General features: G+C 39.6%; 2 protein-coding genes and 1 pseudogene across 7 annotated transcripts; all 3 read right to left on the bottom strand.

Moving 5' to 3' along the window:
- Nucleotides 1-46,229: 46,229 nt before the first annotated feature.
- Nucleotides 46,230-48,445, bottom strand: LOC137249816 (glucose dehydrogenase [FAD, quinone]). The gene is made up of 2 exons (XM_067781764.1): nucleotides 48,305-48,445; nucleotides 46,230-48,229 (listed from the first exon to the last, which is right to left on the bottom strand). The coding sequence occupies exons 1-2, from the start codon at nucleotides 48,419-48,421 to the stop codon at nucleotides 46,505-46,507; spliced, it is 1,842 nt and encodes a 613-aa protein (XP_067637865.1). The 5' UTR covers nucleotides 48,422-48,445; the 3' UTR covers nucleotides 46,230-46,504.
- On the bottom strand, nucleotides 48,435-89,943 carry LOC137249817 (uncharacterized). 6 transcript variants are annotated; one of them, XM_067781767.1, is made up of 5 exons: nucleotides 89,908-89,943; nucleotides 89,589-89,749; nucleotides 86,845-87,318; nucleotides 86,456-86,636; nucleotides 48,435-49,337 (listed from the first exon to the last, which is right to left on the bottom strand). In XM_067781767.1, the coding sequence occupies exon 5, from the start codon at nucleotides 49,308-49,310 to the stop codon at nucleotides 48,435-48,437; it is 876 nt and encodes a 291-aa protein (XP_067637868.1). In that variant the 5' UTR covers nucleotides 49,311-49,337; nucleotides 86,456-86,636; nucleotides 86,845-87,318; nucleotides 89,589-89,749; nucleotides 89,908-89,943. The 6 variants fall into 6 exon arrangements, with proteins under 6 accessions (XP_067637868.1, XP_067637866.1, XP_067637867.1 ...); XM_067781765.1 differs by having other exon boundaries at nucleotides 89,544-89,749; XM_067781766.1 differs by lacking the exons at nucleotides 89,589-89,749; nucleotides 89,908-89,943 and having other exon boundaries at nucleotides 86,845-87,924.
- On the bottom strand, nucleotides 88,059-89,110 carry LOC137248511 (pancreatic lipase-related protein 2-like; annotated as a pseudogene).
- Nucleotides 89,944-117,510: the final 27,567 nt, after the last annotated feature.

Consider the following 117,510-nt stretch of genomic DNA (forward strand, 5'->3'; position numbering starts at 1 on the left):
TTATTGATATTTTATCTACAAGTTATCGGCTTGTTATCGAAAATTTATTGATTTGGTACCGAAAAGTAATCGATTTGTTATCAGTGTGTTTCTAATTTGTTGTGATCCTGCTATCGATTTTCGTCGAAAAGTCACTGATTTATTATAGAAAAATTATCGATTTGTTATCAATAGTTACCGATTTTATATCAAAGAGTTATTGATTTCTGCCTGGAGTACTACGAGTTTTTTGTCATTGGTATGCTATGAAACGGATACCAAAAAAATTCAATATTAAATCTGACACATTTGTAACCCGTCGATTACAAACCGATAAGAAATAAGTAATAAGTTGATGACTTGGCAATGACTATGGCCCACTTCCTCTTAAAATACTCTTTAATACCTACCATTTGATACACATGTCATACAAACACATTCCAGGGTTACCCTAGGTTCTTTTTACAACATGGTGATTTTCCCTTACTTTGTCTCCACAGCTCTCAACTGAGTATGTAATGTTCGGTTACACCCAAACTTAGCCTTCCTTACTTGTTATTGTTTGTTTTGTTTGTTTTTACTATTTTCGTTTGTTCAGCCACATTTGGCATTTTGCCCGTTTTGCGCCAGCAGACCACACACCACCATTAGTTAGTACATTAAAATTATTTTATGTATGTAACACTAAAATCGGTAAATATGTGTCAAGGTTCAAATAATAAAATTAAAAAAAAGTAGTAAAAATAATTGTGTAAATTGCGCTTTGGGCTTAAATATGAATATGAATTTTGTAATTGATTTCCACATTTGTCAATAGGCAATTGATTTGCAAGTGCGAGAATGCAATTGACTGTGGCTCTAAAAGGCGCTGTGCAAATATGAAGATCAATGCTAAGACCTAAATGAGTTTCGTAAATTTGTATTTGTATTTAGTGGTATTTTTCAAGGGTACCTTAACTTCATTGTGGGTGCAGATAGCGTTTAAATAAATCAGCACCCTCTAATAAGAATTTTCGTAATTCATACTTCGGTAACGCAGGCCAACCGATACTATGTTATGAGCACCGAAGGCTTAAGGGAACAGTAAAAGCGGCAGGGTGATTCAGAGGAAGGGGAGGGAGAAGTAAGTCCATTTCAATTAGATACAAGTTTTTATAAGCAGAGGAAATCCCTCGGCTGGGGTTTAGCCAACACTCCGAGTGTATTGCTGTCATGAAAAGCTTCTCAGCGATATATCATCTACCCCACCCGCCAATATGTCCCGACCCTCCAATATGTTGGAAAAACTTAAAAAACACAAGAAGGACGCAAATTGGAAGAAAAGCGCGCCAAAATCACCTGGGAGGTAAGTCGCGCAAGTATTTTTTTTTAGAGAAAAGTGGTGTGAGGCAAAGGATAGGTAAATAAAGAAGAGGAAGATGTAGAGGTGAAGGTGGCGGACGAAATAAGGAGGGAGGAATGCTATAATGGGAAATAAAAATCTTAGTGATGCCTTTTTGCGGCATATACCAGGAGATTTATGCCGATCGTCTCTTCCAATTTGTGGTGTACTAATTTCAAGCTGTTCTAACGAATTCGTGGGACCTACATGTTTGTGTTGACTTCAAACGGTATATCCGAGAAGTTATCACTGAGAAGCTTCTAATGGCAGGTAAACACTTGAAGTGCTTGCCGAACTACTACAGAGGGTCGGTATCATGTAGAAACACTTTTTTTTTTTTTTTTTTTGAAGTACTTGGATATTAGTTTTGCCGGAACTTGAAAACAGCACTGCTACTTTCGTGCCAAGGCAGCCGGAAGAAAAGGAGCGAAGAAAAAAGTGGGCGAGGAATAGAGAGAGGTGGATAGATGAAATTGTTGAAATGGTGCGAGCAGAAAAGTGAGAGAAGTAGAGAAGAGATGGAAGGGAAGTGGAAGGAGCAGTAAAGAATGGTGTAAGGAAAAAAGAAAGGAAGTAGGACTTAAAAAATTTTTAATACATATAAACTGGCAGAGTTGCCCACTTTCCATATATTCACCTCCTTCTTTACTCGCTCTCTCCCTATATATACTCTTCGCTTTCTCTGTGTATTTGCTTTTTTCTCGCTTTCACCTATCACTCTGCCACTTTCAGAACTCGTATGGGATGTCTTCTTATGTCTCCAGAACATTACTTACACAGTAAGGCGTGAATACTCCCCATTGAGGAGAGAAATGATATGCTGAACAAACATTTTCTGCAGAATACAACGAAACCTGGGCAACCCAAAATACATCTCATTGAAGAGGCCTCGCCTTCAAGCATCTTAAGTCATCTCTATAAGCACTTTGAAGAAATCCGACACTCAATAAGTCAGCCGTATGATGAAAGGGAACATAAGAAGGCGCTTTTAAACCTCCACAAAGAGTTGGCAAATTATTTTGCCAATAAATGCCCGATGAACCCCGTTCTCAATGACTAATACCCAAAACTAGCTCTAGTGGAAAGCAATCTATGCCAAGGAGCCGCGCGTCATTCTTGATCTGGATACTTATATGGGTTAAACTCTAACTTATCCAGAAACAATGCTGACATATCCAATGTATGTCCCGCTTTTAACATATACACGCATAATCCCGACTATCTTTTGAATTGCAATGTGGAACCAACGCCTTTAACATCTTTATCTCTTTGGCCTAATCCTGTTGAAACAGCATGTTTGCTCGGACTCCCTTTAGAGTACATTGGATGGGGCGAAGCACTGCTACAACAACAAAAACACCAATCTCTCACTTTATCTTTCTCTGAGGGTCTCCTTCCTTCTTACCATTTGCATCCGCCTTTTTATCATCTTTTTCCACTACTCTTTCGAGCGACTAAAATTTCATCTATAAATTTAGTTTTACTTGAACGTTGTAGCTTCAATAGCGCATGTCCCTAGATTCATTTAAGATACTGCAAATTGTCAAACTTCCTCCTCATAGAAATGTCCAAAACATTATAACAAATCAATTTGATATGTCCGTAACTCAAAAAGCATGACGTGCATTGTAAAAGCATAACGGCTATTTAAATGTTATGGCTTCTCGTTATTCAACCGGAGCGTAACAAAATGGGTAAGGTTGCAAGACCGAAGTTTACGGAGACTAGTAAAAAAAAATGCAAAGAAACGAATGCATAAAATGTGATGGTCAATAATTTTAGCTTTAATATAACAAAGTACGAACAAAACTTTATATATAACTTGTAAGTAGTGTAATCCATATGCGTTCAAAGTAAGCAACACATTCTCCAAACGCCGAAGTAAATCCAAGTCAAAGCCCAAAATAGCTCAACTATTGAGTTGATAGTTATCACTACTCTTGCAAGACTCCTTCCTCTTCTGGATATAGCAGTCTGATATTTTTGAAATACAACAAAAAGTAATAACGGGTGAATATCCATCCCAATAAGCGCGGAATGAATTACCGCCTGATCCAGCTAATCATAGTCGATCGCAAGTGTCGATAACCTCCAGCAAATCGTCGGAGCCTTTCGGGACTTTAGTGCTATTCGATGCTATTTCTTCCAGTTTTGCTCGCTGAAAAGCGAGCTGATGTTCTGTTGCAGTTATCCACTATTCTGGTTGTAGGATCAATAGTCAGCGCAACCAGTTCGGACTTGTTGCAATTACAAAAACATGTCTGGAACATTAAGGGCATTGTCTAAGCTTTGGGCAATTGAGGGCGAGCAGTTTAATAAGAGTTATAAATGAGTAATTTTATGTGCTTGTAAGCGTATGAGTCGTGGCACAGTGGCTGACGTACCCGACCAAACGCCCGGGGTTGCGGGTTCAACTCCCACCAAGCATTCCTTTTTTAAATTTATAAATTATTATTATTAATGGACTGTATTGAGTTTATGGGGTTTTTGATTTAATGTATTCCATTTACTGAGTTGGGTAGTTTTAGTGTTATTGGTGTATTTAAGTCATGGGAGGATGCATAGCATCAGTACACCTTTATTTATTTAATTTGGGGGCGAGCACTGGGGGGCTCTGAGGCTTCGCTCTACTGAGCCACCTCATCCTCTATTTGAAGAACCCCTTCAAATTGTGATATGGAGGCGAGCACTGGGCTCTGATGTATTAGCACACCATCCGAAGAACCTCGATTTTAATTAAAAACCTCAAACTATGTCTTTAGAATATTTCACTAACCAGTTGAGAATTACAAGCACACTCAATGGCTACTGAAATAAACGAACGAAAAATGTTCATAGTTTAAGTCGCTTAAACATACTCCCCCCTTAGACGGCTTAGTCGTCTAATGAAACTTCCATACGAGCCAGTGATCCGGCTCGAAGGACCATGTCTAAGCTTTGGGCAATTGAGGGCGAGCAGTTTAATAAGAGTTATAAATGAGTAATTTTATGTGCTTGTAAGCGTATGAGTCGTGGCACAGTGGCTGACGTACCCGACCAAACGCCCGGGGTTGCGGGTTCAACTCCCACCAAGCATTCCTTTTTTAAATTTATAAATTATTATTATTAATGGACTGTATTGAGTTTATGGGGTTTTTGATTTAATGTATTCCATTTACTGAGTTGGGTAGTTTTAGTGTTATTGGTGTATTTAAGTCATGGGAGGATGCATAGCATCAGTACACCTTTATTTATTTAATTTGGGGGCGAGCACTGGGGGGCTCTGAGGCTTCGCTCTACTGAGCCACCTCATCCTCTATTTGAAGAACCCTTTAAAATGTGATATGGAGGCGAGCACGGGACGGCTCTGAGGTATTGGCACCCCATTTTCTACAAGAAAAACCTCTATTTATTTAATTTGGGGCGAGAGTTGGGCACTCTGAGGTTTCGCTCTAATGAGCCACCTCATCTTCTATTTGAAGAACCCCTTCAAATTGTGATATGGAGGCGAGCACTGGGCTCTGATGTATTAGCACACCATCCGAAGAACCTCGATTTTAATTAAAAACCTCAAACTATGTCTTTAGAATATTTCACTAACCAGTTGAGAATTACAAGCACACTCAATGGCTACTGAAATAAACGAACGAAAAATGTTCATAGTTTAAGTCGCTTAAACAGGCATATTACTGTTATAGACAGTATTCGATGTTAATGAATCTGGTGCGATCCGGTACTAGAACCATCTGGTATTGGCCCAACTACAGCGGAAACAATTTTTTTTGGCTCCTGGAACCCTTGGGTCTGTGAATTTCAGTCACCACTTGCAACCTGCATGCTGCAGATCGTCGAGCTGTCTTCTTGTCTGTTATCCCTTTAATCCAATTTGTAAAAAAATTTCGTATCGAGTTGCGCTATGAAAACTGCTGGCGTGGGGCGAAAAATCTTCATAGACGCCGTTTCTCGGAGGCAAAGGGCATCAACTTTTCGAATAACTATCCCTCTAATATTTTAAACATACAAGGATTTAACTGTATTTCTAAAAGTTGTAGTAGTTGGCAAGAGTGAATCTACGTCACAACTCATACCGAAATTATTCGCCTTAACAACTCTGGCTACAAACAGAAGAAGTCCAGAGAATTCATGTTAATACATTTTATGGCTTAAACAAATTATTTTTATGCGACCCAAAATTCATAGCCCACAAAGGGTTAATGCACTTATTTACAACTTTTTAATTAACTGTCTCCATTTAGAAGGGCATAGAAGTATTCCCTCCATAATCTAAGTACTCTCTGGACATCGATTATAAGGTTGGCGTTTTTGTTCTTACAGTAGTCTTCCCCGAACTTCAAACCTTCTGTCTGTCTCCGCATTTTTTGGTAAAATTTGCCGGCATTATTCCTGGTGTCTAGCAGCTCAATCTCCTCGCACTCACGCCTCTATGCCCCTCCGTTTTTCTTCCTGTAAAGGCGTTTCGCTTCTCTTTTCAACTCGCGGCAGCGTTCATACACTATTCTTGTTGCGTTCCCTTTTAACGTATCCCTGTAAGCAGCGTTTTTTCTTTCGGTTGCATCGCGGCATTATTCATCGTACCAGTTGTTTTTCCGTGGTCGCCGGAAACAAATTTTTCCCCTGCGGTGGTATGAAGTTAGTTAGAGATGTGCTTCCACTGCTATCTGTATGCAGCCGTATTGACTTGTCCTCTCAGAGAACAGGTGTGAGAGTCGAGTTGCGAAATCAGTGGCAGTCTGTTGCGGCTGCAGCTTTTCGACATCTAGCTTTTCTTGTGTTTTTGTTTATATTAAAAAAAAATGCTTTTATTCGGATAACGACGAGTCGTTCATCCCCAGGCGTGAACGTCAGTACTTGGCGACAAAGGCTCTCTCCTACCACGAATGTGACGCCGAAACTGCACTTATTTTCCATTATATTTCTTGGTTGGCGACGATGTCAGCTTTTGCCTTCACGAGCACATCTGCCAGCCGGACATCTGCACTAACCACATTAAGGTATCGGACATTCCAGGTGATTGCTCTCAAATTATAGTCCTTTAAACGTTTGTAGTGGTCGCCTCCTGGCCAGCACTTAAGCTCTACAGTTGCGTTCAATGTACCTGTGTCCAGGTAGGTACCCATGTAAGGCTGATACTGAAATGCTGCGCTTTAATTGAGACATCTGCAGCATTGAGTCCAAGGGATTTAGCGTGGCCTGGCTGTCCGAGTAAATTATACCCCTTTTTCCGTCTTTGAACACAGGCTTTGGTGCTCAAGATGCATGGCCACTACCTCCATTCTTCAAACTTCCAGTTTCTCTAATTTACAGGGGTTTGATAACGGCCATTTTCTTCGCTACTTAATGTAGTGGTGTTGGGTGCAGGGTAGTGTTTAGTGCCTCTGTCGAGCTCCGAACTCCTCTGAACGTCTTATGACCATTTGAGGTTCATTGTTTCGGTGAGTGCCACCCAGTGAACCAGAACACTAGAGAGTAGTATGATACGCCAATTGCTCTTTCACAGGAGAACAACGCAGTTGCTGCTTTCTTTACTGATCTGCTGTATTGTCACTCTTATCCATAATGACTTCTAGATATCTGACTATCGCTTATAGCCAGGCTTTTACCGCCAAGTTTGGAACCAGTCCATTTTTTCCAGGCTGACACGAGTCATTGTTGATAATACCGCCTCTATTAGGTTGTAGAAAGTTTGAGAGAATTTTCCCTACACCAAAACACAAACCGTCCGCCTAGGAAATCGCTTTAAGGCCCTGCACTTCCACGAGCCAAAGTAGTTCCTCAACGGTCGGTCGGCACCCAGGTAGAAGAGAGAGGGCTCCTCCCTTCTCTCTAACTATCCAGTGCATTAAGGAACCATACAGGGCAGTAGTTGCGTCTTTGGCATCTTTTTTCGGTGTGAGCTCCATTCAGAACAAATTGTGGAATGGTATTTTGTGTCGCTTTGTTCATAGCCAACTGTATCTTGGAGTAATTTTCATTGGTTCCACAATTTTTTTATGTATATATATTTCATATTTTGTTTTTTCTGCACGCCGCTAAAGTCATGTGAATAATGATGATGATGGCTATTTCTAAAAGAAGGTTCGCCAAAGTCCATTAAAGCCCAACCCGTAAACAACCATTATTGTAGATTTCATCTTAGTGATTTATGGAAAACTCCTTGATTTTGATCGATAGAAAACAAAAACAATCCTTGATAATTATATACTTAAAGAATTTCTATCGATAATTATGACGGCCGCAGTGGTCTAATGGTAGCGTGCTCCGACTACCACACCGAAGATCCTGGGTTCCCGCTCGGGCAAAGCAACAGCAAAATTTTAGAAACAAATTTTTCAATTAGAAGAACATTTTACTAAGAGGGATCATCCCTCGTCATTGTTTGTCAAGTACTCCGTAGTTTTGCCATGAAAAGCTCTCAGTGAAAACTCATCTGCCTTGCATATGCCGCTCGGAGTCGGCATAAATTGGAAGAGAAGTTCGGCCTAAAATCTTTTCGGAGGTTATCGCACCTTACATTTATTTTTTTTATTATGAAATTTTATCGCTTTTTCTCGTTTCACAATCGAAAATTCAAATAGCAAATTATCTTGGCCCTTATCACTTCTCATTCTCCGAGCAAGACGTATTCTACGTAAAAAATGTAATCAATACTCCATAAAATGGATGAGCCCTATTAAAGCTTTTCGGTTATTTGGCTTTTGCCAGCTGAACAAATTTTTTTCATCAAAAATTTAAGTAAATATATACATATGCAGACATGCATGATGCAAATTAGGAATCAAATTGATTGTACTCTGTGACCCAGATAAGCGTTTGCAAGTGTTGACTTTAAACGCATGTAAAAACCGCACTAACTTTGAACGAACTGGTGGCCATGCATAGGCGAAAAGAAGTTTCTCATGCCATTAGCACTCGGCCGTTAAATCTGGGTCCTATAAGAACTATCTCCTCCATATGTATATTAAGAAGGCAATAATTTAATAAGAATATGACTTTTGCCAAGGCTTTTGGCAGCCTTTCGTGGAGGATGACTGCAAAGCACACATAAACCTAATTTCGAATCTTGCGGAGTACAATAGTTGGCTGGAATGTGATTTTGCTTCGCTTCGTACAACTTAATTTACCATCCATAAATTGCACGCCCTGAGTGGGATATTTGATGTCTAAAGTTAAAATCCAAAAGCTATACACGCGGCGCCACTGGGCTTAAAACTGATATAACGATAACGAGAGTTTATGCAGCGAAAAATTGGGAATGAAAAACAGCTGAAAGTAAGAAGAAGAAACTATAAAATATAAAATGGCATGGAATAATATTTGAGTCGATTGCCTTGCAACTGCAAAATTTAATAACAATGAAAATCACTCAACAAGACTTTGGCACAGTGAAGCCGTGAATAGGCAGTGCAGTCGAGCGCCATCTATGAATATATACCGTGGTGTGGAATTCTGTGGAAAGGAGATAACTTCATCTTGATTGCCTTTAACCATTTGTGCTTTTCGTTGCCCATGCTGCTTAATGTGAGAGCTTTAGATCTTTATCGAACCAATTTTAGCCGTGGAGCGGTGTGTAGCTATTGGGAAAGCAGCTGACCGCGATCCACCAGTGGTTCAAGCAGCTCACTACTACCGGTCACTTGCGGTCAAGTATGCTTTTGATAGAGTTAAAGTGAGAAGGCTACAACCTGGCTAGGCCATTCCCACATAATGGGCTTCAGGGCTAGCTGGAGGACTTCATTAGCAGCGTCTGATTACCACCAGGGGCGTCTGTATTGGACCAATCGGCTCGCTATACAATACATCCATCTCCGTTGAGCGCACAAATACACGATAAGCCTCGGATAAAAATAAAATCCTTTACTATTATAAAAAAAAATGATTCAGTAGGTGAGCACGAACGCTATTAGTTGGGCAAATATGCCCTGGTCAGCGCTTCCTACATACGATTCATCAAGGTTGATTTGTTCTTGCTATGACAAAGGCAGAACTAACATTTTTTTGGCCCTGGATAAGTAAGGGATATAGTCCTTGGTAAGGGTTCTCACTGGTCACTGTTTGATAGGTTCCCATGACGCTAGGATGGGCATCAAATCGTGCGATCACCGCCGCAGTTGCGAATGTATTGAGGAAGAAGAAGGCGAGCAGCATCTTCTGTTAAACTGCCCAGCACTAATTAAAAGGAGAACGAAAATCGGCACTGATGGCGGCACAACGCCGAAACCGGTTTGTCTCGAACACAAATTTGACAAAGGATGGCAGAAAGTCGTTCCAATATACATAATTTTTCCACCCTGTCGGAAAATCAAGAAAAAAATAAGTCAATTAAAAGGAGGTTGGTTGTTGTCGGTGAATCGTTTTTCAATGATCTTGCGGAGTTATCTAAACTCGTACTAAGGGCGACAGTTAACTTTATTGACCCTACGAAGTAGTCCGATCCATGGTAACTGGTATAGTAAGGGTTAATAACTGTTTAGGGCATCACATTGGGCCTTTTGATGGCCTAAATGTCGGGATGGGATGCAACTTACTCAGTCCTTTTTATTCAACCTAACCTAGTCAGACCTTTACTCTTCTGCGATGTTTTCGTAAAGTATGCAGCGCTTGACAGAAGTCTTCAAAAACTGGTCACATCGACCAGCAAGACAAGCCTACGGTTATTAAACCATTGCAACGTTATACACATATGGTGGCGAATATTAGCATCACTATGCTGTTAGTAAATGATCTCAACAACAAAAATAATAAGAAGCCACACTTATTTACATGTACACAATAAAGCAAGCAGCCACACTTATGTACAAGGCCGAAGAATATTCCATACACATAACCAGCAGCTTGAAGCAGAGAGATTATGCAGCCGGTAGCTAAGAGCAGAAGTTGCTCACACATGTACACGCATATGACTAGAAGAAAAGCATACACTACAGATATACATGTATATAGCTGAATAACCAAGCATGAGATACAACTGTTCTAGAAGGTGAAACGTCTAGACCTTAGGAGAAATGGGCGAACGAGATAACCGAGAGTATAAAAGCAGCGCAAGCCAAGGAATCAGTAATCAGTTTGATTTAAACACACTAATAGTGGAGTATAACTGTAGTTCAAATAAAGACCATTTTGCAATACTGAATATTGGAGTTATTTATTCAACAGTTCAGTGATTCGAACGTTACTAGAAGGCGCATAATTATCAGGAACTCCCCAACATTCGTTACAATATATATGCAATACGATTCATCTTATGTAGTACTAGCAGACCCGTAAGACGTTGTTCTGCCCTAAATTTGGTCTATCTGCATACATTTTAATAAGCTTTTTCCGTCTAACTCTGCCCCCCCCCCCCCCCCCCCCTCCTCACTTTTTCTTAATCCTTTTATTCACTCCTCCCTCCGTATTTTTGCTTCATCTATCTCTATTTTCGTCTCACTCTATCTCTTTCTCAGTCTCCTTCTCTTCTTTCTCTTTTCTAAAGTTTATCCTATTCTTCTTCATCCCTTATTGCCATGCAAATCGAATAGGACGTATGTAAATAATTATGTGGGTATTATTAATTCGTGTCTTTATTTCGGCTTCGCATGCACATTTATCAGTTTTGCCAGGTTAATGCAACTAAATCGAATATCACAATGAAAATACCTTTAAAGCTCTCAGCAACAACTTTCATTTGATATCCATATTACACACACATTCTAGGGGTATCCGGGTCCAGGGTTTGCCCATATCTTGAGACTCTAGTCACCCAGCGGTACAAAAATTACTCTGTACTAAAGCACTTATCAACAGCTTCAATTTGATACCCATAATGTAAAAACACATCCTAGTGTTACCCTGATGCACGTTTTGGCCTATATCTCGAGACCCTTCACAAATAGGTATGAAAACTACCCTGTACTAAAGCACTCATCAACAGCTTTCTTTCGTTATCCATATCCTATAAACACATTCTAGGGGTACCCGCGTCCACGTTTTCGCTTATACCTATCTCGAGACCCTAGTTACCCGCGGGTACGAAAAATACGCCGTATCAAAGTACTCATAAACAGCTTACATTCGATACCCATATTGTACAAACATATCCCAGGATTACCCAGGTCCACGTTTTGAACTCAAGACCCTATCCAGAACGGGATAAAAATTAGCCTATTGTCTCCTGGTTTTAAGCTACCCCTCCACCAATTTTCAGCCAAATATGTTCATCCGTTACTTCCTCTTCAATCACTCTTTATCTATTAAAAAAAGCGCACCAAAATCCGTTGCGTATTTTTAAAGGTTTAAGCATTCAAAGGGACATAGGGACAGAAAAAGCGACTTTGTTTTATGTTTTATACTATGTAGTGATGTACATCCATACATACCTATAAACCTACGCCCGAAGTTAAATAACGCAGCGAATGCTATATATGTACGTATGTATGTGTTGAGCCTCACTCAAAAGCAATTATCGCGGACAGTTCACAGCGAACAAACACACATACGCATTTTTTGATAAAAATGTTACTTTTGTTTAAACAATTTGGCTGATATAAGAAAGGAATCAAGTATTTTTTTTGATGAAGATCGAAGGTAAATATTTTAAAGTTTTACTGAAAAGTAGAATTTTTGAAATCCATCCATCCGTTTATGAGTTATAGCTGTGTAAACAAAATTTTTATGATTTTTTGCTACATTTTGGCAATTTGCCACGCCCCTATAATATATATCTTCAAATTATATTAACTGTACTATCCCACGTAGCTAGGCTTTCAAATTCAAAAAACCGTTTTAAAATCGGAGTATTCTGTGTGAAGTTATGTGCATACATGGCATTTAGCGACTTTATTTTATAAGATTTATAGATATACATAGATTCTACTTTTGAGTTGAGCGGCAGTGTGTCCAGCATAGCCCGCTGCACAGTGTTTCGTGTAGAACAAGCTAGCTGGACAAAAACAAAGTTCTTATTCCAAGAAAAGTGTAATGAGAAATGAAAGAAAACAAACAAAATAACGGGATTTTTGTTTTTTTTTGATATTTTTGCTCATATATATTGAACAATTGAAGTAAGAAGACAGGAGTGGCCGTAAAATGCATTGATTAATTTGCAAAATTCTTGTTGAATATTAAGCTTCATATTTCTTTTAAGTGAACACTTTTATATAATTTTTTTGATGGATCCTAAGCTCGAAGGTAAGTAAAATGTTTTAATAGTAATTCTTTCGCAATTAGAATATTTTCAATATATTTAACATTCCGTTATTAAGAAGAAAAGGTATTTTTTCTCTATATTTTTAACTTTAGGGACAAAAAAGTTACATACATCCGCGGACATCCGGGTAAATTTTACATATGTTATAGTCGCAAGTATTCTCTAATAGTCGAAAGAAAAAACCATTGCGAATTCTTTGCACATCTATTTTTAATTTTTTTTTTTTAGATTTAGTTATCTCTACATATAAAATAGGATGTATGTACGTACCAGCTCCGACGACATATTTGAAACTTTAAAGTTGATCTACAAACAGCAAAACCAATTCCCAGGTACAGGGAACAAACACGTAGCCATAAAACAAACAAAAATAAATGCGCAAGGTCAACAAGAGCACACCAAAAGCAAAAAGGCGAAGATCACTGACTTCAAACTGCCACAACCTACCGCACCAGTCACCAAGGCATAAAAACAGGTACATACAAAGCAATCCTAATGCAGGTATAACCACACAGGAACGCTACACAAAGAACCTCATTTGGTAGCATGTACGCCAATACCTGAATGTAATATAAATACTGCACAACTGATAACAAATCAGAACGATCAACGACACTTAAGATGGCAGCACAACAATCATCAACTATTCACCCTGTCGGAAAATCAACAACACAAAGCAGTTTAGTTATAACCGTACCAATAATGGAGTTTTTTGACATTTGGGTTCAACATTCGAAGGAAATCAGATATAAAGAATTATTGAGTTTTGTTGTACTTAAGTACGATTTAAGCGAAGCAGCCGAGTATTCGATAAAAAGTTTAAGCTTACAAATATCGGCATATTCTTCGAAGCTGGATCAAAAGTGGAACACTTCTGGAAGACATATGGAGCGATTTTTGAATAAAAACTCGGAGTGGCTTTCGGCTCCAGACTTCACATTTACAATAACGGTGGATTCAAAGTTGTCACCAGACCAACCAACCACTTCTTCAGGTAACCCCGGTCCCGGAAGACGAAAGAAGGACTTTGTTAGCTGCAGTGAAAATACCAAACGGCGTCGAGTGGATGACCTCTTGTAATCTAGAAGTCCTGGTGACTTACTTTATGCAGCAGAAGTATCAACAGAAATGTTGCTAACATTATAAAAAAATCACAGGAAGACACTCAAATATCCGGCAAAAAGATAACATGTGAGCCAGATGCAAGATGCTTGAGCAATATAGAAGGTTTAACATACTACGTAGATAGGAAGTCGACGACTCCTGGGTACAAAACGACTTCGAAGTGGAGCATCAAGGCAGGCCATAAGTTTATCCATCATTTTATAGTCTAAGAAAAGCTAAGGCAGAATGATATCCAAATGAAATTGATGTGGATGAAACACGTGCGGAAATTAAAGTCCAGTCCGTATTAGATAAAAATGTTGAGCGTTTAGTTTTAGCAAATCAAGAAGTTTTTGTTAGTTTATTACCTACACACTTGACGTATACTTTAATCAGCAAGTGGGGTTGCGATGGAAGCTCGTGCCATAGCACATATAAGCAAAAGTTGAAATGCAGTTCTGACACTGATGAGTTTTTGTTTATATTTTCTTTCGTTCCTCTTCAATTTCAGGATGAAAAAGGTAACATTGTTTGGCAGAATCCTCGACCTTCTACATTTATTGTCGTCCAATTAAATTTATTTTTTCTAAAGAAACAAAAGATTTTATTGTTTTTGAAACGAACAAAGTTTTAGAGGAGATAAATGTGTTGTTGCCAACAAAGTACATGCTCGAAGAATACGAAGTTTCCGTAAATCACAATATGCTTCTAACAATGATTGACGGAAAAGTTTGCAATGCTTTGACTGAAACTTCTTCCGCAGTGTTATAAATGTGGTGCCACTCCAAAAGATATGAATAATTAGTTACGGGACTTTACGCCTAACCGAGATAATCTTGGTTTTGGTTTGTCTACTCTCCATGCATTGATAAGATGTTTTGAATGCTTGCTTCACATAAGTTATCGCCTCGAAGTAAAGAAATGCCAGCTTAGGAATGAGGCAGATAAAGAGAGTGTAAAGCTACGTCCCAACGAAATCCAGAATAAATTTAAAAGTGTACGTGGATTGATAGTAGATAAACCAAAACCAGGTTTCGGCAATACCAATGACGGCAACACTGTTCGAAGGTTTTTCGAAAATTCTGAAAAAGATTCGACACTCTCCTTCGCGCATTAGCATCTGGGTACAATATAAATATCCAAAGATTTGAAAAATTTGCGTTTGAGACTAAAAAACTATACATAGATCTCTATTCATGGTTTAATATGCCTGCTACAGTTCATAAAATCTTAGTGCATAGTACTGATATTATAAAATCAGCAATTTTACCTATTGGTCAACTTTCTGAGGAAGCACAGGAAGCCCGTAATAAAGATTTGAGACGATTCAGGGATGATAACACACAAAAGCAGTCGCATGAAGCCACGAATAGAGATCTTATGAATATGTTGCTTATAACATCGGATCCTTTAGTTAACAGTTTTAGGGAAATACCTAAGAAATAATTTAAAAGTCTGACTTCAGAAGTCTTAAATTTACTGTCCCCCGATAATGTTGAGGAGTCAATAAATACCCCAGTTGTTTCAAGCTTTCACAGTAGTGTTGCTGATGCTCACGACTATTCCACAAGTGACTCATCGAATGAAAGTGATGATAGCGAATAATAACATAATTATAAAAGATAACCTACCTTATAACTTTTTGCTGGATCAGGTTTTATTTAATTTAAATCTACTGTCTTTCCTTCTTTGTATGATACTTTACTTTTAAGATTATGTAATAAGTAATTTTCGCATAATTAATTTAATTATTTATATTGTTATTATTATTATTGTAATTAACTTTTACATTCCTGACTGGTACTATAAAATAATTTTGTAAAAATTGTAGTGCCAGGATAAATACTCAAATAAATACAAAATATGTATGTACATATGTATAATCACTCACATAAATAAGTATACACCCCTTTTTGGACAATTCTTACAATTTTGGCTTTCGCAAATTTATTTTAACTAATTTCCCATAACAAAATTTGTCGCGATCTATAACAAAAACTAAATAATATTTAAAAAATGTTTGAAAAATTAGACGATTTTTTTCCCGAATTTTTAGAATTTTTTAGAGTATTGAGATTTGTAGTCCATTCAATTTAAGTACAATAAAGCAATATTCTTAAGTCCTTTAAATTTTTTTGGATCTATGTCACTTATTCACCTTAGTTACTGTATATGAAATAAGCAAATGTATGCATATGAAGTAAAATTTTGGAAAAAAATAAAAAAAGAACATATGGCTGAAAAAAATGACGTAGATGTAATAAATGACTGCATATGAAACGGAAAATCTCATAAAACAATTTTGTCCAGCTAGCTTGTTCTACACGAAACACTGTGCGCTGGCCTGACTAAAGCACTGGACTGAGTCTTTTTAATCCGTTTTATGGCTTGCCGGCGTTTTCTGCTAAAATCTTTTGTTTGTTATGCATTTACTTTGTGATTGCAATCGGTTTCAAAAACAGGTGATTGTGACATTTTCTGTTATTGTTGCTATTACGATGTATTGTTTACATTCGCTCGCGCTGCGCATCGTTTTCGGTCTTACGAATTGCCCAAAATTTTGTTTGTGGTTTAATAACCTAAAATCCCAGGCAGGAAAAAGCGTAATCCGGTAGTGTTTGTTGCAGAGTAAATTTGCATGTTAGTGTGTTTGGCAGCCATGTTCACAGATGAGTATTTTGGTGCTCTCGACATCTTTACACACATTTTGCTTTTTTCGTGTTTCTTTACTTCTCTGTACGAAGTTATCTAAGCTTTTCGACTTGCTTTTAAATTTTTCACACGCTCGCATACACTTATTCATATACTTTTACTTTTATCGTCTATAGCTTTTTAAAGCCTTGCAATAAAATATGAAAATACGAATATGAAAAGATTAAAAAGTCTTGCGTTTTTTTGTTGTTCTGTTATTTTAGGCACAATAGACCTCCGAGAAAGCGTGGGTGGTGCTTTCGGTGCAATTGTGTATAAAACCAGCTGGTGGGGATGAAAAATGCTTAGTGCATCATAATTGTATCCATGGCATCTGCGTTTTTGAACTGTCGCCTACCCAGAGACCGCTTTCGCATAAGTCCTAGGAGCTTTTTGTAACCCTTGCGTCCAGATTTCCGCATTACTGTAACTCTGAAGAAGAAAGAAAATCCAGGTCCACATATTTAATCTGGAATATACGGCTCTTCTTAAGTTTTTGGAGTAATGCGCATCATGCAAAAATTCTCCTCATGTCCAAGTACGTCAAAGTTCAGATTGGATAATGAAAAAATAATATTTGGTGAGACGATGCCGTATTATATGGCATTTCGGTCATTTAATGTGTTGCCGGAGCCGATAATTTTGGTTTTGGAGTTGACTCTGAGTGCTTGAGCCTTGCTTGAAAAAAATGTGGCATCTTAATGAGGACGAGGTTAATAAAAAAGCGGAGTAGTGACATGTTCGAAGCTTCGCCGACTGCGTGTTATGTGTGTTTGTGCTTCCTTAATAATGGCGGAGCTTCATCTCCATGGGCTTCTTCATATGGTGGAGGCTGCAATACTTCACATCACCCTAAGAATTTGGGTTAGTTGCTTTTCTAAAGATCGAAAATGCGTCTAGCAATGTCTTGTCTGGACCATTGAAAGAGCTTTGGTCGCTTTAAGAGTACAAGGCCATTGGTTGAATTTATTAACAAACGTCTATTCAATAAAACTATCGTAGGGGAGTTGGATGGAACTACAATCGAGAGAAATGTATGCTAAGGTACGCTATAGTTGCCATTCGGCCTACTCTTCTCTGGGTTTTAGAGGTAATCGAACTGAACAGGTGGACCCTGAAGCCAGTGGAAGCCGAATAGACGTGGGAAGCCTGGTAGAAGGAAATTTTGTTTGACATCCTGCGCTGTTATTTGCAGGGTTGTCTTCACGCAGTAACTATGTGGGCCGTGTATTAAATATTGGTTTTGGACCCTAGTAGATGGTAACTTATTATTTCTAAGAGCAGATGTCAGATCCGGTGGTATTTTCTGATACTGTTAAATATGCAGCCACCATACTGCATAGGAGCTGTCTTGGAAACTCAGTGCGGAGAATTGAACTAAAAGGCCTTAGTTGATGCTGAAGTGGCCATAGGAATGACCTGGAGTTTCTTGTCAAAGTTCGTGAACTGGCTTAATGAGATAACGGCTAGTCTGTACGATTAAGGATACGATGTATGGGATGTTATATAGTTGTACTGCTGACATCCAAGAGGCAACTAGGGTTCTGAGCTCAACTGTGGTGCGATCAAGGGTGCCACCCCCAGCGGGTTAGGGGGTTAGAATATACCCGCGGTAGGTATGCCTGTCGTAAGAGGCGACTAAAATACCAGATTCAAGGGGTTGTGTAGCGCAACCTTTTCAGGTTTCCAGCGCAATATATAGCTTCTCCAAACTCAATTGTCAACCTCACCTTCGAGCGGCGAATCCCGTTTTATTAACAGACGAGGCTCTGGTGACCCCAAGCTGCTCATGGAACTTGGGGGTGGGGAGGGAGGCATGGCCTGAAGGTTTAATGTGGCCATATAAATCGTTCCCGAGATGATCGAGCTAGCACCTTAGTGGATCTGTGTTACCGGAGCGTACCGGCAAAGGATCATCACATCGATAACACTCCTCAAACCCTTCGGGGAGTAACCTTATCGCTACAACAACAACAATTTCGGGGATGTCTAGGAGTGCTTGCGACTGCTTCGAGCATAGCAATATTCTCAAAGATTTTCGCGTGGATGTTTTACCTCGTATGTGTACAAACAGGCTATGACGGGCTCTACGGATACGAGGTAAGCTCACCACCTGTAGTCTGCGCTTGTGTACGCTAAACAAACATGGTTGACTATCCAGGTTTTAACAGAAAGAATTCGCTTCTTCGGTAATTTTTAAAATTAGGGCAAAGCCAACATTTCGAATGTCCAAGTGTCAGCAATTCGGAATAATCCAATTTCGAGAACAGTCTCTACGCAGCAATTCTCCAAGTTATTTTAAGTTAGCTTCTCCTACCGGGGAAGCTACCACTCACCTTTCCTAGCCAATAGATTGCGTTTGATTTTTCCACTTGAACCTTCATAGCCTCCTATAAAGCGCTCGTTTCCAAGCCGTCCAAAGAGGTAAATTCTTGTATACTTGGCTAGTGCTTGGAATACAAAATACTTAGAAAAACTTTGGTTCTTTCCTGTTCGACAGGACCTCTGAGTAAGCAGAATCCTCTGACCATTTACATGTTTAAAATTATCCTTCTGCATTACTTCTACCTCCTTATCTTTCTTTCCATAAATATCAATGCTTTAATTAAAGTCAATGAGTGTAAACCTCTGAATCTAGCCCCAAAAACCGACCACCGGTGGGTTATCTCCTGGAGAGAATCGAGGAATATGAGAACAGGGCAACGGACTTGCTATGGACCAACAGAGTTGACTGCGAAGTCTCTCTCTCTTTATGACCATACTTGGATAGGAAAGGCACCAGCTTCCTTCTCACACTGAACAAATCATCACAGGTCATTGTGCTATCGCACCAATGCTCCGACGGTGGCGAATACCAACAAGCTCCCTCTGCAGAAGCTGTCAGGATGAGTAGGAAGAGGAGTCGATCGACCACTTTCTCTGCCGATGTCCGGAGCTTCCAAGAAGAAGGCTCAGATTTCTGGGCGCACGGTTCTTCAACAGCCTGTTAGAGGTTGGGAAGGCGGACGTCTCCCTCCTACTTCAGTTCATCAGGGAAAGCAAGTGGTTCGTTGAGCACCACCAGGAGGTTATGGGGTTAAACGAATGTGCCGCCACCATGCACTTACTGAGGGCTCTCACATTGGCCAAACATGTTTCCGAGGTGAAGTTTGTGTAATACCCACGCACGCCCTTTTAACCTTACCCAACCTAGCCCCACAAATACCCCTCTCCCCTCACAAACTTCACAAGCAGTAGTTAAATTAAGCCACCTTTTTCGTTTAATTCCCTGTTGGGTGAAGTTTGCGTCGCACCATTTAATCGATTACTAACATCACTAAATCGCATGATTGATTAACTCGTGACTCATCGTCTGCCAAAGCAATTATCCAAAGCGGTTTTTAACTTTTTCACGCTGATCTTGTAATCAGCTGTCTACGTGATATTGGCAATCGTGTTTGCTGTACATCGATTTAATGGAATAGAGACAGTGGCATAAGATCATGCGAGCGAACAAAAGCCTTTAAATAACGGTAATTGTATTAAAGATATTTAAAAGATCGGTTGGCACATTGGATTTCGTCGACACATTGATGAAGCCACGTAATATTCGCGACCAGCCATTGTAGTCTGATACTTGCGATACTTATCCTGAAGAGCTCACGAAATAAGGTTAGGATGCTTTAGAGCTTCGAGGAGCTGAGGAGGTCATACTTAGCTCAAAATACAATGCTTTTGTCGGTGGCTCGTGGGATTACTGACGAACTAAGCGACTTAAATATTTATTAGACGAACTCATAGTTCTTCCAGTGGAGTACACCTCATAGAAGCGGCTAGGGTATGTAACTAGATGCCGTCTGATATTTATTATACGGGCACTAACCAGTTCACCAGGACTTATGTTATGAAATAAGTCCATCCTTCTGGCAAATACTTCTAGGACCTAGCTTAATTGCTGCCTGGAGATCTGGCAACTCTGCCGCCGTACTATCTGGAGCCTTGACCTAGCAAGCGCGGGATAGGAACACAAAACGTGCTCAACCGTTTCTTTCTCCAGCTTCTACTTCCAACATCTGCTGTTACTGACGAAGCCTAACTTATAAGCATGTGACGCCAGAAGGCACTTTTAGTAAATATGATCATCGTGAGCCTTAACTCTTCTCTCTTTAGGGATATAAACAACTTTGCTAGTCTAACATCGTAGGATCTCCACATGATCTTAGAAGTTTTACAGTACCGTGCCTACAGTCCACGTCTTTCCTGCTTGATAGATCATTTGCCTCTATGTTTCTCTGGCTTTGTTATTAATACTACCTTACTTTAACCTCTGTCCACCTGTTTGGAATGTAGCCGAGCAGGAGAGATGCCTTATGTAACATGGATAAGACCGCAGCGTTATGGTTTATACACTATTGTAACGTACATGGGGTCCATCCCCATTCGGTCCTGGGGACTTGAATAGGCTGCCTGTAGACAAAACCCATTGCACTCGCTTGACAATGGTGAGCTTTGTTGCTAGCCCTTTTTCTTTGCCACCAATAGTCGGCAAGTCTTTAGTTTTGTGTTAGTGTTGATATACAATCCGGAAAGTGAGTTTTAAGTAACAGCGTATGGCATGACGAACATCTCAATAAAGTAAAATATACCCTCCCTAAAAAAAACTTCTTATTTAAAAAATCATATCGTTAGCTTAATGTGAAAATGTGCTGTCACTTTTTTTGAAAAATTATTTTTTAATGCAGTTTTAAAACTGAACTCAAAATACATCGATCACAAAAAAAAAAATATTTAAATTCTTCATTTTTACGTGCTGTGGGCAATGATGTGTAAATGTGCTAAGTCGTCAGCTATTAAAAAAAATGTGCTAAGTCAACCTGTCAATAATATCAATCTGAATTACTAGTCGTTTCTTTGTGCGCGCATTTTATATATTTATTTCATTCATTGAGTCTAAAAGTACGTTCTTTGTTGTTGTTGTTGTAATAACGATAAAGACACTCCCCGAAAGCTTTGAGGAGTGTTAACGATGTTGATGGCCCTTTGCCGGATATAGATTCGGTACGTTCCGGTAAAAAGCATTATTAAGGTACTACTAGCTCGACCATCTCGGGAATGATTTATATGACTACATTAAACCTTCTAGGCCATCCCGTCCTCCCACCCCCTAGTTCCATGAAGTATTTGGGGTCGCCAGAGCCTCGGCTGTCAATGAAACAGAATTCGCCACGGGTAGGTGAGTTGACAATTGGGTTGGAGAAGCTATATATCGTGCTGGCAACCCCTTTAGAGGGTTGCGAACACAACCCCTTGAAATTGGATTTACCCAATTGAGACATGCTTTTGGTGTATGGTAAATGCTTTGCGCTGACTATAATCTACTTCAATTCTTACATGTCCATAACTACATCCTTTCTTACAGACTAGTTAAAAATAGAAAAATATTCAAGCTTAAACTTACATAAGCTGTTATTAAAATTAATAACACTACTGAATCGATTTGCTAGATGTATAGTCCTAGTTATAGGTTCATTCATAGCATAATTCGTTTTATGAGTTATTTCGATAAATAATCTATTATGCCGAAGATCACGCAGTGGAATATATGGAATGAACAAATTAGATAAATCAGAGCAATTCGTGCTAAAGTTTATTACATTATAGGCAAACATGAGTGAGATAAAAGTTCTTCTGTCATGCAAAGCCTGAAGACCAAGCAATTTGTGCCTGCTGGTATATGATGGGAGGCCGTCTGGCCAGTGAAATATACGTAAAGCAATTTTGTAAAATTTTTTGGAACTTTCTCAATTTTATAGGAGTAAGATTCATAGAAAGGATATATAAAGTGCCTTCAACGTCAAAGGGTCCTTAAAGTCACTGGTGTTACGTCTACTGAACCCAACCATTGCAACAAATGTTGAAACAACGAAGTCAATGTGAATAGAAAAAGAGAGTTTGGAGTCCAAAATTACACCCAAGTTTTTACTCTCTTGACAACGATTAAGAGATTTAGTATTTAGTTTGTAGATAAAGTATGTGGCAGTTGTCTTTATAAAATAAGACACAACACAGCATTTGTTTGAATTTAAAAATAAGTTATTGTCTGCGCACCATCCGGCAAAAGAGTCCAGATCAGAACCGTTAGAAATAAAATAAATAACTAAATGTAACGCGCGGTAACCTCCGAAGAAATTTTAGGCCGAGCTTCTCTTCCAGTTTACGTCGTCCTCCTTTTTTTTATAATCTTTCCTACAAATTAGCGGGACGGGACCTACTTGTTTTATGCCGACTCCGAACGGCATCTGCGAGGCAGATGAGCTTTCACTGAGAGCTTTTCATGGCAGAAATAAACTCGTAGTGCCTGCCAGACATTGCCGAGGGGCGACCTTATTTCTAAAATGTTAATGTTGCTTTGCCCGGGGTGTGAACCCAGGGCATTCGGTGTGGTAGGCGGAGCACACTACCATCACACCACGCTGGCCGCTAATAGTTAGAAATAGTTTGACAAATAAATAGTATTTTTTGTGAAATATATAGTTTTAGTGTCATATCTCAATCATTAAAGGAGAGAAGTCAGGAGAAAAATTTTTTTTTGAGTGAGGAAATTGTGCTAAGTCATAAAATAGCTGCTGGGTTAGTATACATGATTTTTATTTATCTTTTTCAAAGCTTCTACACTCAAAAGCATTGCAATTAAGGTATCCTCATTCACAGTTTTGAAAAAAGGTTATTTCAAAAGTTATTCAGTTTTTTTCGTCTCCTGTAAAATTCATAAAAAGTGACTTAGCACATTTTCACATTAAGCTAACGATATCTAAAAGATCGTTATTTCTCCGTTAAACAGGGTGTAGAGCAAACTGCCCTTTATGAGTGCTTAGCAGGCATCCCGCAAGGCAGTGTAATGGGCCCAACACTTTATCTCTACTTTACACGTATGACGTCCCAATAGCAGAAGGAGCCACTATAGGAACGTTTGCCGATGATACTGTGGCATCACTCGCGCTCCAAGGAAGTTTAAAAAATATTACCCATTGGCTGAAAGAATGGATAAATCCAACTAATCAAAATCCGTTCAAGTGACATTTACTAACAGACGCAACACTTTCTCACCCGTTAAATTCAACGATATTAATATACCACCAAGCGACGAAGCAAAGTACCATATATTAAACAAAAGAAAAGCCCTTGTTATCAAACTAAGAAATCTGTATTGGCTTATGAACCGAAATTCACAATTATCAGTTCATAACATTACTCAGCCATCATAAAACCAATTTGGACATATGCAATACAACTATGGGGAACTGCTACAAACTCAAACATAGAAATTCTCCAAAGATCCCAATCGAAATCCCTTAGAATGATTGTAAACGCACCCTAATATGTGACTAACCAGCTACACCGGGATCTAAAAGTTCCAACAACAGCTGAAGAATGCTATTTCATACAACACGAGGCTTCTAACTCAACCCGTTCATTCTAGCCCTGTCAACAAGATCAACTAATTTCACGCGCCTGAAAAGAAAGTCAATCACAGATCTTCAAGACTGATGAATTCTTAAAAAAATTGATGCACTACTGAGAGCAATCCATCCATGCCCACCAAGTTTATAAAGCTTTATTAATTATAAATTACTTTAAAAAACCACAAAATTTTTAGATGTATTCTATGTATACAGTTAGCAAAATATATTGGATGCGAAAAAAAACAAAAACAAAAAAAGTAACAGCTTACATGTCTCTTCCGGCTGCTTAATGTATTTTTGTCACAGTGTCAATTACATTTCTGCGGTCTCTAGAGAGGGCTTCTTGAAGTCGCACAGCTGTTGGAAGATGATAACCATTAACAAAACCAAATATTGCTCATAATTTGCCCAAAATTGTTATTTTTGTTTTATCGGCCTATTGATAAAGGATTCCAGGTTCTTTCATCAATTGGCCGATAAAACAAAAACGATTGTTAATAAACCAAGAGCACATTGAAATGTGAAAAAGTAATTGACAGTAAACAAAGATCCAACATTATTAGTGGTTTGCAACAGTGGCGCAACGCTGGTAAAATATCAATTTATCAGTAAAACCCACCGCGGCTGTGTAGCTGAATGGTTAGTCCAGCGTTACTAGAGCATACTGATGATGAAATGGATCTATCTGCGCAGCTATGGCAAATGTCTGAAAAATTATCTGTCTTTTATTCTAAAAATAAAAAACAATTTTCAATATATGTAGGCCTTTCGCTCGAATCGAACCTGGAAAACTGTTATGATAAACTCCATTTTTTGTCAACGTCCCTTCCGTCATATCTGTCAACTGACGTTTAAGCTCCGGAGTTGTGACAGAACTGTGACGGAACAATGTAGTGATGTAGGTGAATATTTCTTAAGCCTCTCTTTAATTTCAGACTTTCAAAGTACCCCATTAATTGATTGCTCAAAGTTATTTAAAGAAATTATTTTCCTTATTTATTTTCAGGTAAGTTCAATGTCACAGAAACGTAAAATAGCGCCATTAGTTTAACAACATTTCGGCGAAGCCACATTAACTTTTTCTACTAATTCCTTACACCTCCACGCTCGAATTAAAATTCAAAGTACAAAGCAATTTTGCAAACCAACAAACTTCCCAGTTATTCAACTAAGTAAGTCAAAAAATAAAAGCATCGCGTAAACAACGAAAAAATATTTTCTCATTAAAGGTAAGTGTCATAATTGCAACTCTCGAAGACATTGTCATCTGATGGCAAAAACTTGTCAGCAACAGCCGAAGCGACGTAAATGTCACGTAGGTAATTGGTGCCGCAAAGGGAAACAAATGTTTTGCTAAGAGTTTGTTGTTGCTCATCTGGAGGGCTGTACAGTCTGCTAATTACCGTTATTATTTATAACTTTTTAAAGAGGTGTCATATCTCCTCTTTCCTTAGTGTTGACTATATACATATTTATCCGACTCATTGGTGCTCGTCGTAGAGCTTCAGACATGTGGAAAGCTTTTTAATTGAGCAAGCTATTAAGTTATGTATACATATGTAAGACTTAAGGCCCATTACTGATACTTAGCATAAACTTGACTTGACTTGGCGTAAACTTGGCAACTTAGGCTTGATTATACTGCACTTAGCGCATCCAATCTGGCATCATAATCAATAAATGTCAAAATGAAATGGAAAAAAAATGGCATCTCAAAATGTAAACGTCACGCAGAGCTTGCATAGAAAATCAAAATTCAACAGACTTCTAAGTCAAGTTAAGTGTTGCTAAGTTTTGAGTAAACAGTAACATGCAATGTCATTTAACAGAAATGTAAGTAACAGTTCTCAAGCCAAGTCAAGTCTATGCTAAGTATCAGTAATGGGGCCTTTAGGCGCAAATACTCAAAAGTGAGAGGTGATGTCGTCTGTAAGCATGGTTGCCACTTTGATTCATTCAGATATGGTACGTTTTAATTACGTTTGGTCAGCTGATCGGTTTTCTTCTAGTTTGGCTAACCTAGCCTAACATTGGCTGTTAGTAAATCGAATCTAAATGAAGCCACTGCTAATTATTTAGTCCTATTTCGTGAGAAAACGCACACGTTGTGGGGGAATTCTGAATGTTAGCGTAAGGTGTAAAATGTAAGCATAACCGTAATCTTGTTGTTGTTGTAGCAGTACAGTACAGTAAGCGTAATCTTAGTCTTTGTAAGTGCTATGTTATATTTATGTATTTATTTATTACGACTCTTAGAGCCTAGATCAACACTTAAAGCATTATTGCATTAATTAACAATACGTACTATGTATGAAATTGAACTTAAATTAGTATTTGAATTGGAAACGTGAATTTGAATTTGAAACATGTAACACAAATTCATTCGAATCCTAATATTTATTTTATATTCATTGATTTCGCGTGAGCATATAATCTTTTCTTAAATAAGTTTAATATTTTTAAGTAAATCGTTGAAGCATTTTAACCCTTTGTATGGAGGATATATGTAGAATGTAAATGCAGGCGTAGTGTGTGCTATTTGTATACTGTATGGAGTAATATAGAACATGTAATCGTAAGTGTAGTCACTACACTGTTGCGTAATGTGGGAATAATGTACTTGGTAGAGTTGATATGAAGGAAATCAGACAGCTAATCGACGCAGAAAGAAGAGAAAGGGAGAGGTGTGATATCGACGAGGTATAGACGAGTTAACGATTTGTTATCGGAGTGCTATAAATTTGCTTTCGATAAGAAAGGCTATCTTTTTATCGACTAGTAGTTATCGAAAAGTTATAAATTTACTATCGTCATCGATTATTAATCAAAAAGTTATCTATTACCTATCGGAGTACTACCAGTTTATTTTCGGCATGCTATCGATTTATTATCGAAAAGTTATTAATTTCTTATCAAAGTGTAATCGATTTGTTATCTGTTGAGTCCGTATTTGCATATTCACAACTTTTATATATGTTAGTGTCGAAAGCGTTAATACTCAAGTACAATCTATCAAATAGTTTTGACATTTGTTCTATATTGCCATTCTTTGTTGTCTTCTTATTATCATCCTTCTTCTTGCTGCGTATTCGACCGCCCGCTTTATTTAGTGATTAATAATTAACATAGTTTTAGTGGTTATATTGTAATAATTGAACTTATAATTAAAGTCATATTTGATTTAACCACCCGCGTACTATTTCACACGTGAGTTATCGTCAATTGGTAAACCGCTCTTTCAAAGTAATCTGCAGCAGTGCATCGTGATTAGATGGTCCGCATACAGTCCACAACCAGGTAATCCGCAACAACATTTTTTGATCCTTACGAGCCGAATCTGCTAAGCTGTGCAAGTATATATAAAGAAAGATATTCGCATTTAAATATATTTGCAAACCACATACAAATCGTCGCATCGGAAATTTAAGTAGGTGTCACAGTCTTACATTGGAGGTCCGCCGTGACGTTCAATTGACCGCTACTACAGATTTCGATCTACGTTTTTTTTCATCTTTTTAATCCTGTAATTCGTATCGCCTTTGAGTTGCCCCCTGCAAACAGCAGCAAACAAACCGCCGGAGAAATATATACATACATAAATTACATACGTACATTAGACTCTTCCATTTTCATAATTTTTTTTTGCTGCGAACTACAATGTCTACTTTCGTCAAAACGCGTGATTCTGCCCTTAACGCCATTAAGCGGTATATGACGAAAAGTAAGGACGACGCTTTTATTTTGGATGTCGAGAATGTTGAGAGTTATCTTACATTGTTGGGTGAGCAATGGGCTCGTTTTAATACCTCGCAAGATGCAGTAGAAGTTTCGTGTGGAGCCGACAATATTGAGGTGGAGGAAAATGCTCGCATTCAGGCCGAAACCTGGTATTGCACGGCGTTAGCCAATTTTAAGCGTGTGCAGAAATGTAGAGCTGAATCTGTATCGCAACCAATATCATCGTCAGCAACCGTATCTGCATCCATTCGACTGCCCAAAATGGACCTTCCATCATTCGCTGGTGATTCCACTGAATGGATCGCTTTTTACGATGCTTTTTGTTCGTTAGTGGACAACAATTCTACTTTGTCAGGCGGACAAAAGCTACATTATCTGCGTAGTTGTTTAAAGGGAGAAGCACTTAGCTTAATTAATGGGTTCCAGATTAGCGACGCTAATTATACAGAGGCGTGGAACCTGCTTAAGTCGCGCTACAAAGTTATGCGCGTCATTGTCGAAGCACATCTTCGGGCAATGGCTGACGTCAAAAAAGCCACAGGTGATACTGCTGATGCTATAAAGGGCGTTCTTAACTCATATCACCAACATATACGGGAGCTCAAGGCGTTAGGAAGGCCGGTCGATTTTTGGGACGATTGGTTGGTTCACGAGATAGTCAGCAAATTAGAGTTCGATACCCGAAAGCAGTGGGAGTTGTCCCTGGTTACGGAAGAACCACCAACACTTGAGCAGCTTACTACGTTTTTGGAAATAAGATGTCGTTCGTTAGCGATGCTTACTACGCCCGTTGCTCAAGTACCTATAGGGAAAGCAGCATCGTCAAAGCCAGCTGGAAAATCCGCAAAAGTTTTTCACGCAATTTCTGAACCCGCAAACACACGTTGTATGTATTGTAAAGCAGGTCACAAGATTTATACTTGTGATAAATTCCGCATTTTAGATTACTGCCAAATCCAAGTTTCTTAAAGATTCTAAAGCTTGTTTAAACTGTTTGAGTCCAGGGCATTTCAAAGATCGCTGCAATAGCACATCCACTTGCCGAATATGTCATCAACGCCATCATACGCCGCTCCATGGTATAGGAGCGTGTACCGCTAACACCACATCCGCTCATTATATCGCTGAGGCCCCCCGCACCATTTCGGTTGCTCCGTCTACCATGGTCAAGCCAACTGCTTTAACCAATCCTGAAGCCTCTCCCATTAGTTCTCCGTCGAATACTGCTACCAATTCTGTCTCATCGTGTCTGAGTTCCGAAACCGACCCGCCACCTATGAGGCAATACACCGTCTTGCTGGCCACCGCTTCTGTGAAGGTTCGCGATTACTCCGATCGATGGCAGACAGCTCGTCTATTATTTGATTCGGGTTCACATGCCACGTTTGTAACCGAGGCTTGTGTTCAGCGCTTGGGACTATCCCGCACATCGTCTTCCGTATTCGTCACTGGGATTGGTTCATCTCTGGGAGGTAAATGCAGAGGTGAGACATCACTTCTACTGTCGTCGCGTTTTTCGGATGACCGCTACTCTGTAGACGCCTTAATTCTGCCAAAAATCACAGGTGACTTGCCGTCACAAATGTTAGACATTCCTGAATGGCCTCATATTCGGGGATTGGTTCTGGCGGACCCGCAGTTCATGAAACCAGGTCGCATAGACATTCTGGTCGGAATGGATTTTATGTCTTCTCTCATCTGTGCCGAGCTTCGTAAAGGACCACCTGGCACACCCATTGCGCAAAAAACCGTGTTTGGATGGACCTTGTGTGGAGTGTCAATACTTCGTCGTCAACGTATAAAGTACAGTCGTTGCACTGTGACTTGCGACTAGATCGAGCTTTAACCAGACTATGGGAGCTTGAGGAATCTCCGCGTAAAACTTATTTTACACATGAAGAGCGCTTTTGCGAAGATCATTTCGCTTCTACACATCAAAGGTCACCTGATGGTCGCTTTCTAGTGGAGTTACCGCTGAAAATTGATGTACCATTGGGTGATTTGCGCGATTTTGCAGTCCGCAGTCTGCTACGCATCGAGCAAAGGCTTGCTCGTGATAACGACTTGCAATGCCGCTATAATGAATTCATGCAAGAGCTTTTAGATATGGGCCATATGGAACCTGTAACCGAATCAACGAGCAAGGGTGTCTACTACATGCCGCATCATCCAGTCTTGAAAGAGTCTAGCGTTACGACGAAGCTAAGGGTCGTTTTTAACGCTTCAGCTAAAACAACATCCGGAAAGTCCCTAAACGACGCGTTGTTTGTTGGCCCCCAGCTGCAACAAGTTCTTTATTTAATACTGCTGCGTTTTCGAGTTCATCGTTTCGCTGTAACGGCTGATGTAGCGAAGATGCACCGCCAGGTCTGCGTCTCGCCAAAGCACGTTGACTTGCATCGTATACATATGGTGTCGCAGCTGCGTCTCATTTAGCTGTAAAGGCCTTACAACAAACCGCAAAGGATTCTTCGAACAGCTGCGAATAGGCCACTTCAGTCATCTTAAACGACTTCTACATGGATGATCTTCTTACTGGTGCATCTTGCCAAGCTGAACTGAAGTCGCTTCAAAAGAGTGTATCTGAGATTTTAGAGGAAGGTGGCTTCGAACTTAGAAAATGGGCATCAAACTGTAAGGAGTTGAACGAAAGTATCACTGAAGCCGCTAGAAGCGTATCGCATTACGTAGTCGATGGCAAGGATGTTCATGCTTTGGGTTTATTGTGGGACACCGAGGGAAATATATTCACTTTTGAAGTTAACCTTAAGAAGGAACCTGTGAATTTGACCAAGAGATCATTTCTTTCAGATGCCAGCACGCTTTTTGACCCTCTAGGTCTGCTGGCTCCTGTGACAATTAACTCCAAAATCTGGTTCCAAGACGTTTGGCGCTCTGCAGTTGGATGGGACGACAAGATACCTGACGCAATCTCAAAGTCATGGCAGAATCATCGTTATGAGCTGCAGAAACTGAAGGAGTTGAAGGTTAGACGCTGGCTAGGATGCGGATCGGTTGGTTCGTTTACGGAACTTCATGTCTTCGCTGACGCGTCCGAGCGCGCTTATGCTGCTGCTGTCTACGCCCGCACCTTGCAACAGGACGGCGCAATCACTGTTTCTCTCATCTCGGCGAAAACCAAGGTGGCACCGCTTAAGACAACAATTCTGCCTCGTCTCGAACTTTGTGCAGCGCATCTGGCTTCGAAATTAGTGAGAAGCATTTTGACCAGTTGGTGTAATCTCCGTTATCCGCTGTATGGTTGGACTGATTCAACGATTACCTTAGCCTGGCTACAAGCACATCCCAGCAGATGGACGACCTTTATTGCTAATCGCGTTGCCGACATTCAAGAGATCTTGCCTCCAGAATGTTGGAATCATGTGCGATCTGAATTGAACCCAGCTGATTGTGCTTCTAGGGGAATATCGCCATCCGAACTACTGCGTCATGAGTATAATCAAAATTTTTACTTTTCTAACGAAATATCTCGTTGCACCGCAAAAAGACCGATCCCGTTGCGAAGTAGCCTTTTGCGCTTACAGCCGTTTCTCGACTCAAATAGAATTCTTCGCGTAGGTGGGCGACTGAAATCCGCAGAAGTCGCACAGGATATCAGGCATCCAATAATTTTACCCAAAAACTCGCCGCTATCACGTCTCATTATTTGCGACATTCATCGTTTCACTTTACACGCTGGACCACGTATAATGCAGGTGGTTTTGCAACGTCGCTATTGGGTTATTGGTGCTCGTAACCTAATTCGTAGCATTTATCACAAGTGCGTAAAATGTACCTGTCTCAATCGTCGCACGTCTACGCAGTCAATGGGTGATCTTCCAGCCGCTCGTATTAGCTTTGTTCGCTGCTTCACACGCACCGCCGTAGACTTCGCGGGCCCTGTTCGTACAAGTTCACGCATGGAAGAGGGGCAAAATCTACGAAAGGATACATCTGTTCATTTATTTGTATGTGCACTGGTGCAATGCACCTAGAATTCGTCGGAGACCTATCCACACCCGCGTTATTAAACGCTTTCAAACGATTCATCAATCGTAGAGGTTTTTGCAAAACAATGTTCTCCGATAATGGCACGAATTTTGTCGGAGCTGAGAAAGAGCTGCGCGCAATGTACGACAAGTGCTTGGCAGACAATACGATGCAGTCATTTTTTGCGGAGTCCAATATAGAATGGCACTTCACACATGGGCGGGTACTGGGAAACTGGTATAAAACGTATAAAATACCATTTAAAACGCGTTTTGGGAGAAACCCTACTATCCTACGAAGAATTCAACACTTTTTTGACGGAAGTGGAAGCTTGTGTGAACTCGCGCCCATTATGCGAAGTTTCGACAAGTGCGACCGATCTCGAAGCGCTTACGCCAGGGCATTTTATCATCGGTGAACCGATTAAGTCTATCCCGGAACCTGAGGGTCAAGGGTTCCGGGGAAGTCCACGAACGGTGGCAGCTAATTTCAAACTTGAGACGACACTTCTGGCGCCGTTGGAGAGACGAATATCTCGTCAGCTTACAACGTCGTAGCAAGTGGTTTCGGCCGTCCCGAAACTTTGAAGAAGGTGATGTTGTAGCTATTTTTAACGAAGCTACCCCTCCGACAAAGTGGACACTCGCAAGGGTAATTCGAAGTCATCCCGGAACTGACGGTCGCGTGCGAGTCGTGACAGTGAAGACGGCCAATGGAGAGTACGTGCGACCAGTTGCTAAACTATGTCTACTACCAACGAAGGCTGATCTTTTTTGCGACGAATAGTCATAAGTCAAATTGTAATCCTTTCTTTGCGTTTCAATATTTTTCTATTGTAAATTTTTTAAATAATTTATTGTCATCTTAAATTTTGAACCTATTCGTTTGCACATACTTAGATAGTTCAAGGGCGGCGGTATGTTGAGTCCGTATTTGCATATTCACAGCTTTTATATATGTTAGTGTCGAAAGGGTTAATACTCAAGCACAATCTATCAAATAGTTTTGACATTTGTTCTATATTGCCATTCTTTGTTGTCTTCTTATTATCATCTTTCTTCTTGCTGCGTATTCGACCGCCCGCTTTATTTAGTGATTAATAATTAACATAGTTTTAGTGGTTATATTGTAATAATTGAACTTATAATTAAAGTCATATTTGATTTAACCACCCGCGTATTATTTCACACGTGAGTTATCGTCAATTGGTAAACCGCTCTTTCAAAGTAATCTGCAGCAGTGCATCGTGATTAGATGGTCCGCATACAGTCCACAACCAGGTAATCCGCAACAACATTATCAAAAAGCTTTCCAGTTTTTTTATAAGTTGTTCGGCTGTCCATAGAAAAGTTATCGACTTGTTTTCGATTTGTTTTCGAAATGTTATTGATTTGTTTTCGAAAAGTGATCAATTTGTTATTGGGAAGTTATCTATTATCTATCGGAAAGTTATCGATATGTTATCAAAAAGTTACCGATTTCCTGTCGAAAAGTAAATTATTTGCCACCGGTTTTTACCAATTTGTTGCGGCCGCGTTATCGATTTATTATCGAAAATTTATCGACTTGTTATCCATTTGCTATCGAAAAAATATATATTTATTATCGAAAAGCTACCGATATGTTATCAAAAAGGCACCGATTTGATATCAAGCAGTTGTCTATTGGTTATCGGATTGTTACCAATTTGTTTTCGCTGTGTTATCGATTTTTTAACGATGACTCTTTGGTTCGTTATGAAATAGATACCGATTAAACTTCAATATGAAATCGATGACACATCGGTAACCCGTCGATAACAAGCCGATAAGAAATCAATAGGAAGCCGACTACTCAGCGGTAGCAAGACGATAATTCGATTATAATAATAAGAGGTCGATAATAAGCCGATAATAAAACAATAACTGTTCGGTATGGGTTGTTTCCCATAAAAATCCGACGAAGATCTACTGAAAAACACCGCAATTATTAGTTTATGATGTGGTTACCTCTGTTGCGGTGCACTTAGTGCACTTACTCAAGACATCAGATTAAAACACTTTTTATCTTATTCCGTCATATTGCTTGTGGTTGGCTTAATCATGGGAAGTAATTTACATATATTAAAGTATATTCACTGGTCTTTTTATCCGAACTTGCTGCTTACCTTGTCAATAAATTAGGATGATCATCATCTTTCATTCGCATAACACTACCTAGCCAGCGTAGCCGCTGTGTTTTAATCTGCTGGACTGTGTTGGTGTCTGCATAAACCTCGTACAGCTCACCATTACATCCTCTTCGGTACTGGCCTTTGCCGACACAACACTTCTAGAGCCGCCTCATCTGATGCTGTTATGGTCCATTCTTCTGCATCATACAGCAGGACGGGTATGAAAAATGACTTGTAGAGCATAATTTCCGTTTGCCGAGAGAGAACTTTACTTTTACAATTGCCTATTAAACATAACGTAGAGCCCTGTAGAATCTTCCGATACATTTTCAAGTTATCAAAAGAAGTTCAGAGCACCGAGACAATGCAACCGCTAGGTGTCGCATTCATCGACACAATTCAAAAATTCAAATGAGGGTAGGGTTCTTGAGATAGAGATACATTTTCCGCTGAGTTTTGATCAACTTATTTTAATATTTTTTATAACAGCTTTGATCCTTTTTATAAATTGGTTCCAAAAAATTATTTGGGTGTGGCATCCTTATCTGTCAGTTTGTTTGTGCGGTGTGGCTGTATGTACGTGCAATTGCCAACTGTCACGCAATAAATAAGCATTTTAAGGGACGCGACTGGCATACAAATCTTGCTTGATGTATCTTAAAATAAAAAGGCGCTGGTGTGTGTAATTACCGTAAATTTTAATATATTTATGCAACACTACAAAACCGTGCCTTACTGTAATCTACACGCAAAGCTTTCCAGACACGAATCCTCGGACCTATTTCGGGATGACTTTTGGATTTTCCCGGGACTATTTCCATATCGTACTTCGTATCGTATGGGCTCATTTTGGAGATTTTTATGACCATTTCGGGATTGATTTGCGACAGCTCCCGGATAACTTCGGGCTAGTTTTCGGGATAAATTCAGGACTATTGCGGATCCATTTCGGTACTGTTTCGGGACCATTTCGGCATATGTTTGGAAATAGGATTATGCCGGGGCCCTTTCGGGACTGTCCAAAGACTATTTCAGTATTGTTTTTGAGTATATTTCAGAATCAATTCAGGTCTATTTTCGGAGTGAATTTGGAACTTTTTAGGACTATTTCTGGTTTCCATTTACGACTGCTTCTGTCACATCGAGACTGCCTTCGGGATAAATTCGGTACTATTGCGAAACTGGGGATTGTTTGCAAAACTATTATGATATTATTTTGGTATTACTTCAGGACCTTTTCTGGACTATCCCAAACATTTTTTTATGGTTATTTCGGAACCAATTCAGGGCTCTTTTTGAGCCATATCTTGTTCTGTTCTGAACTGTTTCAGGAGCATTATAGCAGATTTATCTAAACAGCGCTTAATGTAGCCTATCTTAGGAGAATGTGGTTTTAATATTAGTTGGTAAGATAATATTCGCACCAGTGCACACTGGTCGGTCTTATATGGAGTTGGTGGCCAAAAATACTCCCAGTAGAGATAGCAACGTGAAACTTTGGTCACGGCTTTACAAGTATGTGAGAATAATTTTTTTATAAAAACTCCCGTAAGAACGAAAACGGGGAACTTTTAACTGATGTCCAGAGAGTACTTAGATTATGGAGGGAAAACTTCTCTGCTCTCCTAAATGGAGACAACGATTTAACGCACATGAATGACGAACCCGATCCCACAATCGATGACGATGGAATGAATGTCCCCCCAACTGATGATGACGAAGTCAGAATAGCAATAACCAGATTGAAAAACAACAAGGAAGGGGGCGCTGATGGATTGCCTGCGGAGCTATTCAAATACGACAGCGAGGAGTTGGTAAGGCGCATGCATCAGCTTCTTCGCAAAATATGGGCGGACGATTGCATACCCCACTATTGGAATCTAAGTGTTCTTTTCCCAGTCTACAAAAAGGGGGATACTGCAAACTGCACCAAGTGTATTGTGCTAAATATTGAAGCTCACCGTGAATCAACTGATTGGACCTTATCAGTGCGGCTTCAGACCTGGTAAATCTACCATCAACCAGATTTTCACAATGCGCCAAATCTTGGAAACAACCCGCGAAAACAGAATCGACACACATCACCTCTTCGTCGATTTTAAAGTCGCCTTCGACAGCAAGAAAAGGAGCTGCTTATATGCCGCTATGTCTGAATTTGGTTTCCCCGCAAAAGCTAAGTCAAAATTGGGAAGGACCTCTCCGAGCCGTTCGAAACTAAACGAGATTTCAGACAGGGTGACCCCCTATCGTGCGATTTCCTTAATTTGATGCTGGAGAAAATTATACTAGCTGCAGAACTTACCGCACTGGAACAATATGCTATAAAAGCGTGCAATTACTGGCATATGCTGACGACATTGATATCATCGGCCTAAAACCCGCGCCGTTAGTTCTACTTGCTCCAAACTGGAAAAAGAAGTGGTAAAGATGGGTTTGATGGTGCATGACGACAAAACGAAGTACCTGCTGTCATCTAGCAAAGAGTCAGTGCATATGCGCCTTGGCAACCACGATACTGTTGGCAGCTATAATTTCGAAATAGTAAAAGACCTCGTTTATTTGGGAACCAGCACCAACACTAGCAACAAAATCAGCACTGAAATCCAGCGAAGAATCAATCCTGCCAATAAATGCTACTTTGGACTAGGTAGGCAATTGAAAAGTAAAGTCCTCTCTCGGCGAACGAAAATCATACTCTACAAGTCAGTTATCGTACCCATCCTGCTATATGGAGCAGAAGCATGGACCATGACAACAGCAAATGAAGCGGCTTTGGGAGTGTTCGAGAGAAAAGTTCTTCGAAAGATTTATGGACCTCTACGCGTTGGCGATGGCAAGTACCGAAGAAGATTTAACGATGATCTGTACGAGCTATACGCACACATCAACATTGTCCACCGAATTAAAACGCAGCGGCTGTTCTGGCTAGGCTATGTTATGCGAATGAAAGATGACGCTCCAGCAAAGAAAGTTTCTATCGGAACCCGCCTATGGAAGTAGAGATAGAGGGCGGCCCCCACTCCGTTGGAAGGACCAGGTGGAAAACGATTTAAACTCCCTTGGTGTGACCAATTGGCGCCGTTTGGCAGAGAGAAGGAGCGACTGGCGCGTCTTGTTGGACGGCCATAACCGTGAAAACGAAATGCCGCCAGGTGGCAGACGAATCGAGATAAACGAAAATCCCTGAAAAACGAGAGGAATATTGCGATCGATTTTTGAGTAACTCGCCGGTGAGCTAGAGACTTGAAACTTGGGCCGAGGGTGAGAACCCGGTAACAATGCAACATTTGTTTAAACAAATTCCGCCAGGTGACGCATGGATCGAGATATTAGGAAAATTAATTTTAATTTGGGAGTCTTTCAATCCATTTTTAACTAACTTCCCGGTTACCTAGAGACTCGTAACTTAGCACATAGTTCGAGACCCGGTGACAATACAATTTATAGAAATCAAAGTTCCGCTAGGTGGCGTGCTAAGTGAGATAACTACAAATCCTTGAAAAACGAGGGTAATCATGCAATCGATTTTTGAATAACTTTCCGGTGAGCTGGAGATATGAAACTTGAGCTGTAAGTCAGAACCCGGTGACAATGCAATATTTTATCAAAAAAAATCCCGCTGGGTGGCGCATGGATCGAGATATTAGGAAAATTAATTTTAATTTGAGAATCTTTCAATCCATTTTTAACTAACTTCCCGGTTACCTAGAGACTTGTAACTAGCACATAGTTCGGGACCCGGTGACAATACAATCTACAGAAAATGCGGTGAGCTGGAGATATGAAACTTGAGCCGTAAGTCAGAACCCGGTGACAATGCAACATTTGATTAAAAAAATTCCGCCAGGTGGCGCATGGATCGAGATATTAGGAAAATTATCTTTAATTTGGGAATCTTTCAATCCATTTTTAACTAACTTCCCGTTTACCTAGAGACTTGTAACTTAGCACATAGTTCGAGACCCGGTGACAATACAATTTATAGAAATAAAAATTCCGCTAGGTGGCGCGCTAAGTGAGATAACTACAAATGCTTGAAAAACGAGGGGAATTTTGCAATTGATTTCTGAGTAACTTGCCGGTGAGCTAGAGACTTGAAACTTGGGCCGTGGGTCAGAACCCATTGACAATGCAACAGTTTATCGCTAGGTTGCACACGGATCGAGATAGTAAGAAAACAAATTTTAATTTGGGAATTTTTCAATCCGTTTTTAACTAACTTCCCGGTTACCTAGAGACTTGAAACTTGGCACTTAGTTAAAGGCCTGGTGACAATACAACTTATAGAAAACAAGGTTCCGCTAGGTGGCGCACTGGTCAAGATAACTGCAAATCCTTTAAAAACGGGGGGAATCTTGCGATAGATTTTCGAGTAACTTCCCGCTGAGCTAGAGACATGAAACTTGGGCCGTAAGTAAGAACCCGGTGACAATGCAATATTTTATAAAAAAAAAAATCCGCTAGGTAGCGCATGGATCGATATATTGAGAAAACTAGTTTTAAATTGGGAATCTTGCAATCGATTTTTAACTAACTTCCTGGATATCTAGAGACGTGAAACCTGAAATATAGTTTAAAACTCGGTGACAGTGCAATGTTTGATCAAAAAATTTGAGCTACGTAACGCACAAGTCGAACTATTTAGAAGGTTGGGCCATACCTTCATGGCTAGCTAGCCTCCTGAGTGTTGCAGGCGTTGTAGAATTCCACCTCGTTGAAGGCCCAACTCAATGCACGTCCTTGCAAACTTTTAAGCGTACGCGACTATCACCACGATTCTTTTAGACTTTCGGGCGTATGCGAATTTTACCACGTTTTTCAGCTGTGTAAATTAAGTAGCTGACAAACGAGGTGGAATTCTCTTGTTATGAGTCGAGATGAAATTCTGTTGTTTTCGCGAGTGTTGTCAGCGAAAATTCCACTAATTCTCTTAAATCTTGCTATTTTGAACAAATAATTAAAGATAAGAATTTTCACTGTGGAAATACTTAAATTACTAATCAAAGTTGCAATTGCCTTTTCGTAGGCAGTACTAAAAAATTGAAAATAAAAAGATGATAAACAAATTTTAAGGACTACCTTTCTATAAATGGACCAAAAAATAGAAGGCAATTTTTCCTTTAATACAGACATAGTCTTGTTGAGTTTTCACTAAAAAACGTTAACAATACTTAGCTCTTGTAAAAGAATTTTGGGATTTAAAATTGTAAAGTAGAGCGCGTGTTTAAATTTTAAATAATCAATTAGTTAATCCCAAGTACATGGTTTGCCTTAAATTGAAAGATTGCGCTCCACCTTTATAGTTTCAAATCCCAAAATTCTTCTACAAGAGCTAAGTATTGTTAAAGTTTTTTAGTCAAAAATTCAACAAGACTATGTCTGTATTAAAGAAAAAATTGGCTTCTACTTTTTGGTCCATTTATATAAAGGTAGTCCTTAAAATTTTTTATTATCTTTTTATTAATATTGTCACTAGATTAAGCCTAGAATGTGGTCAACGGTCGGGCTGGTACCTAAATGGTGCTTTTTACCGAAAAGTACTGTACCTATTTCTTAAAAGGGACCATCAAGACCGGTAACAGTCCCAAAACCTTCGGGACACTAATTTTTTTATTATTATACTTGAGAGAGTATTAATGCGAATATGTTTCGTTGGTGCCGAATTTCCTCATCTCAATAAACCAGTTTTAGCTTTTTTAATAAAAGTCAACTTTTAACTTTTATTTTTGACTTTTTTAATAACTTTTTGTTTAACTTTTTGAGCTCCGCCTACCACACCGATGACCCTGGGCTCAACTCGCGTGCAAAGCGACATAAAAAATTTGCAAATAATTAGAATAAAGTTTTTCTAAGCGGAGTTGCCCCTCAGCAGTGAGTGGCCAGCCATGGCAAATATTAGCTATCGAACTCTGGCCGTTTTTTGTTCAGTCCGATTTAAGAGAGGTATCAAATGCTTCATAAAAGACTTCAACAGATTTATTGAACGAAGAAAATGGTTCGAGTAAAAATATAGTAGGTTAATATACATGATAACTAATTGGCTCCAGGCGAAAGTGTATCAAAATGGCGCCTAGAGCGCTACGTGGGCCCGGTCGTGTCGGCCGGGCAGCACAGCAATGAAGCAACCAATAAAATATACCTAACTTCGTAGTTGGTCTTCCCAATTACTGAGTATTTGTAATGGTAATAGAATGCGTTTACATAGACAACACAACTCTTAACAAAGTCCCACAGTAAATATTTTTTAGCACCAGCACTGCATATTGAAAGCTTTGATCAGTAGTTAAAATGCTATGCATAATTTTAGGCGCCCTTCAAGTTTGATGTGTAAATGTTACTGAAAAACTTGCGGTTTCGTTGCATTTGTTTTAATTTTTTAAATGCCGCTTACCCGTTTAAACGGCTTTAATAATCCAACAAATAAAGACAGTAGCTTCTGAGGTCAGTTGGAAACACCAAGGCTCTTCGGCACACTCTTCATTGTTTCCTTCTTCCATATGCCGCTTAAAAGAAGAATACCTTTTGGGCCGGATCATTTCATTTCATTAGCATAACAGCTAGCCAGCTTGTTTTAATTTGCTAGACCATGGTGATATATACATACATTTCATCATGAAGAGACTTGACACCATCTAAAAGGAGCTACCTCTGTGATATTATATATTGTAACGAATTTAAGGGAAATTCCGCTTATTTGAAACCTTCTGCTAACGTTCGAATCGCTAAACTGTTAAATAAATCACTCCAATATTCTGTATTGCAAAATGGGCTTTATTAGACTACTTTGGGAGTAGTACAATTATACTTCACAATTATACTTCACTTCTTAACTGATAGCGTGTTTAAATCAAACTGATTACTGATTCCTCAGCTTACGCTGCTTTTATATTCTCTGTTGCCTCGTCTGCATATTTCTCCAAAGGTCTAGACGTTTCACCTTCTAGAATCTCCTGCTTGGTAACCAGCTATATACATGTATATTTGTAGTTTATGCGTTTCTCATAGTCGTATGCGTGTGCATGTGTGAGCAACTACGTCGGCTGATGACCACATACGAGTGGCTGCGTCATGTTTTTATACTCAGTTGAGCAGAGCTCACAGAGTATATTAACTTTGATTGGATAACGATTGGCTGTACAGGTATAAAGGAATCGAGATAGATATAGACTTCCATATATCAAAATCATCAGTATCGAAAAAAAATTCGATTGAGCCATGTCCGTCCGTCCGTCCGTCCGTCCGTTAACACGATAACTTGATTAAATTTTGAGATATCTTGATGAAATTTGGTATGTAGGTTCCTGGGCACTCATCTCAGATCGCTATTTAAAATGAACGATATCGGACTATAACCACGCCCACTTTTTCGATATCGAAAATTTCGAAAAATCGAAAAAGTGCGATAATTCATTACCAAATACGGATAAAGCGATGAAACTTGGTAGGTGAGTTTAACTTATGACGCAAAACAGAAAACTAGTAAAATTTTGGACTATGGGCGTGGCACCGCCCACTTTTAAAAGAAGGTAATTTAAAAGTTTTGCAAGCTGTTATTTGGCAGTCGTTGAAGATATCATGATGAAATTTGGCAGGAACCTTACTCCTATTACTGTTTGTGTTTTAAATAAAAATTAGCAAAATCGGAGAACGACCACGCCCACTTTTTAAAAAAAAATTTTTTTAAGTTAAATTTTAAAAGAAAAGTTAACATCTTTACAGTATATAAGTAAATTATGTCAACATTCAACTCCAGTAATGGTATGGTGCAACAAAATACAAAAATAAAAGAAATTTTCAAAATGGGCGTGGCTCCCCCCTTTTTCATTTAGTTTGTATAGGATATTTTTAATGCCATATGTCGAACAAAACGTTACCAATCGTTGTGAAATTTGGTAGAGGCTTAGATTCTAGCAAAATAACTGTTTTCTGTGAAAAAGGGCGAAATCGGTTGAAGCCACGCCCAGTTTTTATACACAGTCGACCGTCTGTCCTTCCGCTCGGCCGTTAACACGATAACTGGAACAAAAATCGATATATCTTTACTAAACTCAGTTCACGTACTTATCTGAACTGACTTTATATTGGTGTAAAAAATGGCCGAAATCCGACTATGACCACGCCCACTTTTTCGATATCGAAAATTACTAAAAATTAAAAAATGCCATAATAATATACCAAAAAGGGATGAAACATGGTAATTGGATTGGTCTATTGACGCAAAATATAACTTTAGAGAGAAACTTTGTAAAATGGGTGTGACGCCTACCATATTAAATAGAAGAAAATGAAAAAGTTATGCAGGGCCCTTGGAATCTTGGAAGGATAACTGATCGTGGTATTACATATATAAATAAATTAGCGGTACCCGACAGATGATGTTCTGGGTCACCCTGGTCCACATTTTGGTCGATATCTCGAAAACGCCTTCACATATACAACTACCACCACTCCCTTTTAAAACCCTCATTAATACCTTTAATTTGATACCCATATCGCACAAACAAATTCTAGAGTCAGCCCTGGTCCACCTTTATGGCGATATCTCGAAAAGGCGTCCACCCATAGAACTAAGGCCCACTCTCTTTTAAAATACTTACTAACACCTTTCATTTGATACCCATATCGTACAAACGCATTCCAGAGTCACCCCTGGTCCACGTTTATGGCGATATCTCGAAAAGGCGTCCACTTATGGATTTGAGGGCCACTCCCTTTTAAAATACTCATTAACACCTTTCATTTGATACCCATATCGTACAAAAAAATTCTAGAGTCACCCCTGGTCCACCTTTATGGCGATATCTCAAACGCATTTTAGAGTCACCCCTGGTCCACGTTTATGTTGATATCCCGAAAAGGCGTTCACGAATAGAACTAAGGCCCATTCCCTTTTAAAATACTCATTAACACCTTTCGTTTGATACCCATATTGTACAAAAGCATTCTAGAGTCAACCCTGGTCCACCTTTATGGCAATATCTCGAAAAGGCGTCCACCTATAGAACTAAGGTTCACGCCCTTTTAAAATACTCATTAACACCTTTCATTTGATACCCATATTGTACAAACGCATTCTAGAGTCACACCTGGTCCACGTTTATGGCGATATCCCGAACAGGCGTCCACCCATAGAATTAAGGCCCATTCCCTTTTAAAATATTCATTAACACCTTTCGTTTGATACCCATATTGTACAAAAGCATTCTAGAGTCACCCTGGTCCACCTTTTTGGCAATATCTCGAAAAGGCGTCCACCTATAGAACTAAGGCCCACGCCCTTTTAAAATACTGATTAACTCCTTTCATTTGATACCCATATCGTACAAACGCATTCTAGAGTCACCCATGGTCCACGTTTATAGCGATATCTCGAAAAGGCGTCCACCTATAGATTTGAGGCCCACTCCCTTTTAAAATACTCATTAACACCTTTCATTTGATACCCATATCGTACAAAAAAATTCTAGAGTCACCCCTGGTCCACCTTTATGGCGATATCTCAAACGCATTCTAGAGTCACCCCTGGTCCACGTTTATGGCGATATCCCGAACAGGCGTCCACCCATAGAATTAAGGCCCATTCCCTTTTAAAATACTTATTAACACCTTTCGTTTGATACCCATATTGTACAAAAGCATTCTAGAGTCAACCCTGGTCCACCTTTATAACGATATTCCGAAAAGGCGTCCACCTATAGAACTAAGGCCCACTCCCTTTTAAAATACTCATTAACACTTTTCATTTGATACCCATATTGTACAAACGCATTCTAGAGTCACACCTGGTCCACGTTTATGGCGATATCCCGAACAGGCGTCCACCCATAGAATTAAGGCCCATTCCCTTTTAAAATACTTATTAACACCTTTCGTTTGATACCCATATTGTACAAAAGCATTCTAGAGTCAACCCTGGTCCACCTTTATAACGATATTCCGAAAAGGCGTCCACCTATAGAACTAAGGCCCACTCCCTTTTAAAATACTCATTAACACCTTTCATTTGATACCCATATTGTACAAACGCATTCTAGAGTCACACCTGGTCCACGTTTATGGCGATATCCCGAACAGGCGTCCACCCATAGAATTAAGGCCCATTCCCTTTTAAAATACTTATTAACACCTTTCGTTTGATACCCATATTGTATAAAAGCATTCTAGAGTCAACCCTGGTCCACCTTTATAACGATATTCCGAAAAGGCGTCCACCTATAGAACTAAGGCCCACTCCCTTTTAAAATACTCATTAACACTTTTCATTTGATACCCATATTGTACAAACGCATTCTAGAGTCACCCCTGGTCCACGTTTATGGCGATATCCCGAACAGGCGTCCACCCATAGAATTAAGGCCCATTCCCTTTTAAAATACTTATTAACACCTTTCGTTTGATACCCATATTGTACAAAAGCATTCTAGGGTCAACCCTGGTCCACCTTTATAACGATATTCCGAAAAGGCGTCCACCTATAGAACTAAGGCCCACTCCCTTTTAAAATACTCATTAACACCTTTCATTTGATACCCATATTGTACAAACGCATTCTAGAGTCACACCTGGTCCACGTTTATGTTGATATCCCGAAAAGGCGTCCACCCATAGAATTAAGGCCCATTCCCTTTTAAAATACTTATTAACACATTTCGTTTGATACCCATATTGTACAAAAGCATTCTAGGGTCAACCCTGGTCCACCTTTATAACGATATTCCGATAAGGCGTCCACCTATAGAACTAAGGCCCACTTCCTTTTAAAATACTAATTAACACCTTTCGGTTGATACCCATATTGTACAAACGTATTCTAGAGTCACCCCTGGTCCACGTTTATGGCGATATCTCGAAAAGGCGTCTACCCATAGAGCCAAGGCCCACTCCCTTTTAAAATACTCATTAAACCCTTTCATTTGATACCCATATCGTACAAACAAATTCTAGAGTCACCCCTGGTCCACCGTTATGGCGATATCCCTAAATGGCGTCCATATATAGAACTATGGCCCACTCCCTCTTGAAATACTCTTTAGTACCTTCAATTTGATACACATGTCATACAAACACATTCCAGGGTTACCCTAGGTTCATTTTACTACGAGGTGATTTTCCCTTATTTTGTCTCTCTACTGAGTATGTAATGTTCGGTTACACCCGAACTTAACCTTCCTTGCTTGTTATTGTTGCGTGATTATTTACTAACAGCCTAGTGATGTCAATATTCGTCACAGTATGAATGTAAGTTCTCTGCGAAACTTTCTTTTGCACTGATCAGTGCCAACAGCTCGATTAGGACTTGAAAGGTACTCCCTGTGGTAACTGGAAGCAAACGTGGCTACAGATAGACGTTTATACTACATTGACATCGCTTTCTCAATAAGGTTCCGTCATAGGGTTCAACTTCAATTTGCTGGCTCACAATATTCCTGGATATTCCGACCCGGAAAATATTTACTAACTACTATCCTCCTACTCTTTCCCGTTTCTTCACCTTGAGAAACCTGGAACTGTACCCGGCCAAGTCTTGTTCGACCTTATTTACAACGTGGACCTGGCAAATGCTAGACATCCGAGTCGATAGCATAACGCTGCCGATTTTCTTACAACCAAAAATAATGACTACGACATTCAATTAAGACCTTTCTTTTCGCGAGCATGCATCCGCAATGGTACCTAAACTTGTTGCAAAGACGAAGAAACGCTCATAGCTACCTAAAAATAATTGGTCAGCCGCGTGTATGATATGCGTCTCCGATATGAACGCCAAGCTTAAAAGGAACACACTTTAGGAAACTGCAGGCTTGTCAAAACACGGTGCCCAGAATTGCCACGGGATCTCTTTTTATGTCAACAGAACATCATATAGACAGTGAGGCGAAAATACTTTCCATAAAGGAGAGAAACAAAATGATGAACAAATAGTTTGTGCTGAATACCCATAAATCTGGACATCCTAACAGACATCTGTTTAAAGAGGAACTTAAGGAGTCATCAACAGGGATCATGCGCCCAAGAACTCAGCATAAAGAAACCCTTAGTATCATCCATGATGAGTCGCCACAGGTTTACGCCGATAGTTACCCGGCGAATACCGTTACAAATGTCAAATAGCCGAAACTTGCTGTTGTGCAATATCCTCAGGGAGACACCCGTCACTCTAGAACGAGTTTGATTTGGATACTGTAATAGGTTAAACTCCTACTTATCCATAATCAACCAAAACATACATTATGTATGTCCAGCAAGTAATGTGTCTCCACATGACGCCAAAATCTACCTATTGGATGGGGCGAAGCACTGCTACAACGACATCAACATCTGAGGAAACCTTACCTAGCGGGTTAATGGGTTTGAAAATTTTCGCTATGGGAATGCCTGTTGTAAGAGAAGACTAAAACCCGCGTATCCGAAGGTTCGAGGGTTCAAATGAGCAGAGGCAGTCAGGCTGGCATTAGAAGGTACGGACTCGTATCACTGCCAACATCGGTACCAATCCCCAAGTCTTCAGGGAATGTTTGTGCAGTACCAATAAATACAACAAAATCTAAAAAAAAATATGAGGAAATCTGTCAAACAACCATACAATAAACCAAAATTTATTTAACAGTAAGATGCTAATTAGACAGCATACATATGTACACAAATATAATACAAAAAAAAAAAAAAACAAAAACAAATTTCATTTTGAAAATTACCTTAACCTATGTATGGATATAAAATTAAAAAAAATTATTGTAAGAAATTTGACTAGTCCGTAGTTTGTCAGAGCATTAGCGAAACTTCAACTTCAATTGTTGTCCATGTGTTACTGGTGGCTGACTCTGTCCGTGTCCGTCTACGGCTCACCCTTTTTTACGCATCGGCAGCGCATCCCAATCCTCCTTAATAAGATCCGCCGCTTTCTCGCCAATCATGATCACAGCTGCATTTGGATTTCCATTCAGTATGGTTGGCATTATACTCGCATCGGCGACACGCACACCAGACACACCATAGACGCGCAAACGCGGGTCCACCACTGCCGCAGCATCCCAACTTGGGCCCATTTTACATGTACCCACCGGATGATAAATTGTAAAAGTAAATTGTTTAATGGCACAAGCCCAATACACATCAGACATGAACTCATAATGGCGACAACCAGGCAGTGGTATATTGTGCGGACGTGAGCCGAAACGCTGAAAAGCCTGCGTGTTTGAGACATTAATTGCGAGTTTGATGCCCTCAACTAGAACGTCAATATCTTCCTGATGAGCAAAATAGTTGGGTATTAATTTGGGCTGTTGCAGCGGATTACGTGAGTTCAAGCGCACCCAACCAGTGCTCTTGGGGCGCAGCAATAATGGTAGTATAGACCAAGTCTCCGAATTGTGTAACGGTTTGTAAACGGTATTATAGAAACCATCACGTAAGTTGAGTATTTTACGTATCTGCTCACCGCCATCCGAATTTATAGAACTGGGTAGAAAGTGAAATTGTATATCGGGCCAATCCACCGCTGGATCTTGATATTTGGTGTTTAAGAAAGCTACACCCTCGACACCGGAGAAAGTCATGGGACCGCGCTCACGTAAAATGTACTCCATGGCGACGGGTATAGTTTGAAAGCGCGCGCGTGTCACAGTTAGCGGCGCATCCACCACAAAAGTGAGACCGCCTAAGCCAACATGATCTTGCAAATTATCACCAACTGGCAAATCAGACAAAACATTGATGCCATGCTCTTGCAGATGCTCAGCGGGACCAATACCAGATAGCATAAGCAGCTGTGGTGAATTTAGCGCGCCAGCTGACAAAATAACTTCGCGGCGCACAAAAACAATATTCTTTTGACCATTACGCCAAAATTCTACGCCAATAGCGCGTTTATTTTTATCTATAAGCACTTTGGTGGCGTGTGCGTGCAGCACAACATCTAAATTCTTACGCAAACGCACTGGTCTGATGAAAGCTTTGCCAGTGCTGCAACGTGAACCGCGTCGTATGGTGCTTTGGGTAAGCATGAAACCAGTCTGCTGTTCGCCATTGATGTCACGCACCTCATAACCCATTTCCATACCCGCCTGCAAAAAAGCTATTGAAAGCGGTGTACGCCATGGTGACTCCTGCACTGTAAGATAACCGCCTGTCTCGTGATAGGGTGTTTTAGCTAAATAGGGATTGCGCACATCCTCTGATTTGAGAAAATATTTGAGCACATCTTCATAACCCCAACCAGTATTGCCGAGTGACTCCCAGTGATTGTAATCATTCTTCGAACCACGCACATATACCATCGCATTGAGTACGCTGGAGCCACCAAGCACTTTGCCGCGCGGCCAAAAGCAGCGATCGCCTTTCATAGCTTGACAGTATTGACGCGTTGCTGATGGTGTTGTCGCATACTTCCAGTCGAGTTCGGTAAGTTGTAGATAACCGGCGAGCGCGGGTACATCTGATATTTCCGTTTCATCGCCACCAGCTTCTAATAGTAACACCGTCCAGTTACGCACTTCTGATAGGCGATTGGCTATCACTGCACCAGCCGAACCGCCGCCTACGACAATAAAATCATATTGGCGTCTGGTCTGCGTAGAAAGAGAGGGAAAGTTAAAGATTAGTAAGCTCATAAAATAAGTGCCCGCACACAAATGTTTACTTACCATTTGCGCCTCCTGCACTTTGTTCTCCGGATCGATGCTTTGGTAACGATAGTAATTCATGCCAATCGCCAGCAGTGGAATCACTCCAAGTAAAGACGTCATTGTACCAAATGCCATTCTTCAGTAATTGTCAAATCCACGGATCCTCTTTACACTTTTCACGTAATTTTATATTACTGCTACTAATACTGAATCCAGTGCTAAAAGGTGCACTGGCCGCTAGTGCTGTATTGCTTAAGATCTTAGGTTTATAATTGCGTATACCACCCGGTTTTGCTGTTTTGAATTGTGCACGCGCTTTTTCGTCTTCCTCCAAAATGTCCAAATAGGATTTTATATACAAATGATGGCAAAGATATTTTTTCGTGTGATCTAAAGAAGATCTTGAACGATCGGTTGATGATGCCACCGATTTCGCGCAACCACAAGCGCTTGTGGAGTATACCGACGAAGATGTGGAGTTAGCTGAAGATGATGATGGAAATGATGAATTGCAATGACAGGAAGCGTAGTAGATGCCGCTATCAGTACTCGTAGAACTTTTGCGTTTATGCTGATTGGACTGTCGTTCGATATTCGTGTAGGTTGGCTCGCTAGTCTGGGAGTTTTGATACGTCGAATTATTTGCGGTGCTTGAAGTTTTGCTAGTGCTGCTGCTGGTGCTTTGGTCAGTTGTGTTGCTAATGCGACTCAGTTTCTTGGCTATTCTTGATTTTTCATATGTTTGCTTATTCAAATTGTATTTTTGACGTTGCCGATAATGTTCGTCATCAGTGGAGCTAGTAGAAGTGGTAGATAAAGTTGAAGAAGGTGCGTAGATACTAGAAAAGTTCTCAGTGTGTTGTATATATTTGCCTTTGCAGGGTGAGAAATTAGAAGTTGGTTTCTGTTTTTTCTTCACTTCTCGTTGCGTTTGTGGTTGTGGGGTAGATTGGGGTATTTGTTGGTGTGATTTATGTCGCTTAACAATGTTGGATTTGCTTTGATGAGATATCTCCTGTCCCATATTTTGTTTGTGGTGGAATAAAGGGAGCTGTAATGATAAGAAAGTGGGAATTATAAGTACAGATAAATTACGAAAGTAAAAGATGGTAAGGGGAAGTAAGTCCTACCCTAAAAAAATTTTAGATTTAAGACTAATAAATTATTTCTTAGGACTAAAGACTTAAATTATGAAATAAAGGTAATTTAAACATTTGAAGATTTATACTTAAGAGGACTTAAGAGTCTAGATTTGTTAGTAAAAATTCAAGTAGTTAAGATGAAGAACTTTGGGACATTGATGATGCCTGCAACAACGTCCAAAGGCATGGCACTTATACGATATGGAAGACAAAACTCTCTAGTTGCATGGATCGATTCCATGCTTATGAGTACAGTCGTCAGCACAACTTTAAGAGTTGGCTGAGATTGTAAAATGGCTACCGCGTGATTCCGCCTCTGGTTTGGATATTGGTAGTTAATGTAATTCTAGAATTCTTTGGAGCAGAAGGAACGAGGTTAGTCGCATACGCTGACGACTTGGTTTTTCTGGTCACAGTTAAATTCCTGGCAAAGATTACCGAGCTCATGTATGCCGTATACAGGCAGTTAAAACAGACTGGCGGTAAATAAAAAAAAACCGAACTAATCCTGTTCAGGAAAAACAAAAATTCCCTCCTTTAAGAAACTTGAGACGAAATCAAACAAATATTTTGGCAGCACATATCATCCATGGCATGTTTAATATAGTTATACGCCCGATACTTACGTATGAAGCTCTTATCTGGTAAAAGGCACTAAACAAAAAGAGTAATGAACAAAATGTTGGGAAGGTTCAAATATGTCTGCGTATGTGAGGCAGAGTCAGCAACGCATCTCAGGAAGGTGTTCACGTAATTTCTAACTTGATTCCCCTACAAGTGTTCGTGCATGGATTGGCCGCGAAAGTGGCTTAACGACTAGGAGAATCCAACATGTGGAAATCAACGGAATTCGGGTACGCGACGATATTAGATGACATGAAAATGGGAGGACGATTAAACGGAAACACAACTGACCTTCGTGTGCAGAACATAAGTTACTGTGGCGAATAGTAGCATTTCGGTTCTTCGCTATGCTGCTACTAAATAAATGTACAACAACAGTAAAGAAAGCAGCCACACATACATGTAAACATCGAAGCTAAGAGCAGAATTTATTACTCACACATACACATGTATATAACTAGAAGCAATACGTGAATATCAGATATATACATAAGAAATAAATAAGCTGCTGTTCGCGAAAAGTCTAGACCTTAAGGGAAATATGATAACGAGGCAACAGAGAGTATAAAGGCAGCGCATGCTGAGTAATAGTAAATCAGTTTGATTTTAACACGCTTTTAGTGAAGCATGCGAGTAATTTATTGTAACGAAGTCTGTGTAACTCCGATTATTTTGAACCTTCTGCTAACGTTCGTATCGCTGATACCTCGAATAAATAAATCCAATATTCAGTATTGCAATATGGTTTTTATTTAGTCTACTTTGGGAGTAGTACAATTATACTTCGATATCACGTACTTCACAAAGGAGTGTTTAAATTAAACTGATTACTGATTCCTTAGCTTATGCTGCTTTTATACTATCGGTTTCATCGTCCATCCATTTCTCCTAAGGTCTAGTAATTTCGCGAACAGTTGGATTTATGGCCCAAAGGTTTAATGTGGTCATATAACTCGTTCCCGAGATGGTTTAGCTAGTACCTTAATGGTGCTTCGTACCGCACCGTACAGGATCTATATCTGGCAAAGGACCATCAACATCGATAACACTCCATAAAACATTTTCCTCTCGTCTCCTCCCCTCTCCTCTCCTCCCCTCTCCCCTGGTTTCCTTTTTTCCCTTCAGCCCTTTCCTTTTTTATTATTTTTTACCATTTTATTTTATCTTATTTTTTAACTAACAAAGTAGTACACAAAATTGATGCCACCAAAAAAATGAATATATATTCCAGTTTTAGTATTCTCGTTTGTTTTTGTAAACACTTTGAATATCAGCAAAGAATATTGCACATTTAGTCATATTTGCTAACTGTCGGGCTATACGTCCAACAAAAAGACTAGTAAGTCGTCCATTGCTTGCGAGTCTAAATCTAAGTTCACATGGTACATGGTAAGTTACGTGAGGCCTGCTGGTTTTCTCAACATAACAACATCAGACACACATAGCATCCCTAGTGTTAGTGTAAACATTCTGATAGTTTAAATACATGTTTGGCATCTGTGTCGTGTCATTTTCAAATTAATATTTTAGCGTTACGTTCTTTGAAATTTTTTAAAGGCCTTGTTTAAAAAAAATAAATTTTTGGTAATCAACAAAAAATTGTGTGGGATACTGCTATATCAACATTCAAGTTGATATTTTAAAAAAACTCAATTAAAATTATTTTAAAAATTAAAGTAAAGAGTACAAAGTAGTTAACACTATAACTGCCCATTGGCCAAGCCAAGAGCGCTTTATGCTTCACTTTCAAAAGGCAAAGCTCATTTGCAAGTTCGGGTGAATTTAGTTGCACCAAAGTTGTTTACATAACGTAAGGCAAAGCAAGTTTGTTTCCATGAATTCTTTAAAAACCAAAAAACAGTCATAAAAAAGTACACATACACTTAAAAATGCTATTTCAAATATAATCACACAATCGCGTCCAACGAGCCGAAAATACATTTAAAAAAAGAAACACAAATTATTAATAATAAAAGCGAATATGCCGATAAGAAAAACCATTTTTTCCGAATAATTAAATAATAATAAAATATTCATGTTGTAGGTACATGCCGCAGCAAAATGTAACACCCAAGTGCAGGCAACTCTTTTATGTTAATTTTATGTGCATATTCCGGGTTTTTTTACCGCCCTGTATTTGGCTGAGTAAAATCAATTTGAATTTTATTAAAGTAGCGGACGAGTTGTAAATTTGTTAGCTTACGTAATATAAGTGAGGTGTTAATTTGATTTTTTTGAGCGCATCAAACATTTCCTCAATATTACTACACAAAGTTTTAGAAATAGGCCAAATTTTAAACGGACGCACGTGCGCGATCACAAAATGAAACAGATGATGTGATGTGATAGCATGATATGGTTGTGAACTCTAATCGGACTGACGGATGTAACAAAAAGAGATCAAATATTAATATCATTTGCATAAAATAAAAAAAGAAGAATGAAGAGAAAAAGTAAAAATCCAAAAAAAAAATCATATCTTACGGAATTGTATGCTAAATTTTATTGAAGAAATAGGAACAAAAAAAAAACCAGTTCATAAAACCAGGCGACAATCTGAGAAAAAGCGGCACACAAAAGCGATAAACATGTCATCGGCATTGTATTAATAACAGTAAAAAACGCTAACGGTAAACAAACAACATAAATGACACTTGAAATTTACTTTATTGATTGCTTCATTTATTCAACAACTTCAAACAATGTACAAAAGACTTAAGCAACGAACTTGTTTCAATTTCGATCAGACGATGCTGGGCCACAGCGCGCGTGGTCGCACACAGCCGGTAGTTGAAACTAGGGATGTAGCGAAAGTGAGTTTACCGGAACCGGATTCGGAACTTACAAGTTTGCTTTATTGGAGTCGGAATCAGAATCGGAATCGAAAGTGGATCAGAGTTTAAGAAACTTATATCTTGTTAAATGAGGAGGGTGACGGTTATAATACAAATAAAATATAAGTATGATATGAATGGTTGGCGCGAAAAACGTTGTAACCGCCATTCAATGCACTATCTAACTTCTTGCAGATTTTCACTAATATTTCAAATAATTCATTAATATCGCATTATAAGTGTACGATGTCAGCGAACATGGGCGCATCGTACGAAACGCACCTTTCCAGTAGATATTAGACATCACGCAACTGCTCAAATGTGACAAAATGGCATTAACCGGTATAATAATTATATTTTTATTTAATCAACAAACAAGGTGTTTATAGACTGTTAATAAACAAAACTTCAAGTTTACATAGCATAAGTGATAAAATGACACTTACCAATATTTAGGAATAGAAGATTACGGACACACCAACGGTATAAGTTTCTAACTCATTTTGTAAGATTAAAGAATCCTCCAAGCACTTGATTTCATGAGAAACTTTTAAGTCAAGATGATATGTCGTTAATAAATATGACAAATAGTAGCGGACCCAAAACGCTGCCCTGAGGGACACCGGAAGTTGGGGCGAATGGAAAATATGACACATTATCTAGACGAACGATACAACTTCTGTTCTCTAAGTAAGAAGAGATCCACTTCAGAAACTCAGAGTGAAAGCCCAATCATTAAAGTTTTGCCAGTAGTATTCGATGCGATACCCTATCGAAAGCCTTAGAAAAATCTGTATAGATCGCGTCGATTTGGTAGCCCTTTTGAAAGGAATCCAAACAGTCTTCCGTAAAAACACCCAGATTAGTTATGGTAGATCTACCCGCAACGAAACCGTGCTGCTGAGGACATAGTAGATGTTTCACGGAGAAGTAAATTGTATTCTTAACTATGCACTCAAATAGCTTTGACACAGTGGTAAGTTTGGATATCGGCCTATAATTTTCGATATCATTTTTTTACCACCTTTAAGGATAGGCGTAATAAAAGTAAATTTCCATGCATCAATAAAAACTCCGGCAGATAGTGACATATTAAATATGTGCCTTAAAGGAACAATCAAAGATGAACAACTTTTCAACAGGACAGCCGAGAGGACATCTCATCTACAATTGGCAGATATTCAGACGAAACCCAACTACTATTATCCGTAACGAAATTCGAGGAAAATAATTCAGCGAATAAGTCAGCCGCTTCCGAAATTGAGTTGGCCAAAACAGCTCTAAGGTGGACCGATGTCGGAATATCCGAACAATTCTTAATGTAGCTCCAAAAAAACTTAAAAAATTAAAAAAATGTAAGGCGCGATAACCTCCGAAGAGATCTAAGGCCGAGCTTCTCTTACAATTTGCGTCGTGCTCCTCTTGATTTTCCCTACAAATTGGCCGGAGGGGACCTACATGTTTTATGCCGACTCCGAACGGCATCTGCAAGGCAGATGAGTTTTCACTGAGAGCTTTTCATGGCAGAAATACACCCGGAGCGCTTGCCAAACACTGCCGAGGGGCGACCCCGCTTAGAAAAATTTTCTTCTAATTGAAAAACCTTATTTCTAAAATTTTGATGTTGCTTTGCCCGGGAGTTGAACCCAGGGCATACGGTGTGATAGGCGGGTTACATTTAATACTGTTTTCAACATTATGAATGTACCGCCGATACAAAAATCTATTGAGGTTATTAAATTCAGCTCTGTAAAAAATGTAGCACTCACGAACATTGGCATTGGTAGAGCGTTTATGCTTTTGATATAACTTATTCTTTAAATTCCTTAACCGTTTGAGTTCTTTGGAGAACCACGGACTTTTTTTTTTTATTGCTCTATGAACAGGAATGCTATTCACACAGATGTCATAAATTGTTGACTTAAAAATATCATAACAACCGGTTACATCTGCATTTCCAAAAAGATGGTCCCAATTCAAATCAAACAAAATGTTTAACTCATCAAAACTACATCGCGAGTAGTTAAAGGCCGCTCTATTATCACATGTTGGTAGTTCGAAATATTGATAAAACTCAAGCTCCAGCATCAGTGGGCTATGATGTTGATTTGGAGGGGAGATGTAACTAGCTGCTATCGAGAGCTTATGGTTAACATTGTAGCTTAGAAATAATAGATCTCAGTTTCAGTAAGAACGAAACAATCATGGTCTAGCTCTGAGGACAGTGTGTAGACAGACTCGGTTTTGGTTCTGATACCGGAAGTATTTTGATACCTTCTTGCTTTGCTTTCTTCAATTGTATGACCCACATATTCGAATTGGACTAGGCTTGCGCTAGGGTGGATTAAATTACAGGAGAGAGACAGTGTAAGGTAATGGCGTAAAGTGTCTGCGCCTTAGCGTCCCCGTAGCAGCTCACAGGACCGCTCAAACCAACAACTATAATCTTCGTAGAATTTTATTTATTTCAAAAAAGGAAAGTAGGAGGAACATAAAACATGCACAGACAATCACGTGCTCAATTTCCTTACATTAATTAATTTTACATCATAAGTCCTTATCCACTATTTTCATCTCCTCCATCGGCGCGTGTGCTCAAAAGATTTATTGAATAAGCCTGCTTTGATACAGAGAGCCAGTGTGATGTGCTTCCACAGAATAAAACAACATAACTTGGTCCGGAGTATATTTCCTATCACGTATCCCACACCGCAGCGCAGTAAATGACAGAAAACACGACACGTCTTCATTCCTTGCCGCAACCAAATCATTTCCCTTAGGTCTGCGATGTCAGCCTTTACTCTCGCAATGATATTGCCCATACGGCAAGAGCTAACCCGCTATTTTGTTTCTGTTTTTCTACTGACAGAAGTAAAACAATAAGAAGGGTTAACCGGTGCTTTCTGACTGAAATTCAGCTCTTCAGCAACTGTTTGAGAGTTAGTGCACCGATTTGTTGTAAATACCTACCCTTCCCTCTGCTTGTGCCGTGCCAGGCTATGTGCCAGACTGCGTGGATTTTATTATACTTAGCTGAGCAGAGCTCACAGAGTATATTAATTTTGTTTGCATAACGGTACCCCGTAACGGCATGAACTAACCGAGATAGATATAGACTTCTATATATCAAAATGACCTGGGCGAAAAAAGAAATTCATTTTGCCATGTCCGTCCGTCCGTCTGTCCGTGAGCACGATAACTTGAGTAAATTTTGAAATGAGTAAATTTTGAAATGAATTTTTCTTAATGAAATTTGGTATGTAAGTTCCTGGGCACTCATCTCAGATCGCTATTTAAAATTAACGAAATCGGACAATAATACGCCCACTTTTTCGATATCGAAAATTTCGAAAACCGAAAAAGTGCGATAATTCATTACCAAAGACGGATAAAGCGATACAACTTGGTAGGTGGGTCGACCTTAAGACGCAGAATAGAAAATTAGTAAAATTTTGTACAACGAGCGTGGGACCGCCCACTTTTAAAAGAAGGTAATTCAAAAGTTTTGCAAGCTGTAATTTGGCAGCTGAGGTATGTAATGTTCGGTTACACCCGAAATTAGCCTTCCTTATTTTTTTCCCTTATTTTTCTTTGATTTATGTAAATTTTGTTTTCATTTGCTGTCAATTTATTACTGTAGCCGGTAAATATTTTTCAATTGCAATCCCTGCCTCAACGTAAAAATGTTTGTAGTTGTCTGCTGCTGCTGGCACCTTATTGTATCTCGTGTGCTGGTCAACAATTAATTGCTCGCCAAACTTTTTCTACTAAATATCGATTGTCAAATATTTTTAAATTTATTGTTTAGTAATTTGTGAAACGTGTCTTTCAAGTTCATTGCCACAATGCACGGCTCGATTTGTCCGGCTCCTTGTTAATTTTTCGCAACGTTTTTCTTTGGGTTTTTCAACTTCTCATTTCCTGCAATCCACTTGTGGTCTTCCACTGCCTCATATGCCGTTACATGCGGAAGAGTATTGCATCAGCAGACCACTGCTGATCGTCGCTCCTTACAACTATTTTCATTTCTATTTTTGTTATTGTATTATTGCCTGCAATACAACTTACTAATTTATTTTTTCTTTTTTTCTTCGTCGTCATTATTTTATTTCATGGCTGTTTGAGTTGCAACGAATCATAAAATTGCTACAAAAATAATGTCTTTAAACGGAAATTCATTGTGAGCAACTTTTTTATTTTCGCTGTAATGGAATCTGTGAATGGTGAACGTTTTGGAAAGCCTTTTAAGTTAAACTAAGCCAATTTGCCATAAAAATAACCACCCGTGCATTGGAAATTTGTGCAATGTTCGCTAGATCCCCACGCGGACCTCATCAAAAAGGTGCGACTACTCGTAAATTGTTATCAATATCCTCCAAGGAAACCCGCAGTTTCCACAGAGAGAAAGGGGTGTTAGAGGCGTTGGTTCCACATTTCAGTTAAAGAGATGGTTGGTGTCATGTGAGGACACATTGAAAGCAGGACATAAATTGTGTATGTCGGAGTTGATTCTAGAAAGGTATGAGTTTAGCTTATTACAGTATCCAGTTCGAAGTTAAGCAAGAATGACGCGCGTCTCCCTGGGAAAATTGCTTTACTCTACTGGGAGTTCAGGGTATTTAACCTCAAGAACGGGGTTCGCCGGGCAATTATTGGCGTGGACCTCTTTGTGTATTTTTTCTACATACGGCTGAGTTCTGAGGTGCCGTATTTCCTCGTAATGTATGCGGAGATAACTTCTTAAGACCCGGGGAGGCAAATACTCTTCACTCAGATGTCTTTTGGGATGTCCAGGTTTCTGGGTATTCAGCAGAAACTGTTTGTTCAGCATTTCATTTCTCTCCCTCTTGGGGAGTACTCTCTTCACTGTATAAATGGTGATCTGGAGACATAAGAAGACAACCCGTAGCAAATCTGAGAGCATTGTTTTAACAGCTCTGTATTTTCTTTCAGTGTGTATCCTTTAGGCTCGGTGACCATATCGGAAGTGGTAATGAGTGTTGTTTTTTTATCATTACCCCAAGTGCTGCCGGCAAGAGATTCGAGGATTTATTTACTGCTCTGTATTTTAGGTACAATTACGGTTGCATGCTCTCTAAAATGTAGATCTTCATCGAACGTCGCACCCAAGATTTTAGGGTGGCAGACCGGTAGCGTGGTGCCATTGACGTGGATGTTCAATATGGTCGACATTTATCTTGCCCACGTTGTAAAGGTGGCCGAAGATTTGGTCGGTGACAATGTCAGGTTTGGCGAGGCGAAGAAGCTGGAAAGATAATGCATAGCTCATCAATGGGTGGGTCAAGTTTGGGGTTTGTTTGGGCTATGCCTGTCCGTCCGTTCGTTAACCCGATTAATCGAGCAAGAATAGAAATTGTCTTACCAAATTTAGTACTCGCGCTTCATTGAACTCAAAATATATATGTATTGACAATAGACGAAATCAGGTAATAACAACGCCTACTTTTACGATATCGAAAATTTCGACAAATGAAAAAAAATATGGACAGTGCATTAACAAATACTGGTAAAGTACCAATCAGCTGATATCCGGCGTTAACTGTTCCTTGCTCCGCCAGGGATCTAACTTTTTAACACGAAATAGATATTTGGTAAAATTTTGGAAAATGGGCATGGCTACGCCCAAATTCCTTAGAATAAAATATTAAATTTTTGAAAATCGTAAATCAGAAGCCGTTAGTATCACTTGTAATTTTGTAGAATTATGGCTCTTGGTATTATATTTACATCTGAAGAAAATTCGTTAACGACCACGCCTACGGCCAGTTTTCATGTAATTTAATTTTCGTGACATTTCTCTTTAAGAACACGCAGCTAGGTATATAATGTTCGGTTTTTTTCACAACCTGATACTAATTTTAAATCCTTCTTCCTCAGAACATTAAAGTGTGATATAATAAAAATATACTGGCATTGATGGAATTCTCGTACTTTGTCAATGAACTTTAAGCACTTGCGGCCGTGGTTCTAACGTGCAAAGTATGGCATGAGCATTTAAAAACAATGTTCTTCAATTTACTATATGACGTTTTATAATAATGTGGCGAATATTAGCATCACTATGCTGTTAGTAAATAATCACAACAACAAAACCAGCAATTAGCCACACTTATGTACATGTACACATTAAAGCAAGCAGACACACTTATGTACAAGGCAACGAAGAATATTCCATACACATAACCAGCAGCTTGAAGCAGAGAGATTATGTAGTGCAGAAGTTGTTACTCACACATACACACGCATATAGCTAAATAACCAAGTATGAGGCACAACTGTTCCAGAAGGCATGCTCGGGAAAAGTCTAGACCTTAGGAGTATTATGCGAACGAGGCAACAGAGAGTATAAAAGCAGCGCAAGCTGAGAAGTAACTAATCAGTTTGATTTAAACACACTAGAGACCATTTTGCAATACTGAATATTGGAATTATTTATTCGACAGTTCAGCGATTCGAACGTTAGCATCCGCTGTACAATTATCAGGAGTATCTCAGTATTCGCTACAATGATTAAGAAAACGTTCATGTGTATTAGATAGGTTTTTGTTTAGTTTTTAGGAACTGGGGAGAGTTGATCCACCGCTGGGCCATTTCGAAATCATTTTTTTTTTAATGAAAGAAAAATTTAATTTGGATCTTTATTAGTTTTTTTTACAGATTGGAGAAAGAATAAACATAACTATGCGTTCGTAACAATTTGTCATAAATAAAAAAAAATATTTTATTAAAAAAAAATTGAAGAAATATGATGAGATGAAATATTATAATTATCTGATATTAGACTTGAAAAATAGTGATTAGTGCTCATTTCGCATATAAAAATTGTTAAAATATTAAATATTCATTTTATTGTAAAACTCATGATGATTACGGTCGCTGAGATAAATCATGAAAACTGTAAATTTTCTTCATTTGGCTTAACAAGTTGAACGAACTTTTAAATGCCATAGGCATCTTTACAATTATTTTGTATTTTTATAGAGTAGTATCAAAAACATAAGTTTAGTTTAACTTCATAAATTTTGCTTAGCTTTAATATATTTCAATTAATGCCAATAAATTTTGCAGTTAAGCAAATAAACATAAATCACTGCAAGCAAAATCTCATATTCCTTTTTCGCTAATTAATATTTTTAATTAATTTATTGACTTAATTTTATTAACACTTAATTTTTATTACCCGAAATATGCGAATAAAATATAATGCAAATTAACGTTTCGTTTTGTTTGGCAAGCGAATGCTAATAAAAGCGCGTTGGATTGCGTATAAGACCTGCACGTCAAAACGTGTCAATAGAAACTGATTTAAGTTGTTACCCACCAGCTGCTGCTCCAGTGACGCTGAAGTCACATCAACAAGGCAGCGTCTTAGTTGGCAATGCCTTAAACATAAGCGTCCAAGAAAAAAGCTCCCAACGATTGAATGGACAGTAAATAAATCGAAAATGAACAAAAAGTTTAAGCGTCGAAGAATCGAATGTGTGAACACACACTTACGCAATGTAGCTAGATGAGTGGACTCATATGTTTTATTTAATTTTATTTATTTATTTATTTATTATTATTATTTTTTTTTATGCTTATATGCAAGAGCGCGTTTTTTTTCTTTCTTTCTCAGCTTGTGTGTTGTTCCACGCTGTTTAAAGCTAAGCAGCGCATGCGTAACAATCCATATCCATTTATTTGGTGGTCTGTGCAAATATGCTGTTGCGATCGTTAGAAGCGTGTATGCAATTTTTCAGGCATAGAAGTGTGATGTAAGAGCTACCCTACGGCAAGACCGGCTGGTTGTTACCTACCTCACAACTAGTATTTTCGGCATTACCTTATTGGAGCCCGACCATATCAGCGCCAATATATATATATAAAATATAAAATTGCAATGGAATCCAATGTATGAGACCGTGGCGACGTAACTTTGTGATAAAAACGACGCCGCTGCTGAGGCACCGAGTGAATCGAGATACATTGGAGAGAGTCTATCGCAATTTTGAAAGTCGCTAGAATGTAGATTAATTGTATAACTGTATCACCAGCTATTACTTGTCGAGGATCCCTGATAAGGAAAGTCTCATTGGACACCACTTTGATGAACGTGAAATTAGCGCAGCAACTTCGCCATATCACAAAATTAATAGGACGGCATTTTCTTGCAAATAAGTTGCGAAGACACAAAAATTGTTGGCGCTGTTTCAAGTGTTTTTTATACCTTTCATGAACATGAAATGGTATATTAACTTTGGTCCGATGTTTGTAACGTTGGGAAATATAGAAGAGAGACTCACTATTAAGTATGCCGTATTGATCAGGGCAGCGAACTGAGTTGATATAGCCATGTCCGTCTGTCTGTTTGAACGCAAACTAGTCCCTCAAATTTTGAAATATCTCAATGAAATTTGGCACAAGGATGTATTTTTGTATTATATTAGACATTTGTGGGATCCGGTAGGATCGGACCTCTATAGCATATATCTCCCATACAACCGATCGTTCAGATAAGGGGGTTTTTTGCCATTTTTTTATATTGTTACGAATATTAGCAACACTAAGGGGTACTGCCATCTCTAAGCCGATGCTAAGCAGCGCCTTGTATGCACATCCATAAATCAATCATTATGTATCTACATAAACGAATCAATCATTATGTCTACACATATGTACGTACACGCAGCGGAGAAGAGATGCACAAACACATGCAGATATCTTATCTGAGATGCTCCGAAAGTATGCAATTGTAATTGTGGAAGTGTCGCTCACAAATACGCGCGCATATGAGAAGCTATACACGTGCATCTGTAGTTATAATTATATGGCAGTAACTAAGTAAATTCTGGAAGCGCCTAGAAGATGCAACGAGGAAATCACATAGTATAAAAGCACCAAAGGTAGAGGTGCTACAGGCAGTTTTGATTAAGACGCTATCTGGCGAGCAATAGCAGTATTATTTATTGTGAAGTACTTTAATAAAGGCCATTTTTCCATTATTCAATATAGCAGTTATTTATTCAACAGTTTAGTGATTCGAACCTTAGTAGAAGATTTGAAATAAGAGGATTTGCAATAAATTCGTTACAATATTTATCTTAAAATCGTATAGATATGTACATCTGTTCACTATATATTTCTTATCCTATACAGCGCATTATTTGGAGATTACAAATGGGATAAGATTATTGTTCAGCCCCATTCATGAAAGGTATGAACTCTTCGGCACATCCGAAGGCAGTCCCGTGCTTACTTGTTTTTGTTTGTTTTTTGCGGTGCTTCGTGGAACACCCGCGTGAAAACAATCTTATACGACTTAGCTGGTATTTTGTTGAGTAAAAGTCGCTAAATGGTTGCATTTAAATCAGAATAGTGCAAGTCAGTTTTTACAAGGGTGCTTAGCTAAGTTCGCGAAGCACAGAAAGAAAACAAACAAAAAATGCACTTACAAAGAGTGAAAAATTTTTCTTCTCGCAACTAATTAGCGACTAATACGCAACAAGATACCAGCTCATTCGCATTTCGATCAAGAAATGTAAGTCAGTCTTTACGAGTGTGCATCGCAAACTTCACGTGAACTTAGCGAAGCAAGGAATTCGCAACTAATTTGCGTCAACATACCGACTTATTAATTGTTTGGAGCAGGCGCACTTCATAAGCGAGTTTGGAAAGCCGTCTGATCAATCGACAGTGTCTCTTTTGGTACTACTTTCGGAACTGTTTAATTAAAGGCGTCTTCTTAGGGAAGAACCATAACGCATCTGTTTTGATTTTTGACATTTAATATTTCTGTTTTCTCATGACTGCGCGCCCGGGCCCAGTAAAGGTAGACAGTTAGGTGCCTTATGGACGCCAGAGAGGCTCGACACCTCCGCACGATATCGGAATTTATCATATTAAAGCTTTACATTGATATCTGCGACTGTACTATTCTGGAGCAGTCTGGTGTTCGCTTTATGGTGTAAACCTCCGTCATGAAAGATACTGCATGAGACAGGAAGTCGTTGCGATTGATTTACTTGCAGATGTTTTGGATACATTCCAGCCCCAGCTCCAGTTCCCTTTTCCATTTATTTTTGAGCCATCTGTGTAGATTGTATTGCTTCTACCACTGTCCAGGTTCCCCCCCCCCCCCCCCCCCCCCTCCAGTCCTCGTTTTATGGATATCTTAAGTTCTGCACCTGAAAGTGAAAAAGCGCCATAATACGGCCGATGCCTTATACCATATGTTGGATTCTCTTAGTCGTAGAGCCTCTTTCACGGCTAATCTCTGCACGGACATTCGTAGGAGCGCTGTTCCTTGCCGCTGACATACCAAGAGGTATTAGGTAAGCAAGTGAGAATTCATTTTTGGATACATCAGTTATCTTAAACTAACAAACCAATAGAATTCCACATTTCTTTTAAAATAAAGGAAATATTGAATTGAGACAAAGTTGGTGGCCGTCATGTTTAAAGAAAGTTAAGGTCGTAGTTAAATTTTTCGCTAAGACTAATTTTGTGAAAGACCTTGACCGCATTGAAAAATATATATTTTTTTTAAAGAGTTGATTCCATTTGTTTTGTTTCAGCTTTTTTTTTACTCGCCTTCAAAGATAAAAAATATTCGTTAAAGCAATTGACATGAATTTCAAAATTCCATAATTGTTGTCCATTGTTACGGCTTTAGCAGTTATTTGTCAAGCTTTTTTGTTTTTGTGTTACATAATAGAAAAATTTACCAAATAATTGTTGTTAGACAAAAATTTACTGGCATTTTAATTGCATTTTTCGTTTAAGTGAGTTGAGTTGCCGGCTGATTTGATCGGCACTTAGGTTATTATGTACTCGGTATTTATTAATTTCGTGGTCATAAAACATTCAATATTGTAATGAATAATGGGTTTTTCTTTGTATATAGTTAAGTACTTAAGTTTAAGCGACACTCCTTTCACATATTGACACACAAATGGCAAGATGTGGATTGAATAAAAAATTATTTTGAAAACGTGGGTGAAACCGTAGGCGAATCAATGAAGATATGTTAAAACTTTCGAAAAGTAAATCAATCCAACGTGTGTCGCTGGATCGAGAAAGCTTTCTAGCTATAATAAAAACTATGAGTGTTGTTGTTGTTGTTGTTGTAGCGATAATGACACTTATTTGAAGGACATGGATCCGGTATGTTCTGGTAACGAGCACCATTAAGGTGCTAGCCCGACCATCTCGGAAACGATTTAATATGACCACATTCAAGTTTCTAAACCTTTGCCCTCATATCCCGGCTAAAAAATAACAAGGCGCTGGGTAATGACGGGCTACCCGCTGAGCTTTTCGAAGAGTTGGTAAAGAGCATGCATCAATTCCTATGCAAAATATGGTCGAATAAGCGCATGCCTCCAGATTGGATTTTAAGGCGATCCCGCAAACCGCACCAATTACTGCGGATTCGTCCTGCTTAATACCGCGTATAAAGGTCAGGTCAACGAACTGATTGTAACTTATCTTTGCAGCTTCACGCCTGGTAAATCTACTAAACCCTGAAAAAGTTCACGACACAAGCTTGTATGCTGCTATGTTTAAATTTAAGCTCTCTGCAAAGTTAAGAAGGCGTTTTGTTGTTATTGACCTTGACAAAGTTCTGCCTTCTCTGGAATATATTAAGCGGCCAAAAATGGGACTTGGCACTAAATAAGGACAATATTTAGCTCAGGAACCAAAAAGTGCTTCTTTGGACTGAGGTGGCTGTCTCTCGACGAACAAAAATCACGCTCTATTAATCGTTTATGATACCTGTTCCGATGTATAAATAAAAATAAAAAATAAATGTAAGGCGCGATAACCTCCGAAGAGATTTTAGGCCGAGCTTCTCTTCCAATTTGCGTCGCGCTCTTTTTTAATTTTTCCTACAAATTGGCGGGACGGGACCTACTTGTTTTATGCCGACTCCGAACGGCGTCTGCGAGGCAGACGAGTTTTCACTGAGAGCTTTTCATGGCAGAAATACACTCGGAGTGTTTGCCAAACACTGCCGAGGGGCGACCCCGCTGAGAAAAATTTTCTTATAATTAAAAACCTTATTTCAAAAATTTTGATGTTGCTTTGACCGGGCGGACCACGTTACCATCACACCACAGTGGCTGGTGTATGAGCTTTACGCAGAAATAAGGGTAGTGTAGCGAAGAAAAGCTCAAAGACTTCGCTGGCTAGCTCATGCTATGCGAATGGACGAGAACGCTTCGACCAAGAAAGTATTTCAGTTGACACCGCAGTTTGGAAAGGGGAGACTTCGTCTGAGTTCGGAGACCCAAGTGGAAAAAGACTGGACCTCGTTCGGTGCTCTCAATCGCGAAACAAGGATAGCAGACGGGACTTGCTACAAAAAGGCCAAAAACCCTTAGGCGGTTAAGCGCCATTTAATTATGATGTTGGTAAAGCTGAGCTCTGAGAAAACGACTTTAACCATCCAAAACTGCAAGGTTGAACTCTAGTCAACTTTAACTGTAGTCCAAATTATCCGTGAATAGCCTGGGATTAGTAGGAAATTGAAATTTTTCTTACAAAGATCACACCTTTTAAGTGTTTAATCAGTCCGGTTCTGACGTCTGGTCCTGAATCAAGACTGGTGCCGCAGAAATGTAGGTGCTCTACATAGTATGAATAAAAGGCCAAAGGCTTCGCTTTCTAGCTCACGTGATGCAAGTAAATCAATACGCTCCCGTATGACAATTTTCCGATCAACAAGAAGGAAGGTTGAAACGTCTACTCAGTTGGGCGAAAAAAGGTTCAGAGCAGGACTGTATGTCCCAGCCAATGTCATATTAAGATTAGGAGGAACATTGTTCCACTTAATTCCTTGGTAAAGTCAGACCCAAACTAATCTTTTAACGTAATAAGAGGAAGCACAATGTTTCTGGCGTTTTGGTTGTTATTGCTTTAAAAGCATAGAAGGTTTTTGTGAGTGTCTTTGAAGCGAGCTGTCCTTTTACGGGTTGTTGTTGTTGGTGTTGTAGCGATAAAGCCACTCCCTGAAGGTTTTGGGGAGTTTTATCGGTGTTGATGGTCCTTTGCCGGATATAAGTAGATCCGGTACGATCCGGCAACATGCACCATTAAAGTAATCTCTGGAACGATTTAATATATGGTTCTTGTAGGCCATCTCGCCCCCATTCTATATGCCCACCTTGAACATTCTAGCTCATCCCAGCCCGTGTGTCCCCGTGAGAGACTTGCTGCCTTCAAAGGCTCGCCTGCTAAAATGTGTACGTTTCATGTATACACTCAGTTCTGTAACCGGATTCACCTCTCGTAAGTAAGGCTAACAGTTGCGCTTACCAATACCTTGAATAACGCGTTGGTCTTCCATGCTCTGTTATCCGCAGCGTAGTTCTCTTGTCTGTCTAAATCCGATAACTTCGCTAAAGTACGACCGCCGTAACACTGCTTGATTGGTAGGGTAAATAGACGCAAATCAATATATAATTTTTAGAGAGCAGCTGCACCATCTTGCTAGCCCACAAAATGTCTATGGACTCTGGTCCTATGAGGTCCCAACTTTACCTCTCACAAAAACCACATGTTTATTATACGATATAGCTCCAAATGCATCACAACCTTTCTAAAGTTTATTAATAGTACTATTGAAGAAAGGTTGAATATTTTCTTCTTGTCCTTTAGAAGTATATTAATTTATACCCCTGGTTTTCAACCCACGTTTCTATATAACTACCGTTTCAAAAGAGTTCAGCCACAAACACTGTGACACGAGAATTTTATATATGTATAAGATATTTATGTATGGGATTAAATAAAACTAAACTGAGTTGTTTTATGGGAGCGGACCCAGGAGATTTTGTTTCGCTCACACTTTAGCGTGTAAGTATTTACATCTCCTCTCACTTTCTCCGTTCACTTTTTATACCCAGCTGTACTTGTACGCAGGGTATTATAACTTTGATTGGATAACGGTTGGTTGAACAGGTATAAAGGAATCGAGTGTTATGGTCCATTTGGGAGAGGCACCTTTGGAACGCACCTAGTGGCTAGTGATAGCAAACAAAAAGGTGCCATGGCAATTTTCAACGAAATGAACACTAGATGTCGCCACCGCCGCTGTGAAGCCATTTGCAAAAAAAGGCAGAAATAAAGAGGAAAAAAGAAACACGCTGTTTCCGGAAAAAAGGAGAAAGAATAGCGAGGTTGCGGATTGTTGCGGTGGAAGTCCTGAACTTCCAAAAAAGTTGGAAATCTTTTCTCAAAGTGGTTGTAAAGCAGTGAATAGGTGCTAACCGCAATTTATCTGGCAAGAGATTGCACAATTTCGTTAGGTGCAAAAGCTAGGGCAGCGCGCCGTATACAATCGTGATTTACCTGTTCCGAAGGCATATCAACATATATACGTGCCAACTTATGCATAATTAACTACTTCAGGAAAAGGGAGCAGCTGCGGCTCGTAAGTATAGGCAAGAGTAAATCTCTGGTCTGTTTTACGCGGTTCCTTATTCGCGCTGAAGGAAGGGAAGCAGCGACATCGGGTACCCCGAAAACAACCACAACCAAAAACCACACTTTTCATTGACTTCAGTTGTAAAGTCGTCTCGTGGACAGAAACTCGTCCATTGAGGAAATATACACCCATCCATATATATAAAGTTACAGCTGCAAAAGCCGGGCTCTCCGTGAGATCTGCAAAAATTTGCTTGTTCGTTAAGTCTCAGAGCACACATATAGCAGTCATCATCAAAAACACATCGTCATATCGAGCACGACAGAAATTGAATATATAAAAAAAAATCTTTAAGATGTACATACTGCTGCACTCCCCACCCTCGAGCGCAACCGCCGTCATCCGCGCCAACACCAAGTGCTAGTACTACCAGACGCAACCACAACCATTTCGGCGCACCACCCTCGAGCGCAACCACCACCATCTGTGCCAACCACCAACGTCAGTGGCCCCAACAACCGCTTCGACGCGCAACCACCACCAATAGCGCCAACGGAACCGCGCGCTGGCATCATTACTGCGTGCAACACCGCGCGTAACCACCGGCAGCGCCTACCCCGACGAACCACAACTACCAAGCTTACCACCACCAACAGTTAACACGACAGCAAGGCCGCTTCAGATAGGCCCACCGACGCAAGCCGGGCACAGCAACAAACGCCGGCCAAAACAACCAGCAGGGCCGACCCGCATAGGCCTGCTGAAACAGTACCGGTAACACCAACTGTAGTAACAACAACCAGCAGGGCGGCCGTATATAGGCCTGCTGCAACACCAGCCTTAACAACAACACCAGTTGTAGTAACAACAACCAGCAGGGCCGCCGCATATAGGCCTGCTGCAACATCACCTTCTTTAACCACAACAACAGCAGGGCCCAGAACACAGGCCTGCTGCAACGACACATACAATAACAACATCGTTTAGAACAGTGGGTGAGTTCGTTCCGTACTACGGACCACTATAATCTATTAAATTGAGAGATTCCAAAACCAAATTTGATCGTAGGAGAATGTAAAAATCACAAAAAACAAAAATTTTAGTATTTTAAAATTATAGAAAGTATCATACTTCCTAGATAAAGCAAATTACACACATACATTTACGCTTACATATGCCATAAGCATAAACGTTTAAAAATACTTTAATTTCAGTTCACTAGAATTATGAATGCGCTGCTTTAGACGAAGCGCCTTGAGAATGCCCTACGCCCATTGATTTGTGTATTGCTTAATTGAACGATATGAATACATAGTATAGAATACTAGGTTTATAAATGATTTGACATATATTTACTGTATTTTGACTATTCTATTTCGATGATTCAAATGTGACTCAGGAACGTAGCAGAACCAATCTTGTGTACCACGTTCAATGAGTCCCAGGTGAACATATAGGACTATAAACAAATAATTTAAATTGATCCATAAATGCCAAAAGCGTGTATAAGTACGCTCCTTTGTTTAATTGAAGTTAGAAGTATAACCAAGAAATTGAAGAAAATGAGAAAAGGGTGTTAGAAAAAAAAGAGGAACATTTTTTCGAAATTTTCTTTCACTTTCCTAAAGTTCGGGTCTTTTGGATATACGCTCACATAGAACTCACAAATATATATAACGACACGTTCGTACCAAGACAGCGTCATTGAAGTTGTATAAAGATATGAGTCATATGTGACTCATGAACTCATTCCAATACGCTAATATGAGTCACATATGATTCATCGAACAGGGAAGTTGCCAATAAACTTCCATGATTACTTTTTTTTTGACTTCTAGTTTTCCTTCAACTAACATGAAAAACTAAATTAAGATAAAATAAAATAAAATGAAATAAACTAAATTAAGATAAAATAAAATAAAATGAAATAAATTAAAATAATTAACACGAAAATAAAACCGAGAAAAAAAATATATCAAATTTGTTCAATGAATATTAAATTTGAATTTCAGAACATTATAAAACGTGTGAAATATATTAAAAGGGTTCCGTACTGATACTAAAATTTACGAATGGGTTTAATGATACAATTTTTAAGTATATTGTATGCACCTGCAAGTTGAAAAATAGATAGAGAGAGATAATTTTATTTCTGCATTTCATCAAAAAAGGATCTACAGTAGTGAACGTGGAAGTACCAGCAAAAATTATTAACAAAATTTAAAAGTTATTTAATTTCTTCTATTTACCTGTATAAATTTTAAATTATTACATAATGAAAGCTATGCAAAAAAATATCCACAAAGATTTCGAAAGGAATTTGAAAAATTGAGAACTGCTTTAGAACCTTGAACATTTTGGAATTTTCAATAAATTTTTGTCTATACAGTTTTAGACGGATAAATAAAGCCTGATAAGGATACGGAGAGTTACAAGTAAAATTTTGGATTTTTTTTCGAAAACCTTTTTAAAGTTATTTTTAAAATCTTTCAGTATACCGTTAATTTAACTAGTTGCTAAAATTAGCGAAATAAGAAAAAAAAGGCAAAGTTAGTCTTAACCTCAGAGGTTTACCTAGTATGTATTAAAGATAAATATAGTCTAAGTCTTCAACAATAATGAATTGTCAATAAATCTAAATTGCAAATGGGAATTCTGAAGTCTCCTTTCATTTAGAAGGCACATAGGGCATACAGGTAAGGGGCCACCGAAAAATAGGTGCGTCGGTGGCCATGGATTTGAGGGTGGGCTCAGTACCGGGCGTCGCAACAACACCCGCGGCGCCCCCAAGTTACATTCGACCCTCTTTGTTTATCCCCCTTTTGTATTTATTTTCAGCATTTTTTTCCTCTGATTTTCAGAGTAGTAACCGGTCATGTCCGGTTCGGTAATTGTTTTTTTGCGTTTAGTTTTTTGAGTTTTTTTTTTTTGAATTTTTAATTTTTGAATGTTTAACGGTCTGTCCGTGGCATCCGGTTTGACCGGATGTCGTTTTAGTTTGAATTTATAAGCGTTTTGAGTCGTCTCTGCGCTTTTTTGTCAGTTGATTGAATAGGCATGATAGGAACTTTTTTTGTTATGGCGCAGGACAGCAAGGTTGGCAAGAACACAACCCAGCCGACATGACTAGCCACAGTGCAACCCCAGATCATGCCGACTGCCTTCGTTGCTGCTCCCATAGGAAATGCGTAATCCATAACACGAGATAGGTATAGATTTCCATATATAAAAATCAGTATCTACAAAAAATTAGATTAAGCCATGGCCGTCCGCCCGTCTGTCCTTCTGTCCGTCCGTTAGCACGATAACTTGACGAAATATTGAGATATCTTCACCAAATTCGGTATACGAGCTCATCTTGACCCAGGATAGATTGGTATTGAAAATAAGCGAAATCGGACGATAACCATGCCCACTTTTTCGATATTGAAAATTTAGAAAAATGGAATTAGTTAGTTCAAAAACGCTAAGCTAATGAAATTTGGGAGGTAGATTGGTTTTATGGCGCAAAACATTAATTCAAAAAATTTTTGGAATATGGGCGTGGCAACACTCACATTTAGAAGATAAAATTTGGAAGTGTAAGAGGCCGTAAATCAAAATCAGTTAAATATATTACATTTAAATTTGGCAGAGACACTATCCTTGCCAAATTATATACATAGACGGAATGAAGATAACTAAAATCGGTTAAAGACCACGCCCACAAAAGCGTTTCGAGTGCGCAGCTGGGTATGTAATGTTCGGTTCCACCCGATCTTAGACTCTCTTAGTTGTTTTCTATAATTTCCACTAAATCTCTCCGTCCGAACCTCTTGTTCTAATCTTTCTCACTCCAACTCTAACCCCAGCTCCCACTTCCACTCACTCTACCGTTCCGACTCCCAGTTCCAATTCCATCCCCACTGACTCTTCCAATCCCAGTCCGATTTATACTCTCACTTCCACTCCTGATCCAACTCCCATTCTCACATCCACTCCTATTCCGCACAAAATTCAGCAATTTATCTCACAAAATTCGCACAAACTTTCGCCTGGCCTCCATCAATACAATCTCTGCTACTGAGTTTAATTTAACTCCGCACTTTGCAATTACTTCCGTGTAATGCTTTTTGAATACAAAAACAAAGAAAAAGTACTCGAATTTCGTATTCATTGTCACAGAGCAATGCGTAAATTAAATCATTATTTTATCTAATTCTTCGTGAGGCAGTGCATAATATTTTGTTAGCAGCCGGTGATTTATACGCATTGCTCACAATGAAGCCGGTAATTTTAATTACAAGAAATATCGCAAGATTGCGCATCCACGCATTCGCGGCGCCAACCACATTTAGCTAAACATATCAATGCACAATTTCGCCAAGATTTAGCCTCTGGCTAGATGTGCTATTGTACTTCCATTGTGTTTCAGTATGTGAATATTTAGATATGAATATCTGATTACTGGTTTGTATGGTTTTTGTCTTTGTCGGTTCGCAGCCAAGATGCTTGCTTGCAATGATACTCGTAATATGATTGTACAAACGCGCCCACTTTAGCCAGTGAGTATTTCGTTGGATGTATGTATATATGATTCAAGTTTATTGTTATGCAAGTACAGTGAACCTGCACGGCGCATAAAAGCGGAAGGAAGCATTCGTCATTGTACATAAAAAAGTAAAGTTTCGTATTGAAAAACAATTTTATAAGTAATCTTACTTAGAGAGAGGCTTATCTTCAAATGATTTCTAAAAGCCTTTCTTCTTTTATTAAAGGTGCGATTTTTAGTTGTTTTATGCATTTTAATAATAAGCAAAAAGTCCTCTTAAAGAAAGAAATCATGAATAATCTTTAAAATCGAATCTTTTGCTGGATACTGCAGGAAGTGGCTCGCGTCTGTAGGAAGGATGGTGGATCTTTAGTTTGCTTTTGGCTGGCATAGTAATCATAGGAGGTCATCGGCAAGAGAGGAAATATTTGGTGCCACTGTTTTGGGATAATCATGTGCAGAAGAAACTAGGCAATTCTGGTATATTTTAATTGTCGTCATTATAGCCAATTGAAAGGGGTAGACGAGTTACTCTTTGTACCACACATGCCCGCTTTTTGGTTTGGTTTGGTTCCTCAATTATTTACTACCACATCTTTTGCTCTTACGCTGCTTATATCTCTTACTATTACATAACTCATAACTATGCATAACTTACCGCTTTTAATTCAAGCAAGCATATTCACAGCTTAGTAATATTGATAACTACTCGCCTGTCATGGCTTGACACATTTTAAAGAATGCAACTTCTTGTTGAGCTCCGTACTTCGTTTTCACAAAATGTATTTATCAATTATTGCTTCTTCTGCTGTTTCGCAGTTCCGCTTACGATAATTTGTTTTGTCCTTTTTTTTGTAATTGCGCTATTTTTTTATGGTTGACAGTTTTGCATTTCTTTTTTTTTCGTTTCTTTCAACCGGGCTTACCATAACTTGGTCATGCGCGTCACGCATGCGCACAATTGGAATGCTCTCATGCTAAATATTTTTCGCTATTAATTTAATGTAAACACGCAATTGCAAGTTTGGCCAAAAAGGTGCAATCAATTTAAGTAAAAAAATGTGTTACGGAAGAAATTGCAATGCGCGAAAATTATTGCTTCTCGAATATTTCGTTTCGTAATTTTGCGAAAATTATTTTTCATTACTGATTTGAAAAATTGGGTGCAGCAAAAGCGTGCAGAGTTGTTTTTGTATTATTTGTTTGTTTTTATTTTCTTGTCGCTTTCAAATATATCACTTGCCTTTTTTATCCCATAAATAAAAATCCAACACTTTTTCACTTCACACTTTCATTTGCAAATTTCGATTATTTTTTCAACGTTACGCTTTTATAGTCGAAATTTCGTTTTTTCATCTCTCTTCACACTTTGCTATCAATTTCTTTTACTTTCAATCTCCTTCACTTCCCTTTTTTACTATATTACCGTTAGCGCGTGTTTGCTCCGCGGATGCACTTTGTCCAATGAACGTCACGCGCTTTACCTATAATTTCAAAAACTCTTCACCGACTGCATTCATTGCACAGTCGCATTGGTTGCCATAGCCATGAGCGAATCGCCCAAAAACCAAACACTTTTGCGAAAGCTTTCTTCCTCACTCAGCAGCTTGCACACTCAATTCCTCCGCACACTCTCACTCCCTGTTATTGTTTATTTCATTTACCTCGTTTTCTTTCAATTTTAAATAATTCGTTATATATCGCCCGTCTTTGGCTCATGTCTGCCAACTATTCCGGTTTCATTGTTAACTTTTTAGTTTTGGTAAGGTGGGAAGACCAAATTTGTTAAATTTTGTTTTTTTTTTCATTTTCTTTGAAATTCGCTGAGAAGTCATCAAAAACGAAATTTTAGCCATTTTCATATGCTACGCAGCGTTGTCTACAGTCAAAGGTGTTGTGCAAAAGCGGAACAGCGCATGTAAAGCGAACTTTAGAAGCGCGTCTCTCGGCTCGTCTTGACTCATTAATTCACCATTTTTTGTTGCTTTGAGTAATGCTTTATTGGCTATTTAAATCTATGTTAAAATATTGTTTAATTTGTGTCAAATGCGGTTAAATGCTCATCCAAGTCACAAAATACTTAATCAATAATTTGAGCCCACAAACATTTAAAAGCCAATTGTCATATTGGATTCTAGTAATTCGACGAGGCAACGGAGTCTGGTAGGTCTTTAATTAGCGTTTAAGCGCTCGATCTATTTTGTTTGCCTGTCAGCGTAAACATTTCTTAGTGAGTGCCACAGCGACTTCGTCTATTCTTAAAACCAAAACACCGAAAGCAGGGCGCTTTTATGCGCTTCTCTGTGTTCCTATCAGTTTTCTCTCCTTAATACTTCTAAACGATCTAACCTACATTCTACATCCGCCTTCCAACCATATATAAGGTAAGGTTGAACTGGCCGGTCATAAAGACCCCACATAGACTGAATGTTTCCATAGTGTTATCAGAATTTGTTTGACGCCCAATTAGATGACAGAAATTTTGTTATACAATAACTTCGTTCTCTTGGCAAATACTAGAAGTATTCTAAGACCTAACTTAATAGCTGCATCGAGAACTAGCAACTCTGCTGCCCCTAGTACCTGGAACTTTGATCTCGCGATCGCAGGATATGAGTACGGAACGAGCTAAACCGTTTCTTCCTTCAGCTCGTACCTCCTACATTTGCTGTTACTGACGAGGCCTTGGAGTGTCTACAGTCGATTCATCGCACCCTCCTTGGCCAACTTATGGACCTTTTCGTTGCCTTCTATCCCTTTGTGACCGGAAACCCAGTATAAATGTATGTGCTGGTCTGAGTGAAAACCTCCAATGATTGTTTGCATTCCAAGACACTTTTGGCTGCCTGACTATTAATGTATTTGTTGACACGACTTGACGCTTTCTCCAGACTTTCTGTTGCTTTCTTCACGGCAAAGATTCTCGCAGCCTGTAGGATCTACTTAACTCTGGATCGCCACAGTAAACAGCAGACCCGACACCTTCCGTTAATTTGGAAACATCACTATACACATTCATAGTATGTTTCGCCATTTCCGCACCCTTCCGCCGACCGACCGTCTGTATTGTGGCCCCAATATCTATTTCGAAGCTCACGCATGGAAACGCGTTAACCGATTCGAACAATATATCAGAAATGAGAGACTGATAAACGTGATATTACCTCGACGGCAAAGGTCACTTCTTATATTTGAATCCTTCAATGGTTGTAGCTTCTTCGCCTCCAACAACAACAACATGGAGCGAGATCAACTAAACTGAATGCGCCCCGCAAAACATGCGATTAGTAGGGAATGAGCGTAAAGAATCCAGGATGAAGTCGAGATATCACGTTTGGTTTGAGCATGTCCTATGGAGAGACTAATTGTTTTAGTTTATGCCTTACCGGAGTCTATCGCACTAGTTCTCGTTTCACTCAACTTTGTACTCTTATGGGTACTCTTTAACATGCCTTTGCACCTCTACGTTTGCGGACGAACAATTTTTCTCTGTACCCCTGGACCGGTCCTCTTTCTATCTCTATGGGGAAGTGTTATTCAATTTAAGACTGAGATATCACAACTATACCCATCAGGAACTAGTAAAGATCAATTAAAGCATTTTGTAGACGGAGGGATCAATCGCGGCCCAGTGTCTTTATGAATTAGGCGGACGATTTTTTTGCAGAGATTTTAGCGCGGAGAACTTTTAAAATCCAATCTGGAGTCATGCGCTGGTCCGACCATATTTTGCATACAGTTGTTGCATTCTCCTCAGCATTTAATATTGTATTGGTTTTTAATACCAGAAGTTGGGATATCGCGATCGGAATCGCTTTCCCTATCAATGAATAGAAGTGTTCTCTCGCTTTATCCAATCAATTTTCGTCGGCCATTGAATGCGTCTGCCATCCGACCAATTTGATGGCCTCACCTTTTTCTCACTGGCTGTCTCTCTTCCGGTCTAGGCAGCTTTTTTCTTTAACAAAGCAACGCGACATTCCTAGTTGTACCAGATGTGTCTTCGGCCTCGCCGGTGCCTGTAATGGTCGCTCGAATAATGTGCAATGGCGTACGCTGCCTATATCTCCAAAGTAGAAACTATTGTGGATGCTCATCCTATGAAGACGGACGCGAAAAGAAATAGGGCCAAAAAGAAGCCATGCGGTGATGCTGACCTGTAGCTGATCTTACCGTCAAATACATTGGTCTCCTGAACTTACGAATCGCTTTTTTAGGCCAAACCCGCTGTGGCCAGGAGTGCCCGTGCGTGTACCTTCTAAATTAAAAATTATAGCGCCCATTCCGGAGAAATATAAATCGTCTTGTTTGCAGTCCTGGACATCGGCAGAGAAAGTTATGCATCAACTCCTCTTTACTCCTTAAACTGACAGCTTCTGTAGAGAAAGCTTGTTGGTATGTGCCACCGTTGGCTATTAGCACCTTGAGACCTCGAAATCTTTCCTATTGATCTTTAGAAAATCCGTTGATCTTATCACATATTCCTCTATTTTCTTCAGCAGATAACCCAGCGGTGGTCCTACAAAGCTGTTCGCCTCGCTTATGTCCATTTCGGTACCTATCCCTTCAATATCGCTGTGTTCCGTGATCCAGCAAAGAGAGACATTTATTGACGCCAGCAAGGCTCGACACTTCCGCATGACATTCGGCTCTACCACGATGGATTCTAATACCGTTTAGGCGGCCTGCATTGGTGGCTGTGACAATCACAGTGGGACCGTATTATCCTAGAGCAGTCTGGCAGCTCTCTTTATGGCATAGACTTGCGCCTGAAAAAAAATTTGAGGAAAGGCGCAACCTCAATTTTGTTTGGCTTAAAAATTCAACTCAGCACTTTGGCTTTGATTTAGCTCGCTGTTGCTCATCTGTTCACTTTTGTTTTCATTTCGAACTCGTATGCATGTATGTATAATTATATAGGTAAATATGTATGCATGTCCCGGCGGTCAGCATAAATAATTTTTATACTCAGTTGAGCAGAGCTCACAGAGTATATTAACTTTGATTGGATAACGGTTGGTTGTACAGGTATAAAGGAATCGAGATAGATATAGACTTCCATATATCAAAATCATCAGTATCGAAAAAAAATTCGATTGAGCCATGTCCGTCCGTCCGTAAAATTTTGAGGTATCTTGATGAAATTGGGTATGTAGGTTCCTGTGCACTCATCTCAGATCGCTATTTAAAATGAACGATATCGGATAATAAGCACGCCCACTTTTTCGATATGGAAATTTTCGAAAAATCGAAAAAGTGCGATAATTCATTACCAAATGTGGATTAAGCGATAAAATTTGGTAGGTGAGTTGAACTTATGACGCACAATAGAAAATTTGTAAAATTTTGGACAATGGGTTGAAGATATCATGATGAAATTTGGCAGGAACGTTACTCTTATTACTATATGTCTGCTTAATAAAAATTAGCAAAATCGGAGAACGACCACGCCCAATTTTTAATAAATATTTTTTTTTAATTCAAATTTTAAAAGAAAAGTTAATATCTTTACAGTATATAAGTAAATTATGTCAACATTCAACTCCAGTAATGATATGGTGCAACAAAATACAAAAATAAAAGAAAATTTCAAAATGGGCGAGGCTCCCCCCTTTTTCATTTAATTTGTCTAGGATACTATTAATGCCATAAGTCGAACAAAAATTTACCAATCCATGTGAAATTTGGTAGAGGCTTAGATTCTAGGACGATAACTGTTTTCTGTGAAAAAGGGCGAAATCGGTTGAAGCCACGCCCAGGTTTTATACACAGTCGACCGTCTGTCCTTCCGCTCGGCCGTTAACACGATAACTTGAGCAAAAATCGATATATCTTTACTAAACTCAGTTCACGTACTTATCTGAACTCACTTTGTATTGGTGTAAAAATGGCCGAAATCCGACTATGACCACGCCCACTTTTTCGATATCGAAAATTACGAAAAATGAAAAAAATGCCATAATTATATACCAAATACGAAAAAAGGGATGAAACTGGTAATTGTATTGGTCTATTGACGCAAAATATAACTTTAGAAAAAAACTTGGTAAAATGGGTGTGACACCTACCATATTAAGTAGAAGAAAATGAAAAAGTTTTGCAGGGCGAAATCAAAAGCCCTTGGAATCTTGGAAGGAATACTGTTCGTGGTATTACATATATAAATAAATTAGCGGTACCCGACAGATGATGTTCTGGATCACCCTGGTTCACATTTTGGTCGATATCTCGAAAACGCCTTCACATCTACAACTAAGGGCCACTCCCTTTTAAAACCCTCATTAATACCTTTAATTTGATACCCATATCGTACAAACACATTCTGGAGTCACCTCTGGTCCACGTTTATGGCGATATCTCGAAAAGGCGTCCACATATAGAACTAAGGCCCACACCTTTTTAAAATACTCATTAACACCTTTCATTTGATACCCATATCGTACAAACAAATTCTAGAGTCACCCCTGGTCCACCTTTATGGCGATATTTCGAAAAGGCGTCCACCTATCGAACTAAGGCCCACGCCCTTTTAAAATACTCATTAATACCTTTCATTTGATACCCATATCGTACCAACAAATTCTAGAGTCAAGCCTGGTCCACTTGTATGGCGATATCCCTAAATGGCGTCCATCTATAGAACTATGGCCCACTTCCTCTTAAAATACTCTTTAATACCTTCCATTTGATACACATGTCATACAAACACATTCCAGGGTTACCCTAGGTTCTTTTTACAACATGGTGATTTTCCCTTACTTTGTCTCCACAGCTCTCAACTGAGTATGTAATGTTCGGTTACACCCGAACTTAGCCTTACTTACTTGTTTTACTTTCGTTTGCTTGTACACCCGAACAGTTTTAGTTGTTGAGCGTCAAAACCAAACAAATGAGCTCAATAAAAGAGCTGTTTAAATTTAAAATTTATTGTCTTAATAAACGAACGTTTGAAGTTTTACCATTTTTATTTGGCCGAATGTTTAGGCAGGATGCCTAACTTTTCCGCATCTGATTGGGACCCCCCCAATGCAACTCTGCAAATCGATACTCGATACTCGAATTAATTTATAACCACCCACACCATCACCCTCATGCATGTGCATGCATGTACATGCGCGTGTATGTGTGCTTTTTGTCAGCACTCATGCATATGCATGTCGGGGTTGATGTGTGGGTGCCTTTCCCCTCCAAAACGGAGGATTTTGCGGGTCAACGGTTGTAGCTTGCTATACAACCGGCCTCTTTGACTTCAACAGCCGTACCATACGCATCTGCCGCCAGCGATCTCTGCCGTGTTCCAGCATATTCAGGTAATATTGTAACAAGTTTATTATCCCTCTACCCAATAAAGTGCATTTTTATAACGAGGAAACTCCTCCCGTGTTCTTCTTTCTTTTCTATTGAGTGAATCATCCATTGAGCGAGATCGACCCTTGTGCGCCTACCCACTGCCGGTTTACGACGCACTCAGGCCGAACATTTGGTCCTATCTCACCAGGAATTTGGAATACAGTACCTATATACAGTCCACATCATAAGATCATAGCTGTCCCCACCAAAATTACAAAAATTGCCATAAAAAGCTATCCGGAGAATTTTGCCACAGCCAACAGCTATACCACAAAATTTCGATAGTATATTATTTAATACCAGCGTGCAAAACACTGAGCAAGCGACAGCCAGGTTAAGCCATCAGCAACACCACAATTCATCTTGCCACATCACCACAAAAGCCAGAGTAAGTGCAATATTTCTTGCCACATTTTTTTTGGTTGGTTAAAAACAATAAATAAAAAGTGCGAAAAATCATTTAAAGTGCCATACGTGATTGTAGTTAACCGCGAAAAGTGTGAACAAACTGTGTAGTGCCAAAAAAGAAAATAAGTGCAAACGCGTTGCATTAACGTCGGTTAAGATTCCTTGTGACTATCTGGTCTGTCCCCCCACCAGCGGTAAGGCTCTCCAGACACAGCACAGGGAAGAGGCGCACATAACCTCACTTTCACAAAAATTTCACGCCATTTGACTGCGGCAAAATTTAATTTCTTTTGCTTCACTATTATTTTCACTAATTTCCTTAATCAATCTTGTTACACAGTTTTTTGTTCTTTGTTGCATAAGATCTATTTCACGGTTTCACACTTTTCGTCGAGTTTATATCAACGCGGGCACTTCGTATACAATACAATTTAACTTGGAAGTGGCGAGTGGCCCCCTTTATTTACACAAAACACATTGGTGTTGCTCCCCCCTGCTCCCTGTTTTACGGCACAATAATCTGCAAAGTCAGACAAAAATAAACAAATTAAAAGTAATAATCAATTCTGCGTAATTTTAATAGTTGTTGGTTGGGTGTTTCGCTCAGGTTTTTCAAGTTTATATCCCTTGGTTAATTCGCTCTCCCCTTTTCAACCATGAACATGGACTCCTACATTAGATTGGCCGATCGAATAATCGAATTCGAGGCCGATTTTAATGATATCAATGCGGCTCTGCACACTATACACACTCTTGCAATACAGCAAAAAGAGTTGCAAGCTAAGTGGGACAAAGCAGAGAACGCCCTAGAGGAGTTGCTTGGCTCTGACACGCTCGACGCAAAGAAAATTGCAGCGGTCAAGATCAAGCATAAAGCGGCATATGCCGTATTCCTAAGATGCATGTCGAACATGGCTGAACTTCAAGCCAAATTGAAGGAGGAAAAAGACAGGGCAGTCAAACCTGAGGGAGAACGTGCACGCGAACATAGTATCCGCCTGCCAGCTTGTGATACTGAGGTGTTCAAGGGCGACTACCTATCTTGGCCAACGTTTCGTGACCTGTTCACGGCCATATACAAAAACAACAGTCGCCTAAGCCCGGTAGAAAAGTTGTTCCACCTCAATCAGAAAACTCAAGGTGAGGCAAAGGACATCGTCAAGAAATGTCCCTTGACAAATGAAGGCTTCGAAACAGCCTGGAAAAACCTATGTGAGAGATACGAGAATAAGCGGATTCTCGTAAACTCACAACTACAAATTTTGTTTAATCTAAAAAAGATAGATAGCGAGTGCGGCAGCTCTATCAAAACCTTACAGCGCGACATAAATAATTGCTTGGCATCTTTAAAAACACATCAGATCGATGTTTCAAATTGGGATGCGATTATTACCTATTTATGTTCGACGAAATTACCTGAAAATACGTTGGCTCTCTGGGAGCAGAGCATTGACCAAAAGACGGACATATCCAAGTGGGAGGATATGGACAAATTCTTGTCAAATCGTTTCCAGACACTTGAAACCGTGTCTGGTTTTACAGGGAATGCCACTTCTAAAGTGCAAAAATCAAACACGTCGCGCCAGTCGACGGAAAACCCTACAAAAAGACTTGGTGCTTTTCAAACCAAAGTAACCAAGCAAACAACAAAATCAATGTGTAAAATGTGCAAATCTACGGAGCACAGATTACGCAACTGTTCACGCTTTTGCGATTTAAACCCGGTAGAAAGGATTAAATTCGTCAAATCCACAAATGGCTGCCTGAATTGTTTATCCCCAGGACACACAGTGACGAGGTGCACCAGCTCATATAACTGTTCCAAATGCCACTCTCGTCACCACACGCTCCTGCATGCGGACACACTTCAGCAACCGGCGGGACGAAATCCCTTCAAAGATGCGGATAATGCCCCATCAACTTCGGCACAGGCAAGGAAAAGACAGGAATCGGGACAACCACCTTCCTCTGCAAATCAGAATGTCAAATCCTGCCATGCCAATTCCAGCACAGGCGTGCTATTAGGAACTGCTCGCGTACACATTCACCATAATGGTACCGACTTCTCCGCGCGGGCATTAATTGATTCTGGGTCTGAATGTTCCTTTATAACTGAAAGACTGAAACGCAGAATCAATTTGCCAGCGAGGAAAATGCATGCCCATGTTTCAGGCATCACAAATGCGGTGTCAGCTCAGGTGAAAGAAGCATCCAACATCGAACTACGTTCACCAGTGGATCCCTGCTTCAGCCTGACTACACCCGTACTAGTTCTAACGAAACTCACTGGGAATCTTCCATCCTGCCATATCAACGCAGTGACTATGCAGGCATTCCCAGACTTGATTTTGGCAGACAAGAGGTTCTACGTCAACGAAGACGTAGACCTCATACTTGGCGGAGACATATATCCCCACATTATAATGAGCGGTATAAAGAAGAATGTGCTAAACACACTCTTAGCCCAAGAGACAGTGTTCGGTTGGATACTAACCGGTCGTATCGAATCACCGAATCCAACGAAGAGCATTATGTCTTTTTACAACGAGGTTGCGTTAGACAATCAACTCAAAGCTTTCTGGGAGGTAGAAAATGTACCCAAAAATAAAATATTGAATGAGGATGAAAGGTACTGTGAACAACTATTTAAAGAAACAACGCAGCGAAGTGAGAATGGAAGGTACACCGTGTCACTACCATTCCGGCAGGATTACCCTAACAATATTAACTTAGGACCATCCCTGAAGCGTGCATGCTCTCAATTCTTCCGGAATGAGGGGCGGCTAATAAAAAACCCTGATTTAGGAAAAGAATATGTTCGAGTGTTGTCAGAATATGAAACGCTCGGACATATGAGAAAAATTGAAAAGAATATTCCATCCGACGATTCGGATAATTATTTCCTGCCCCACCACGCCGTTGTAAAAGCAGAAAGTACAACCACCAAGGTACGCGTAGTATTTAACGCCTCGAGCCCTACGGCCAACGGCAATAGCTTAAACGGAATTCTCCTCCCAGGCCCAGTTCTACAAGCCGATCTACCCATACTTATCTTACGATGGAGACTATACCGCTTCGTATTCAATAGCGACATCGAAAAGATGTATCGACAAATTTGGGTGAACGAAAATCACACCAAATTTCAACGTATTGTGCATCGCACTTCCCCGAATGACCCTATCAGTCTTTACGAATTAAAGACGGTTACCTTCGGAGTGAATTGCGCGCCATATCTCGCGATAAGAACGCTCCTACAACTAGCAGACGACGTCTCAAACTCGCACCCTACAGCGGCTAGCATACTGCGAGAATACATGTATGTAGATGATGTGTTAGCGGGTGGACATACGATCACATCGACTATTAAAGCCAGAGATGAAATTCGTCAAGCCCTACAATCAGCGGGCTTTCCACTTTGCAAATGGACCTCCAACTCAGAGGACATTCTAAGGGACATCCCCAAAGCAGACCTGCTCAATGAAAACTTCCTGGCATTCGAAGATACCAGTTCAGTGAAAGCATTAGGTATTCGATGGAATGCCCTCTCCGACTTATTTTATTTTCAAGCAGGGACGCTGGACAACCCGGAAAACATTACGAAGAGAGCGATACTATCAGCAATCGCCAAACTTTTCGATCCCTTGGGATGGCTGGCACCAATGGTCATTGTGGCAAAAATACTCATGCAGAGTATTTGGTTGGAAGGCACCGCTTGGGACGAACCAGTATCTACCAGTACGCTGGAACGATGGAAAACCTTCACCGACCAATACCATGAAATCGATAAAATCCGGATACCTAGATGGGTCAACTTTTCACCAGGAACCGACATCGAGATCCATGGATTTTGTGACGCATCCGAGAAGGCTTATGCAGCAGCCATTTACATGCGCGTCAAAACGGATGATAATGTCTGCACGAACCTGCTTCTAGCCAAAACCCGAGTAGCCCCAGTGAAAACTCTTTCTCTTCCACGTTTGGAACTTTGCGGAGCGGTGCTGTTAGCGGAAATCACCCAATCAATTTTCAGGAACCTCAAGTTGGGACCAGTAAACGTGCACCTTTGGACGGATTCAACTATCGTCCTCGCATGGATAAGGAAACCGCCGTGTTCCTGGTCCACTTTCGTCGCACATCGGATCACCAAGATCATCGACATGGTCGGAAATAAGGACTGGTTGCATGTAAACTCAGAATCTAACCCAGCAGATTTAGGTAGCAGAGGATTACCTGCGTCTGAATTGGTCAACAATTCGTTGTGGTGGCAGGGACCTTCTTGGCTGCAAGAAGACACTTCCCAATGGCCAGCACAAGAAAGTGACTACATCACCTCCGTAGAAGAAAAGAGGGCGAAGACCTGCGCAACAACAACAGTAAATACTATCGATGTTCTTCAACGCTTTTCAGACCTACCTAGGGCTTTACGGGTGCTCTCATACGTAATGAGGTTCTACCGAAGAACTCACCCCAAAACAAAAAAATCATTTCAGGTCGAGTCACCTTTAATCTCTCCTGATGAGATCAAATCAGTAACCCAAATCTTAATTAAAATCTATCAGAAACAACATTATAGTTCCGAATATAATGATCTAAAGGCCGGAAAACCAATTGGAGGGAAAAGTGTAATACTCTCACTTAATCCCTACTTAGACCAAGATGGCATCATTCGGGTAGGAGGGCGACTCGGGGCGTCAAAGGACTTAGCTTTTACTGAACGCCACCCAATCCTCCTCCCATACAACTGTCGGTTATCCCGGCTGACAGTCCTAATGTTTCATCAACAAAGTTTGCATGGGGAGAACCAACTCATGTTGCGTCTGATACGCACCCAATACTGGATACCTAACATCAAAACCATGATTAGGGCTACAATTCACAATTGCAAAGTTTGCACTGTACACCGAAAGCGTGCTCAGACCCAACTTATGGGTATTCTCCCTCGCGAACGCACGACATTCAGCCGTTCATTCACGAATACTGGAGTCGACTTTGCCGGACCCTTCGACATTAAAAGTTACCGCGGCAGAGGGTGTCGACTATCCAAAGGCTATATCTGCCTTTTCGTGTGTTTTTCCACACGAGCGATTCATCTGGAGGCCACTACTGACCTCAGCACCCCATCATTTCTTGCGGCTTTTGCCCGTTTTATATCTAGACGCGGATGTCCCAAAAACGTCTACTCCGACAACGGTACAAACTTTGTCGGAGCTTCACGATCCCTACGATCGGAATTCAAAACTTTCATGGCACAAGCCCGAGACAATGCTGTCTCGAAGTACAGCCACCAGTCACTCACTTGGCATTTCATCCCTGCGGGCGCTCCCCACATGGGAGGGCTGTGGGAGGCTGGAGTGAAAAGCTTCAAAAGCCACTTCAAAAAGATAGCCTCACCACACAAATTTACATTCGAGGAATTCCATACACTCTTGTGCCGCATCGAGGCATGCCTGAACTCGCGGCCCCTCAGCCCGGCATCCAATGACCCAACGGACCTTGAGCCGCTTACTCCAGGTCATTTCCTCACTGGCGGCCATCTACTGGCTCCGCCAGAGCCGGATGCTAGTGAGAGCCCTGCCTCGATGATCAATCGGTGGCAGAAACTCAAAGCCCTCCATCACACTTTCTGCAAGCGATGGAAAAGCGAATATCTATCCGAACTTCAAAAAAGAGTGAAGTGGAAGCATCCCAAACAAAATATAAAAGTGGGAGATCTAGCTGTCCTCAAAGAGGACCACTTATCTCCCAACGAATGGAGGTTAGGTCGAGTTGTCAACGTACACCCCGGCGAAGATGACCGAGTACGCGTAGTCGACCTCAAAACCGAGAAGGGTCAAGTCAGACGACCTTTGGTCAAACTGATCCTTCTTCCAACGGAAGAGACGGATTGCGAGAAGGCTAAGTGCTCCTCCTAACAATCCCTCCGTTCCTCCATACCCCTCCCTTCAAAAAAAATCAAACCCAAAACACCATTTCCCCCGACTACCTACAATTAGAGGCCCACGGTTGTAATAGCATAGAAAGCAAATTAAGGAACCTGCGTCTTCGTGTCTCTCTACCCCTAAGCCTGCGTTTCTCCCGAGCCATATATTATAATCAACCCCCCGGTCTCGTGATGGTGCGAGTCTACCGGAGGGGAATCCTAAAACGTACTACGCGATGGCAATGGGGAAAGGGAGCGCGGGACATGAAGACGCGTTTCAACCACGCGCCGTGATGCCCCGCTATCCCTAAGCTTATGGCTATGCCCTAATCAACCCCCCGGTCTCGTGATGGTGCGAGTCTACCGGAGGGCGATCCTACATCTTCTCTTTTTTTTCTCTACCTCCGGTCTCGTTTCGAGTCTGCCGGAGGGACTCCTACACCTGAATGCGGAGCGAGACGCACGAAGACGCGGGAGAGCGTACAAAAAGCTCGCAAACAAAAAAAACATTTTTTTCGATCTAAGTTTTTTTAACAAGACTAACCGGGGGCCCCCTGAACAGAAAACCCCATAATTCACTCGCTCACCCAGAGCGAGGACACCAGAAAATCCCCGAATTCACTCGCCCGCCCCGAGCGAGGACACCAGAAACCATCCCATTCACTCGTTATCCCATAACGAGGACAACAGAAAAACCTACCGCAGAAGGGCGAACCGATCCGCCACAGAAAACGGAGGCATGCTCCGGCCCATTAATATTTTTAAAATTATAAATTTTTTTTAAAAATCGAAAAATTAGCGAAAAGAAAAACTTTTGTGTGAAAAACTGGTAACAAATTATCAAACTAGTTAAAATGCAAACCTAGATGCGTATACATATCGTACTATGTGGGCATATACATTAGTAGTAAGTCAAGTTCTAAACTCACCCTCTTTTGTTCACTGATTGAGCGTTGCGTGTTGTGACTGGATGTGTACCTTGTTCCACCCCAGATAAATTTGGTACTTCCTGATCCATGATTTCATCAGTTTTCACTGGTTTCATAACGTCCGCAATGAATTGTGGATGCACATAAGCGTCACGTATTTTATTAGGAAGCAAAATGACCCCTAATTTTATTGAAAAGGAAATATGAGGTTTTCCATCGCACATATTCATTGATGTAAATACGTTATATCGTCTATGAAAGCTCAAACCACATATAAAAGGTGTGGAGGCGATTTGATATAATCACTTAAAAAATACAACGAATACAACAAGAACAGTTGGTTGAACTTTCACCGACGATATATATTTTAGACTACAAATTATACTAACCGTGAGCTACTGTGCTTGACCTCGACATACGTGTACGTGAATCATTCCACATGCGTGAAATGTCCTCTGTTTGCGACTCACTGACACGACCCTTTGTAGTCGTACCATCTTTCTGGTGCTGTGTTGCAGATAATTCGGTCGACAAACGTTTACGATTAGCTAAAACTGCGTTATTAAAATTGGTTGTTCCATGGACTGGCGTTCACGCTTCAAAAAGTCCGTATCTAAATACTGCGACATGCCGGCCCCCCCGCGACAGTGCTGGCGACCCCAAGTCCCTCATGCATCTGGGGGGTGGGAGGGTGTTGTGACCTTGAGGGTTCCAAGATGGTCGGGCTAGTACCTTGATGGTGCTTGTTACCGGAGGGACCATCAACATCGATAACACTCCCCAAGGCCTTCGCGGAGTGGTTTTCCGAAAATTAGATTCAAGGAATAATGGATACAGTTTCTTTGTCGGCATTGCGCATTTAACTGTAAAGGAAATAATATCAATGGTTTATAGTAGAAATTTTCCACCCATTGGGGTTGTAAATAAAGTAAAAATACAGTAAAAACAAGATATTCTCAAAATTTGCTGTGAAATCCTACGTCTTCCGTCCCGCCAACGTCAGGTCGTCTGAAATCGAAAACAAATGCTCCACTATCCCCGCCAAACGCGGAAACCCTACCTTACAGTAATTGGGATTGCAGACGAAAATATCAGTTCCAACCCCAAGTTACATTTTAAGCCTTAACGAGTGCGGCCAGTGGCTCTTTGGTCAATAGCGTTGTCAAAATCCGTCTGTCCAGCCTAAGCTAACACAATGTAGGTTTTAACCATAATTTGCCGTTCTCGAATTTTCAACGATCTTTTTAACCCAATACGTTCTTTCTATTTCCTTTAAAACTCATACAAAAGCTTGCTTTCACTAGTTTATTTCATTTAATCGCGGTTGCCTACTTGAGTTTTTCTTCTCCGGCTCTGCTCGTGCAATATGAGGCACGTTAAAGATATCATCATCAATGGGACCATTTATCAAATTACGACGATGATCTGCCATTCCACAGGTGTGTCATGGCCTTTTTCGGCTTTCTCTGCACTTTGATCATCTTCCACAGAATTCCGCACATAATCATTGCTATTTGGTATATCTCCCGTAACAGTTACACTAACGTAGGTCCAATCTTCGTCTGTGAGAACTCCATTGATGGCCGTTCTATGTTGTTAAAATTCATGTCCAATTTATTCCATTTATTAATTTGACGTAGCAAAGGATATATGAACTGCAAGCCCAACCCCAGAAGCCTTTGCGCGAACGTATTGATTTTTGAAGATACTCCACGGAACGTTGATGGCTGCAGGCAAATGGATTCATATAAAAGTCTGCATGGCCACAGCGTTCTACTCTGCCCTGAACAAACGCAGTCGTGTGCACGACATCGACAAAAGTAGCGTCGCGAGGGTCCAATTTATCATTCACTCCGGCGGTGATGAAGAGTGGCATGGCAGGATCAAGACCCGTTATTCTAGGCAGCTGAAAGGACCCCGAACTTCTTGCAATATAATTAGCCAACTGCGCAACCAAAGATAAACCTATGACATGCATATCGGATCCGCCCATTTCCATAATACGCTCCACCAATTGTGCCACACAGGCTCCTACGTGTTTTGTATTATGTACCGCGCTCAAATAGCATGGACCTTGTGCCAAAATAGCCCAATCCACCTAAATGATGTTGTATTTATCACGCACCAAATATTCTTGACGCAATCGTTGCAATGGATTCATAAACATATCCGCATTATAGCCATGTATAATAATTTTTGTTGGATAACGTGGATTAAAGTTAGAGTTTGTTAAGTTCGATTTGTCCAACTGTTTCATCTATTAGCAAGCATTGTCGATCCATTGGATAACGTCGCGTATACAAAAAAAAGGGTATTTCCTGGTCCGGGCATTTCCCTCCAATAACCCAACGACAGGGTCCAATTATTATCTCGGGCAGTTCCGGCGCACTTGTTGTAGCTGGAGATTTCGTAGTAGATGGTTCACGCGGGGTGACATGTTGGCCATAATTAAAAAAAAAAAAAAAAAGGATTTGGCATGACAATTGGGTAGTAGAGAATAGGCTATAATCCATAAGACCAGCATTAATCCCGGAATACTCGTGGTATATTTTCGTCTTTTTGATGTGCGGTACCTTTTTATTTTATTACTTAAGCTAAATATTTTTTGTAAGTACGCTTCAGAATTTCGGTATACAGTTTTCAGTTGTCACTATTTGGTTGGATCCATGTCGAATTTTACACTTTTTTCAACATCTTTCACGTATTTTAAAAATTTTCGTTATTTCAGGCCACCATGTAGTTTTGTACATCGATTAGAGATTATTGACCAACGTGGTCAATTTGACATGTAAAACAGGTTGAAAGTGCCTGAGAGCCAAAGAAATCGTATTCGGTATTCAAAAATGTTTGACCGATTTGAAAAAAAAATATGATACTTTAATCAGCTAGATGAAGGTTCTAAATTTTTAAAATGATTAAGAGGGAAAACAAATTGTGTACACTTATAGTCACAATAGTCATCATCGAGCGCCCATGTTCTCTTTTGCAATGATATTAATTTGTTCCATATTTCTATTTAATTTTAGATTAAAAGTAGCCTAAAATTTAGCTAATGCTCTTGCTATCGCAGATGAACAAATATATGTACTTTCAATGTTACGTGGCGCCACACAAAGCGCATCAATATCGGCACCTTTGTGATGCACACCTAACCGATATGAACCGACGACATCGTTACGGACATATCTCAAATCATTGGGTTTACCACCAGCACGAACACATTTCTGGGTATTCGTGGCATGAACCCATTTCACGATCAGGATCTACTGTGCCCAAAAATATCCATGACAAAATCTGCAAAGAAAAAGAGAAAAATCCATTAGTGCATACATCAATGGGCATCGCAAAAGTGTGACAACTGACGGCGCGGCCGACGCCGCAGTTGGAGCACCCCCTTTGCGATGCCGGTAACCTGAAAAATACTAAAAACGGAACGATACCGGCATACTTACCCATCCACTGTTCTGGATCTCCACCACCACTCACCTGAAAAAGAAAAGAAAATGTATTAAAAATCTGAAATAACATAAGAAATATTTATTTCAGTAAAATTATTGAAAAATATTTTACCACTTACCTTCTTGTCCAGCAATGCGTAAAATTCCACATGAATTGAAGCAAAAACGGTAAAATAAATCTTTCGATTCATTTTTGTTTTTGCTTCATTCTCTATTCTGGAAGGCATATTTGTAACCAACGTATGTACATATGTATGTATGTATGCCTACTTGGTTCGGCATATTCTATTAGTGCTGCATCAAATGACGCACACTGGTACCGAAAACTCGCAAAAGAAACAAAATCGGGATCGGCTTTTTTGACCCGGGCAGTCACAAAACATGCTTACGCAAAAAAAAAAAAAAAAAAATACAGGCAAACACCTCCTTCAAAATTAATTGCTCTCATTTACAAACAAAGAAAAAAAAAATATTTTTTTCTTTTTGATTTCTGATTTTTTTTGCCGTCGGTACTGTCTGCTTTTTGGCGGGGGGTAGGAATTGTTGTTTCCCAACAACAAACATCACAAACAGTCATTATAAGGGCTCGGTACAAAAACAATCCGAGTCCCGAAATTAAAGAATCCCGACAAGACAAAATCCCGAAATGGGAAAAGTGAACTGTTTCTACCGGCCTAGTGTGCTACTGCCCCAGTGACCTAGTTTCTTTTCAAGGGCAAGCAAGTACCTGTATGTATATATATACTCGTACACCACAAATTCACCATGCCAGCTGTCAGCTAACCAATAAATACACGACAGGGCTGCATGCAATCTAATAATGATACGTGCAGATAGAACGCGTCGTGAAGAACGCATCGCCAATCTGCATGTAAGCACCGGCAGTTGGTACATGCTCCAATTTAATTACGATGTTCGCTATTCTTCATGAGCTTGCGCACAAAATTAAATACATACCTTCGTCAGCCTCTACGCTTCGTTTTAAACTCGGTTTATTCATACATTTTAACGTACGTTTGTTAATACAACGCCACGCGTATCACGAAAACAAGTAATTTTGCGCGGGTGGCTTGGAATCACGTCCGCTCCAACCTCCCACACACCGCAATCTTGCTGGTTATGTTGAAAAATATAAGCTGCTCGAAATCACAGCCCTAACTATTCTGCAAAAACGCTCTCATCACTCCACGTCATTTGACTAGTCATTTTACGGTGACAGGTTACATTCGTAGTCACATTTGCATGGGCGTGGGTAGGTTTGTGACCAGGTGTTTTGTAGGGTAATAATATAATACACAACTGACGAAATACATGCGCTGCAGCGAAAACGCGCATCACCCAACCAACCTCACGGCCACTCGCACATCCATAAAATGCCACAGTCGCCCTGAGAGCGACACGACACGTTATACGCTGGAACGGAGACCTCGGCCTCTTCGTCCAGCCCAGAAAAACCTCAAAACCTTCGAGTCTGGAACGGAGACCTCTGCCTCTTCGTCCAACCAACAAAAAAACCGCAAATCTGGAATGGAGACCTCGGCCTCTCCATCCGGAACGACAAAAAAAAAAAACCAAACAATAACAAAAAATGGTGCCACTCTGGAACGGAGACCTCGGCCTCTTCGTCCAGCCTTACTGGCCATCGACAATACAAATGTTACATTCTGAATTTCTATATTTAAGAATTATGTCTAATTCAATGGCAAGAAATATTCACTTCACTGTTCATAACCGCTAATTCTTTCATCTTAGCTCAGGTGGCAGGCTAAGCAAGTCGGAAAGGATTTCCGGCCATTTTGCATCGCAGACGAACTCCTCATTTAGATTGAGTTTAGTGTGTAAGTCTTATAATAATTTTTCTCGTTTCAGCGGAGGTCATTGGCGGAAAACGATGTTGCGTATCGCAAGGGGGGCCGGCATGTTTAGGCAGGATGCCTAACTTTTCCGCATCTGATTGGGACCCCCCCAATTCAACTCTGCAAATCGATACTCGATACTCGAATTAATTTATAACCACCCACACCATCACCCTCATGCATGTGCATGCATGTACATGCGCGTGTATGTGTGCTTTTTGTCAGCACTCATGCATATGCATGTCGGGGTTGATGTGTGGGTGCCTTTCCCCTCCAAAACGGAGGATTTTGCGGGTCAACGGTTGTAGCTTGCTATACAACCGGCCTCTTTGACTTCAACAGCCGTACCATACGCATCTGCCGCCAGCGATCTCTGCCGTGTTCCAGCATATTCAGGTAATATTGTAACAAGTTTATTATCCCTCTACCCAATAAAGTGCATTTTTATAACGAGGAAACTCCTCCCGTGTTCTTCTTTCTTTTCTATTGAGTGAATCATCCATTGAGCGAGATCGACCCTTGTGCGCCTACCCACTGCCGGTTTACGACGCACTCAGGCCGAACACCGAACAAGGATTACGACTCACAAGGCGGCGACAATGGGGATCCTACCAAACTTGAACCAAGCTGTCGGTTTTATGGAGTTTATTAAGCGTTCCATCACAGGCCTCCATATTTAATTCAATGTCCCACTAGGAGAAGGAGAGCTGCGAAAGATCAGCTATTGAGCACCTGCCTAGTTACTAATTGAACCAATGGGAACTTCAAATGAGAGACTTCGACACGGAAAGCAGAAGACTTGTAGAAGGCCATAAACGACGTAAGGAGATGATCACCTGAGGATCTGCTGTTGGGTGAACCAAGAAATCCCTCTTCAATCCGATAAAGGAAAACGATATATACAAATTTCATTGTAGCTGTGCTTTGTCGAACCCAAGTGAGCCTTTTCAGCCGTTAACTCGTTTATCATCACCACTAAAGCCCAATCCATAGAGTAGACGAAAGGCTAGGTTTTTGGAATTAAGGAATTAAACGAGGGGTGCTACTAAATCCTCATTCTACTTCAGCAATGACCTGAGCAGTGGCGGGGCCGGCGCTCAACCGTAAAGCATGAACCCCAAGGTCTGAATATGTAGTATACACCTTAAGAAGACTGAATATCGTAGTTCGTTGTAGAAAGTTCTATGCTTCCACTAACTCTACAGCACTGCAATCACTTCGACATATAACTTCTGTAGACCAGAGCTGAGAGACACTACCCAAATGAGAGGAGCGCTTTGTCAAACTGTCGTGTTCGTGGCCCGCTCTCTAAACTGGCCAACAAAAATTGATGTTATCTTCACTGCTGCTACGGCCCGAAGAGCCGGCTATCTTTCTGGGAGGCTACCCTGATACTGACACTAATTGTACCCCCCAATGTTCTTAATGCATACTGAATAGCATATGAATCGGAACGAATGACGATCGCTGAGTCCGGGATGTCAAATATACGGAGTGTTTCAAAGATTCGCATCCGTCCGTCAAAACTGAAATATCTAATATGTGAGTGAGCTACCCATACTTCCAATCCTTCTTTGTCGGAAAGAGGGTTATGTATACATATATGTATGGAAAACGTTAAGAGAACAATTGCAATCCATTTTAGTTTTGTTTTTGTATCAGTCATGAGTTATTAACATTGTCGTAATCGTATGAACGCTCTTTCCCTTTGCTTGAAAACTAAATCGATCGGTAACACATTGCATATCAACATCAGTAGTAGAATTCGCTAATTTTTAACGATGCGATTTGTCGAGATTTTAATTAACGATTTTGTCGCTTGCCTTATCGATTGTACTATTCACTAACTTAGTTTTAACGACTCGAAATAAATGACATTTGAATTTCGTTTTAATAGTAGAAAGGTGGCAGCACACCTTAACGAAACCTAAAAAATGCGAAAAGCACAAAAGGAGTGCCAAAAATAAATAAATTCCGCATACTAACTGCTTTTAAAAGTTTTTACATACTTTAACAAAAGGTAAGTAAATGCGGTATTAATTTTTTTTCTCTGTTCATATCGCAGTTATTCTTGTACCCCTTAATTGACCATCAAGTTGAGAAATAATATCATGAGCCAAGTCTAGGGTTATTCGGTACAGCTTTAGAAACTCCGTTGCATTCAAGTGGAATGGGTCATCTACTTCTCTATGAACCACTGGCGATGGACTTAGTAATTCTTCATTTTGTGATAAAACGTACGCCAAGTACTCAAATGCCATTTGATTTATAAATAAAGCAGCTTTTCGTGTTGGAAAGTATTTAATTAAAGTTCCAATTTTCTTTTTTAACTAAAATTGCCAGAAATATTAATATCGTGATTTTTAACGCAGCCAATTTCCTTGCCGATTATTTAACGACACAGCTGATCGTCGATAAACGAATATCGATACAAAATAGTTACTGAATAAAGCGCCAAATACACGACACGAACATTTCCGCGAACATTCCCGTTATGTCATGTTCCTGCGACCTTTTCTGTCGTGTATGGTGGTGTTTGCCAGTTCGCGCAAATGTTCGCCAAAAATCAAAATATTTTAATTTTTGGCGAACATTTGCGCGAACTGTTCGTGCGTGTATGGCGAAATAGCTCATAATCGTAGTAATTTCTGAACGGAACAGACGTGCGGGGAAAAGTAAAATGGACAATAAAAATTTCTGAGTGAATTTATTGAAATGTATAAATCGTTGCCATCATTGTGGCAAGTAAAAAGCAAAGATTATTGTAATAGAATTAAAAAGAATAATGATTATGCGACTTTAATCGGAAAATTAAATCATTTTGTGACGTGAATTCCAGTTCTTTAATAAGCTCACTTTGTCCAAGAACTGCTCGTTTTTTTAACCATTCTTTGCACCAATTCTCTTTTTGCGATCTTCTCTCTTTTTTTACGCTTAATTGCCACAGCGAGCAATATTGCTGCAGCACAATTGTTGTCCGTATTCATCGCTGTCTGAAAGAGAACTAATGTTCGGCCAAAAGTTCGTATGGTGTATGGCCAAAGCTGCGAACAAGATTGCGGAATGTTCGCGGAAATGTTCGTGTCGTGTATTTGGCGCTTAACGAAATCGTTATAGTTATCGATTCGCAAATAAAGCGATGGCAAATGTCGTTAAAAAAGTTAGTGAATTCCACTACAGTAGTGGAATTCGCTAATTTTTAACGATGCGATTTGTCGAGATTTTAATTAACGATTTTGTCGCTTGCCTTATCGATTGTACTCTTCACTAACTTAGTTTTAACGACTCGAAATAAATGACATTTGAATTTCGTTTTAATAGTAGAAAGGTGGCAGCACAGCTTAACGAAACCTAAAAAAAGCGAAAAGCACAAAAGAATGCCAAAAATAAATAAATTCCGTATACTAACTGCTTTTAAAAGTTATTATTGGGAAGTTTTAACCTATTTTAACAAAAGGTAAGTAAATGCGGTATATTTAATTGACCATCAAGTTGAGAAATAATATCATGAGCCAAGTACGGGGTTAGTCGGTATAGCTTTCGAATCTCCGTTGCATTCAATTGGAATGGGTTATCTACTTCTCTAAGAAGGTGCCTGTCGACTGGCGATGGACTTAGTAATTCTTCATCTGTGATAAAACCTACGCCAAGTACTCAACTGCCATTTGATTTGTAAATAAAGCAGCTTTTCCTGTTGCGATTTTCTTTTTTTAAATAAAATTGCAAGAAATATTAAATTCGTGATTTTTAACGCAGCCAATTTACTTGCCGTTTAATTAACAACAGAGATGATCGTCGATAAACATATATCGATACAAAATAGTTACTGAATAACGAAATCGTTATAGTTATCAATTCGCAAATAAAGCTATGGCAAATGTCTTTAAAAAAGTTAGGGAATTCCACTACAGGTCCTCTGTAGAGCATTATCTGATCGCCCCTGTGATCGCCGAACAGGCTCCCATTAGCTTGAAACTCACGTAGTTCACCGTGGGAAGTGTACTATATGGATTTCCTGTGTCCCAAAGAGTTCTGTCCACAATGTACACCTCAAAATACGGTGTTGTAATCTATGATCTTTCTTATAACCTTCATATGCTCAGAAATATTTTAGAGTTTTAGTGCAGTAAGTGCTGCATTTGCTCCATAAACTACGGAAGGGAGGTATTCTCACTAAGACACAGTTTTCTTAATTTTTCTATTGCTATTATTTGCGTGGTCTTCGTACACCAAACTATAATAATATAATAATGCATTTATAACGCAGGGTTATCCCCATACCTTTTTGAAAGAATTTCTCGCATAGGACATCTGAAGGTTCGCTAATAGTTAATTAAGACGCCCTGGTTTTTGGGCGGTTACTGTTAGGAGAGATACTTCTTATGGTCTGTGCGGCCACGGAAATGGAAATGCGGCCGAAAGGTCGGAATCGGCCATATATTTTGAGAGCTGGTCAGCTCATTTTTGTAAAATAAATTTGTATGTATGTATATTCATGTTCTTACCAAGATAGAGGAAATTTAGTCAAAACCCCCAACATCCCAGTAAGACTAGTTACAACTAGAGGGCGTCAGGTATCTGGAGGTGACCGTACTAAAACACTAATGTGGTGAAATTCACACCATTAGCACGATTCGGATAACACTCGATTACGAGTTTTTCAATTTGCCCACTCTAGATTCGCCATATTCGATGAAAGAAAGCGTGGGGTATTTTATGCCTTCATCATATATGGTCGGTCTTTGGCTAAAGAATAGCCTATCGTCGCTGCGCTAACGAAAGCAGTTATGTTTTTTTTTTTTTTATTTTTTTTATTGCATATTTTATTATCACTTTATAGAGCCCACATTTCTTATATTTTTATATATCTCTTTTGGTTTAGAAGTGATCGAAAGCAGCTATGTGCTCGCAGTACTAGCAGTACTCTGAAAAACGGTTATGTACTTACTTGCTTATAATTTTTTTTAATCGCGAGCGAAATTGCTTTGATTTCAATGTAAACATAATTACAAACCATCTCGCTTCCCAAAGCAGCCGGTTATAAACCGGAGCGACTCGGGATTTTTCCCGACCAAAGGATGTCATTTCAGTGTAACCCCATTTAATTTGTTGCGTCCCTCCCACAAATTTTCATCCTAACAGTAGATCCTTGCAGCGGGACTGTGCCATATTCTCCTGCTCCGAGAGGGTATCGAATTCAAACCGGGACCTGTACTTGACCCCGGTCAAGAGAAATGGTTTTGCTGCGTTTGCCGGAAAATAAACTTTTTAGGACGGTCAACCTTTTGTCAGTGTGTCACGTGCAAGGGATTGTTGAATCGGACAGGATGTTCTGGGCTAGACCCCAAAACCCGACGTCCTCGTATCTTTTATAAATCTTTTGTGGCTCCTTGCTGTTCACGCCCAAAGGGGTCCCGTAGTCTGCGCCTTTGCACCCCCACTACCTTCTAGCAGCCCCACTGCTCAGCAAGTTACAACAAGTGCCCGCTGCTGCTAGCGCCCTACGGAGCCACCAGCTCAAACGGCCGCTCCTACTCATAAGTACAATCTCCGTAGTAGAGTCGGTAGCAATGTCGAGCATCAGCCCCCGCCCCGTTTTCCTCTCACCCTCTGCTCGACACTAGCATTCGAGTCGGTCAGGAAAACATACTCTTAGTCCCTACCACCATTTGCCAGCACAGAATATATATGTTAGCGACATCTCGCCTATGCGGCTCCAGCCTTGAACGGTGCCACTTTGCTATATGTTCTGGTCTCAGCGGCAGCAACCCCCGAAGGGTTTCATCGCGCCATGCTGTCAGGCCGCAAACCCAACTACACCGGGTACCCAAATGCTTACCCAGGGACGTCCAGTGACAGGGCCACAACAGAAATTGCGTCTTGGCCTCCCTCAACTCAGGCGTAGTCACATATCACTTATCCGTAACTCTTCAGAATTCTGCAGTTAAACTGTAATGGGTTAACTGGGAAGATCACGGAGATGGTTGATTTAATGAAACGTCATAACATCCGCAATACAGCGATCCAAGAGACCTAACACACAGCAAGATCTGCTCTGGACATACAGTCCACAGAAAAGGTCGCGAGAGCGGAAATGGAGGCGGTCTCGCGTTTATCACCCACCACTCAGTGCAATATAATCTATTTGATCCCGACATCGGCATCACGCTACCGACTGCCTTACACCCTAAAATCTTGAGTGTGACGTTCGATGAGGCTCTACATTTTGGAGAGCATGCAACAGCAATTGTATCGAAAATCCAGAGCCGTAATAAAATCCTCAAATCTCTTGCCGGCAGCACTTGGGGTAAAGAGAAACGACAAGCCTAAAGGTTATACTCACTGGAAGAAAATACAGGCCTGCCAAAATTCTGCCCTCCGAACTGCTACGGGCTGTCTTCTTATGTCCCAAGAACATCACGTGCACAATGAGTCGAGAGTACTCCCTATTAGGGAGAGAAATGAAATACTAAACAAACAGTTTCGGTTGAATACCCAGAAACCTGGGCACCTCAACAGACATCTAATTGGAGGAGTCATCTCCGTAAGCATTATGAGGAAATACGGCAAAAATTTCATACATTTCCCTACCACCAGAAGCAAATTTGAATCGTATTTGAAAGCAGCTATGTGCTATAAAACGGCGCAAATATTTATCACGTCGTAATGGGTTAAAAACATAATTTTTTCCTTCACACATCAATAACATACTTTCCATAAAATATTTCAAAAATACGACATTTGCAAAATTTTGCAAATGGACACCAGAAATAAGTTTTTTTGATCTTCCGAAAAGTTACTGAAAAACACATAACTGTTTTTGTAAGCGCAGCGACGCTATGCTCCATGAGAAACATGGCCATAAATGAAAGGGGGAAAAAATTTGTAGTCGAAGCGTTAACAGGTGTCACCACGAGAAGGCTCATCGCAGCATGCGGGGGAAGGATGCAATCACCTACGAGTCGACGTTTTGAGCTGACACCGTTGTGTGCAAGGCGAGACATCCTCATCAAAAATACCCAATTTATACTTACATTTTTGCATATCATCTTCAGCCTAGAGCCGTTATGAGCCTAAATCTTATGGTCACATATTTTGATAAAATATACTACAACAAATGAATCAGAAATATGGCCCATAACTGTCGTCGCAACTTAATAAAATTACATTTATTGCTACTATAAATATAACAAACATGAATGTGCGTGCGTAGATGAAATCTCAGGTTTTATCTTTATTTCAATTTTAATTGGGACTTGTTTATTGAACAACTAAAAATGATAAAATCGTTGGTGTTAAATAATTTTTTTATTTGTTCGTAAGCAACTCCTCGTCGCCGCCCACATTTTGCAAATTTGCATGAATCTGCAAATCACAACAACAAATTTGTAGCATAGCCTGTTTTATCGGTTACGGAATCCGCTCTTGTGGCAACGGGATTAATCGTAATTGAGTATGCGTGGCACGTAATAAATAAACAAATGATAGCAACTAAATAATTTAACAGTTATCAATGCCGTCTGACAGCCTGGCAGTAAACAACTGTAAATAAACTATGAGAGCTACCAATAAGAAGCCACTGTTGTCATTCGGTTGTTTTGAGAAGTTCATCAGTTTAATGTGAACTGATTTATGTATTCGCTTTCGATTTCTTATTCAAATGTTTTATTTTGCATTATTTTTTGTTGCAGTAATCTGGCGTTAATTGGCCAATGGCCTTTCATACTTACTCGAATTCATAAAATTACAACGATCACTCATTCCCAGATCATGTTAATTTCGCTATCATTATTGAGCTGTTTGGCTTGCCTGTCTTGTTTTATTTCGGTAGAGGGGAATTCAAGCGAGTTGAATTAGCGGCTGAACGGCGGTATGTCAGCGGACTTCCTGCGGTCTTTGTAGTGACGGATGGATCAGAGCGGCAGCTGAAGGAAGATATGCTAGCGGACGGCCAACGAAGGACGTAGCAGCGAAGGTATCAGGACGACGGCTGAACAGGGATATGTTAGCAGTGGCAGCACCAGACGAGCGACAGAGTGACAGCGGCAGCAGTGAGCTACGGCCCGCGTAGCAGGGCGGAGACGGAAATGGAAAAATACTGCTGACGGTTTTAACCTGGGCAGCGGATGGTTGCTCTTCCAGGGGTAGTCGTCGGTGGTATAAGCTAGTCGGTGACCTATAAAAGAACTGCAAGAACTCGTTAGTGCTTGCTCCCTCGCTGGAAGACCACGCCTCCATATCTGCATACCAGATAAAAGGTGCTCATGAAGGGCATGATGTACCATCCGATACTGAGTTTACCGGTCCGTGCAGCTTAAAGGCACAGCGGTAGCCTATAGCGTGCACGCATCGATCCACGGCGGAAGCCAGAGCCGTGGAGAGCTGCTCCTATGGTCGTACGGACAGCGAGCCAATCTTCGCCTGACCAGGGCGATAAGTGGCCCGAAGGCATCCGTCTCGTCGTTCAGACAAGATTAAGCCGCACCTCCTATTCCCCAGCCAGCTAGTGGGAGTGGTTACATGTGCACGAGGGAATCCGCTCCTTATGGCTTACCAAGAATATTGGCTTCATCGCTGCACTTCAGCGACCTGGAGACGGCGTTACACCAGCTCAAGCGATTAGGCCAGTCTTGGGTGAGCGAGGGACGGCTTTGTTCCAAAAGTGCAACGAAAATTAAGCAAAACGGATAACAAAGCAATAGCGAGATAAGAACGGTATAAGAACGAAATAGAAAAGTGGAATAGAAAATAGCGGTAAACGTTTAAAATATACTGGAGAAAAAAGTCTAAAAAGTTGAGGCCAAAATCTGAAACCCCTTAAAGGAATATGAGGAAATTCAAGGTAAGAACAGAATTAAAGTCATAAAGGCTAAATGAAAACTGAGTAAAGACAAAAAAAGAGTTAAGACCTAAATGAGACAAAGAAAAAGGCATAGATAATCATCCGACATGACTCCTCGAAGAAAACCGTATAAAAACGCCGCTAAAGCCAAGGTTAAATATCTAACTAAAACCGAGGTAAAAACCTCGGGGGTTAGATTAGGTTAGGCGATTCCGACGGAAAAGCCTGGATGAACATTCTGAGCATAACGTCACTGTATAATTCCTCGTCGTTGTGCAACATATTGCTAGCAAAACAGGGGCTGTCTAGTATTCCGCGTAAACACTTCAATAACCTTGGATAGGTGAGCCTCTGTAAACTTCAAAAGCTTCGCCAACCGCTTGCAGTCAACAACTTGTCGAAAAGAGCTCGACACACGGCAAGGGTGATGGCTCAAGGCGTATCTATCGAAAACCTGAGATCAATTAACTATCGGAATCTCAAGTAAAAACAAGTAAGGACGGTACTGTCTTCGGCTGTGCCGAAGACTTCACGCGTTTCATGAATGGGGCTGAACAATAATCTTATCCCGTTCGTAATCTCCAAATAATCGGATGTATAAGATAAGAAATATATAGTGAACAGATGTACATACCTAAACGATTTTTAAGATAAATATAAAATAAAAAATGGCAAAAAAACCCCTTATCTGAACGATCGGTTTTATGGGATATATATTATATATAGCTCCGATTGAAATGATTTTTACAGGAAATCTTCTATGATATCTATATATGTATATAAAAATGAATTGCTGTTCGTTAGTCTCGCTAAAACTCGAGAACGGCTGAACGGATTTATCTTATCTTGGTCTTGAATTATTCGTGGATGTCTAGGGAAGGTTTAAAAGGTGAGAAAATTCGAATACTTGCCGGGAAAATACTCAAATATTATATAAAAATGAATGTTTGTATGTATGTCATCGATTAACTCAAAAACTACTGGACCGATTATTATGAAAATTGGTTTATATATGTATTTTTCAACGGGGAAGGTTTGTATAATGAGTACTTTGATACCGAATGACTAGGGTCTCGAGATATAGGCCAAAACATGGACCCGGGTAACTCCAGGAAGTGTTTGTACAATATGGGTATCAAATGGAAGCTGTTTATGAGTACTTTGACACTGGGTATTTTTCGTATCCCTGGGTGACTAGGGTTTCGAGATATAGGCCAAAGCGTGGACCCGGGCACCCCTAGAATGTGTTTATACAATATGGATATCAAATGAAAGCTTTTGATGAGTGCTTTAATACAGGGTAGCTTTCATACCTATTGGTGACTAGGGTCTCGAGATATAGGCCAAAACGTGGATCAGGGTAACATTAGGATGCGTTTTTACATTATGGGTATCAAATTGAAGCTGTTGATGTGTGCTTTACTACAGATAATTTTTTATACCGCTGGGTGTCTTGGGTCTCGAGATATATGTAGGCCAAAACGTGGACCCGGATACCCCGAGACAATGTTTATACAATATGGATATCAAATGAAAACTGTTGATGAGTGCTTTACTACAGGGTTGTTTTCATACCTATTGGCCAAAACATGGACCCGGATACCCCTAGAATGTGTGTGTATTTTGGTCATCAAATGAAAGCTGTTGCTGAGAGCTTTTAAGTATTTTTCATTGTGATATTCGATTTAGTCGCATAAACCTGGCAAAACTGATAAATATGCAAGCGAAGCCGAAATAAAGACATGAACTAATAATACCCACATACCTATTTACATACGTCCTATTCGATTTGCCTGAAATTTGGTATATAAATTTGCCTATATTAGTATTTACGATGCTTTTTTCCAGGAAGTATACCAGAGACGAACTGGGATTAGGACTGGGACTGAGACTTACGCTCGGAGTGGGACTGGGACTGAGACTCGGAATGGGACTGGAACAAAATACATACCACCCACTGGGACTGGCAAGAAGATATGAAGAAGAATGAGAAAAACTTGAGAGAAGAGAAAAGAGAGAAAGAGAAGGAGACTGAGAAAGAGATAGAATGAGACGAAGATGGAGATAGATGAAGCGAAAAATACGGAGGGAGTGAGTACAAAGATTAGGAAAAAGTGTAGAGAGGCGAGGGTAGAGTTAGACGGAAAAAGCTTATTAAAATGTATGCAGATAGACCAAATTTAGGGCAGAACAACGTCTGCCGGGTCTGCTAGTATTAGAATAAATATCACCAAGTTTAACGTTTTTATATTGGAAATTAAGGGAGAAATTGCCAAAAATCTTTCTATCTGAACGATCGGTTGTATGGGATATAACTATATAGCTCCGATCAAAGTGATTTTTTCAGTTTATCTTCTATGATATATTAGAATATATATCACCGAGTTTCACGTTTATACTTTCTAAATTACAACAGGAATGACCAAAATCGTTTTATCTGAACGATCCGTTGTATGGGAGATATTCATATGTTATAGTGGTCCGATCCTACCGGATCCGACAAATGTCTAATATAATACAAAAATACATCCTTGTGCCAAATTTTTTTGAGATATCTCAAAATTTGAGGGACTAGTTTGCGTTCAAACAGACAGACGGACGGACAGACGGACATGGCTATATCAACTCAGTTCGTCGTCCTGATCAATTCGGTATGCTTAATGGTGAGTCTATCTTCTATATTTCTCAACGTTACAAACATCGGACCAAAGTTAATATACCATTTCATGTTCATGAAAGGTATAATGAATGCTATGATAAAAGACATTGACAACAACGCATCAGCTTTCGGAGTACCAATATCAATGACATGTGGCATAAATCTTCAGCAACTCAACCGGTTGAACATAAATATTTGATTTTATTGTTGTTGTTCACAGCAACATTTCCGGCCTCTGTCATTTTTGGGAAAAACTTCATTTGAACTTGTGGTGTTCACATTTGTGTATTTGAATAAAAAGCCTTATATAAGTAAAATGAAATTTGAGATAAGTAAATACTAAATAAAAAAAAATACAAACAGTAATGCTTGCCCTAGTTAGATACCGATATATTTTTGGTACCGTAATCCCGACGATTGTTCAATACTAACGCTGTGCACTGGAACCCGGAAAGGGCTCAAATTCATTCAGTGGTATCACGATGGGTTAGCCGGTCGAGGTGTGCGCCATTGACTTACGTAACCTACATATATATAGCAGGAGGGAGGGTAGTGGCAATGGGAGGATGCGGAGACGGAGTGAAGAAGGGAAGGAGAGGTAAAAAGAGCGGGAGTGGAACAGAGAGATAGAGAGCTAGAAGGAAAGCTAGACATACAGGAACCGGAGAGGGACACAGTCTGTGATGGGGAGAGAGGCAGGGAAAGAATAAAGAAAATGAACGGAAATTGGAGGATAGGGAGGACGAGGGAAGTGAGGAAGAAGGCTGCGGAGAAGCAGAAGTAGAGTTAGGGGCGTGGGCGTAGGGAAAAAGAGAAAAGCGAAATAGTAGGAGAGTTAATTGTAAGGTATTACTAAATCAAATAGATTTTTGAAATAAAAATTTATTTCTAAATCCACCGTTATCTTAAATTACAATAACCTACGCTTAGAAGATTAGGCAATGGTGGGATAGGAGGAAATTAGGTATATGCTTTTAACGTGAGTACCTGCCCCTTTACACTGAAAGAAAAGGACTGGTAAAATCAACCGAAATACGGGTCAATTCAACCGAAATTTCTGTAAATTTGTATCCATCGCAACAAGATGTTGAATCAACTGCGAACAAATCGTTGATTCGTAATTGACCGTTTTAGTAGTCAAATGAACAAAAAAAGTTGTTGCGACAGCTTTGTATGAAAGTACCAATGTTGGCATATAAATAAATAAATGTAAGGCGCGAAGGGATTTTAGGCCGAACTTCTCTTCCAATTTGCGTCGTGCTCCTTTTTAATTTTTCTTACAAATTGGCGGGACGTGACCTACTTGTTTTATGCCGACTCCGAACGACATCTGCAAGGCATATGAGTTTTCACTGAGAGCATTTCATGGCAGAAATACACTCGGAGTGCTTGCCGAACACTTCTGAGGGGCGACCCCGCTTAGGAAAATTTTCTAATTGAAAAAGCTTGTTTCTAAAATTTTGATTTTGCTTTTCTCGGGGTGTGAACCCAGGGTCTTCGGTGTGGAAGGCGGAGCACGCTACGATCACACCACGGCGGCCGCCATATAAATACGTAAATATGTGAATACATAATTACGCATGCTTGTTACATACATATGAATATAGAAATGAAAATAGTAGTCACAAAACTGATTCTCAATTCTTTCAGCTGCAGCTCAGCTCATTCTCAATTTCTTCTCTCGCATGTAGCTGCCACACTTGATTGTTTCGAACAAAACTTGTGGTATAACATTTTAAAAAGAGAACTTGTCAGTTATAGAAAAGTAAAGAATCAAATCGCAGGAAGGTAATTCAAAACTGGAGTAACTTTACATGTAATTCGACAAGCTTAATTTTCGTAACACTTTAAGTTGAAACGATTCCAAAACAACTGAAACTTTTATTTTGTCAGAAACATCAACATTAAAAATGGATGTGTTTTTATTATCTTATTAGATTCGTTCGCGTGAGTGAAAATTCATAAAAACTTGAACAAAATGTTACTAACTTTGGAAAAATCCGGTTCGTTAAAGCAAAACTTTTGCAACAAGAGGGCGCAATTTTGCATTTCGCTTGGATGAGAAGTTGCAAAATTGTACCCGATAGATAGGTGTCCCGGTATCTCATAATTTTTTGCACAATAAATTCAAAAAAGGGTTTTCTCGTTTTGTATTGATAACTGAAAAATTAGTTTTTTGTTGTTTTCCCATTTTGTGTGTTTTTTCGATTTGATGGTTTTCTTATTTTGGTGTTATTTTAACAAGTGGCACCATCGTCATAAGTACAAAGTAGAGAGCGCAGTGAGCATAAAATTCTCTTTTAAATTTGCTCATGTATTGACAGTTGATCGCCGTTGAAATGACCTGTGAGATCAGTTGTGTTAACAGAAAAATCAGTTAAGCTGGAGACATTGGTGCTTTATCGATAACCGTATCGGTAACCTTTTAACAGCTGATTCGACCAACCTTATGAGAATCAATGCAATCGATTATTGGTGCCGCTAAGGCCGTAACCGTATCGTAGCCAACCAATTGGGTTTTGGTTTACCGTCGTAACGATAAACAGCTGATTACGTTAGGGATACGGATACAGCGATACGACATACGGCACCAATGACTCCGGCTTTAGATTGATTAGGAATTTGTCAATTTTAAAAAATTTTGTTATACTAGGTACAAACACACACCAAATTGGCAATTTATACCATTTTGGCAATTTATTACGCAAGTTATCATATAACAAATTGTAATAACAAATTGCCAATTTAAAAAAAATTGCGTAATAAATTGTTTCAAACTGCAAATACAACCTTGTAAAGTGTGTTTATTGAGTAGATTTAAACGTCAGTTGCGCATGGCTCAACTATATGGTTGGCTCATCTCATCAGCTGATATTATTTTTTTCATTTCACTGTAGTAGGAATTGTCAAAAGAGGATGGCAAACTCAAAATGAAACCAAAACATTGAATACATTTTATTACAACACACAAAAATTTCAAAGTTTTATGTTTTCCATTCCATTCCATTCGCCTAATTCCAACACGCACATTTTGAAATTCTGAACAAAGGTATGTTGTTGCTGTAGAGGTGAGCCAACCAGCTATCAAATTACTATTGTGTAAGCTAAATTGAGTTGTATGAACACCACTCAATTTAAATTGCAATTGCCTCAATTTATTTTTCTGTTTGAACATAGTATTAACTTAAGAGCGACAATTTCTCTTCTGTTCAAATGACTAAACTAATTTGTTCGCTTGACAAAGAACTCGGTCGAATTAACCTTATTCGATCAATTTCACCGAATCTCCGTTAAGTCAAGAACAACAGAAACGATTTGTTGATTTTACTAACACCATTTCTTTCAGTGTAGGCTGAACCTAACGGTGTCAAACGCAACGGATCTTAGTGAATGGCCAGTGACCCAACTATCGGTTCCATGTGCCCGAAAATAAACCCATCATATCCGAATCATTGGTGCCAAATTAGCTTGTAATCGGATGTACAATTACAAGGTCTTATCTTATTTATATACGAAGTCGGTGTGGTATAGGGGCATTCCCCAGCTACTCAACACGGCTAATATTCCAACTTTCGCTTAGCTAAAATTCCATAGCCAAAAATCTGTAAAACAAAATCAAGTGCGCAGAAAAGTATGCAACACTTACCGATAAGAGCCTAACCGTGTTAGCGTTCGTTGTATCACAGAATTTTTACACTTTGAAAATGACGGCTGTTGTTTGCAAGGTTGCATTCCCTTGAGTGTTCGTTTTCACCATCTGGATTAAGAAAGTCATGAGCCTGGGCATTCGGGCAATTTTAGTGATGTAAATTGCATGGCGCCAGCGCCAATGCCGTGCCAGCTCAATGGTAGCTCAGTGACCAAATGACTCCAAGCGAATTTTTGACGCTACTTAGTAGTGAGTGCGTAGTACATTTCACTTGCGCTATTGAGTGTAACGACTTTTGTGTGTCAAGCACGAGTTTGGTGTTATTGGCGCTACTGGCAATGATGACACTGAGCTGATGACGGTAGCGCTGGTAGTTCAGCTTTTGAATCAGAGAAAGAATTAATGACCCTTGTAAATTATTATGGCTTTGGCCGTGTAAATTATTATGGTGTATTTGTATATTTTAGATTTAATGCACTATTAATATGTGTGTGTTTGAGCGGCCAAATAATAACAGTAGTATTGCTAAAGGGCTGCTTAGTTGATGGAATGTCACTAATTTCTTAGCGATGATCAGCAGATTGTCAATATTTCGTTCAACGGACGCGCGAAATTGCCACATCTGCTCAAATTTTCCAAGATTTTCCATTCTTGATTTAACTTAAACTGTTATGCCAATATTTTTCAGCCAGCTTTTTTCAAATAGGTAATTTTTCCAAAAGCAAAATAAATTACAGAAAAGATTACATAGTTAAACAGCCTTAAAAATTCAGCAATGTTGGTTATACACAGAAATACAACAGAGGGTTGTGTCTCCGCTTTTCGCAAGCGTGAGATTCACCACGCGTGACACGCGTGATTCACCACGTCTAAATATCACAATCCACGGATAGGTACCGGCGGGTTTGTATGGGACTTAAGCTTCCATTACTGATACTTAGCATAGACTTGACTTGACTTGGCGTAAACTTGGCAACTTAGCCACGATTATACTCCACTTGGCGCATACAACCTGGCATCATAATCAGCGTTGAAATTTATTTTTAAATAAATGTCAATTTGTATGACCAAATGTCAAAATGAAATGGAAACAAACAAATGGCATCTCAAAATGTAAACGTCACTTAGAACTTACATAGAAAATCAAAATTCAACAGACTTCTAAGTCAAGTTAAGTTTTGAGTAATCAGTAACATGCAATGTTAATTTAACAGAACTGTAAGTGACAGTTCGCAAGCCAAGTCAAGTCTATGCTAAGTATCAGTAATGGAGCCTTTAGGCTGTTATGCCAAAGTAAACACAAATCTTTACCGATAACTGTGTTATCGATTAATTTATCTAATTCTAACAAAGTAATATTGCATTGTCATTGGAGTTATACATGTGTGCAAAATTTCAGCTCAATCGGACACCGGGAAGTGTATCAAATTTAACTTGCAAGATTCCATTACATACAACAGCCAAGTGAAGGTAAATAAAAGCTTATAAAAGAAGAGTGATCACACTTACAGCTATCAACTGTTGTTATTGGTGTTGCTGTAGCAGTGACTATAGATATCACAAACCAGAGAACAGCAAAAATCGAACACAACAACGTTCGCTTACATTCGGCATCATGATCGTATTCAATGATCCAACTTGCTTAAACGAACATAATCGACATTGATTTAAAATCAATCAATTTATTGCATGTGTGAATATAATCAATTCAGGCGTTTGCTCGTTTGCCTCAGCGGCGATTACATTCATCGGAATGAAAACTGCATGCGTCTGAATATTTGCATGATTCTTCTGCCCTTACGTCACGGCGACAAGCTACATATAAATGTACATATAAACATTGCTTACGATTGTGTTTGTTTGCCGAACTAAACGATACTAATGCGGCAGTTACTGACGAACGTACGTACCAAAAACGTGTCAGCTGACACGACCTATCTTATGAGTGTGCAATGTAAACGAAAACTCACCGACGTGCAACGCCCGTACGTACGTAGCCCGGAACGTAGAAATCAAAACAATTTAGATTTTTTCCGTCAGAACGTGTGAGCTGATCGCTCTCTCACTAGACAGAGTTGCCTATTAAACTTTTGTGCACTAATTTTTGACCGTTTGCAGTTTTATGCAAAAACACATAATTAAAGTTTGAAAAATTGTGAAAATAATTTGAAATAATAATGTAAAAGTGCAGATTATAAAAATGTAATCTATTTATATTTATTTAATATTAATTCCAGCCTTTTACAACATCAAAAATTAAATTGGAAAAAGTTGATGTTTCCATAAGCATGCATGCAAAATGGTCAATGACAACAGTGCTTATCTGTAAACAATACACATACAAATATGTTATGTGCATGTACACAGACGCACACATTGATTCCTACGGGCTTGAGGGTTCGGTCAAATGTGTTTCGTACGACAAACGTTCGTACGTACGGGACACGTCGGTGGGTAATTGCCGCTTAATTCTCGTGCTTTGATTTTATTCTCCGCTTGCCTTCGTTTGATCAATACAATCGTACGCAAAACCTGTTCGGTCATTCGATCGCAATCATGCTAAAGCGCCAAATACACGACACGAACATTTACGCGAACATTCCCGTTATGTCATGTTTCTGCGACCTTTTCTGTCGTGTATGGTGGTGTTTGCCAGTTCGCGCAAATGTTCGCCAAAAATCAAAACATTTTAATTTTTGGCGAACATTTGCGCGAACTGTTCGTGCGTGTATGGCGAAATAGCTCATAATCGTAGTAATTTCTGAACGGAACAGACGTGCGTGGAAAAGTAAAATGGACAATAAAAAAATTCTGAGTGAATTATTGAAATGTATAAATCTTTGCCATCATTGTGGCTAGTAAAAAGCAAAGATTATTGTAATAGAATTAAAAAGAATAATGATTATGCGACTTTAATCGAAAAATTAAAAGAAGTAGATCCTGATGCCACAAAGGATACAGTTATATAAAAAATAAGTAGTTTGCGGGCGCAATTGCTGTCAAAAATTTTAAGTCTTCAAAGCTATTGCCACTAGCTAGAAAGCGCAAAGTTAAAGCAAGGCGGTAATAAGGGGGAATCGCTTCTCTCATTATTGTATCCCGTTTCGTTATGAGTGGCAAAATTTTTTGTAAAAGTTGGTCAAATGTTGCCTTGCTCATACGAACGTAATTTTTAAAATCATTTTGTGACGTGAATTCCAGTTCTTTAATAAGCTCACTTTGTCCAAGAACTGCTCGTTTTTTAAACCATTCTTTGCACCAAATTCTTTTTTTGCGATCTTCTCTCTTTTTTTTACGCTTAATTGCCAGAGCGAGCAATATTGCTGCAGCACAATTGTTGTCCGTATTAATTGCTGTCTGAAAGAAAGGCCAAAAGTTCGTATGGTGTATGGCCAAAGCTGCGAACAAGATTGCGGAATGTTCGCGGAAATGTTCGTGTCGTGTATTTGGCGCTTAACGGAGTCTAGTAAAGATAGATGCTGAGTTTATTCAATTATGAGTTTATTCAATTATGAGTTTATTCAATATGAGTTTATTCGCATGATTGAATGTGAATGCAAGTTTTATTGTTTGATTGAATCAAGAAAATTGTGATTTTTGCAGTTCTCTTCTACAAACGCTAGGCATCTACTTTGTCACCGTTTACTTTCAGGATACACCGCACAATTTAGGACTTTGTTCAACCTTTTCTTTGACCTTGCGAAGAAGAATCTTTGAAACGTTTATACTCAGGTTATAATAGGTGAAGAGGCTGCCTTACCCTTGTGAACCAAGGAAAAATTTTATTGCTAACTTTTCAACGAAGAAGACCGCATTACACCGAAAAGAATGCTTTATTGTCTACTTCAGCGAGGAAGAGACTGTATAGCTACTTTAAGTGTGCTTTATTGTTAACTTTCCCAAAAGTGAACACCCTCGCATGTTAGGAAAAAAAACCAACCACGCGAAATGAAACCACAGTCGCAACGAATCTCTCACTTATGGGCCGATCTCAAGGACCGGTGATGAGACCTGTATACAAACATCATATGATATATTATATACAAGTCACAACTCGCTTTTCCCGCTCCCCGCGGTACAGTTTTTATTTACCGTGATAGGGTCGCGCAAGTGATGCACGTGTCCACACTGCTCCCTTTCGAGTTAGCACCGCCTAGAATTGGATAGCCTATTGGTGATTTGTGCACCTTTTACGACCGGTATACCTAACGCGGGCATATTCCAAACCGATTACAAGCAGAGGAGATATGTTTTTGGAATATACGCAACTCTAATCTTTGCGATTACTATGGTGCAGCACATTATCAAGAAGTAGAATGAATTTCCTGAAAATCATTTTTTGGGCGCCTCTCAGAACTTTAGTTTCTGAAGCCAGGTGATCTTTTCGGATATTTCAAATAAACGCCATAAATAAAAGTATATACCCAACAAACACTGTTGTTGGGTGTTGATTAGACGAAAATTGGATAATTAGCCGCGTTCTACAATGCTTAGCGTTATAAAAAGACTGGAGAAATATAGTGATCTCAAACAAAACGGAAAAAAGTTTCCCAACCAAATTCTTATGCAATACTCTTAAAGTATTCCAATGTGAATTGCAGTTTCGTTAGTATTCCAATCATTCTCGAGTCGATGAATAGTGTAGTTTTCTATCATTACGCTTACTCTGGGAAACTCTGGGGAACTGTTTTTCCCTGTAGTTCGTCTCCCACCGTACTTTTCTCCCACCCATTTTCATTGGACGTGTATTGTGTCCCAACATCACTTGTTGTAATGGTAAAAGCACACCGAGGGCTTAGGGCAGTATTACTTGCGAGAGAAGCTCTTTACCGGATACTAGCCGCAAACAGAGATATATTTGAACCCTCAAACCGTTAGCATATTGTGGCTAATATTAGCATCACTAAGCTGTTAGTAAATAATCATAACAACAAAAACAGCAAGCAACCACACCTATGTACATGCACACATTAAAGCAAGTAGCCACACTTATGTACAAGGCAACGAAGAATATTCCATACACATAACCAGCAGCTTGAAGCAGAGAAATTATTTCACATACATATATGTAGCCGGCAGCTAATAGCAGAAGTTGTTACTCACACATACACACGCATATAGCTATAAGAAAAGCATAAACTACAGATATACATGTATATAGCTGAATAACCGAGCATGAGATATAACTGTTCTAGAACGCATGATCGTGAAACGACTAGACCTAAGGAGAAATGGGCGAACGAGGTAACCGAGAGTATAAAAGCAGCGGTAGCTGATGAATCAGTAATCAGCTTGATTTAAACACGATATTAGATTAGATTAGATATTAGAGAAGTATAATTGTACTACTCCCAAAGTAGTCTAAATAAAGACCATTTTGCAATACTGAATATTGGAGTTATTTTTTCGACAGTTCAACGATTTGAACGTTAGCAGAAGGTGTATAATTATCAGTAATTCCCCAAAATTCGTTACAATATGCTATTACTTATGCTTATAACGTAGTGTTTAGACTGTCCAAAAATCCTTTCTTAGATTAGCCACTAATTTACCAATAGGGTGAAGTTATCTTCGCAAATGAAAGGCATCACAAACCAGCAATTCCATCGTGCAAAACAGCGTCTAAAGCAGAGGCTTATAACATTTTTGATTTATCGTTGCTCCCTGCCTATTAAGACTACTCGCTCCTGCCATTAAAAAGTAAGTGGGAGTACGGCAATCTGAATACCGATTTTACCTTACAAATTTCATAAAATGTCCGTTATTGCCATCCCAAACGGACACACATGCATCTTTATTTTTGGTGTACATGTTTATTGGTCGTTGTCACTCACTCTGGGATTTTCGCGACTTTGATTTGACTGCAACCGGTTAATTGTGTATATGGACTTAAAGGAAAGGCAATTTGCCAGCATAACCGAATTTATCCTTCCATGGCAATTTGAAACCTTACATACAAATGGACTTATATAAATCAACACAGCATAACGTGCAAAAATGACAACACCAATATAACAATAACAAAAGTTAAAAAGCAATAAGTCACATTCACTTTGGGAAAGTCTTTTAATATAGAAAAAGTAAGGGTGTATAAGTTCGGGTGCAACCGAACATTATATACTCAGCGTTAGTTTCAATTGTACAGTTCATTTCAGATAAATTACTTTCATGAATTTTGTTGCAAGGGTTTTTTTTGAGGCTCTAGAAATGTTGTGTAATGCTTGATCGGAATAGGGGCGTGGCAATGCCCATTTAAAAAAAATGTCTCCCAATTTCCTCTTACAATAAAACTTGGTAAGTGAAATATCATTGATAAAAAACTATTTTTCGCTAAGATATAGCTTATTATTCTAGTCTACGACCCTATTAAACATCCTTTATATATAAAACTGGGCGTGGTCTTTAACCGATCCCGTTCATTTTTCCTAGAAATATTTCCTGCTATAAGGAAAATATGTGCTCCCAATCCTAACGATACGATAATTTTTCTTCGAGCTATGGCTCCCGAAACATAGAAAATTGCTTAATCAAACTCTCCCATTTTAAAAAATTTAAATTGTTTGCTTTTTCTTGCTATAATTCCACTTGGGAAATGAAACACCATTAATATAAAGCTCTTTTTTGCAATGATAGAGCTTATTTTATTCACCTACCACCCTTTTAAAAATATTTTATGTAAAAGTGGACGTGGTTCTTAACCGATTTCGTTAATTTTTCTTCGAAGCATTCTTTATAGTAAAGGCAGCCCCTCTGTCGAATTTTGTTATGATAGTGTGACGAATGTGAGCATCACTATGCTATTGGGAAATAATCACAACAACAAAAACAGCAAGCAGCCCCTCTTATGTACATGTACCCATTAAAGCAAGCAACACTTACATACATAGAAGAATATCTCACATACACATATGTAGTCATCAGCTAAGAGAAGAAGTTGTTACTAACACATAACTGTATATAGCTAAGTAACCAGGTATGAAATAGAACTGTTATAGAAGCTGAAACGTCCAAACCTAAGGACAAATATGCGAACGAGGCAGCAGAGAGTATAAAAGCAGCGCAAGCTGAGGAATAATCAATCAGTTTGATTTAAACACGCTAGTAGTGAAGTATAATTGTAATTGTGAAGTACTACTCCCAAAGACCACTTGCAATACTGAATATTGGAGTTGTGTATTCGACAGTTTAGCGATTCGAACATTAGCAGAAGGTGCAAAATAACCATAATCCCCCAGAATTCGTTACAATAGGTTTAACGGTTTTTGATTTATGATTAATAATACCCCGCCCTGTTGAGTGCCCCTGTCCACAGATTTCGTGGCGTCATACAGTAAGTATACTTCCTGTTAAGTATACTTCCTGCGATTTAGCATGCAGCCGATTCATCTGGTAAGGGCTGGCTGTACGTATTTCAATGTAATTACGACCATCCATGCTTATACGCAAGTTAATATGTATTCAATTTATAGAAAAGATCGTCATAATTCTCTTCTGAAGATAGCTGGAACCGTGAAACTTTGTATAATCATTGTTCAGCTGCATCCATGAGAGTTATTATGAGGTCTTCGACTGTGCCCAACCCCGTCTTTACCTGCTTACAATTTACATCATTTTGCAATAACAAAAATAATAGTAGTAATTGCCTGCCAATTTGTTGTGGGGAAAGTGTGTGCAAAGGAGGAATGTTCCAAGCAATCATCAAAATTCATTCTAGGTGTGAACAACTACGTGTTAACTCTCGTGATTTCTACTAGCATGCAATAAAAAATCGACAAGAAATGAATGCTGACAATGTTGATCAATCTGCTTACTACTGGGGATGCTGGTTGTGCCGCGCATGCGTGCTGCAGTTCGTTTGTTCGACTGCCTTTCATAAATCTTTTGCTACCTTCAAATTGCATTATTGCGTTATAGTTGTATGCACTTGAAGACGCTTGTAATGCACAATTAATTACAAAATACTTTTTATATCAAAAGTGCTGCTTAAACACGAACATTGTACGAACCCTCTACAACGTTTTTGACTTGGCCCATTGCGTGTTTGCCATTTTGTTAGCAATGCATTGCAATCCGATTTAGCTAATTAATTAACTTTCAAGTGAATAAATTTTGAAATCATCTCGATGTATAAATTTGTATGTAAGTACAGCGTATACTTTACACACAATTTGGCTCATAAATGCAAAGAACGCAATCAGATAAATGCACAAACATATTTACATACAAATACTACATAATTTCAATATTCATAGCCGATGAAGTGAATGAGCGCATTTATCATTTGAAGATTCACTACCGACAGCCGACTATTGGCCTACGCCCATTGGAATGCTACGCACCGCTACAATCCGTAGTTGCCAATTAGTTGCCCACTTATTTCACTTTTCATAAACTCACATCAATTTACGAGGAACAATCCGAGAGATGAAAGGCTGCTGACGAGCTGCGCATTTCGCTGACGGAAGTGTAAAAAGTTTTAGGTATTTACACTGTACAACAACGAATTTCGATTGGAGTAATCATAGATTTTTCCTTCCCAGCGGGTTAGGAGGTTTAGAGTATACCCGCGGTAGGTATGCCTGTCGTAAGAGGCGCTTTAAATACCCAAATGATTCAAGGGGTTGTATAGCGTAACCCCTTCAAGAGGTTGCCAGCGCAATTTATAGCTTTTCAAACCCAATGTTCAACCCCACCTGCCCGTGGCAAATCCTGTTTCTTTATAAAAGTAGGGGGTGGATGGGGATGGGCTAGAAAGTTCAATGTGGGCATATTTAATCATTCTAGAGAGGGCCGGGCTTGTACCTTAATGGTGCTTGTTACTAAAACGTACCGGATCTATGTATATTCAGCAAAAGACCATCGATATCGATAACACTCCCCAAAACCTCCGGGGAGTGTTTTTATTACCACAACAACAACAACATGGTTTTTTCCTAAAAGCGTACGTGCCCCATATAATTTTTGCCTCACAGAACGAATCACACATCAGCGTTGGCCCCTATTTCCACCTCAACATATTTTTACAAAAAAGCCACTTGGGAATACTACACAACTTTCAGAAATCAATCTTTCGCTGCTCTCCGCATTCCGACTGATGTCCAAAAAAGCGTGCGCCCGTTCCGCAAAGTCATCACTTCGGCACGCTTCATACCGATTGGTAGAAACATGAAATCGTACCACATTTCCCGGCCGAAGCTGCAAACCTAGCAAGATAACGTGACCTAGCGATACATCTCATCACTAGAGACCCACATATTAGAAATATTTACTTGGATACAATGCGTCTGGTAAATGAACACAAACGTGCCAAATGGGAGGAGCATCTAATGAACTGTTACCTCGCTGCTGTTGTTGGTAAATCATGGTCAACGGTCAAATCCTTGTACAACCCGAAAAAATATAGTGATAAAATATCCATCACCTTTGGCGATAAAACTTTGTTGGGCTCGAAGAAATGCGCGAGCGCTTGCTGCCGTGAATTTCCGTCCTTCAGTAGAGAAAGCTAGACGTCGCGCAAAAAGACGGGCACATAAACACAAATACTACATGCCGCACATGACCATCACCCCCACATATATTAAAGAAGTATTTATGAAGGCCAAGCCTTTCAAGTCAATAGATACAAAGACATTGGCGTTGAAGGTGTAAGCTACCTGACGCACGTTTTACTTTTGTTTAAAAAATTTTGCTCATATTAGAAAGAATGAAGTAATTCTTTTTTGGTGCAGAAGGAAAGTAAATATTTAAAAGTTTTACTGCAAAAAAGAAATATTAAAATCGATCCATCCGTTTTTGAGTTATGGCTGTGTAAACTAAAATATTTGATTTTTTACTACATTTTAGCAAATTTTCCATTCCCCTTTAATATATACCTTCAAGTGATATTGAAAACGTCCATTTCTATAAAAATGAACAAAATAAATAAAACAAATTTTAAACTTTTTAGGTCTTGCTGAAAACCGTAGCATATATCATACTTTTTTCAATATTATTTGGAGTATAAATAAGAAGATGTTTCGATGATATTGAGATTTTATTAAAATAACCTAAGTTTGTACTGCAGCCATAGTTCTAATAAATATCATTCGTACGGAAGGTGCCGTGCCTCCTTTTCCCAAAATTCCACATTTTACTGGAGGTGTTGGGACTTAACATCATATAGCTCCTTACCAATTTTCATTATTCTACCGTTACTACATATGCAGTATTAGATATACCATATGTGTGGGAGGTGTAACGCCCACTTCTCCCTTACCCCACATTTTCTTGGTTGTGTTAGGGATTGTCTTGATATAACTCCTTACCGATTTTCAATGTTCTAGCATGAAAACTTACAGAGTTATGCAGTATCAACGATTCCATTTGTATGGGAGGTGCCACGCCCCTTTCATATGTCGAAATTATTTTTAGCCTATGACCATCCTTGGAAGGTTTCTAGTGGGTGGTGCAAATTTGGTTCTGATCGTTCGATCCGTTTAAGGCGCAACCCGATCTATACCTACATACATACATAATTTGAATTTATATATTGTTACGAATATTAACAACACTAAGGGGTAAGGCGGCTACCGTGGTGTGATGGTAGCGTGCT

The sequence above is a fragment of the Eurosta solidaginis genome, chromosome 4, assembly GCF_040869045.1.
Source record: "Eurosta solidaginis isolate ZX-2024a chromosome 4, ASM4086904v1, whole genome shotgun sequence".
NCBI classification, from domain to species: Eukaryota; Metazoa; Arthropoda; class Insecta; order Diptera; family Tephritidae; genus Eurosta; species Eurosta solidaginis.

Excerpts from the sequence above, each read along its gene's own strand:
- LOC137249816 (XM_067781764.1), bottom strand. The coding sequence starts at position 48,421 with ATGGCATTTGGTACAATGACGTCTTTACTTGGAGTGATTCCACTGCTG. Across the intron at positions 48,230-48,304 it reads AAGTGCAGGAGGCGCAAATG|ACCAGACGCCAATATGATTT; the intron begins GTAAGTAAACAT and ends CTTTCTACGCAG.
- LOC137249817 (XM_067781767.1), bottom strand. The coding sequence starts at position 49,310 with ATGGGACAGGAGATATCTCATCAAAGCAAATCCAACATTGTTAAGCGA.